Source organism: Miniopterus schreibersii (genome assembly GCF_964146895.1).
Source record: "Miniopterus schreibersii genome assembly, chromosome: 14".
Taxonomy (NCBI): Eukaryota; Metazoa; Chordata; class Mammalia; order Chiroptera; family Miniopteridae; genus Miniopterus; species Miniopterus schreibersii.
In genome coordinates this window covers 13,526,078-13,670,256 of record NC_138114.1, presented here as the reverse complement: position 1 = coordinate 13,670,256, position 144,179 = coordinate 13,526,078, and the positions used below count along the sequence as shown (strand labels likewise).

The window sequence follows — 144,179 nt, the reverse complement described above, 5'->3', positions numbered from 1 at the left end:
AGCTGCCATGGCCGTGGCCGTGGAGAGGAACCCGCCCCGGCCCCTGTGCACCTGCAGGCCCTGGGTCTGCCCGCAGACCCTCAGCTCTGTGGCTCCCTGGAGAGCTGCTTCCACATGAGCGGGTGAAGCTCACCAGGAAGAGGGGCCCCCTGACTCACCCCCAAGGCTGGCGGCCCCCAGGCTGCGCTGGGCGAGTCTCTCTTCGAAAGGCTCAGCCTCAAGCACGACCAGGAGCCTTTGGAGCCCAGAGGCCTTTGAAGGCCCCTCTGCATCCCCCAGTGTCTGGCTTTTGCCCGAGCCTCTCCCCACAACCACTAGCCATTCTTTTACCACCCTGGAGCCTCTCCCGTGCATTGGACCAAATGGGAACAGTAAAGCTTTTTACAGAAAAAAATAAAATAAAATAATAAATTTTTTAAAATGGATTTATATATTTTAATATGAGGGGATAAAATAAAGAACTCTCCTGTGTGTCAGGAAGAGAATTCTTTATTATACCTCAACTTCCCAGTAGTGTCAGTAAGAAGTCATTTTAGCAGTCATTTTTAAGAAGTAGGCATTAATCGGCCATTTGTAGGCTGTGTTCCCAGTCTCCTCCCAGCAGGGCTCATCTTCAGGAACTCAAACATATATTCCCAAGAGTCATTGCAGAGAACTTGAACTCTGCCTCATCCTGGGTTCCCTTTGACGGAAGCAGTCACACCCTGGGGACTGGGGAGTCCAGAGAGCAGGTGGAAGGCCCCATATCCAAGTGAAGGGCTGCCCACCTGAAAAGTGCCCCGGAGCAACATGTGGGGAAGGAGTGAGTGCAGGGCTTTTTTGTGAGTCCCTCAGACTAGTTCCGTGTGTAGGTGGGAAGCTGCAACCTGGAATCCCAGCCAGGAATGGGACTGGAGTGAGGGACATGGTATCTGAGGCATGTGGTCCAGCAGATTCACCAGCCAGCCATCGCGCCACCTGGGGTCTCAGCGCCTCACTGCACCATGGAACAGGTGTGGTGGCCGGGGAGCTGACATCTTCCTCCAGAATTCTCTCCTGGGGCCTGGTTCTGATGGTCCTTCAGATATTTGAAGCCAGGCATCACATCCCCCTAAAACGTCTTGGGACTCATCCTCAGCGTCTGTACAAGGTTGAACTGTGCAGAGCCTCCTGAGGACAGCTGCAGGGACTCGGGGATCTGCTCATAGCCTGCCTCGGGGGGAGCACGTGGCCTGCTCTGTGAGTTCAGGCTCATAGCACATTTTGTAGCATTTTCATGTAGACCTACTCCTGACCTTATGCTTTCCAGATAGGTAGACTGGCCCAGGATCTCTCCTGGGGACTCCCTGTTCCTCTTAATTTGCCTGAGAATCCCTGGGGTTACTCCGCTTTGTGTCCCCTGGCGTCCTGGGGGTAAGAGTCAGGAACCAGCTGAAGTTTTGCAGTTTTTCTGCTGCTGTAACTTCTGCTGCTTCTATACAGTGTTGCTGCTGACCACTGACCCCAAACAGTGAGACACTCGTGCCCACAAATAGGATGGTGTTCTTGATGGTTCAGATCCCCACTGAAGATGCAAGCAGTATCATAATTCCACATGTGCTCAGCTGCTCTGGCTTGTCCTCAGGGCTTAGCCGGGGGGCCATGACAACGTCTCCCTGGATATCCTTTCTTCACGATAGCCTTCAGCTGCAAAGGCCTACAGCTACGAACAAGTCCAAGGGAGCTTGCCTCCCGCAGGAATGCATACTGGAACTACCCAATCCCTGGGAGCCTGGAGTTTTGGCAGAGACCTTTTACTTCTGTACGGTCAGGGTTGCCCACTCATCTGACATGGACACAGCTAAGAGGGATTTCCCTAGACATTTTTCCCCAAGCAAAGATCCCACCTACACATAGAAGTAACAAGACACTTAAAAATTGCAGCTTTGTTGATTAAATATTTGAAAAATACATCTATTCCACCAGATAACCAACTATATGTCTATTTTAGCAGTCCCTTCTAGTTAAATTCTAAAAAACTGTTCTTGAAAAGAAATCCTTAAAAGGATTTTTAAAGGAATTTCTCTCTCTCTCAGTCAATGATGTCCACTCTGGAAATGGACCGCCGGCACTTCCTGTGTCTGGAGGGTGGGGCTGGAGGGGGAAAGGGAAGGAGGGCATCGTGCTTTGCAAGTTCTAAAACCAGAGGGCCTCTTGTGAAATGACATTTTAAGTGCTGGTGTCGTTGTCCTAACTGAATAGATGCCTCTCTCTGCAGATTGGGCCATATTTAGTAGTACATGGGGTCACGGTATAGTAAAGGGTCCCACATGCCCCTCTGTCCCTTCCCTAATGGCTGGTGCCAATCTTGTCCATGATGGAAACGAGCGATGGCAAAGCTAACAGCTCGTGTCAGTCCTGCTGGTACCATAGCAATTAGCCTAGTGATTGATAACAGGAGGGGTGCAAAACACTGGGGGAAGGGGACTGGACAAAGGGAAGATGGACACGTGCCTAGTAAAGTTGGGGTTACATAGGGAAGTACTTGCCTGTCGATCACACCCGGGGACAGAGATGTTTGGCCAGAGTGTGCGTGGCTACTGCAAGCCTTGAAGATTTGGGACATTTAATCCCCCGAACAAAGGAATTTGCTCTCTTGTGTTTTCGGGACCCTGGGGATTCTTGTTGCTTGCTGCGTGCCCTCCTGCGTGGACTAATGGATTTTAACTAGCCTAATGCTGAACTGGACCCAACTCCAACATGGAAAGGAAACTCTGGACACTGGCTTTGCTTCTAGCTTTACTGAAACCCCAGGTACACTTCTTCCATGACTGGATTAAGGGGAATGGGACTTTAGAAACCGGGGATGTAATTCCACAAAAATAAAACTTTCTACCATATCTCATCTTCCCATGGGGGCCTTCAGAAATGCTTCCAGAAGAGCCCCAAGAACCCCACTTCCACCAATAACACTGCCTCCAGGTTGGAAGTGGGCTTAGGCAAGGCTGGCTATATCAGGCCTCCAACCATGTCATTAGCCAGCCAGCACAGGAACGGCCCTGAGGGTGAGCCCCAAGGGCACATGGGGACTGGACATATACCGCAGCTAAGCATGACTTCAGACCCCATGGTGCTCAGCAGGACTGGCTGAGGTCGAGGAGAGGCTCCAGGTGTCCTGCTTGGTTCTCCTTTCCTCTGGTTTCCACTTCCCTTGGCAGAGCCATGTCCTTTGCTTTATCAGCACACCCGCCTGCTTTTCCAGACACTCCTCCCCGGCCTGGCCCAGTCTCCCAGGTCTGGGTTGAGGGTGGCTACCTTCTCAACCTCCCGGCAGGCGTGCTAGGAAGGGAGTTAAGAGCAGAGACTCTGGCATGGCCACTGATTAGCTGTATGACCCTAAGCAAGTTTCTCAACTTCTCTGTGCCTCAGTTTCCCCATCTGTAAACGGGGAATAATAATACTTACCAAATAAGATTGAAAGTTGATATCTATGAAGTACTTAGGGAAGTACCTGGCACATAGTAGGGACCATATAGCTGTGGTCATTACTATTATTACTGCTGCTTCAGGACATCATAGCTTTTCACACACCCCTTCTAATTGCTCATTCATGGTGGTGACGGAAAACTAGTTTGAGATCTCTGATTTGATACGAAGAAACCAGACTCACTCACCCTTACCTAGAATCCCACATGGTCCAGCGGAATAGAATACTGGTACATTCTTCTTCCTGGCATTGCAAGGCCTTCATCGGAGCTGTCCTGTTTCTAAGAAGGGCTGCCGGTGGCTGACTGGGTTCAAATTTAAAACACAGAGCCTAACAGTAATTTCTACACAGGGGCCTCTCATGCAAACTGCCCCTCGGAGGAGGTTACACTGAACTGCCTGCCTGCACTGTGATCCTCCCATCTGAGCAGGGGGCTCTGGGGACAGGGGCTGGCAATACTCTGCTATCCACCCAGTGTATGACTATCATCTACATATTTGCAATTTGTGTACCTTGTGTGCGTGCGTGACATTTCTCAGCATTACAGATTCCAAAAGAGCAGCAAATGGGTTACTTGGGCAGTTTTAATAACCATTGTTTGCTATACAATATTTCTTGTGTGCAGTGACACAGCTCAAATGTCACCCCTGATGTTACCAACAGGTCGCGGTGGCCAGGCAGATGTGCCACTCAAGCTCCTTCAAGAGGACCTCCTGTGGGTACAGAGCTCCCCACAGGCTGGCAGCTTTCGGCTACTGCCTGGAGCCTGAGGCAGTGACTGAGCACAGCAGAGGCAGTGTCGGCTCCTCCTGCCCATGCCGGGCTCTTCTGAAAAGCAGCTTTTGCGCAGAGCCTTTGGCCTGGCTGAGATTTTCTCCAAATCGCATTGCAATTTGAGGCGCCTCCACCTCGGTCCTGCCTTCCTGCTCTCCCCTCGCAGGAGTCGGAGCTGACTGCAGCTGGAAGGCAGCTCTGCATGCTCAGCCCCCCCCTTTATCTTTCACAGGCATTTCCCCAATGAACCTCTTGCATGGCTAATCCCCTGTTGGCATCTGCTTCTTAGGGGAACCAAATGGACAACTGTGCTCCAATGGCTTTCTCCCTATGCACCCTTTTAAAAACTGAGGCCACCCTCAATGTGTGGTTTTGTATTTCTTTTTATATTACATATTTTGAGTATTTTCCATGCTACTAAATGTTCCTCAAAATAGGTTTATAAAATGGCTGCACAGTACATGTTACAAATGCATCATTATCTTATTTGAAGACTTTTAGATTCATGGTGTATATTTGCTATGTCTGAGCTGCCCACGTGTTTTGAATATCCTTCCATTTGGGAAATTGCCTACATTAGTGGGTCCTGCCTCCCAAGCTACAAACCCGAATTTGCTTTCTCAGGCTCACTTACCAGGTGGGTACAGATATGACTGTCCCAGATCCCCCTGCAGAAAACCTAACTTAGAAGGAGCAGTGTGTTGTATGGGACACGTTCTCTTTCGTTGGCATTGAGAGAGATGCAGTGGTTCCTGCCTGTTCCTGATCTTTCAAAGACATTGGCTTATTGGTTGTAAGGAAGTAGCAGCCCCACTTATAGGAAAGGTAACTAAAAATCAGAGGGGAGTGTTGAAAGTGACTCACCCATTGTTAGATCCAAAACAATGGCTGAGGTATTTTGACTCTTGATCAAGTGGCCCAGCGTATGTACCAGAGGACAGGTCCATCTCAGAGAGGCCAAAGGTGGATCAGTCCCCAAAGATGGGCTAAAGAAGCACTGGTTTTATAAGCTCTGTTTCCAGGGTTCTGGAAACCTGGACTTGGCTCTGAAGCCAGGTTCTCCCTCTGACCTTGGCTGTGTCATTGGGCAAGCAACCAGCCTGTTTCCTTTAATATCTCGAGGCTCACTGTTCCTTTAAGAGTAGAATTAGATAAATGCTTTTAAGAGCAGAAAAACAATGAAAGACAAAGTCACCAATATTAAATAAGTGATGGATGGTTCCTTCATCCAAATAAACATTCTGCTTGTAGTTGTAGAAAGAGCAAGGCAGGTCCAGATGTTCTGATATAGAAAAACCTGTGTGGCATTGGGTGGGGAAATATCAAGTAGGTGGGTTATGGTTTAAGTGAAAATAGAAAGGGGATTCAAATCTGTTTTCTGCTTGTGTAGACACAAACTGTACTGATGGTTACTTGAAGGAAGTAAAACTGAGGACAGATCAAAATAGGCTCCTCTCTAAGCATTCGTGTGAGAAGTTCAAACGCACAGTCTGCAGCTCCGGGATGCAAGGCCATGTACTCACCACCCAGATCTAAGGCTACAACCTTCTGCCAAGTTGCACCATCTAGACCTTGCTGAACCATTCCCAAGGTCATTAGACACTGCGCCTCTGAGGAGTTGAGCTTGCATGGCCACATCTTCCCCTACACAATGCCATTAGCACCCTAACACCCTAACGAATTCCCTAATGCCATTTCATGCTAAATCCATGTTCAAATCTCAGTTGTTTCCCAAATGTCTCTTACAACATTTTTCTTGTGTTTGGTTATATAAATTTCTTAAGATGCTTTTTTAGGTAGTTTTATCATATATCATCATATAACATATATATCCCCATACAACATAGACTGTATATCCCAAAATATCACTGTTTGTCTGTCTTTAAATGTTGTATAAATGGACTCATAGATTCTTTTGTGTCTTGCTTCTTTCATGCATCACTATGGTTTAAGATCCAATCAGATTGTTTCTGTAGCAGTGGACCCTACAAGAATATGCTGCATTTTGTTTATTTGTTCTCCTGTAGATGGACAGCTGGGTGCTTTTTGGGTTGGGGTAATTACTTAAAATGCTGTTATACACATTCCTATATGGCTCACCAGGGTCATTCTGGCGACGTGAACTGTAGGTTATAAACCTAGGAGAGGAATTGCTAGGTCACAGGATGTATGTGTATCTTCTAAAGACACTTTTAATCCAAAGTAGTCTCCTCATCCATCCACATCCCTCCAGCTTTTATATATGTATACATATATATACACATATGTATGTGTGTGTACACATGGGTATAGAATGGAAGAGACCAGGTGATTGTCTTGTGGAACATTCATTGTAGATTTGCCTGGTTGTTTCTCCATTCCTGGAACCTCCTGTAAACCAGCAGCTGGACTTGATGGCTTGATGGGATCCAGATGAAGCATTTTGGCAAGGATACCTCATAAGCGATACTGCGTCCTTACTTCATGTTGCATCTCAGCATAATATCTGGTGCTTGTGTTATGAGAGATTGAATATACTAACAGACAAGAGCCAGGCCATATATAGAAATAGGACTTGGACCCATAATATGCAGCCAAACAACCCCTGTAACAATTGGCCCCAAATGGCCAAGACTTGAACAATACCTGCCAGCTTCCTTAATTTTTGCCTCGGCTTCCAGCTTAGTAGGACCAACCAAAGGGAAAGACAAATATGCCCCCCTAACCAGTCATATAGGATGCCGCACTGCTAACTAGTCTGCCTCCAGCTTCCCCGGGCCAAGAGGCTCTGACCAGGGCCCACCGAAGCTGCCTTCTTCTACTACACAGCTCGCCCACTCCCCGGCCTGCCTCGGAGTCTCTGCCAAAGGAGGTGCTGGGGGCTGACTCCCTTTGCTACAGCAAGCTGGCAGTAAACAGCCTTTGCTTGGTCTTATTTGAGTGGCTTTATTTCCACAATTGTTGCTGACACTCAGGGTGATCACAGTGAAGGTGGAAACAGGCAGATCCCTGGCTCTTACATTAGCAGTGCTCTGCTATACCATTTGCATATTTTTGCCTTGTGCCTATATTAATATTTGCAAGAAAAACATGGTTTAATTTCTCATCTAGAATTTATTTTAATCTTAAATAAGTTCTTCCCACTAGGCAATTTTAAGCCAATATATGAAAATGGTGTTGTTGTTTTTAAATGACAGAGTTTGGCTCTCTTTTCATTAGACATGTATTTAATTAAATTGTCTCATAAAATGAGCTTAAATTTAATTTGAATTTAAAAATTCTTCAATCAAATACTGACCATTAAAAAATGAGGACTTTTCCTCCTGAGAAGTGTGAAATACAGAGCGTATGAAAGTCACCTAGTGTCGACAGCATTTCTCAAGGACCCCCGACCCTCGGCAGTGCCTGGTGGGAGCTGCCGGGCCTTTGCCCTCTGTGGGCAGGAAGAACATACTCTCTTCCTCACTTTCCAGGAAGGACCCTTGAAGGGCAATGGTTGGTGTCCCTTTCCCCAAGCTCCTTCCTTCATGTCTCAAGGTCTCAGCCGGCACACTAGGCTCAGAACATTATATAAGAGGCCAGGGGTGAGGCAAGGTGGGCAAGCCTACTTATTGACTCCAGCAGAAAATCTGTACCCCCGGTAACCTCAGGGTGTACAAGGCTACACCACACACAGGCACCACTACTCACGAGCCCCAAGCAGGGCTGAGTCTTCTCTTAGTCTCCCACCCCACAGACAGGGACAAAGCAGGGCTTCTGTCTGGCTCGAAGTAAAAGATGTTTAAAACATTTTCTTTCCCTTTAAAAAACCACATTCCCTGTTGTTGACTGTCTATGAAAAACAGGGAATGACAGTAGTTCACATGGCCCCAAGGATGTCCCTGATACACAGCCCCTCAAACTGATACCAACCCCAAACACCTGTCCCATCTCTGGCCTTCTCTGAGCGGCTGTGTAGCATTTTAACAGCATCTCCTGTTTCCCTGTCAGGGAAATAGGCTCCATGAAATCCTTTAGTCACCCCACCACCACCACCACCAACCCCTTCGGTGATTTTTCCTGTGTCCTTTCCTGCAACAGAGAAGGCAGGCTGCCACCTTGCCCAAGGGAGTCACTGAGGCCTGCAGAGCCAAAATCACAGCAAAGAATCCAAGAGCCTTTTAAAACCCCAGCACTTCCCACAGCTGAGTGGCGTCACAACAAGGGGGCGCACGCCTCCCCCACCGTGGGCTTCTGGCTTCTTTTCACCCCTACATTGTCCCCATACATTGGTTCAGTTGTCATATCTGACCATCTCAACTATCTTGAGGGCACTGAGTGCATCCTGGGGATGTCTTCACTGTCAGGGCCCACGTGCTTGATCCTGCCATTGGTGCAGCGACAAGTCTGGGCATCCTGACTGTAGCTCCTGGTGTCCCTTCCAGGGCTCTGAACCCAACACATGAGGGTGTGTGCTTGCACCACCAATTGGCTACTATGGAGAGATCAGGAAACCTGGGTGAGAGTTTAATCCCTGCAGGGTACCTAATGGTGCCTGCTCATGGGTCTTCTTAACCTCTTCTCCTAGGGCCAGGAATGGCTGAATCTCTGCTGCCATTTGGGGGACCGCAATTGTCCTGTCCCTACATTGGTCTTGGGACCCCCTAACTGCATTGGCTGCTGTCGTCTGGCATGTTCAGCCGCGTCTTGACTTGCTCAGCTAGTTCTTCCCCCGAGGACTTGGATGGTCTCATGATGATGGCCATTATGAGGATCCAACCCAGGGCTGCACACAAACCCAATCAATGTGGGGGGCAGAGGTGTAAGCGATTAGATTGCCAGCTCAGTTCTTGCTTGTGGGAGACACCATAAAGGGGCCTTCAACCTCTTCAAACATGGTCAGCACCAACAATGACCTTCTCTGCAGATCCAAGAACAATGCTGAACAGGGCATCAGGAACATACGCGTGTGATGACAGAGCTCCAGGCACAGTAGCCTGTCATCCTGAGCTTGCTCCCTGTGTAGCGGCTGGGTACACTGACTTGCTGACGGGTAGCTGGTAGCCCTTGACCTCTTGTGAGTACCTGCAATGTGGACAGCATCACATAACCCACTATGACACATCATGGGAACTCCAGCCTGCTGTTACAGGACTGAAGGAAGGATGGACTGCGGTCTGAATGCGGCACTGCTTTAGCATGGAGGCCGGGGCCTCCCGTTCCTCAACACCTGGGCCCTCCGCCTCGGACTGCTGGGGAGATGAGTACTCAGCCCGTACGGGGCACAGAGTTCTAAAGGGCTTCCATCCCACTTTCTTCTGCATTTGTAGACATTTTATTGGTCCCATCCCTCTTTTTATTACTATTATTTTTTAATCTAATACTAAACCACCTGCAGAGTATGAAGATGCAGCTACAGCCAAATCTGAGACTGGGTATAGAGACAATGCTGAAGCTGCTGGTGCACCTGGGACTATTGCTGTGACTGGTGTCATCAGCGTCGGATCCTGTAGAGCAGAGCGCGCATGAACGTTGTTGAGCTCCTCAGCAATTTGATTGAGTCTGGCATTTGCTGAACAGATGCCACCTTGAGAACATTTTGCTAAGAACCTTGAGGTCATCCTTTGTTGGCAACATTTTAATCAGAAGAGTATTTCTGTTTGCTTTTCATGGATCTGACCAACAAGTACTGACAGAGTATTAATTGAAGTCTGAGAGATGGGATTCTCTGATCAGTCGGGTTCTCGGCAGTGATATGCTGGACCAACTCAGTCAACCACTCCTCGGGCCTGGTTTCCGCCTCCAGATCCATCAACTTCTCCATATCCTGCTCCTTTGTGGCGGTCACCAGCTGACTGACATTCTTGTTGAGTATGCCTGGGGGAACTCGGGAAACTCGCTGGGGTCACATTGCCCTGGTTGGTCCCTGGGGTGGGTCCTTCCCTCTGAGCCAAATCCTTGCCTTGGAACTTTGACTTTGTATCTCCTGATGTGATGGCCTCTCTACCTCCCCTTGACTCTCCTCCTGTGAGCTTAGTGCCTCCAGACCCGATGTGGAGTCTGCGAAGAAGCTCAACCATACTAAGGAACTTGCTCTCTTCAGATGATGTCTATGTTTTTGTAAATGTTGGTTCGATGTTACTCAAACCCTGGTACTCCATATTTCTTCAAGACAGAAAGAGGGGGTGGGTCCATCTCTCCACTCCGAGTCACTTGAGACTTTCCTTGAACCAGCCACTTGAAGGAGTCATATTGTAATGCTAGCTCCGGGTGTAACCTCGGGAGCCTTGAAGCCCATGTAAGTTGGGTTATGCCACTTAGCCCAATAGTTCGCTACGGCAGATAAATCTGGAAGCATTCGAGGGGCCAGCTCAAGCATGGCTGGGTCTCTTATAGCACCACCATACGCAAAGAGCTGGCCTGGGGCTTGCTGGCTGATTTTGATTCTACTCCAACAGGATAATTTCATTTAGAATAGCTGGAAGGGCTAGAGTGCCATCTGTACACTGTTCCAGGAACATTCTTATAATATAGTATGTTGTCATTTGAGAACACCCTTTTCCAGGTGATTCAAACTCGGGGGTCAATAGAGCAAATAGGAATGATCCAGGGTGGCTTAGAGCTAACTGACCCAGTCAACAACAGGCCTGCCCCGTGACTCAGAAGAAGGTTGGCTCTACCTCCGTGAGGTGGCTGTTGAAGAGAAACCGTCAAAACCAAATGGTTTTTTAATCTGAAGAGTTTGCCCTCCCCTTATCACTGGGTCCTATCATACACCTACCAGAAGATCACAGCAGTGTCTTAAGATCCACGGCACATCTCTAGTGCAGTGAACTGGGACTTCCCCTTGCAGCTGGTGGTGAAGCAATTTAAGGAATATCCTCCCCACGACTGGAGCCACAACGTGGGGTTCTTTTTTAACTCCAACGGAGAGAAGATTCTCACATAATCAGTCAAATAGGAAGCAGAGATCAATTAGACCCAGTAACTGGATGAAACGATGCTCTAGGGGCAGGGCCCCATTGACTCTGCAGGGCTCTCAGTGCCTTCTCTCTCTGCAGCGCCCCGTCACCTGCGGGGGACTGACTGAGGAACTTGCCGCTAAATCACACTCCTTGTTCACATGGCTCATAGTGGCCGTGCCCCCTCACTCCTCTCTTCCATGTCCTGACCGTCGGGGTCGGACGGGCCTGGGGCTGGGTCGGCTCGAGGCATTGTGTTGGTTCCCGTTCCTCCATTTTAAAGAGCCAGTTACCTGGGCTTTGACCCAAAATAAGAACCCTGCCTTCTGATCTTCAAGGATATGCACACAGACACACACCTTCCAGATTCAACTCTGTGAGATTTTTGGTTTTAAACAAATAATTGTACTCCCCACAAATGAGGGTGGCCTCAAGTAGCAGCCTCCTGGAGCATCACCTGCTCAGTCCAGACCCCGTTAGCATGTAGAAATAATAGATTATTTAGGATAGCATAAAAAATGTTATTCTAGAAAATACATTCTTTTTTTTAAAAAAAGGAATTGCTTAGCAATTATAAAATGTTACCAAAAGTACTTAATATATTTTCAAACACAAAAATGTAAAAACAAGTTACTGTACTTCAAGAATAATGTAAACTCCTAAAGTACAAAAGTTAAACATACATTATCTCCATTCTAATTATTAGCAGATAACCTTGTGAAAAAAGAGCCACTGTCATTTCTAGCAAAATATTTCCCAATGTTAGATTTATCAATTTACTATTTCCATGGAGAATTAACACTAGCACGCACTGCTGCTGAGCTTGAAGAAGCTTCTGATTCTGTTAGGTTTTTATCGTGATGTGTCTGAGCTGCATACCAGATGCCAGTCCCATCCCACGACGTGCGGCAGAACCGTCCAGCCTGCAGGTGGGCACCCGGGACCCTGCCAGCCCCGCTTCTATCCTCCGTCGCTCATCCTCAACATCTCCGTCCGTCTGTAACCGACTCAAGTGGGCGTGAAGGAGTTTAGATGGTTGAATTCCTCAGAGCAGATAGCATCTGAGAAGCTAAAGAGAGTGACTCCAAATAAATAAAAGTGTGTTTTTATCCTGTTGACAAAAAGGGGCCACATGCTAACCTGACAAGCTCAGGGGAGGCCTGCGAGGCAGCCTTGTAAACCCAGAGACCTAAAGTAACCACAAAGGATGGTCTGAAATTAAAACTTTATAACTAAAAGCAGTTTATGGCAGGTAGTCATGTCCTAGGCCGGCAAATTCCCTGCCACTCTTTACCTTAACTGAGCCTGTCCATTGTCTTTTTGCATCTACGATAACATACAGTTAGAATGTCAAAGTAATTTTCCTTTTTCCAGACCTCTCAAAGCACAGATACCACTCTGCGGAGACCACAACTCCCCTCGTTACTGAGTTAATTGTTGACTGTTAACTATCCTGCGCTCACCTAGGTAAAAGATGTATATGTCTATCATTTTACTGTTCATCCAATCCCACAGGTGTCCCCACTTTGCTTTCTCCCGCCTCCCTAATCGATCACCAGTGGATTTCATGTAACCCACTTGCATCTGCTCTTTCGATTGTAATGTATAAAATCAGGTGCAAACTACCATTTTCCAGAGCATTACCTCAAAGCGTTGAGATTTTGCTTCCCGTAATTATAGACAGTTTGGCTCAAGCAAACTCACAAAAATTCTCTATAGGTTTGAATATTTCTTACATTGACATTACCTTGGCGTAGTCGGCAGGATTCCAAAGAAGCTCAGCCAGGACCCCCGGAGGACCTGGGCCCGTGGGTGCTGGGATCCGCAAAGGGCCCTGTGAGCCCTCTGGCTCCCCGCCACATCAGGACAGCCTGGCTGAGTTGTCTCTGGGATCCAGGACCGTCTCTTGCTTGTGGTACAGGGTCTGACTTTATCTGAGCTATATTTTTAAAACCCTCAAGGTGGAACTAGGGTTAAGGGTTGGCAGAACCCATGCTAAGGAGAGAAAGGAGGAAAAATGGGCGGCTGGTTTTTAACTTTGGCTTTTCAATTGGAATTGCTTTCTGAGCATCTGAACAAAATCCTTCACTGTATAAATTGAGAGCTGACCTCGTTCAGCTCCAAAGATAAAGGGACCTGTCCTCCCTCCAGCCCAAATCTCGGGTGTTCTTAGGTGACTAAGAATCTCTGTGGAGTGTCAGAGGTCATTCCTCACTAGGAAATTCCAACTCAACTGTGATTAAACTGACCCGCTCGCCCGGGGGAGGGCCAGTGAGGGTCGCCCAGCACCCCAAGCCCTTCTGGTTCTAGACAGCTGCGAAAAACCGAGGCACATAAGAGGGCAGACCGAGACCCGAGGGGTGAGAGCCTCGTGGAGCTCAACCCATAAGCAGCGCACTTCAACCCACTACACAACATTCCTAGAAAATTTGCTCAGGCTGCAGATATATGTATAAAAAAAACAACACCTAAATTAACATGGGACATTGCGCCTCCAAGGCTGGGAGCTCCCAGACCCAGCCCTCATTAATATTCCTGGAAGCCTTTATTTGCAAATTATTTACAGAAATGAAAAGACTTAACTAGAAGTGATATCAACTTAAAGTGGCCAAAATGCAGTTGTCTTTGGGTGCCTAAATTAATTTTTTGCACGCAAAAATTAGAAAAATGCTAGCTCTAAAATTAAACTGAATGAATAGGAAGCATCTCTTGATTTAGAAATTAGTTTTTTATTATTTTTAATACTCACCTGAGGATACTTTTTCCATTGCTTTTCAGAGAGAGTGAAAGGAAGGGAGGGAGGGAAGGGGGGAGGGAAGGGGGAGGGCAGGGAGAGGGAGGGGGAGAGAGAAAGAGAAACGTTGATGTGACAGACACATCAATTTGCCTCTCGCACACGCACGACTGGGGCCGGGGACAGAGCCTGCAACTGAGGTGCGTGCCCTTGACCAGAATCGAACCCAAGACTTCTCGGTCCGTGGGCCAATGCTCTGACTACTGAGCCAAACCAGCTAGGGCATTGATTTGGAAATTAGAAGCTCCTAGGAGAAGCACAGATAAATTCTTTTTTTTTAAAAAATAAGAAATTTTAGAGACTGTTTCTGAACTCTTCTGAGCTAATAAACGCCTATACTTGGCCCTCCTGTGCCTCCTCCACTGTCTCCTGTGCCGCTGAGCTTCCCTGTTGGGCTCCCCTCCCTCCTCCTGCCCCTCGGGTCTCCTCCACCAACACCCTACTGACCTACTGACTCAGGGAAACCAGGAGAGGAAGTCTAACAGCTCCCTTTGGAGAAAGCTGGTCTCAGCTAGAGAGGAACCAGCAATTGTGCCCATTGTTTCCAGGACCCTGATGGGTTTGCAAAGAAATTTAATTGTTAGATCATGTAATCCTGGCTATTCTGCTAGGGTGGCCGGTGACAGGGTAGTGAAAGAATTCACAAAGAAGAAGAAATGCAGCGAGGAAATTGAGTTTACTTTCTACGGCAGGAAAGGGCCAAGCGCTGATAGAGCAGCAGGTGAAGAGTGGCTTGGCTTTGGGAGTAGGCGGCTGCGGCGGCGGGTAAGGAAGGGAGGGGGCTGTGCGAAATTAGCGAGTCAACTGTACCCACAGGCCGGGAGCTGTCTTGAAAAGTTACAGTTGTTTGGTGTCCAGGCAGTGGTCAGGCAGATGTAGAGGCCTAGCCACATCAGCATTTTTCCAGGCCTGCAAAACAAGCTTAGAACAGAGCTGTGGAGACTTCCAAGGGGAGGCCTGTTTTTTGGGGAGTGGAGTGAATGGGCAGAGGACTGGGAGGAATCCTAATTCAACTTCTCACTAACCAGAGGCTACTCGGAGCGAATCGTCCTGAGGCTGTTAAACAGCAGGGAGGAGGGAAAAGCGCAGCCGTATCTCTTCTCTCGTCCAGTTTGAACAGAGGAGCCCACAGTCGCAGGGTTTAATTACCAGGTGCTCCTTATAAATCGAGGAAAAGCCAAAACAAAGAAAAGGAAAGGCTTGTTTTCTGTTCCTTCACTAACCTATTGCAATTAATATACCTACTGGTTTCTGGGAGCAAAAGCAACAGAATTATTAAATAAGGTTCACAAGAAAACTTTTGTAAGGAAGTCTGTCCACTTTAAGGATTACAGGAGACTGAAATGGGATTAAAAAAACAAAACCATAAACACAATCAGAAACAAGCATAGGACTGCTCTGAGGACTTCCAGAAGGCATTTCCCCTTCTTATTAATAGTTTAGGAGAAATTAAAATTACCATAAAAAAGGGGATGCTTGCCAGCTGGTGTAGCTCAGTGGTTGAGTGTTGACTTATGAACCAGGAGGTCACGGTTGGTTCCCAGTCAGGGCTATGCCTGGGTTGCAGGTTCAATCCCCAGTAGGCAGCATGCAGGAGGCAGCCAACTGATGATTCTCTCTCATCGATGTTTCTCTCTCCCCCTTCCTCTCTCTGAAATCAATTAAATAAGGGGGGAGCTTATAATTCCATGTACGAGCCCCTGTAACTCTCCTATCCTTCCAGTACAGAAACCAAATAGAAAAAGATGGAGATTTGTACAAAATTTCAAAACTATAAATAAGCTAGCTATTCCCAGGCATCCTGTAGTTCCAAATCTACATACCTTATTATCAGCCATTCCTGTGACTGCCAACATTTTGCAATAATAGATTTATGTAGTGTGTTTTCAGCATACCAGTAGAAAAAGACAGTTAATACATCTTTGCTTTCACCTGGAAAGATTACGTGGACAGTAATGCCCCACGTAATGTATGAAAAGTCCCACCTATTGTCTTAGATACTAAAAGCTGATTTAAATGTTGAATTTCCTAGATAGTCCACTCTAATCCTACATGTGGGTGATTTAGTTTTATGCTCTAGGAAATTACTAGACTCCCAGAAGGACACAATATACCTATTACAACAGCTAGCTGCAAAGTAACGCGGATATCAGAGAACAAGCTCTGATTCTGTCTACCTCAGGAAGAATACTTTGGTTCTAATATCTAAAGATGGGCTACTAATTAACCCTGAAAGACTGACAGGAATCCTATCTTTTCCTCTTCAAAAACAAAACAAAACAAGCAAACAAAAAAAGAAAGCAGCTTAGAGGATTCCTGGGTTTGTCACAATTGGATTTTTCATTAATGGCCCAGCCTCTATATGTACCTGATCCAACTCAGTGAAACCCAGAAGGGAAACAAGCTATAAAATCTCTAAAGAATTATCTAAAGCTTCCACTCTGGGACACCTTAATTACAGAAATTTTAACTCAAAAATTTAGATCATCATAGACCTCTAGGTTATTATAGTCAGCAATTAGAGTTAGCAGCCTTAAAGGGCTCCCTCCTGCATCACAGCCATTTCTGCTGTAGACACACTACACAAACACAAAAGATAGTTGTGGGCTCTCCATCTCCTCATTCTATTAAGTCTCCACTGAGTTCTCAGCCGACTGGCTCTTGCCTTCTGCACCTAATTGCACTTAAACTGGATCTAACAGTCTTATCCCAGCAACTTTGCTACTTTCTTTGCAGAATAAAAACCTCCATGACTGCACTTTGCTTACTGAATTCACTCCTAGGAATGGTTTATAGGACACTCCTTCATAATGCTGACTTAATTGGCTTAGAGATGGCTCTTCAAATGATAAGCAGAATGTTACTGAGCTGGATACGCAATAACTTCCCTGGTGGACATAGCTGAAGGTTCCTATTTACCTGAATAAAATCTGCCCAACAAGCCTAATTATTCTAATTTGGGACTGTCAATTGGCCAAAGATCATTAAATAGCGAGTATTTACGCTGATACTGTCACCAGAGAATCAAATTTCCCTGTCACCCGTGGCAGCAAGGTTCTTGCAGTATCTTTAGAAAATGAATTTTCTAAGATTCGCATGGGAGAATGAGGTGTGGTAAAAGCTTTATTTGTGTGGAGTTACATTCTTTGGGTTCCAAAGTCCCCTGCTCCTTAACCCAGTCCTGGAAAAGGGGCAGCTGGGGTCCCAGTAGAGCCAAAGGAAGGCCAGTGTCCAGAGTGGCCTATCCATGTTGGAGTCCGGGTCCAGTTTAGCATCCAAGCTCATTAAAGTCCGTTAGTCCACTGTGTGGAGCCCCACATGGCTGTGGGCCACTTGGGTGCAGGGGAGCCAGCCCCCTTGCAACAGGAGTCCCAGGAGCACAGGCAAGCAGGCAAGAGAAGAGGGAGTGCTCCTTGGTCTAGAAGTTTAAATATCCAGGTTTTGCACACTTGCGGCGGTCATGGCCATCTAGGCCACTGACTCGCTTCCAGGTGTGACTGACAGACAGGTAGGCACCTTCCCACATCACTCAGGCCTTACTGGGCAGGCATCTGAACTGCCTCTGTCTAGTCCCTCCCCCCATCAATCAGTGGGGAACAGACTTGGAGAGTGTTAAATTAGCAAATCTGTATAAATGGCATGCCTGTATTATCTAGTCTTCCCCTTTACTCCTTTCCTGTTCAATAATAACCATATTATCACAGTGGCATCACTAGTAGCTCTGCCTTTGGTGTAGCTCACAACGTTAGAATGTTGTGGAAGCAGCGAGTCTTCTTAATTTCCTAAGGGCAGCCCATAAAGAATGGAAAATAGGTTGCAGAATTACTAGATGCCATACGGAAATTAAAACAATTGGCTATTAACCAAATCCCAGGACATTCTAAAGCTGCCACTATGGAAGCAAAAGGAAGTTATTTAGCTGATGCTGCAGCTAGACCTGTTTTACCATTCCCGAGGGAAGTGGACAGAGGCTCCATGTATCCAAGCCTATGGCTCTCAGAGGTGACCCTAAGCTATGTGCTGACTAAACTAGAAGAATATTCCCAGGTGGACAGAAACACTACAAAAATGGGTGAATGATTTGTCAGTCCAGTTGACAACATTTGAGTAGCAACTCTCAATTATTGGGGTAAAATAAATACTGTCCTTGTTTTATAAATGCAGTCTTTGTAGGGCCAAAGGTGTGGCTGTAGAATATCAAAAACCCACCAAATCCTTTACCTTTTCTAAAACTCCCCTATTCACCTCAAGAGGCTTGTAAAAAAAAGCTTTTAAACTAATTAGGTCTATTTAATATGCTTGGAATTGCATGGGAAGCTGTGCGAAAATAATAATAGTAATACTAATACTAATAGTAATATAATAACTTCCATTTGTATACATATATTTTTATTAAAATGGATGTTCTAAAAATTTCAGCCTGCTCTAGAGAGGAACTTGCAAAGATTCAAAGCCAAGTTCAAACGGAGCTCCTAGGGGTAGCAGGTGTCCTGTCAGTGACACCAGTCAAGCCAAAAGTGATGGTTCCCTGTGGGGGCGTCCAGCAGTGGCACTTTGGACACTGGGAGTTTATGAATTATTTCCAATGCTCGATGCACACTTCCAATAAGCATGCAGCATTTGAAAATCTTGCATATTATTTGTTCTTTATATATTGAAATTGCATATTGAATCTAAATATATATATGTATACATGCACACACACGTGTATATACTGTATATTATATATATAACATATATACATATGGACTTTATATTATTCTCTGTCATTTTATAGTGATTATTATTTACCAAGAAATTGTTGTCTTGGAATGTTATATCTTATAGAAAAGCAAAGGTGTTTTTTTTATTAATTGCATTATAATAAAAACTCTAGCCATGCCACTTTAAGTTTTGTCATTTACAGACAGTCATTGTTTTATTCTGATCCATTTGCAGGTATGTTATATCTTTAGAAAAACCCATGAAAAGGACTCCAACTTGCTCTGAATTACAGGTTTCTAAGCAGGTCGTATCTTTGAACTAGATGAATATTTATAGAACTCTAAGGAATAACTGAATTCATGAAAATACTGGCAAATAATCAAGATAAACAAAACATTGGTTATTCTAAATGAAGTGAGAATAATTATTATTCTTAGGGCTGTTCTAAATATTACTGATTTTAAATCTTTTTGTTTTCCAAATATGAGGGAAACTAAAAGGAGCCATTCTGCATTGTTATCAATGGCTCACTAACCAGGTTATAAGGACGGAGAAATTAGTAACATTCACTTCACAGTGTGCTCCCAGGACACAGACTTCAAAGACCACAGCTTACAACCAGGAGATTTTTGTCCACTGGGAAAGACATCCAAGAATCTCTCCAACAGTGTTGGAAGGGACCTTACCTTATCAGGTGCCTAACCGCAAGTGACATAGGCCCGTCTCTGACACTCGCCTCCATCTACAGTGGAGATCAGACCCTTCAATGATGGAAAGCCCAAATGTCATAGACAGACAGCCACCCTGACACACCGACAAGGCCTGTACACCTACAAATTAATGTTGCTAATAGTATTAATAATAATATTATTATACTTGTTCTTTAGACTTTTCTCAAACCTATCTCATGGTCAGATTATAAAAACTGAAAAGGTGCACTTTATGGCCTCAAACTATCAGTGCATGTTATACTAAATGCAAAATATAAAAAAGGGAGGCAGGCAACAAAATCTGGATCATAATAGCTTGTAGGTTAGAAATAATCCAGAGTGTTTTTAATAAAGGCCCATAAGAGCTGCCTGCCTCCCATCTACCCACCGTTCACTTTGGAGGAAAACAAAAATTTGGCCTTGACTTCCACCCAAGGTTATGGTCCTGCCCCAGCCCCCATTGTTCAGCAAGACAAACACTAACACTGAGACTTCCTAGGAATGAGCCTTCCTAGCACCGTGGGACCTTGTTATCCAAACAAAAAGTTGGTCATCAATGCATCCTTTGGATTGATTTATGACCAAAAGGGGGATGTGTGGAAAAAAAGGGTCGACATGCTAATAACCTGACAAGCGCGGGTGAGGCCTGCGTGGTGGCCTTGCAAGCTCAGAGACCTAAAGTAACCACAAAGGATGGTCTGAAAACTTAACTAAAAGCAGTTTATGGCAGGTTGTCATGTCCTAGGCTGACCTTTTCCCTGACAAAGGTCAATCTTCACCTTAACTGAGCCTGTCTATTGTCTTTTTGCATCTACGATAACATATTGTTGGAATATCAAAGCAATTTCCCTTTTCCCAGACCCCCCAAAGCACAGGGGAGACCACAAATCTCCTCACTGTTTTGAGTTAATTGTTGACTTAACTATCCTGCACCCACCTAGGTAAAAGATATATGTGTCTCTCATTTTATTTTTCATCCAATCCCAGAGGTTTCCCCGCTTGGCTTTCTCCCGCCTCCCTAATCGATAACCAGTGGATTTCATGTAACCCACTTGCATCTGCTCTTTTGACTGTAATGTATAAAATAAGGTGTAAAATTGCCATTCTCTCGAGCATTATCTCAATCTATTGAGGTTTTGCTTCCCAGAAACTGTCAACAGTTTGGCTCAAATAAACTCACAAAAATTTTCTATAGGTTTGAATGTTTCTTACATTGACAATCCTAAAGGTAACATGGCAAAAAAAAAGGGGGGGGGGGCTCAGGCAATTTACTTTAAAGGCCTAAAGCCTCAATGTCCTTATCTGTAAACTATAATCTCCTCATAGAAGCTTCTATAAAGTTAGATAAGTCTATAAATACAGCAACGAACTTAATCCAAATGCCCATTTGTTGGGAACCGGTTAATTAATTTACTGGTAAACACACTGGTGTGTGTGTGGGTGTGTGTTTTATTTTATGGCTAGGATGCAGTCCCCAGTTATTCAATTAGACACTATGCTAGGTGTTGCTGTGAAGGGATTTGGCAGATGCAGTAAGAGCCCCCAATGAGACATTACGATAATGAAGCATCCTGAATAATGTGGGTGGGCCTGGTTCAATCAGTTGAAAGGCCTTAGAAGCAGAAGCCTTAAAAGCTGAAGCTTCTGTGGGAAAAAAAAGAAGAAATTCCACCTGCGGACAGCAGTTTCACGCATACCTGTGAAATCATCCTGCTCACTCTCTTCCCCTCCCTGCCTGCGGGCAGCTCGGTCTCGCCCTGAGCTGCACCTGCCCGTGGCCGTCCTGTTTTCGCCACTGGCTTGCTTAGCCGGCACCCACACCACATGAGCGAATGGCTTGTAAAAGATGTGTACATTTACGTCTCCACTGCACTGGTTCCTACTGGCTCTGCCTCTCCTTTGAAGCCTGACACCCACACACTGCAAGGGGATGTGCCCAAAAGGAATGAGGTGCACATTCTAGGTCCTTCCAAGCTCCCCTGAGAGTAAAGTAATAATAGTAAAGGAAATTGAAAAGGTATAAGCCTTACTTCTGGGTTAAAAAAGCAGATTGATCAAGAAACTTAATTTTGCTCCTCTATTAAAACAAAGTAAATATATAGGAAAAGGACTTCCTTAGAAATACATAAATCTAGGAATACGGGGAGAGCGGAGTCAACAACTGCCAAGTCGTTTTAGAGGCTGAAAGCAGATGGGCCAGCAGCAGCAAGGTGGAGAGCGGTGATGCCGTCGCTGTCCGGGACATTTGGATCCCACGCGGTCCAGCAGAACAGAATAGTGGCACATTCCGCTTCCTGGCATTGCAAAGCCTTAACCAGGAGCTGTCCTGTTTTCATCATCAGAGTTAAACCGGCATCTTCCATCTGTGAAGAGTCACCATGCAGGAGCGTGACCACTCACAGGCCAAGTGCAGAGCAGCACTGTTCATCTTGTCTTTATCATTTGTGGACCCTGGGAAAGAAGATTCCACTAAGAAGGGCTCCCAGTGGCTAACAGGGCTCAAATTTAAAACACGGAGTCCAGCAGTCATTTCTACACAGGGACCTCTCCCTCAAACTGCCCTCAGGGAGGCTGCGCTGAGCCGCGTCCCCCGCACCGCCCCCGCCAGGAGCCGGCCTCCCGAAGGGGCTCCCGGACCCCCTCCAGCCAACAGGGCTGAGGCCCCCCAGCCGAGCAGAGCTGCACAGCCCTGTCCCACCAGCTTCTTCACTGGCCAATCAGGACAGTGCCTTTTGGACCAATCAAGCTACAAGGATTTTGAGTCCTCCTTTGCAGGAGGGTGGGCCAATCGGGGGATCGGGAGTGAGTTTTTCTGTCTATATAAGTCTGGTCTCCTCTGGAACTGCATTTTCCCTTTCCACTGAAGATTGAAGACGTCGTCTCCCCAGCTGGAGCTGAAACACTGAAGATGTCTCACCAGAGCAGAGCAGAGCAGCTCAGGAGCAGAGCCGAGCAGGGCCGAGCAGCACAGGAGCAGAGCAGAGCAGCACAGGAGCAGAGCAGAGCAGCACAGGAGCAGAGCAGGGCAGAGCCGAGCAGGGCAGGACAGGGCAGAGCAGAGCAGCACAGGAGCAGAGCAGGGCAGAGCCGAGCAGGGCAGGACAGGGCAGAGCAGAGCAGCACAGGAGCAGGACAGAGCAGGGCAGGGCAGAGCAGAGCAGGGTAGAGCAGAGCAGCACAGGAGCAGAACAGGGCAGGGCAGGGCAGAGCAGAGCAGGGAAGGGCAGAGCAGAGCAGGGCAGGGAAGGGAAGGGAAGGAAAGGGAAGGGCAGAGCAGAGCAGAGCAGAGCAGAGCAGGGCAGGGCAGGGCAGGGCAGAGCAGAGCAGGGAAGGGCAGAGCAGAGCAGGGCAGGGAAGGGAAGGGAAGGAAAGGGAAGGGCAGAGCAGAGCAGAGCAGAGCAGAGCAGGGCAGGGCAGGGCAGGGCAGAGCAGAGCAGGGAAGGGCAGAGCAGGGCAGGGCAGGGCAGAGCAGTCTAGCTGGAGAGGGCCTGGCCCCTAGTTCAGAAATCCTATCTTACATTCTTCAGGGAGGAAACTTCCCAGCTTCTGCCAAGTTGAAGGAAATGCAATAGCCCTAGAACTTGGAATCAAGGAAATGCGTTTCTCACAGGCCTTCCTGAATTCCATATTCAAGCCATCCCTCCACTGACTGTATTTCTGCCAGACAGTGAGCCCTGGTCTGTGGAGAGAGCTGCCGCCAGAACTGATTGTGGTGACCCCACTGGTTCCAGGAATCCTTCAAGTCCTTGCTCACTGACGTTCCCAGAGGGTCTCTTGTAGATTCCTAGGGAAGCTGAGGTTCACTCTGACCCATGGATCGCATTCCTTTTTCTGGCCAACTTCATCTAACAGTGGCAAAGTAGTTCTTTCCCCACACAGCTAAATTTGTGCTTGATGCCCAGTGCTTTTAAAACTGAACATTATATTGTTTAAAGACACCTCCAGCAGGGGTAAAAACAGACAGGAAAGCAAAGACATGATTAAACCCCAAGTCAGTAAACGCCTGCTTTAGTGAAAAACGTGGAGAATTCAACTGGGTTGGGCATAAGGTGACTTTTAGGGTAGGGGTAGTATTCTGCTCCTTAAAGACAGACGCCATCCATTTTATTACTCTTTGGAGCATACATTTACATTATCTATGTCCTTTTGTAAGCATGACACATTTCACACACACAGACTCATAATAAGTAGCAAGGGGGAACCATCAAGAGACAGGAGGCCATATTCTGGAAGGTATGAGCAGATGGGAGTATGAACTAAAGCAAGAAGATCGAGGAAACTCACAGACTAGCATGCCCGTGGAAGGGCGCGGAGAAGGCCCGGCTGCCCAAGGCCCAGACTTAGAGCCCTTTCCCCTGGGAGAGACCGTCATTCCAATGCCAGCCGAGCTTCCCCATGGTGAGTTAGGCTTGCTCTTTGCCCCACCCTGCACCAACCACTCTGCTCAGCCTCAGAGCTTTGTCTCAGCCAAGAAGAGGCCCAAGGCTTTGGGCCAGTGCTAGGCTCCTAACCCAGACTCCTTCAGTTTCTGCTCCTAAGCATCAGGTGTCAAGCTCACCTCCAACCTCCTGCAAAGTCTGTGTCAGGGCTCCCGGGGCTGGGGTTTGCTCAGCCTCTGCAAGGCCAGGATGAGGTCAGCACAGGCGTCAACATGGGAAGGGGCCTTGGGATCATCTAGTCAATGCTGTCTTTGGAGAACCAAACGCTGAGGCTGAGAGAGAAATCGTCCAAGGCCTCATGGCTAGAGTGAAGTCAGCTCTGCCTTTCTAGAATGACCTGAGCCAGCATGCAACAAACACCAACCTGGGGTGGAAACTCAGGTGGCAGTGACCCCCTCCCCATCCCTTGTTCCCAGCCTGGTTCAGAGATGAGCACGAATTCCCTCCCAAAGCTGGTGAGTGTGTCCCAGGGCTGCCCTGCATGGCCTCAGTGCATCCAGGAACGGTCCATGATCTCATCAATTTGACTGGTCCTCCATTTTTAAAAGGGAGAATGGATTTTCCCTTATAATTATAGAAGAAAACTGTTTCCCAAAGAAAATTTGGAAAACACAGAAACATCTAAAAACAAAATTACTCATAATGCCGCAAGTGCAAACTGTTAAGGGTTGGGCAACGTAATTAAGCTCTTTAAAAGAAACCAGTCCTAAAAGGAGCAGCACCCTGATCCCATTTACCTTTTAGGTGACAAAATCGATGCAGCAGCTGCCCCCCTGAGCCCTGAGTCTGGGCTATCAAGGAGGTGTGGCGGCTCCGTGGCTGGGTGCATATGGGTACAGGGCTGCCCTGGGTCCCAGCCAGCTGCACGGCCGCACAGTTCTGACTCCGGTGGCCACAGGTGAGGCCGAGTGCAGGTCCACAGTGGAATCTGCAGTAGAGGACCAGGGATTGGCCCAGCCACCACAGCAGCAAGAGGCTTTTCCAAAACGTTGCCCTCAAGCTCCTCCAGGCAAAAAGAGCATTAGAGGAGGGCTCTTCTGTGACCCGGTCTCAGAGCATTTAATGAGGCCAGCCCTGGCTTCCTGGCCACTTTTCCCAGCTTTCCTGCCACCCACAAAACAGGCTTTTAGGCCCAGGCCCTGCTCCAGAGAGCCATGTGATGCTGGCTGGTATTGCAGCACAGCCCCCATGCCAAGCCGGGCCCTCCTTAGTCTGGGGCCTGGACCGGGCCTTTCCCCCATACAGACAGAGAACACACGGGAGCCCTTCCCCTTTGCCTTCCACGGCCCAGCCCAAACCTGCAGACCTGAATGTGAGGATGTGAGGTCTGGGTCTGAGTCTCACAAATCAGCCACCTGGTTGCAGCCACCACCCACAAGGTGCTGGACAGATGGATGGAGGGAAGGACGCACGAACGATTGCATGGGTGGGAGGAGGGAGTCAGAGAGAGGCTGACGCAGCAGGTGAAAGGGGCTCCTGATTGTCACCAGAGCTGGAAAGAGCCTCATACTCAGCCAGTTCCAGTGGCGCGGTGCGGGGAGGAGGGCCGCCTCAAGCTCGGGAATAAAGGAAAGCTGAGGGAGCAGGAAGAGATGGGAAACAAGCACAGGTACCTTCATCGCAACAAGTTACAGAAATTGACCTTTATTTATTGTACTAAAGTCTGTTTAACTTTTGATACAAAGTAAGGTTTCAGTACAGAAAATCCCAGCCTGTCGGAACAGTACCTGTGCACGCTGTACCGCCGAGCCCACGTCTGCCGCTCAGAGCCGCGGCCCAGAGCGCGCGTGAGGCCTCGGGGCGGCCCACGCGCCTTAGCGTCGGAGCTAGAAAACTTGTACCTGTAACACAAAGGGCAGCACTGAGGACTGAAACGTGTTTCTTTTTGAACAACTGTGCAAGAAAATATATCCCTTTTTAAAAAATGTCAGTATGGCGAAACTACAATCTAGTGTCTAGAATTACAAAGAATAAAGTGAAACCAACGATTTCTTGCCAGTAAAATGAAATGTTAGGAACAGTATTAAAATATAGGTCCTACCCGTGACGCTTACACGGAGCCCCGTACAGTACCTATTATTAACAGGACGCACAGTTTAGGGAGGAACCACATCAGACCTTCAGCCAGAGACATCCAGCGTCAGAAGTGCAAAAAAAAGAAAAAACAAAACAAATCCCGAACGAAGACGTCCTCATGGAGCATTGTTCATGCCGTGAGTCTGCAGCCAAGACTGAAAGATCCCATTCTCTTTTCAGATTCTGACGGTGACAACACAAATCACTAGGCTTCCCCGAAGACTCTCAACTCGGTTTGAAACAATTTTCATATCCACAGAGCTGATGCGTGTGCCCACTCTACAGTTTAAGAAGTACCCTGCAAACATTGCGCTGAGAAAGGCTGTCGCTATTTACAGAGCCCAGAGGACTCACTGGCCTGCATCAGCTGAATATCCTGCCCAGAATGAGTTGTCATTGTGAACCCAAGAGGCTCCGATGGACCGGAGAGAATGCTGAAATGATAAAGGCAGGCGGAGAAGAAATGAGAGGGCGTAGAAGGCAGGGGGCAAGTCTGAGACAAGTCTGTGGGACTGCCAGTGTCGCCTTCCCTGGTGCAGGTGGGGAAACCACTGCGGCTGGCGAGTCGGCCCCACAAAGGCACTGGTTCTGCCACCACTGATGTCTAAGCATCTGCCGTCCCAATGTCCTGCCAGGAGAGATGCCACCGAGGAGCAGAAAGCTTTCAGAGCTCTGGTCCCAACAACAAGAACCTTCCAAAGCAAAGCAGCCCCATGAGGTTCCAGAGTTGTTTTGCTGAAAACAGGAACAAAACCAACACCAAAGCAACACGGGGGATCGACAGAGGGGCAGGGCTGGGCACCAACGTGGGCCGTTCAAGTAAACGTAAACAACCAAATACTTAGAAAAGGCTTGTAAACTTGTGGTGTGAAAGGTTCTCTTTGCAGCATCTCTGGTCAGCTGGCTACCGAAGGTTGGTGGTGAACCTCTCTAGCAAAGTCGTTTGTGGTTTCTGTTTTGTCCTAAAGCACACGTGTGAGAGGAAGACAGTCTGCTGGGCTGGGCCCAGATCCGTTCGTCTGCGGCCCTCTGTCTCCAAGGAGGTGCTTCTGGAGGCCTGCTTGTGGATCCTTCCCCTTCATGCTCATATTCAGACAGACTCTATTTTCAGTCACTGAAGAGCTGTGCCAGGTCCTGACACAGGCGGGCGAGCCGCGGTCACTCCGCAGCACAGCGTCCTCTACAGCGGGCAGGCTGGAACCCACAGGACCTTGCTTTGTTCTTGATTGACCAAGGCCAGGATCTGAGCACAAATGCTTGATAGGGCTCCTCCCTGGACGACCCCTGCAAAAGAGCCCCCAAACACACGTACTGAGCTCAGAAAAGACCCAGGCTGGAGACAAATAAACACACCCTTTACTCTTTGTGTTCCTCCGCCTGTTCTGAGCCCCTCTCTTCCATCAGCAAGAAATCGGGGAAGAAAAAAAATTAAGAGTTGAACACAAACCACTTTGGCTTTTTATCTGTTTCTCTGGTAAACTATCCAGTAAAATCCTGAAAGTATGGGCTTACATGAAGGTGGGTGTCCAATTTTGCCAGGCTTCCCGGCCCCTGTCACAGGGTAACCAGATTTAACCAAGGGCATCACATGTGGGTATGCTTAATGCCCAGTTTTGCCCTGGGGAGTCCAGCTTATTGGAAAGCCATTGGGGGTGGGGGATAGTTGATGGTCTAATCAACAGGAGAATTCTGTAGGAAACAGGATGGGTCTAGGAGCTGGAAATCCCGTGGACCAGAGAGGATTCCCAGAAAAGATGGTGACGTTTCCATGTATGGCCCAGCCCTGCTCACAGGCTCAGACAGCGCCAGTGGACAAAGCATGTCCCAGATGCCTGCCATGGGTACGTACAGGAATTGCTGGGGAGTGTTCAGAAACTGCTATAGATGTGTGACAGTAACTGTGTGTCTGTTAAATCTAATAAAAAGGCAAGGCTTGTATTTTATGTTTGGAGTTTTAAATTTTCATTGCTCTAGTAACTACTAATGTATTTGACTAAAATATTGGTTTGTGATGGGCTGGAAATTAAAACACATACACACATAGATAGATGGAAGCACCAAGGTTGGTTCTGAGAGCAACTGTTGCATGAGAAGCACCAGACTAGGTCACAGCACCCTCTCCGCGTTCATTAAAATTGCCGTCCCCACCTCTCTCTGACCACGTTATTAAACCCCCCTACGAATGACTGATGTTTATGGAAGAGGCTGAAAGCCAGAGTCGAGTGACAGCCAACAACTGGAGCCATCCTTGCTTTCGTTTGCTTTGTTTCAATGACCGGGAATGGTAATGACACAGCTTTTCTTCACCAAACCTCAAAGCCAAACTGACCTGCCCTGGAGGGTGCTGGGAACACAGGGTCACGGCCGCCACTGCTGTGCTGCCTGCCTGGAGCACTGAAGCTACGCTATAGACTGTGAGACAGACCCACCACTGCACAGGTAAAAACTGGGCGGACAAGGCCAGACCATGACCTGAGGCCAAATCAGTGAACTTTACCTCTCAAGCTATTAAATGCCTGCCATCAGAACACCTGCAATGAAACGCTGACAGGGGCATTCAGCAGGCACCGGAAAGCATGGGCTGTTACCACTTCTAAGAACAGTATCTTTGGGACCCGATTCCATCCCCTCTGCGTGCTGCTCTCCAAGCTGAACGCACACCTACCTGTGAAGTACCTACTGTACTCCTGCTCGATCTTCTGAGCCGTCTCAAACTGCTCTTTGGAATGTCTCTGGGTCACCTTGTCCTTCAGGTAGATGGGGTCTCTCTGTTCCCTGTGGGGACATTCAGAAAACCGAGCTGAGCCTCTCGCTTCCCCAGGCCTTCCTCTTCTCTTCTTTTGTCCAGAGTAACAGGGATCCCTGTGTGCTCCCCTCACGAAGCACAGCAATAGCCTGCAGGCTCCATGGGGAACTCTGGGCAGAGGGGGGAGGTGGGCACCCCCTGTACATGCACATAGCAAGCAGACACCCCACTGCCCCCAAGAGCAGGTACCAGAAGCTTGGAAGCATAAAGGGCAAAACCAAAGGGGCCCTGATGAGCTGTTAGCTCAACCATTAGGGACACTGAAGGTCAGGGAAGCAGAGACTCATCCGTATCCCAAGCCACCGAGTTCCTATGTCCTCGTGAGCACCCAGCTGAGAGGCAGGAGGGGGGGGAAGGAGAAGGGGAGAAGGGGGAGGAGAAAGGGGGAAGAGGGGAGAGGGAAGGGGAAAGAGGGAAGGGGGGAGGGAAGGGGAAAGAGGGAAGGGGGTGGGGGGAGCTCTGCAGACAAAGCTGTACATACTAAGAGCTGTGGCAGCACCAGAGGGCAGAGGGGTGGTGGGCAGGGAGGGGCTGGGCTAGGCTATCACTGCCTGGCTCTGAGCATGAGGTCACAGCTTGGGGCAGAGGGCTCCTTCTGTATGTGTCCAGGTTTCAGGGCCGCGAGGTTGGTCTCACTCCTCCACCCCACCCGACCCCCGCCCTGCCACCCCAGCAGGCCACGCGCCACCTACTTGACATGCTTGGCGCTCTTGTAGTGGATGAAGATGACGATGGGGTAGATGTGCATGTGGTGCAGCCGCTCGATGGCCTGGGGCGCCACGTCCAGCAGGCAGTGCCGGTTCTGCGGGGACGCGGGGACAGCAGAGTGAGCGCGGGGCCAGGCCTGGGGGTGGGGCCTCGGCAACCCCGGGGCCCTTCTGGGGAAACCCTCCACCCTTCTCTGCCACCAATAGGTCCCCCCTCCCCCTCCCACTGCACTACCTGGCTCCACAAATCGACACATAGCTACCCATGAACAACGAAGCGAGACTGTCTCTCATGACGACACGTGACACACCATGGGGAAGGTGACCCTGAAACGCTCTCCCCACAAGTTGTCAGTCTGATGGGTCAAGGCCCGAAGTCAGGGCCCAGTGGGGGCTGGGTAGCCCAATGCAAACCTCCTTTCCTACCTTTGCCCAGATACAGGGAACTCCTTAAAGCGCTACCCAGGCCGCCCTCAGGGAACAGGGAGTGTGGCGGGAGAGGGGAGGCTGGAGTCTGTCTTTGCGGGGCTGTGACCAGAATGTGTCCCAGGGTCCCCTGAGCCCCCAGGCAGAGTATGAGCCAAAGGTATCATGCCTATGACTCGTCTCCCAAAGCTCCAGTGCCTGGGGCCCCGCTGATGGGAGCTCATCACTGCTCCTGGGCATCTGCACTACAGCTCTAAGGGCCCTGGAAGGTGTGGCCTGAGGAGCACCCACAGCCTGGAGGGCTGCTTTTCCAGCGTGCCCTGCCATGTCCCGCTTTCCCTCACACTACCTGGCAAGTGGACCTCAGGACTTTCAAGAGCCTAAAGACATGCAGCAATAGCTCCTGGCCCAGGGGCAGGGGCCCTGCTGTAAGCCATGAGCCCTGTCCCAGAATGACACAGAGAGAGCTCTGCACTAAGCTCAGTGGATAGGTGTGGTGTGGGACCTCCTGCAGAAGTCCCTGAGAGAGGCCCGTCTGAGCAGAGAAAGTTCTCGTAAGTGGGAGAGGAGCCCGGACACAGGGTGACTGTGACGCCCCTCGCCCAGCCCAGCTTCCTCTTCATGAACATGGACACACAAAGCAGCAATGGGGCAGGCGCCCAGCAGGCTCATCCGGACACAGCAGCAATGCGGGAGGCTCCCAGCAGGCTCATCCAGACTAAAGGGCACAGTGAGCTCACCAAAGGTCCGGGAGCTGCACAGGGCAGGGCCCAAAGGCACAGCGGGTCCAAGGCCAATGCTCAAACAGGCGTAGAACCCTCGGTCTGAAGCAACAGGTACCTTTTCTGTGATCTCCTTTATGGAAGCCACCGTGGTCACATCGAAATGGCCACTCCTCCGCTTGTAGTCAACAAACAAGCAGTCTTTGACGCCTCGCTCGATGGCCTGCTGGGAGGCCTTCATCACCTCTGCAAAGTAGACAGAGGAATCAGGAGGCCAGCACTGTTCACGCTCTGGGAGACCACTGTGCAGAGGGGCCGCCAGGCATCCAGTCCTGCTGTTCCCTCTCCCAGAGAAAGAGTCAGAACCCACTCACCCATATGACCCAAGTCAGGAGGGCTTGGACACACTGTGGAATCTAGCCCAGGAGACAGTGGGCGTGGGCACAGAGACAGGCATGGGGGCCCTTACCAAGGGGGCATCTGCAGAACTTGCCAGGCGCCTCATTCACCAACATTTCCTTCACCACGTCCAGTAAAGGCCCCAGAATCAGGACGGGCCTCAGGGAGGTACAGTCGACTTTCTGGACCCGCTGATAGGCAAGGCTCACTGAGTCTGAGGGAGAGGGGCCGTGTCATTAACCCACTCGGAGTGAAGGGAAGGAGAACGGCTGGGGACACGCTGCTCCCCTGGCTTTGCTAACTCTAGGCAGGCCCACCCCCTTCACTCCACAAATCCAGAGCCAGGTAGAGTGACCACTTCACCCGAGTCTGCCTGGGATTTGCCCAGTTTTAGCACTGGGAGGCCCATGTCCTAGGCACAGCAGGGCACGGCCATTCTGGATTCCAGCACAACTGCCCAGTCTGTGAACACCCAAGTCAGTTCAGCACTTCTTCCTGCCGAAGTCCTTCCTTCTGTGTCTTACGCCTGCTCACCCCACCCCCAGTATCCAGTCTCTGCTCTCTAGAGAGGCAACCTCTGGGGTTTGGCAGGGACAGGCTCCCCTGCAGGTAGGGAGTCACGCAACCCAGACCTGCACAGCACGGTGAGCAGAGGTGAAGCTCCCACTTCCTCGACCCCTTTCTCATGAGCTGAACAAACAGAACCAGGTACCATGAGCCAGCTCTGATCCTGGAGATGAGGACAACCCTCAGGAAATGGCAGAGCAAAAGACAGAGGGACCTGGGTCCCTGGATAATCCCAGAACGGAGCTGTCTCCCTGGGACCACCCACCAGCTCAGACTTGTACATGGCAGGGAAATAAGCTTCCTATCATGCTTCGGCCTCTGTTATGTAGCCTCAGTCACAGCAGTCAAAGCAATACCCTCGCTGATACACACTGCATTCCTCTCCTTCCACCAAAGAGGATAATACAGTCCTTGCAAGAAGAACTGGCCTAAACACCAGCCCACAAATATCTTCCTGGCACCTCCCTGGCACTAGTCACTGTGCTGGCATCTCAGAAACACTTTAAAAAGTGTGTAAAGCACAGTCCTTGCCATCACCAAGCTCACATGCTAACCAGTGTCATAAGACAGCACCACATGGCAAGACCACCACACAGAAGTTGCCCAACAACTCCAGGCAGCGGAACAAGCAATCCAGGGACAGGAAGGGGTTAAACAAATACTATGTTGGATCAGACAATGAAGAGACCACCTGGGAGGCCCAGGACAGAGGTGGGATGGGAGCTGATCCCCAGGCAGAGGGCAGCGGGATGGTGGGTGACGGGCAGGATGGTGAGTGACGGGCGGGATGGTGGGTGACGGGCGGGATGGTGGGTGATGGGCGGGATGGTGGGTGACGGGCGGGATGGTGGGTGACGGGCAGGGCAGAGCTGAGGTGGAGGGAAGACTAAGGTGGGCTTGTGAGGACGGGTCAATGAGAGGCTCGGCCTGGAAGCCCGGTCACGGCTGTACAGCAAAGTGGGACCAGGAGACACGGGAAGGGAGCGGAAGTGGGGCCGTACGCGCACACTGCACGGTGCTAGGTGCAGCAGCGGCCCCAAGTCTGAGCCCGTGGGCAGGACTGAGCAGTCTCTCCTCTTCCTTCACTCTACGTGTGTGTGTTTTTTAGGCTTGATGACTATGCACGTGCATCTAGATGGCTTTCTGTCAGCATCTTTCAACCTGGTGACCTGACCTGTTGCTAACAAAGCAGGGGAGGGCTTGGAGGCCACCTCCACTGTCCTGGGAGCCTGCGCATTCCTAACTAAGGGCTCTGAGGAGTCCCGAGACAAAGAACTTCCTCCAAGAGGGATGAACCATCCCCTCTTTAGAAATTACAATCCCAGAGATAAAGCCCAACATCCTCTCTGACACCTCCATCCAGTCCTGGACCCTGCGCCTCCTCAGAGGGGACCACTATACAAGCTGGAAGTACACCCTCCACGTTTGTTATTCTTACTAAGTTAATTTTTTTTATGCTCAAAAAGACTAGAAAATATGTGCACATAAGTATGTATTCAACAAAAATGACATGATACTGGCCCCAGCCAGTGTGGCTCAGTTGGCTGGAGCATCATCACATGAACTGAAGGGTCGTGGCCTGACGCCCGGTCAGGGCACATGCCCAGGTTGTGGGTTCGATCCCCAGCTGGGCGTGTTCAGGAAGCAACCAATTGATGTTTCTCTCTCTCTCTCCCTCTCACCTTCCTCTCTCTCTAAAATTAATTAAAAAAACTTTTTTAAATGACATGATACTGTAAATATTCTTTTTTGCTCAGTGCTACTTCTGGAATGCATCTGTGTCAATCCACATTGATCTCTTTTGAACACCCCAACTGTTAGTATCCCACACTGCAGGTAGCCAATGTAGAAGACTCCTGTTCCTCCCTGAATAACCTGCTTCGTCAGAAGTCCTCATAATCACAGAGCCAGAGGGCTGGAGAGCATCTCGGCATTCACCAAATCCAGCCAGAATAGGAAGACCAGAGGAAACACAAAAAGCCCCAGTAACAGTGAGTATATAGACAAATAAGAATCCAGAAGCAACATGATATACATGCATAAATTGCTTTTAACTCTGGTATAGATATTGAAAACCAAAAGCATGAAAGTAAACTTATAAATCTATGTGAATGAACACACAGTATAAAAAGAAATAATTGGTGTCATCAATAACACAAAGTGTGGGAGGCAGAGAGGTAAAGCAGTTTTTATATGAGATTGAAATCAAGATGTTATTAGTTTAAAATGAATTGTTGTAACTTTAGATGTTTTATGTAATTGCAATGGTATCCACAAAGAAAATACCAATAAAATATACATGAAGGAAAATGAGATGCAAACCAAAATGAGATGCAAACCAAAACATAACACTACAAAAATTTAATGAAACACAGAAGAAGGTAGCCAAGAAGGAAAAGATCGGCAAAAGCTACAGGACATACAGAAAACAACAAAATGACAATAGTAAGTCCTTCTATCTTGGTAATTATTTTAAATGTAAATGGATTAAATACCCCAATTAAAAGAAATAGATTGGGTGAATAAATTTAAAAAAAACAATAACCAACTACATGCTGTCTATAGATCGAAGGACACACATAGGCGCCAAAAATGAAAAGACAGAAAAAAGGTATTTCCTGCAAATAGAACCTAACGAGAGCAGGGGTGGCCACAGTTATATCAGACAAAACAGACTTTAAGACAAAAACTATCACAAGAGTCCAAGAAAGGACATTATATAACAATAAAAGAGTCAATTCTTCAGAAAGATACAACAATTTTAAATATATATATGCACTTTAGTGTTCCCAAGTATGTGAAGCAAACACTGACAAAACTGTACAGGTATGGCCGTGAATGGAAACGACCTCCACCTTTGTGTCCCTGAGGTGACCTTTAACCAGCCTTGCTGTCCTCAGCAAGCACACCAAAGCCTTCTGGTTGATGATTATCTGTGTTTCTTAAACGCACACAATGCAGCCATAATATTTTTGTTAGTAACAGCCAGAATGGCCTGACAACCCAGATAAATATCAAACTGGTAATAGCATTGATTATAAACAATTATCCACCACAAGACCACCAGGAGGAATGGCCCGTGTCACTATCGCATTCTTTGTCCCTTTGTCTTGTCAATCATTAGTACCTGAGTTACACTATAAAAAGGTACTGCAACAGGGGACTGTTAACGGAGAATACTCTGCCCAGGTTGCTAGGTCATCTGTCTACTCCAACACTACATTCCTGTAAATAAGTTACGCAATAATAAATTCTATTATACTCTATGGAGTTACCTGCATCATCCTTCAGCCTTAAAATACCTTCTCATTACAGTGGCCATTACACCTTTGTTCCACTGTCAGACACAGAACTGAAGGGAGAAATAGCAACACAGTTAACAGGAAGGGACTTCAGTACCCCACTCTCAGTTATGAGCAGAACCAGCGAGAAGACCACTAAGGAGACAGAGCTCCTGAAGAACACTGTAGAACAAACGGACTTCACAGACACACAGAGCACCAAGAACATTCTTCCCAAGTGCATACAGAACATCTCCCAGAGAGACCACATGTTAGGCCACAAAACAAGTCTTACCAAATGTAAGAGGAACAAAATCATACAAAATATCTTCTCTGACCACAATGGGATGAAACCAGAAATCAAAAGCAGAAGCAAAATTCAGAAATATGTGGAAATTAAACAATTCTCTCTTTAACAACCAATGGCTCAAAGAAAGATATCACAAGGAAATTTAGAAAACATCTAGAGACAAATAAAAATGAAAACAAAGTATACCAAAACTTTGCAGCAAAAGCAGTACTAAGAGGGGAAGTTTATAGTGGTAAATGCTAACATTGAAGAAGAAGAAAGATCTCAAATCAACAAACTAACTTTATGCACTTTAAGGAACCAGGAAAAGAACACACTAAACCTAAATTAGCGGAAGGAAGGAAATAATAAACAGCAGAGATAAATTAAACAGAGAGCAAGGAAACAATTAGGAAAAAAAAAAAATCAATGAACCCAAGAGTTAACATTTTGAAAAGATCAACAAAATTGACAAACTCGTAGCCAGACCAATGAAGGAAAAGGAGAGAATGTGTCAATGACTAAAATTAGAAATGAAAGAGGGGACATTACAACATACTTCACAGAAATAAAAAGGATTAAAAGAAACTACTATGAGCAATTGTATGTCAACAAATCAGATAAACTAGAAAATATGAGAAATTCCTAGGAACATACAGCCTATCAAGACTGAATCACCAAGAAATAAAAAATCTGCACAAACCTGTAACAAGGAGATTGGAACGGTAATCGAGGAGCTTCTCAACAAAGAAAAGCCTGGTACCAGATTGTTTCACCACAGAATTCTACCAAATATTTAAAGAAGAATTGCCCGGCCGGGCGTGGCTCAGCGGTTGAGCACTGACCTAGGATCCAGGCGATCGGGGTTCGATTCCCGGTCAGGGCACATGCCCGTGTTACGGGCTGCAGCCGATCAATGACTCTCCTCTCATCATTGATGTTTCTATCTCTCTTTCTCTCCCTCTCCCTTCCTCTCTCTGAAATCAATAAAGATATAAAATAAAATTTAAAAAAAAAGGAAGAATTAACACCAACCCTCAAACTTTTCCAAAGAACTGAAGAGGGAAAACTTCCAAACTCATCCTATGAGTTTACTCTGATTACTCTGATATCAAAACCAAAGACACAAGAAAACTATAGACCAATATCCCAGACGACTATTGATGCAAAACCTCCAACAAAACACTAGCAAACTTAATTCAACAGTATATTAAAGGGATTATACACCATGACCAAGTGGGATTTATCCCTGGAATGCAAGGATGGTTCAACATACAAAAACCCATCAATGTAATACACCGCATTAACAAAATGAAAGACAAAGCCCACCTTATGATCTGAATTGATGCAAAAAGCATCTGTCAAAATTCCACACCCTTTTATAATAAAAAAATCCTCAACAAATTAGAAATAGAAGAAAACTACCTCAACATAATAAAAGCTACATATGAAAAGCCCACAACAAACATTATACTCAATGGCAAAGACTGATAGCTTTCCTTCTAAGATCAGAACCAAGGCAAGGATGCTCACTATCACCACTACTACCCGACATAGTATTGGAAATCCAATACAGTTAGAAAAGAAAAGATAAATAAAGGGCATCCACATTAGAAGACAAGAAGTAAAATTATCTGTTCACAGCTGACACAATCTTTTATGTAGAAAGCCCTAAAAAAATACATTTAAAAACTGTTACAACTAATAAACAATTTTAGCAAGATTTTAGGATAGGAAGTCAGCATATAAAAATCAGTTGCATTTCTCTACAGTAACAATGATCAATGTGAAAAACAATTCAATTTACTATAGCATCAAAAAACAAAATAATTAGGAATAAGCCGAACCAAGGAAGTAAAAGACTTGTACACTGAAAACTATAAAATGTTGCAAAAAGAAATCAAAGAAGATATAAATAAATAGAAAAACATCCTATGCTCATGGTTTGGAAGCTTCAACATTGTTAAACTGTCCATACTACTCAAATCAATCTATAGATTCAATCCCTATCAAAATCCCAATAATATTTTTTGCAGAAATACAAAAAACAGTCTGAAATTCATATGGAAGCTCAAGGGACCCTTCACAGTCAAAACAGTCTTTAAAAGAACAGGACTGGAAGCCTCATACTTCCTGATTTCAAAACATACTACAGTTGACCTTTGAACATGGGGGTTAGGGGTACTAAATCTCCGGCACAGTTAAAAATCCCTGTATAACTTTAACTCCAAAAAACTTTACAGTCATCCCTCAGTATCTGTGGGAGATTGGTTCCAGGACCCATCACAGATACCAAAATCCACATATGCTCAAGTGCCATATATAAAATGGCAGAGAACATTACCAGCTACAAATTGAAAATACTATTTTTGATCCACAGTTGGGTGAATCCACAAATATGAAACCTGGGTATATGGAGGGCCCACTGTATGTTTATTGAGAAAAAATCCACATATAAGTGGGACCCACGCAGTTCAAACCTGTGATGTTCAAGAGTCAACTGTATGAAGCAACAGTAATCAAGGACAGTGTGGTGATGCATAAAAACACAAAAATAGACCAATGGGAGAAAATTAAGAGCCCAGAAATAACCCCTTGCATATATGGTCAAGTGATTTTTGCTTAGGGTACCAAGACTACACCAATAGCGAAATAAAGACTATTGGTGTTGGGAAAACGGGTATCTACATGCAACTGGACCCTTATCTTACACCATATATAAAAATTAACCCCAAGTGAATTAAATACCTAAATCTAAGACCTGAAACTATAAAACTCCTGGAAGAAAGCATAGTAGAAAAGTTTTATGATACTGGTGTGGGTAGTGATTTCTTGGATATGACACAAAAAGCACAAGTAACAAAAGTAACACAGACAAATGGGACTACAACAAATTTAAAAACTTTCATGTGTTAAAATAAACAATCAGCCAGGCCGGGCGTGGCTCAGAGGTTGAGTGTCAACCTAGGATCCAGGCAATCGGGGTTCGATTCCCGGTCAGGGCACAGGCCCGGGTTGCAGGCTCGATCCCCAGTCGGGGGCGTGCAGGAGACAGCCGATCAGTGACTCATCACTGAGGTTTCTATCTCTCTCTCTCCCTCTCCTTTCCTCTCTCGGAAATCAATAAAGATATATTTTTTTAAAATAAATAAATAAAAATAAACAATCAATAGAGTGAAAAAACAATCTGAGAAATGGGAGAAAGTATCTGCAAATCATATATATCTGATAGTTTTTAATATCCAGAATTTATAAGAAACTTCTAGAACTTAACAACAAAACAACTCAATTAAAAAAGATGGATGAAGGATTTGAATAAACAATTCTCCAAAAGAGATATAAAAATGGCCAACAAGAATATGAGAAAGATATTCAACATCACTAATTAAGAGAAACGTGAATAAAAACTACACCCACTAGGATGGCCACTATGAAAAGAGCAAAAAATAACAAGAATTGGCAAGAATGCAGAGAAAGTGGAACCTCTGTGTACTGCTGGTAGTAAAGTAAAATGGTGCAGCCACTATGGAAAACAGTATGGTGGTTCCTCAAAAATATTAAAAATATAATTAACCTATGATCTGGCAATCCCACTCTGGCTATACAGACAAAAGAATCAAAGCGGGGTCTCAAAAAGGTATGTGCACACCCACGTTCACCCAGCATTATTCACAACAGTCAAGAGGCAGAAGCAACCCAAATGTCTACTGACAGGTGACCGGATAAAGAAAATGTGGTGGACAGACGCAGTGGATGCCACGCAGCCTAAAAAGAGCCAGTGCGGCTCTATGGTTAGAGCATTGGCCTGCACATTGGAGGGTCTCGGGTTCGAGTCCTAGTCAAGGGCACATGCCTGGGTTGCAAGTCTGATCCCCACCCCTGCGTGGGGCGTGTGTGGGAGGCAACCAACCCATGTGTCTCTGTCACACCAATGCTCTCTCTCTCTGTCTCTACCCCTCCCTCCACTCTGTCTAAAAATCAATGAAAAAAGGTCCTCGCTCCTTGGTGAGGGTTAAAAAAGAAGGAACTCCTCTCACGAGAGACAATACAACATGGATGAACCCCAAGACAATTTTGCTAAGTAAATGAGCCAATCACAAAAGGACAAACACTGCTTTATTCCACTCACACGAAACATCAAAAGTAGTCAAAATTATAGAAACAGAAAAAGGTGTCATGGTTGTCGGGAGTGGTGGGGGGACAGGGAATTAGTGTTTAGTGGGTACAGAGTTTCAGTTTTGCAAGAAAAAGTGGTAGAGATCTGTTGCCCAACAATGTAAATAAACTTCACACTACTGACCTGGATGCTTAAAGATGTTAAGATGGCGCATTTAATATGTGTTTTTACCACAAAAATATCAAATGGAAACTCAAAATAATATGGGCAGTTTCTGAAATAAGAATGTGTTGGACACAACAGAAGTGCACTGTGAACAGGAAAGGGGCCAGGAGAAAGCAGGCAGGCCGAAGCTCGGGAAGAAAAAAGACGGAAAACGCAGGAGGAAAAAGTACAAAACACACAGGGGACACGGTCGAAGGTGCAGGAGAGAGGAAAGAAGCGCACAGGAGTAGTTTAAACAATAGCCAGGCTTTTTCCAAAGGACGCAAGTTTCCTAACGGTACATATATGTGCACTTTTCCGTAGGTATATTTATACTTCAATAAAATGAAAAAAAAAAAGCCACCATGGGTTAAAAAAAACACCCACATGCTACTTATGAGAGAAATTTAAATATAAAGCTACAGAAAATTTAAAGTAAAAGGGTAGAAAAAGATGAACTGCGCTAACACCAACCAAAAGGAAGCTGGTATAACAATAACATCAGACAAGACAGACTTTAAGGCGAGAAACATTATTGGAGATAAAGAAGTGCATCTCATGATGATAAAAGGGTCAATTTACCAGGAAGATGTAACAATTCAGAAAGTGTTCGCACCTTAAGACAACTTCAAAAAGCAACTGACGAGCTAAAAGGAGGAACAGACAAATGGCCATTTTTCCGAGATATTTATGTATCCACAGAACACAGAGCAACTGTACCAGAGACGGTGTCTAGGGGAGAAAGTGGGAGAAAGGAAATGGGGGTTCTGAAAGTGGAGATCAAAGAAATAAAAGAACCAAAAAAATAAGTGAGAAACCCTTGCCATAATCAAGAGGTCAGCAGACTTTTTCTGTTAAGATGGTAAATATTTTAGTTTTTAAAGGCTGAAAGGCAAAATCAAGTAACTGTAAAGGCCTTCCTTTCACATTTTACAGCGTAAGAAGCGTCTCAGCAGGCAGGCAGCGGGCCAACCCCTGTCCCGACGCAGAGTGACAGTCAGCTATGAACAAAGGTAGGATTCACTCAACTCACTGTGCCTAAGGCCTTAATTTAAAACATAAGGAAGGAGGGGAGGAAGGGAGGGAAGGAGGAAACTGGCTGTCCTACCCTCTGCTGCTCACTGCCACCTCCACACCCAGAAGGGCACCCGTTCCAGGGACAGTGGACACATTCTGGGTTGCAGGAGCAACATGCACAAGCACCTCCTGCTTTACAGGACAAACATGCCCCTTCCTCAAGGGCAACCTCCCAGGGGATGTCCAACTCCCTAATATGCAACTCCAGGCCCGTCAGCACCCAGCCCTGGGAGGATCGTAAAAATCACTAATGGACATAAAAGTGAGGCCAGGAAAGATCTGCAGAGACTGTTGGTCCATGGTCACCACCAAGTAGCCTGTAATAACCCCCAAAAAACCTAGAAGCAATGCACTAAGCATTTTGCTCACTCAATACTTGTCCTTCCTTACAGAACCTGTGTTACTGGAGGCCAGCGATGTGTCAACTAAAATCCTGCCCTTTCCGCTCTCTTGCACATGCGAGTGGCCAATGAAATGTAAGAAGCTGCAGGGTGGAGTTTCTGGGTGAGCTACTGAAAGAGGTACACTCAGCTGGGACACACTCTGCCTTGCCCCTTCCTCCTTCCTGCTGCCAGGACATGGACGTGATGGCTGGAGCTGCAATGACACGTGGTGACCACGGGCAGAACTTGAGGATGAAAGCCACATCCTAGAGCCTAGAGACGGTAGACTGAAGACAGTAGAGCCACCATTCCAACCCAGATACCTAACTCTAGACTACTTCTGTGCAAAAGCAAAGTAAACCTCTATCTTGTTTAAGCCATTGTTGGGAGGATTCTGTGGTCAACAGCAAACCCAATCCTGAGAGCCCATTAGAAAAGTGAACTCAGCCACTTGCCTTCAAAGAGTGGAATGGAGTCATTGGAAAAGGTGTCCAAGGCAAGGAGGTCTTTGCCATCTTTGGACCCGCTGCGTTTGTGCTTATGTTTTCTTCGAAAGAAGGATCTGCGTGCAGCCGCTGACAGCGTCTTTGAGGCGTTGCTGTCATCTTTGACTTCGGACATGCTGAGCCTCCTGGAGAATTCTTGGTCCATCCTGCAGTCACAGGAGACGGCAGTGCTGGGACGGGACATCTCCCGCCCCGCCTGCCCATGAGGAGGGCGAGGGCTGGAAGTCCAAGCTCCTCCAACACTCCTCTGAAAGTCTCATGGATCCTTCACCCACCCACGCCACCGAGGACACTGGAACCACCGCTGCGGGGGTGACACAAGCCCCAGTGCCGGGGGCAAGCTCTCAGAGCAGGCCAAATTCTACATTCAGATGGGTGTCCGGGAACTAAGACAGCCTTCAGTCGTAGGCAATACGAGTCATGCTCCCTGCCGTGGAGGAAGGAAGCGCTGATATGCACTGCAACGTGCACAGACCTCAGAGACATTACGCTAAGTTAACGAAGCCAGGCACCAAAGGCCACAGCTATATGACTCCATCACGCTAACGTCCAGAACGGGAAAATCTACAGATACAGAGAGGAGATTCAGGGTTGCCTGGGACGGGGGCGGGGGCAGGGGAGACAGAGCGCAAAGCAGGATCGCTGAAGGGTCCGGGCCTCTCAGGTGATGAGAATGTTCTAGAGCTGGCTGTGGGGAAGGTGGCATATATCCGTGAATATACTAAAAGCCGTGAATAGTACACTTCGAGTAAACTGCATGGTATGTGAATTGTATCTCAATACATCTGTTAAAAATATAAAAAGCCGTGTCTCCTCAGTCACCAGCGTGCTTCTGCACAGGGCTGACGTGTGCACGGCACTGACGCCAGGAGCAGGTTTTCAGACAAGCGGTTTCGGAAGACGGACAGAGCGGAAGCCAAGGTGAGTAGCAGGATGAGTCCTCCCCCCTGGGGACAGTGCAAGGTGCCCCCGTCCGACCCCGAGCCCCCCGCAAAGAGCACGTACACGTATTTGCTGGGGATCTGCCCGCGCTGGATCTTCTGTGCATTCTCGTCAAGCTGCCAGGCCATCCAGGACCCAAACGTGCCCTGGGGCAGGGTGTCATCAACGTAGAGAATGTCGTCCTTCTTAAAGCTCAGCTCATGCTCCACCTCTGCCAGCCGGTCATACAGGGCCCTGGGCCAGGCAACAGAGGGAGGGGATCAGGCCGCACACCCGGGCAGCCAGGCTCCCGCGTCGGTCCCCCCGCTCTGCGCTTTTCCAGACTATGATCAGGACCTGCTGTCTCCTCATCTTGGTGGTGGTTCCCAAAGAAGGGAGCCCGGGCTTGACATAACAGGACAAAGAAGCTGCCTTTCCTCCCCGAGACTGGGCTCCGTGGGGACAAGGCTGCCTCAAGCCCATCAGACAGACAACTTCCTACCAGGGACCAAGGCCGTGTCTACCCTTCCACATGAGCCTTTCCATCTGTCTCCCTCCTGAGTCAAAAACAGTGGTTCCTGCAGACGGGAACTCCCCAGGATGGAAACCGGTCATCCCCCACCAAGGAGGGGGTCCTAGAGACAGGGACCCACACCTCCTGGTACACAGTTGACCAGTGCTTGTATTCTTTTTGTGGCCTCAGATCTTCAAGAACAGGAAGGAAGCTATGAGCACCCCCTAGAAACTGCCAGATGCCCATTCCCCCAACATTTCAAGGCAGTACTTGGAGGCACTGTGGACACACTGCAGAGGGATCGGCAGAACTGGGTCAGAGAAAGGAGGGAGAGGAGGGCAGCCCACAGGAAAATGGGGCTCTGCAGCCTCAAAATCCCCCAGGCCCCAAACCCTAAAGAGGGAGCCCATCTGGCCCTGCAAGTCCTCTGGGTTTTTTCTAAGCCACAAGCATCCTGCCAAGAGCTTGCAGCTTAGGGCCCACGTAATGATCACGGCCCCAACCTTTGGGGCAAGAACAGAGACACTGTTCTGATGGAACAGTCTCCATCGAAAGTCCCTCCCCTGGCCCCGAATCCCTGGAACCCCCGGGACCAGCACCTGATGTAGAAGCTGTCGCCAGGCAGGCCCTTGACCTTGGTGAACTCCTCTGGGCGGTACTGCACCTTCAGGCGGACGCCATCCTTGGGCTTCAGCATCTCCACATAGACCTCCTCCACCGTCTTGCTGCGCACGTCCAGACTGCCGTACTGCCCAGGGACGGGGAACCAGGGTCAGGGGGCAGAAGCCAGGGCAGTCTGGGCACCCATGAGGGGTAGATTGTGGGATAAGGTGTAGATTCAGCATCCCTTAACCAAGAAGCTGCCTGCCTCCCCTTTCCAGGCAGGGCCAAGGCATCTGCCCAGTTTCCACTCTGCCCTCCACAGCAGGATGGAAATGTGCCATCCCCCACCAAGAGGGGGGTCCTTGAAACTGGGACCCATACCTCACAGTACACAGTTGGTGTTCTTATTCTTTTTGTGGCCCAGGAGAAACCCTACTCTGTCCCCCAGCAAGTAATGCCACACCTGACCTTGCTTAGGCCACGTGCATTTCTCAGTGCCTACAAACCAGCTCCCCATCAGACAGGAGACCCGTGGGAAGCGGATGACACTGCAGCAGATCAGAGTCCTGCTGCCAGCAAGAGCAGAGCACCTTCCCTCCAGATGCCGGCACCCAAGCGGGGCCCTGCCCGCCTCCCTGTGATGTTCCCAGAGGGTCCTGGCAGCCTCTCCTCCTCCTATGTCCCTGAGAATGCAGGAAGCCTGATATGCACACAGAGGGGCCTGGCCTGCCACTCAGCAGCTCAGAACTCACCTCGAGGATGAGGTCCCCTGGCACGAGGCCGTCGGGGCCCCTGGCAGGACTGTCATCCTCCACCTCGGCCACAAACACCCCGTGCAGGTTCCCACCACATAAATGCACTCCAAGCTCCAGCTGGGACTTTCTGACAAAGACAACTCGTGGTTCTGGGGGTTTCTTGTTGGCATCTCCCACAGTCCTTTCAAGAGAAAAATGGAGTTCCTTCATTACACACAGGGAGGGAGGGGGCACAAAGACAACAAAACAGTGGCAGAGGCCCTGCTTCCGCTTGCTCCCACGTCTCCTGAGGGCTCAGAGGCAAGGGAGCTGGGAGGCGGTCCCATCGCCGACTCCAGTACTAGCGAGTTAGCTTATAGGCAGGATGCTGAGGGTTGGCAGAGGTGAAAACATGGGCCCCCAGTCACAAAGTCAGTTGAAACAGAGCGGCAATCAAAGCCCCTGCTTTCCGGCCCAGCTGTCTACCACATGCCTTAGGCTGTGCCTCTCCCACCTGGATGGTACTTGCTTTCCCAACCTTGTTCTGCCTGAGGAAAGTGAGAGCCAGTCCCACTGACCAGAACACAACCCATGTGGCACATGTTTACTGAGTGGCTTCTACGGCCCAGGGACTGAGCTAAACCACAATGAAGAACCCCTTGCCATCAGGGAACTCAGAGTGCAGTGAGGGAGGCTAGGACGCTGGCAAGAGGCAGAGTGCAGGAAAGGGGACAGGAGCAGAGCCTGATGAAAGGGACTTCAGGGGAAAAGCCAGGTGGATTCAGTGTGCTGCAGATAAGTTCCAACGTGACAGACTCTGGTGCAAAGGATGCAGAGTGGCCTCATGCTGAGAGGACTTGGTCGAGGCCCCACCACGACAGGGACACGGTTCCGTGCAGGACTGCATGTCCTGGTCATGTGGCCCTCTCCCCGTCTTCCCCTCCAGCTCCTACGTGTGCCAGGCCTCCACCTGCCCACAGGAAGGCTGATTGCTCCTCTTGACTGCTCTCCACACTCACCCTCTGCACACCTAACCCCTGCTCATCCTGAACGTTCTGACTTAGCTGTCGCCATTCCCTGCCACACTCCTGACTGCTCCATTGCCACCTTTACTGTCCATCCTAATATGTACAAGAGAGAAAAAGAAAGCAGGAAAGGGCAGGAAGAAGGAAGGGAAAAAAGAAAGGTGTGCTCCCCACCCCAGATCCTGGTAGCCTGCTGTGTGGTCTGCAGCAGAGTGACACCCTGTCCAGTGCCCACGCCTCTCAGAGGATGTGCTCAGGCCATGACAATGACCCACCTGGACCACCCCACTCACTGAGGTGCATGGGGGAAGGCTCACAGCACGCATTTGCTGACCTGGAGTTGGGGGCACTCTGCTTGGTCGGGGGGGTGCCAGGACCCTCATCCTGCTCCATCAGCGGGTCGATGACAGAGGGATGCTCCGGGGTGGTAGCACCGCTGCCCTGGAGAGTGGAGTGGGTACTGGCAGGGTCCAGGTGGGAGCTGGGGATATAGGACAGGAAGGATAAAGAGCAGCTCACAGGCCCCGGCAGCCGGAGCCGCTTCCTCCGGTGGGAAGCAGGGCTGGGCTGTGAATAGGGACCAGGTTACCCGACCCTGCATCCTGAGAAGGGCGGATACCCTGGGAGCTTGGGCTCGGGTCATGCCCCCTGCAGAATCTGCCTGTCCTCTCCTCACCTGTCCTCAGCTCGGGATCCTCTGTGAAGGTGTTGGTCTAGGGGACACACAAATTTGCTGTCCCTTTTCCGCTGTGCGTCTTGTCCCCCCTTCACTGAGCTGTGCAGGGTTGAGTGGCAGGGGCATGTCTTCCCCCTCCCTCATCTGCCCTACATCCCACAGCATAAAGGCAAATACCAGCAGTGTCTGCTCGTGGACAGGGGCTGTGTGTGAATCCCACCCCAGGGCCTGGCTACCACACCCCAGGTGTGGAGCCTCCTGCGGCACAGGGGGCCCCAGCCATCTCTTTCCACCCCTATCTCAAGAGAAGACATCTTCCCTCTAGTATGTCCTTCTTCCAAAATCCAAGGTTAGTCAACTCTCCTCTTATGGCAACAGAATGCCCAGAACTCGCAGCTGGCACTCTGGGTCTCCCCAGGGTGAGCCGTGCACCTGCCGCACCCGTCACCTCCCCAGCCCGGAGGGTCCCTGGAGGTGCAGGCCCTCACCTGGACCGGGAGTGGCTGCTGAGCTGGTGCATGTGTGGGTTGTACTGGGCCAGGATGGTGATGGTGTCACACTGCTGCCCGATGATGAGCCGGGCCTGCTGCTCCGTGGCACTCCGCAGATTTATGCCATTGAACTAGGAAACACCCAGAGCGGGCTCGCTGACGGCAGGGATGGGAATGTGGGAGCATCATTCTTCCACAGAACAGAGGCTCCCACTTACCTCAAGTAACTGATCTCCATACTCAAGGCCAGCCTGGTGAGCAATACTGCCCCCGGTCACCTTGGAGACGTAGACGCCGCCCTTCTCTCCACTCACAATGGAGATGCCCAGCGGCTCCGAGCCCTTCTGCAGCTTCACGTGGCGAGGCTCCTCCATGTAGGGCCTTGGAAGAGACAACAATTTTGGGATTTGGGCCTAAAGGAAGGGTTTGGGAAGATCTGAGGCGAGGCATGCAGTCAGCTATGCAGACAGGGCTAGGGAGTGCCCGATGCCCCTACACTGGCACAGCTGGATGGGAACAGGATGATCCACCTTGTATGACAGTGATACACATTCCCACAACCTCATGCTATACAAACACAACACTCCAAATGGACACGGAGGCACCCAGACACAAAGACACAGAGAGTGGTTCAACTGAACTATAAATACTGATATACATGGGAAAAGCAAAGATTTTCACAGCGTGAGGAGAGTCCCCTTACAATGTGAGATTTACAAACCCCCAGTGGGGTCTAAAGATACCCTTGGAGGAAAAAAATGGCTTCTGGGATGACATCCACCCAAGAAGAGACAATATAAAGTATCAGTTTTTATATTTACCAGTACACAGAGTGATGTAAAATGATCACAGAAATTAAGCTATTGCAAATCCAAGCCATTAAAAAGGGAGCAGGGAGGCTCAGAGTAAGGCAGCAACCGTGCACTTGCTGGCTGGAGGGGAGCTGATCACGTGCCAAGGGCACCAGGGGGCTCAGACGGGGGCCTCAAATCAGGCCAACCTCAGACTCCTCAGGGAGGAGGACCTGGGCCTGGCAGCCACGGGCAGTCTCAGGAGGGATCTGTGATGGTGAAGACATCTGGAAGGTGCGAAAGGTTAGAAAGAGAGGGATGCTCGGAGAAGGAAGACAACCACAGACTCCTGGAACACAACAGACAGAAACACAGCCAAGTGACTGCATTTCATGCTGCCCTGAGCTCTTCCTATCAGGACAAAATCACGGCCAAAGGCCCAGGTAGGACCAGCAGGAGACCCATCTCCTTGGGCTGCCCTCCAGAGCCCAGGGGTGGGGGTGGATCCAGAAGTGCAGGCGAAGGGCAGGCCCTGAACCACCCCACCCCCGCCACCCAGAGGCACAGCAATCGCTGGAGCTCAGTGGGCCTCAGGCTGCATCCTCGCTGCTCAGAGCCCAGTACTCTCAGATGCTGCGATAAAAATCCTTCTTGACTTGTTGCTTCTCCCCTCCTGCCCTCCAAAGCGTTCTCCTCTTCCCAAACTCACCTGTTCTGCAATGCCTCCCTTAACTGTCCGACTCAGATGCATCGGCCCCGGGCTTGCACCCTCCACCACTTTGAGACTCAACACATATTAGAGTGCCAGGCAGTTTAGAGTTGTAAGAACCCTCAGTGAGCAACCACCCCAACACCTCCCTCATGCCCCAGCTGAGGAAGATGGTAGTGAGGCCCAGAGCCAGGAGCAGGCCACCCGCTCAGGCCAGCCTGCTGGGCAGCAGAGCTAGTTCCTGGTTTAGGGGTCCTCATTCCCCATTGAATACCATTTCCTCTGTCCCAACTCCAAGCAACACATCTATCTCAAAAAAGAGCAGGTAACTGAATCATAACAGCCATACAATAGACACCATGAAGCCGTTACAAATGATACCAGGATTGACTGACACGGAACAATATCGAGGATATGCTGTGGCTGAGAAGACAGGTTGCTGGAGCAACACATCAGTGAATGCTAGGTGACCCAAACAAGAGTGGCCTCGCGCCAGGGTCAACTCAATTGGAACTCCACCTCCTGCTGCTTCTGCCAAGAAGCGCCTTCCTTGACTGAGCCCTGCCCCGCTGTGGGGATGTGCTTCCCATCACTGTGCCCAGCAGACGCCCAGGTCATGCTCACCTGTCCTTTCTCCGCTCACCAAGGGCCACAGGGTTGACTGCAATTCTAGGCAACGTGGAAGCTGAGGTCTGGGACTGGCTACAAGAGGACAGGGTGTCGATGTTGAGGGGTGACTGCGGAGGTGTGCTGCATTCAGAATGAGACAACGAACCTGCCGAAAAAGGTGTGGGGTAACATGGGCCTCGACCTTGCATCTCAGTTCAGCAGCCAAGACCCAGAGAGAAACATGATCCAGACTCTGGCCCGTGCCATGGCCACAGCACACAGCCCTGAGTTCAGATGCTGGGTTCAATAGGGCCTTTCTATCCCTACATCACTAGACAGAGGCTGGACTCAGTGTTTACAGACTGGCTGGAATGGGGAGGCAGTCAGAGCCCTGCCCAGACCCTCCCCCGAGAGGTCAACATGAACAGTGGAGGGGAAGGGCATGCTGAGTCCTCACCTCTGTCAGAGCCCACAACAGACCGCGGGTATCTTGGTGTTGACGGGATTTTAATGCGCTCGGCCTTGAACTGCAAGTTGCTTGAAGACCCTGTGGTTCCACAAGGGGACAGAACTTTAGGCCTATGAGCAGACACCACCCCTCACCCCTTCTAGTGGTCAGGAAAGATGCACAGTCGTGACAAAGTGCAAAGCAGGGCCATGCCATTTATCCCCAAGGGCCTCAATGTGGAACAGGCAAGAAAAGCAGATACTTAACACCAGTATTTGAATAAACTGTGCAGGCCGAGCCTGCTCCAGAACAAAATCACACAAATCTCAACTTTTGCCTCAGAACATGGGAAGCAACCCAAGAGAAAGAGGCAGGTGCTCACCTGCTCTCACAGGTTGGGGCCCTGCCACTATGGGGTAGGTGCCAGACTCTGCTCTGGGCTTCATTTCCCGTAAGTGGTTAGCAATACAGAATCCCCCAGAATGACCGAAAGCTCGCGGACAGGGAGCAGGGCTCCTGGGCCAAGGGGTCACCAGGAACTACCACATGGCCACTAGGGAGAGCGAAAAGACACAATGGACGGCCAAAGGAAACGTGCAGTGCGGAGGCTCCCTCAGCCCTGGAGGGGAGGAGCCGTGTGGGGAAGCCACCAGGCGGTCAGGCGTGATGACGCAGGCAGGCGGAGATGGACAAGGCCAGGGACCTGCTACTGTGAGAAGGTTCTAGTGGTGCAGTTACCAAGGCGGGCACTGGAGGGCAGTGAGTTGGACCCATGGGAAGCTCTCATCTCAGAATAGTCGCTGCAGGCCCTGTGGCTCAGATCCAGGCTCAGGCGTCCCTGGTGCTGGACACTGCGAGAGAACCAAACAGGTGAGGGGCCAGGACCGGACACAGCCCCTGGGGAGAAACACAAGTGGCAGGCCTGGGCAAGGCCTCCCTTCCTCAGCCAGCAGAAGGGAGGCCCTAAAGCCACTGGCTGTCAGCTGAGGGCAGCAGCCTGCCCGCAGCCATGCCCAGAGCGGGCACCCATGAGGGCCCTGCATGTGGTAGAAGGGGCCAAACGGAGCAGGAGCAGCCCATTCACTCAGCCTCAGCTGTGTCGGGCTCACCGGACGTAGGGTTTCTACAGGGAAAACAGAGGCTCTGAGTCCTGGGTGGGCCAGGGAGAGGAAGCCTTTCTTGGGGGGTGAGTGGGGAGAGGCTAGATGGAGAGAGGACCTTGGAGAGGGAACCATGAGCCTCACTCAGGAGAATGTGCCTAGAAGCCAGAGGGCAGAGGGCCAGGCATCACCCGCTCAGCTGGCCTGCTGTCAGGCCCAAAGACATCCTTTACTAATGGCACGAGACTCCCTCTCTTCCCTGCCTGCAACCCTCTGGTGGTCTCTCCTGCACTCAGAATAAAACTCAAACTCTCTATTACCCCTGCAGACCTGCAGGATGGGTGCCCCATGGTCTGGGCTCACCTCCTGACTCACCGTACCTTTGTCAAGCTCCCCCTCTCTGTCCTAAGAGCCCATCACACTGCAGTCAGGTGCCTGAGCTGGAGCACACACAGCCCTCCTCCCTGGGGACTCTGCCCCAGGTCTTGTGCAGCTGGCCTCTTCTCAGCCTTTTGATCACAGCAGCACCCGCACCAGGGGGCCTCCCGACCATCCAATCTAACTCTACCCCCTCTTCCAAGTCAGCCTGGCTCATCACCTTGTTTCATGGTTTTCAGAGCTACTTGGCACCATCTGGTATCACTCTGGTCACGTTTTTCTGCCTGCCTCCCACACTTGAACACAAACGCCACATAAGAAGAAACTTGTCTATTGAGTTCTCCATCATATCCCCCGGGAGCTAGAACAGTCCATGGCACGTAGTAGGTGTTCAATAAAACTTGTCAAATAATTGAATGAATGAATGAATGAATGAAAGTGAGTACTTTTTAAGGTTCAGTTTCCTTAGCGATATAAAACAGAGACAACAGTCCTTAGCACCTAGGGTTGCTGTGGCAATTAAATGAGATATTTATAAAGGTCTGAGCACAGCGCCTGGCACGTGAGCAACGAAGCATTTGGCTACCATCACTATCATCTTTCCTTAACTACCTTTTCAAGCTTCATATTAATGAACCAAGAGAGCATCCTTGACGTTCACTTTCCCTGGGGTCTCAGAGCTGCTGAAACCAGCCCCTTCCCAGCTACGCAAGGAAGCCTCTCTGTCCATGAGCCTCTTGAAGCACCGGTGGCTTTATGGCCAGGCAGGCTTGGATGGCTAGGGTACAGGGAGGTGTGGGGTGACTTCACATACCTGGGATGCAAAACCTGGGGGCCGATCTCTCTGGGGACGGGTGGAGAGCTGCAAGGGCCAACCCTGTGGCTACGCACAGTGTAGATGGGGTTCCTCAGGATGGAGCTCACAGTGGTGCTCGGGGTCATACTCCGGGGAACGGTGCCTAGAAATGGGCTGGGTGAGAACCAGCTTCCCAAAGCACCCAGCCAGCCCCAGACCTGTGCAAGCCTCTGGCCTTTCTCCATCTGTAAAATGGGAGAGTTCTCTTTGATGCTTCCTATTTCCCAGGCCGCTATGGGGAGAAAGCACTTTGCAAACCTAAGAAATGTCACTGACAAAAAACTAAATGTCACTCCAGACAGGGAAGCAGCAATTGCTAGCTCTTTGGACTTCTGGGCTAAGGACACACAGCTGCTCCTTAAAATGATGGCCTCCACTGTCCCAGGAACTGGGCGGTCCTGTGGGTCTACAAAGACCCTCCTCCTCCCAGCCCTGCCCAGCTGACTCACCCACAGATGCCTTGCTGGGGTAGAGTGGGGGGTTGCTGTGCCGGCTGGAGTGCCCTGGCGAGTAAGGGGACCACTCCTGGAACTCTGGGGAGACTTCTCCACTGGCTGAGATGCACTTCTGCTCCTGTAGAACCAAAGCAAGAGGGGGTGGCTGGACACAGGGAAACCCATAGGTGTTTGCAAGCAATTATGTTTCTTATGCACTAGCTCCTCCCACTTGGACACGAAGTGATGGTCGGGGAGATGTCATTGCTCACTTGAATTGCCTTACACACCCGGAAGGGAAGAACTTCCTAAAAAATACTCTGGAAGAAAGCCACAGAGGAAGGTTCTGTTCTTTCAAATAAGCAGAGGTTGTATGTGTGTGTAGAAGGTGGACCAAGTGTGCATCAGAGCTGTGTGAAGCTGTCTGCAGAGCAGCATGGATTTGTTCTCCTGCTCACAGCAACCTCTCCCTTCTGTAAATGACTACAGCACCCACAATGACAAGCCAGCCTGTCCTGCAGCTGCCTGACAGATTCACGAGTTTGATCTTCTCTCCTCAAACCCCTCAAGGCAGGTCCATGTCACCTGGTTTTGTTGTGCAGTTTCAAAAGCTTCTCGTTGAATAAGCAACTTAAATGCTACGCCCAAGAATGTGCTTCTCTCTTGGTGTCACATCCCCAGTAATGTGCACATCCCACATTACGCTCCAATCTCCAAAGGAGGGCTGCTTCCCACTGGCATCCACCTGCCACCCCTCCCCCTCCCTCGGGTAGATGCTCAGAGCAAAGGAGCCAGGGCCAGGCACAAGCCTGGCGACACCGATGCAGGCACTGGGGTGCTCTCACGCCAACTACCCCTTCCCACACCCACCCCCCACTCCCACCCCCACCCCAACGTTGGCTCTACCTCCAGGAACTGAGCAGGAATCACCACTGGCGCGAGCTTTGGCCGGAAGCTGGGGGCAGACTTTGGGCGGCGACGCTTCTGGCCCAGCTCGTCCATCTTCTGGGACGTGAGGTCCTCATCACACGACTTCTTGGCAGGCAGGTAGGAGGAGTCTCCATCCGCTTCAGGGTAGTAGCTGGAAGCAATGCGGACCCTGGCCTTGCGAGGAGGTGAGGCGTGCATGGGTTCCCCAGGGTCCACGTCGGGGGGCAGGGCACTCGGGGGGCTGGTGGACGGGGAGCTGCCCACCAGAGTGGCCTCTGACTCAGAGCTGGTTTCTAGCCTGTGCTGGAACTTAATGGAGTCACTCCTCCTGGGAGGTTTTGGGGGCGTCAGCGGGCCCACCCTCTTGGAGGGCTGGGGGGAATGAGCAGGCCCAGGGCCTGGGAGCAGGTAGTCTATTTTGGGGGGCGTCTGGGGGCGTTTGAATGTGTTAGGGTCAAAGATGGACTTTCTTTGCTTTGGCTTCTTGTAAACAGAGAGCTTCTCGGGCCCTGCCGTGGAGCTAAGCACGGCCTTGGGCCAGGTCCCGCCACTGTTGGGGCTCTCGGGCTCGGCCTTATCCAGGGGAGCCTCGGTCGCCCCGCAGGAACCAGCCTCAGTCTCGAAGGGCAGCAGTGGCCGCCGGCTCCGCGAATCCGCCAGCCCATAGCCACGCTCCCCAGAGGCATCTGAGCGGAAGGAGCTCAGGCTACGCTCAGAGGCGCTGGGACACGTCTGGGGGGAGGCTGGGAAGGGTCCCCCAGGGAACGGCTTGTGCAGGAAGGAGCTGCTGCCTCCTGGGGGGCCCGGCTCCTTCCTGTCCTCCAGCCTGTCCGTGTAGAAGATGTCCGTCTGCGTGGAGTTATTGTGCTGCATCAAGTTCCGTTTGTTCTGAGCCTGGACCTCTGGGCCGTGGGCTCGGAAACTCAACATCTTATCAGAGTCCTTGATGTTCTCAAAGATGTTCTGGCCACTCCATGAGGAGCTCTGAGGAAACACCTACATAGGAACCGCAGGAGTGAGAAAGAAAGCAAAGACCACAGAACCTGCCGCTGCCACTGACAATGCCCCTGCAGGCAGAGCAATGGTCAGGAACAGGCCACACACACCCCAGAGAGCAGGCAGACACACACACACATACAGGCATGCAAACACACACACATGCATGCACACGCATGTACACATCTCCCTGACGGGGGGCTTTCCCATGCCCTGGTCACTGTGAACCCGCTGGAGAGCCCTAAGTGCTCTTGACCTTGAGTACTTTCTGAAATCACCTGGATAATGTCCTGCATACTTTTTAAGTTATTAAATAAAAAAAGATTCATCACTTAAAATACATATCTTATGGTATTCACATAATGGAATATCATTCAGTAATAAAAAGAAATGAGCTATGCCCAGCCGGGCGTGGCTCAGCGGTTGAGCATCGGCCTAGGATCCAGGAGATCAGGGTTTGATTCCCGGTCAGGGCACATGCCTGGGTTGCGGGCTCGATCCGCAGTTGGGGGTATGCAGGAGGCAGCCGATCAATGACGATTCTCTCATCATTGATGTTTCTATCTCTATCTTCCTTTCCTTTCCTCTCTCTAAAATCAATAAAGATATATTTAAAAAAAGAAAAAAAGAAATGAGCTATCAAGACATGAAAAGACATGGGGGAAACTAAATGCACATTAGTAAATGAAAGAAGCCAATCTGAGAAGGCTGCGTACTGTACGATTCCAACTCTACGATATTCTAGAAAAGAGAAAACTAGAGACAGTGAAAAGATCAATGGTTTCCAGGGATGGTGTGAGAGAGAAAGGGGTGAATGGGGAAGCACAGAGGATTTTCATTACAGTGAAACTGTGCTGTATGATACTGTATCGGCAAGTACACATCATTGCACATTTGTCCAAACCCATAGAATGTACAACACCAAGAGAAAATCCTCATGTAAACTGTGGGCTTTAGTTAATACTAATGTGTTAACATCATGACAAATGAACCCCACTAATGCAAGATGTTAGTAGCAGGGGAAGCAGAGGGGGGAGGGGAGATATGAAAATTCTCGACACTGGCTCAACTCTTCTGTAAACCTAAAACTGTTCCCGAAAAGGCTATTAATTTTAAAAGAATTAATTTTAAAAAACTTGCTTAATGAAGTGGATAGGCCTATTTTTTCCAACTTTCTATTATCAGTCTTTTCAATTATGTAGAAAAGCTGATAGAAAAGTACAAGTAAATACCTATAAACCCACCATTTAGGTTTAACAATGTTTTAAAAATTGCCTACATGTGTCAATCTTGCAGAACATTTTAAAGTTTTAAGTACAACATTTCACCCCTAACAACTGTATCACGTATTCCCCCAAATGAGGCCATTCTCCTATGTAACCTCAATACTGTCATTATACCCAGGAATATTAGCAATTCCCTAAAATGAACTAATTATTCAATCTAGATTCAAAAGCACCGCACTATCCCCAAAATGTCTCCATAGCTGTTTTTTGTTTTTAAACCAGATTCCGGTCAGGGTTCACGCACACCTGGCACTTGTAAATTAGGACCCTTTTCCAAGGGTCCCAGTGACACGAGAAGAGGGTCAGGCACACGGAGCTGGGGCTTCGCCTGCCCCAGACAGCAAGCACAGGAAAGGGACGGGCGGGACCCTTACCTTCAGGAGGGAGAGCGTCAGGGAGTCCTGGCAGCTACGCAGCAGAGACTCACACTCATTCAGAGACTTGTTGTCCAGTGCAATGCCATTGATCTAGGGCCAAACAGAGACCTTGTCAGGCCGGCCGCCAAGACCAGGGCTCTGCCCACCTGCCAGCCCAAGTTGGACCGTGGGCCTGGCTCTGTAAGGTCCCCAAGTCTGAAGCTGGCAAAGGAGAGAAAGACCCTCCCCAGTAAGGCCTCTGCAATTCAGTTAAAGGGCTTCTGAGGAGCATGCAACACACAGCCATAAAATCACCATATAGGAAGGAGCATATCTGACTGGGACCAGGCCACCATGGCTTCCAGGGAAACTGGGGGGACAGCAGGCTCTGCTTCCTGCTGTGTGATGCTGGACCTGGATTCAGACTCCTTCATGCCTAAATGGAAGATAAACTGTGTGCCCCCAGGGGCGGGAGGAGACTGAAAAACATGGCCATGGAGTGAAAGGCCTTTGTAAACGAAAAAGTACCACATGAGCTGAGTATCGTCACGGTTCACTAAGACACATCACAACCGCTTACGCTTGAATTTCTGCCCACACCTCTCTCGGACGTGCCCCAGTCTTTGAAAAAGCGTATGTGCAGTAGGTGACCGGTTAGACCAGGCTGCACCCATACCACGGAACACACAGCCAGCAGCGAGAAGGAACACGCGCCCTGCTGAGCAGGACAGCGGACCTGAAAAGGTCACACATTGTACGATTCTACTTATCTGCCATTCTCGGGGTGACGCATTATAGAGATGGAGAGCAAATTAGTTGCCAGGGGTTCTGAATGGGGGAGCAGGGCGTGGGTGTCCCTCTAGGGGGTAACACTGGTAACATGAGGGAGACTGTGGCGGTGGAACAGTTCTGTGTCTTCATTTTTTTTTTTGGTTACCTAAACATGATAAAATGACACAGAACTAAACACATACACTGTATCAATGTCAACTGCCTGGTTTTAATATTATAGTTATGTAAGATGTAACCATTAGGGGAAACTGGGTAAAGGGTATAGAGAACCTCCCTATACTATCTTTGCAACTTTATCTATTTTTAGTGTAATTTACTGAATTATAATTACTTATGTAATTATTTCAAGGTGAAAAGTTTAAAATATATATGCAGAAGAATTATATTGGAGTAGTGGATTAATTCGGTTGTTTTTTCCTTTATTACTTTCCCACATCTTGAGATTTTTCACAATGGCAATGCTGCTTTTAAAGTCTGGTGCTCCCAAAATCTGAAAAGCAGTGGCAAAGATGTGAAGCAAAGAGCTCCCCACACACTGCAGGTGGGACTGAAAAGGCCATGACCTGTTGGGGACACAGGGGAAGGTCATATCAAATGTTAGATGCTTATCTGATCTAGCACTTCCCCCGCCCCAGGAATAATTCCCCCGTGGCACACTCTCATGGGTCCCTGTGGGTCCCGTGGAGGGATGCGGCAGTGGCCACGCAGCACGGCTTGTAAAGGCAAGGATGCCCTGAGTATCTGTCGGGGGGACTGGCTAACAGCTGTGCTGCTACCACTAAGGAACATGCAGTTACTGAACCGACCCAGACACGCCTAGGAAGAACCGCGGGGCATGCGTTTAAAGCAAAAACAAGGCTAGCAGCTAAGTCTATCATCCCATCTGTGTGTGCTTTTTAAGTAGAAGATATCCATGTTTTGAATATTTCTGGAAGAAAACACAGTAAGTTAATAGCGGTTGCCATCAGGGTGGAACTAATTGATGGGCACCCAGACTGGAGAGGAGTTACCGCTGCTGTGCCTGTTGCAGGACTGGAATTTGGGGTGTGTGTCATGAACAAGCATATGCTTTCAATGTTAAAAAGTTATTTACAAGGAGCAAATGTGATGCCCTCCGACTCAGCAGTCTCACAGCACGGCGGGGGTTGGTCACCAGGGATGCTGCTAAGTATCCCCACAGCGGCTGCTGCACACAGGTGACGTTTATGGCAGGGCTGTTTGCAACTGCAGAACTGAAAACAACTCGTATGTCCATCAATCAAACAACGTAAACTATAGATAATCAAACAGCAGAACACCGGGAGGCGGACAAAAACAATAAAGGTCGACTTGGAAGGGTACCCACAATGTAGAATGCAAACTGCAGGATAACAGAAGATGATTCCACTACTGTATTTTGGAAAGCAAACAAAACCCAGAACCCCTATCCGTGTACACAGATTTGTACGCGCACCTAAGGTCCAGCCGGGAGCACATCTTCCAAATAAATGGGGAGAGATCACCTCTAGGAGCAAGATTAAAGGGAAAAGAGGAACTGCCACTTTGTACATTTTGCTATTGCTTGAATTTTACAGCAAACGAGTCTTTGGGAATAAAAAGTAAATTTTAAAAGAAATAGATAAAATATTTGGTAAAAAAGATTTCTTTAAAAAATCACATATAGATACCTATTTTTTTTTAAATTGACCTAACTATACATTCATATATAGAATAAAGATTGTAGGGAAATACAGTAAAAATGTTAACAAAGGTTATCCATAGGTGGCAGCAATAAGATGAATTCTTATTTCCTTCTTAAACTTTTTCTGTACTTCCTAATTTTCTACAATAAATAGAAACATACTCTCAGAAGGAAAAAATCACATTTAAATGTTCACATTTAAAGAAAAAGGCGAATATTAAAAACTGTGTTCATTACGTCTTGTTCACAACTCCCGAATTTGTAACCTGTCTACGTGCAGCGAACAACCCATCCTGGAGACTTACCGCCACGATCCTGTCTCCCACGGCAAGGGACCCCTCCTTGGCGGCCGGGCTCCCAGGCACCACAGCAGCAGCATACACTCCATTCTCCAGGCTGATGCCGCTGTCTGTGAACCACAGGCGGTCCCCAGTGAACCCTGCCCAGGTCGCAGGGCCCTCTGGTGGCCCCACCTCATCTATGGGAGATACTCTTACAAAGTTGGGAGATTGTGACCTGTCCATCCCAGCACCCACCCGAGCCAGGCCACTCAGGGGCTCAGTCACATCTGGTCTGGTGAATCAGAGACAAGCAGGACCCAGATGGCCCCACGCTAGGGAAGCACATGGGCTGCACTGAAGCAGCATCAGCGCCTCAACCCTGGGAATGAAGTGCACCCGAAAACACACCTTTCTGTCCGCTCAGGTTGATGTGCAGCGGAGTGACCACCTTCCCGCCCAGGGACTTCCTGCGCCGCACGACCATGTTGATGGCGCCCTCCCCGTTGAGGAGCGCCCTGATGGCCTGCTTCTTGTCCTTATTGATGAGGTCCACGTCATTGATCCTCAGCAGCCAGTCATTGACCCTGAGGAAGACAAGGCCGGCTCGGCGTCAACATAGGCCTCAGGGGGAGCACCAGCTCTTCCCATCCGGGAAGCCAAGTGCCAGAAAGCAGGTGCCCCACATACACATTCAGAAAGATTTCCCCTTCCAGGGCAGTCAAATGGTTAAACTCACAGGTGCTGGAGCTACACTGCCTGGTTCAAGTCCTGGCTCTACCACTCACTAGCTGAATGACCTAACCCCTCAGAGCCTCAGTGTCCTCATCTGTAAAATGGGGCAGCACCTACCTCATAGGATTATGAAGATTAATGAATTAATTATAAAAGTACGTAAACCAGTACTGAGCATATAGTAAGCGCTATTTTCTCATCATTGGTATTTCATGGAATGAGCATACAATAGACATTCTATGCTCTCACACATAGCCTGAGCCCCTTTCTACCCAGAGACATGAAAGGGGGCACCTGGTGACTGGAGAAAGGTCAGGTTCACAGGCAACTGTGAGTTAGAAAGTGTCCTTTTTTTTTTTTTTTAATTGATTTGAGAGAGAGAGACAAAGAAGAGAGAGAGAAACATTGATGAGAGACAACCATCGATGGCTGCCTCCTGCACGCTCCCTGTTGGGGATCGAGCCCACAGGGCATGTACCCTGACTGGAATCTAACCGGTAACCTCTCAGTGCATGGCTTGATGCTCAACCAACTGAGCCACAGTGAGCTGCAGGCCTCAGACAGACTGAATCCCTCAGACCCAGGGATGCATTCATTTAACTACCGCCTGGCTCTCCAGGGCCTTTCATTGGGTCAGAGGGCCCCACCTTCCCTCAGAACCTGGGTTTCCTCAACTCTTACCGTAAGCGGCCATCTGCAATGCTTCCTTTGTCCACCTTAGTGACAAATATGCCGCAGTCCCCGGGCAAACAAGGCTCATTCACACCTTCCGCCATATCGAACCCCAGTGCCTTCAAATCAATGTCCTCCTGTCAAAACAGCAGCAGCAGCAGCCACTTTACAAAGCAGTGATGAGAAACATGGGCTCTTAAACCCCAAGCCACTCGCTCTAATGTGGGACTGTCCCTTCACTGTGACTGACAGGGCACGTAGTCCCCAAGATGCAGCCTATGAGCAGCTATAATCTGCCTCTCTCAGCCACTGCAGACACACGTCCCCACCAGCATCACCCCTGGGGACTCTGCTCTTCCCTCTTCATTCCATGTCCTGCGCCAGCATCTACCACACAACACAGAAAACCAACCTGCTGGAACCCAGCTTGAACAAGTGCAGGGAAAGGAGCATTTGCATCCTGGGAGGAAAAGCCGAACCTCCAAACTAGCAACTGTGACACTGGGGGACACTGGAAGAGGGTCCTTCCCTTTCTCCCTCATCCAAAGTCTTCATGTCAGCAAAATGGAAGAAAAGACATGAAGAAAGCTCACCGTCTCCCTTTCAAACTCTACAACTTCTGTTTCCCACTCCATGGAATCGGTGTCGATGGCTGAGTCATGGGAGCTGTGGGCCATCAGCTGCCGGAACCGGGCCTCCTTTTCCAGCTGGGATTCCATCTGCTCCCTGCGAAGAGAGGGAGCCGTGGCCAGGGCCCTGTGAGGCGAAACACCCCACCCAAGTCACAGCTGGAAACCAGGTGGACCCCTCATGAAAGTTCAATGGGGCTGTCACCTCGTACTTCATGCCAGCTTCCCAATAAATCTGAAGTATCAGGTCCAGTCTGCTTGGATATCAGGGGGGTTTTATACTGTTTGGGTTTTTTCTTAAAAGACTCAGAAATTCTTCTCACATTTATCTAGAGGTTTAATGCAATTCCTACGAAAATGCCAGCAAGAGATTTTCATAGATACAGACAAGAATATTCTAAAATTTATAGGGGAAGGCGAAGAAAGCAGAGCAGCTACACCAATTTCAAAAATGAAGAATTAGGTGGGAGAAACCACTCTACTCAATTTTAAGACTTTTTATACAACTACAGTACTCCAGACTGAGCGGCACTGCCAGGAAGGTAGACACACAGATGAATGAAACAGATGAAAGGATCCAGAAATAGCCCTGCAAAGGACAAAAGGTGCAGAAGTAACTGAATGGAGGAAGGATAGTCTTCAACTAATGATGGTGCAGCTGGACATCATGGCAAAAAAGGGAATCTCAACCTGAACACCACACCTTACATAAAAATTAACTCAAAATGCACCACAGATTTAAACGTAAAAAATAAACTATAAAACTTTCAGAAGGAAAATACAGGAGGAAAGTCTTTGTGATCTAGGGCGAGGTTAAGGGTTCTCATACATAACAGAACCCATTCAAAATAAAAAAATAAAAAGTCAATAAACTGGACTTGATCAAAATGAAAACTTAAGCTCTCAGAAAGACACAGGTAAGAGGATGGAAAAACAATCAGCCCTTGTCCCATCCCCCAGTCACTTGCACATAATGCTCTTCCTTCCTAAAACCTAGGCCCGGACCACCTTCCCAACTCATCAGCCCTGCCCACTGGGCTCCTGGCACACTGGTGACTGACTTGTTTTCCGCCCAAGTGCACAGCTCCCAGGTCCACACTTTCGGCTGAGCTGGGCCCTCACTGGCCAGCTCTAGAATGCTACTCAGCTTCCTGGGCACCGCCTGGAGCCCAGCCCACCCCTGCGCAGCCTGAAGCTCTGCATTTACTGCTGACTGCACCGGTCTCTCCCTCCCAGTGGGCACCTCTGCTGCTCCTGCAGGCTGGGGGCTTCCTGTGCAGCAGCGTGGACTCCATCACCAGCACCCCTGGGAGAGAGAACTCAACAGAAAGGAGATGCAAATACAAATATGCTGAACAAACCAAGGAACCTGACTTCCTTAGGTGGTCCAGGCAACTCCAGCACAATTAAAATGGAAACTTCCTCCCACGCTGAAGCCTCAGGGGGTCTAGGCTGTACCTCAATTTGATTCCATCACTTGAAAGACTATCACTTTGCCTCAACCTCTGAGATTTTCTTTAGAGCATTCAAGCCCCAGAGGTTCTAGGTTTTTACCTAATCAATAAAGGGGCTTGTCTGATGTTAGGTGTTACTGAGTGGGAGGGGAAGCTGCACTCCCTTCTGAAGGGCGTAGCTCAAGTGAGCAAAGCTTGTACACTGGCACCCACGCGCCTCGCACCGTCCTTCCCCACTCCATCCCATGGGAAGTTCCTGGAATGGACAGAGAGCCACTCTTCTCGACTAGAATCTGGTTCTGGGCTACTGCGCTCTGCCGATTTCTCTTTTAAACTTTGATCTCTGCATTTTCAATCTGCTGCTTATAGTCACAGGTTTTAGATGATACCCCTGGGAACACTGTTGTCACTGAAGGGGGTTGTCTGACATCCCAAACAGTCTCTCCCAGATGGGCATCCAACTAACACAGTAGGACAGACTGCTGAGTGGTGGTCACAATCGCCTACAAAACCACCACAATCTGTCATCACTTTGTTCCTTTACATATTTATCTCTCTGATGGACCTGCCTGTGGTCTGTCTCCTTCTGTGTGCTGTGTCCCCCATAGGGCAGGGACCTGGTTGGCCTGCTCAGCCATCTCCCCTGTGCCTCCCACAGGCCTGACCCATAGAGAGTAGGCATGTAGTAAATCCTTATTGAGTTGATGAATGAATGAGGGAGGGAGGGAATGAATGAATGGACAATGCATGTTTGTCCCCAAATGGACTGCCAGGGAGCAGGGATGTTCCTTCCTATATGCCTCTGCACATGGTACACACTTCCATGTGCTCAGCAAAGGGCCACTGTCATCTTCTCTGCTGGTCTTTGAATTTCTAATTAGCTCTCCATGTGGAGCCAGCATTTGGACCCATTCTACAGACTGACATAATAAGGCAGAGAGAAGGGATAGATGGCCAGGCCTTGCACTTCGCTACCTTGTACAAGAGCAGCCCAGGCAGGCGCCCACCCCAGCATACTTGAGCTCCTTCAGCTCCCGGCTGACGTCATTCTTCTGTTTGCGAGTGTCATCCAGGCTGCGCAGGGCCTCGGCCAGCTCGGTCACTGCCCTGTCCCGCTCCCGCCTCAGGTTGTCACACAGAGTCCTGGTAGAGGGGGTACAATGCAAGGTCACCATGAGGGGTGAGGGACAGAGGACTCGCGGCCTGCAGTAGACACCCCAGGTGCCTACCTTGTCCCCAGATGCACAGGAATGTTTGAGAGTTTGTAGGTAAGGCCATCAAGACCATCCCCACTGAGGGACAGAGGTTATGCTGAGGACCCAGGAGAAGAGATCCCTTCCCCAGTTACTGGGAAACAAACACTGAGTTCCAAATGTCCAGTGCTCATCCCACTGCTTCACCCTATAGTGCCTGGGGTTAAACAGCACCTCCCACTGAAGCCCACCCAGCAGGCCCTGTGCTCCAGTCATGACCAAGTACCTCATGACTACCCACAAGTAGGCCTTTCACAATCAGGCTGAGCCCCAACCCAGACAGGAATCGTGCCTCAAGCATCTCTATGGCCGTGAGCTCTGCACAGGCGCAAGTGCAGGCTGGACAACTCTCTGCTAAGGAATGTGGCTTCCGGGACCTCAGCCCCTAAGAGAGGAGGTGGGACAGGTGGCCTGGCAGAAGGAAGTCTGTGCTCTGTGCCACCTCCAGGACTGCACCCTGTCACAGGATAGACCAAGAACTGGTGTCCCCTCTCCATGGCCCCAAATCCCCCCACCTGAACACTCACCTCCTGACCAGCCTGTGTAGACATCAATCTCTCCTTTAAAAGGCCACAAGGGACCTTTCAGAAACTCTCAATGACCAAGTCCCTGCTCACTGCCAACATCCCCACCACCACATCCACTCCTGGCTCTACCTCAACCAAGGATCCAGTCTACATTCCCAGGTTTCCCTTTAAGGCCCTTACAACTGCCCTCAGGAGTGCTGTCAGCTGCCTCTTCTGAGACTCTCCAAGTGCAAGACCTACTCCAGTCACACCCATGTCCCTGCCCTGCACCCACATGACACCTTTGCTCATGATGTTCACTCAGGCTGCAATGCCCTTCCCTCCTCCACCTGGGAAAATCCCACTCATGCTTACGTTCTAGCTCGAATGCCATGCTTTCTGGGGAGACCTCCCCATCTGTTTCCCTTGCCCAGTGCCCTGCATGCCCCCACCACAGCTCTGGATGAGGACCTGGAATTCCCTGTTCATCCATCTTCCTTCCTCTCTGTCCTGGCAGAAAAAGCTGCCTGCAGCCCCCACAGGGCCGGCCCCTCACAGGCATCACACTACCTGGGAGCCTTGGAGCCATCTCCCAGGGTCTCCTTGCTCAAGGGACCTAAGATCCTGGCACACAGTAGGTGCCCAGTGAATACTGACTGAGAACGCAGCTCTGACTGTCAGTTTCATCAGAAGCTCCCTAAGAAAAGAGCCTGGTCTTGGGCCACTTTGCAAGATCCGAGTGCACACTTGGATGCAGGGTGAAGTGCAATGGACATGGACACGTGAAATTCTAATGCTCTGAGGCGAGGTGGGGCATCGCCCAGGGTGGGAAGGGAAGAATCTAGTCACCTCACCTGGAAGCGTGGCAAATGACTGCAGCCATCCCCACAGACCCAGTGTGTCAGGGGGAGACCTGAGCCCACGCTGGCCAGGGGCACCGTACCGGATGCTGTCCCGTTCCGCCACAATCTTGTCCCGCTCCTGGAAGGCCCAGTCCCGCCGGCACTTGGCCACGTCTGCCTCCTGGAGGGCTTCCTTCAGCTCCTGGCACAGAGCCTTGCACTGCTTTCGAAGAATCTCAGCCTCCTTGTTGGCTCTCCCGGCATCGATCGTCACCGTGTCTTTGATCTGGTGGGGACAAGAGGCAAGAAGAGGAGTTGTTACTGGGCCTTCTGGCTCAGAAGTACCACCTGACAGGTGCAGTGGCTGGGGCTGAACTCTTGGGGTCTGGATGGAGGGGAACACTGGGATCCCAGCCAGAGTCCATCCCCAAAACCCCTGCTGCACCTGTACCCCAATAACCACACACCCCAACATCCCCTGCTGCTCCTGTACCCCAATGGCCACATGCCCCACAGCCACACTCAGACCCCTAGTGACATTAGGTTAAGGTCCAGTCCAAACTCTCACAACCCACACAGCACCTGGACTAGAGCCCCTCTCAGCCAAGATCTCAGTGACCCAGGTGGACCGTCTCCCCAGGAGGGCCCGTTCCAGGCTCCACCCTGCCACTTATGACGTTTGTATCTTACAGAGCCACCACGTCTCTCTCAAGTGCTCCCGTGACAAAACATAAGGATGCAAGGCCCAACTGGAGTGAAGGTACAGACACTGGTCCTGATAATCCCCCACTCTGTGTCTGCAACACCGGTTTCTCAGCTCTGCTTTCTTTATCTAGCATACAGAGTTATTTTTAAATCTGGAGATGCAACAGTATTTTCCTGGTGAAGCCCTGTGCATCTCAGTTTGTTTAGAAAGCTGTCATCTGAAGCATCCGCATCTTGACACCTCCCCAGAGCATTACGTGCTCCATTAAAATTTCAAAGCAAGCTCTTAGGAGCGCTCATGTAGAAAGCTCCCTCTGTGCCCCTATGCTCCTTAGGAAACACAGGGAAATGACAAAGCAAGTGCTTACTGCAAGAGTAACTCCTACCCCAGCTCAAAGGCTTCCTGAAGAAGCAAAATACACACAAGAAAGGAGAGGAACAGGTCCCTTCTGTGCTGGGAATCTCCACTTGAGTAACAAGCACAGGGAAGACCAGCACACCCAGGCGGCTTCCCCCAGCTCCCCGGCGGACGGCAGCCTGCCTCTGCCGACGCGCACTCAGGAAGACCTCACGAGTTCAGCCAAGAGACAAGCAAGAGGGAGAGACGAAAACGTGTGCAGTCAGCTTATACCTCCCCCTCATCTCTCACATACAGTCAGGAGGAGCTGGGGGGAAATCTGCACAAAAATAGTACCTTAACTCTAGGGAGTGACAGTGTCACGCTCTGCTGAGAGTTTACATTTCCCAAGATCAAGTCCAATTACTTCAGGTTTAAGTTTTCCCACTTTTATGCAGTGTTGATTGTTCAGTTTGATCTTTTTATAAACAATTATTATTAATTCTAGCAAGAATTTGTTATAATAAAAATTTACTTAACAATAACATTTTCTTAAATCTACATTCTATTCTGTGTTTTATATTAACATAGTTTCCTATTTAAAACATGTTAACATGTGGTTTCAATGAAAGGTCTTTCCATCTGGCCCTGGATAACCATCTCGTGCTGAAGGCCAGAGGTGGAGACAGAGAGAGACCAACACCAGGGAATCAGGGAGCTCCTACCTTCTGCCCCCATCTCCCCTTCCTTCCACTGGGCCCTCACTGTTAGTCTCCAAAATAGAAACACCCCCAAAACATTGCTCCTTATGAGAAACACTGGAAGCATGATAGTCAGTCTTATTTAGAGGGGAGAGGAGGAACAAGGCATCTTTAAAAAAGAGTAGAATTGGGGAGCTGGGGTCCCTTTGTCCAAGCCCCCGATTACACTGATAAGGAAGCTCAGGGTCCAGGAGGTGACTGCCCCCAAGGTCCCACCCCGGGGAGCGAGCCCAGGTCCAGGTCTCCAAGAATCTTGCTCCTGTGCTCCCTCCTCCACACCATGCAGATCTCAGTCTGCAAAGCGCCACCCGTGATCTCCTTCGGCTGCCCTGGGTGACCTTGGACCACACGCTAAGGAACAGATGGGCTGGTTTTCACAGGACACTCACCTGCCTAGACGTGTGGCCGGCAAGAAAGGCCCAGGGGCTGCAGGGGCAGAACCCACACCAGCAGGTCTTGAGGTCACGGGAGATTAAGACCCTCCCACCCACACCTTAGGGCCCAAATGTCCCAGGCCACAGACCTGGCCTGGGAGGAATTGGGGGGTGTACAAAGCAGAGGAGCAGCTGAAGGTTTCAGTTCTGGAAGCTGCCCTGGGGGGAGTGGCGGTGGGGGCGGGGGCTCTCCTCTCCAGCCTGCTGGCTGGATCAGTGCCTAGAAGAGATTCCTGCCTCAGCTGACAGGCAGACTTGATGCCCAGCCAATGCCCCCTGCGAAGGCCAGGGAGCCGGGCTCCAAGCTGAAGGGCACGCATGAGTGCAGGCAATGGGGGGACAGGCTGCCACCAGATGCCAGCACCTCGGGAAGTCGGTGGTTCTTCATGCTTCTCGGTGCTTTCCACATTCCCACGAGGGTATGGTTAACCTCACAAGTTCCTCCACGTGGGACACTGTTCTATACCAGGCTCACCTCTTATGTGTCTGACACGGCCTGGACTTGCTGGTGTAGTGACTGACTCAGTCATTTTCAAGGTTTTCCTCTTCATCACTGTGTTTTCCCTTTTCAATAACAACACTTTCCCAACCATTAAGCTCTCAGGTGCCAGAGTGTGAAAATGCACTGATGGTTTTTCTAGGACAATTACCAAGTTCTAATACATTATATTTACTTATTAAAAATCCCTTCACCACGGTCTTTTAAAAAGTTCATCAAAGTAAATTCTCCTTTTTACAATGGCTTTCACCTTGACGGTCTGGAAATATCTCACTCCTTTGATACGAAATTGCCATTAGTTGGCCCATTTTTGCCAAAAAAAAAACAAAAACATTTTCCTAGGGTTCTTGACAGAGTAACCAATAACCATCTTAATAATAAAGGCTCAAATCATTCCTACTTTGCGTGGGCATTGCTCTAAGTGTGCTTTCAATATTAAATCACGTGATCATCACAGCCACCCAGGAGGCAGAAGCTATCCATTATCATTTCCATTTGTCAGATGAGAAAATTGAGGCCCAGAAAGCCCGCTCTCCAAGCACAGGGCCTGAGCCCCTTGCATCCATGGCCCCTAGGACTACCTGGGCATAAGGAGGTGTCACTGTCCACAGAAAGCCTCACAGGGACCCAGCAACTCCTCGGGCATCAGCCCTACTCGTGCTGGGTCCAGGGCTCTGGCTCCCACAATCCAATGCCCGCCACCCCCTGCCAATGTGCCCATCCTTTAGCACCTTGCTTTCCACTTCTCAAAGACCAACTTTAAAGGCTGTGTTCTGACGTGCACAGAAAAGTAGAATGGAGGAGCGTTTCAAAGCGAAAAAAGTCTGCTATGGCCAAGTTCAGCAGCTCTGAACAGAGCCGCACAGACCCACAGGATGGGAAGGGCCCCTCAAATCAGGGAGCCGGCAAGGAACATCTGCACTTGGGGGTGAGGGGTGCTAGCGATGAGGCCGAGGGGTCAAGAGGAAAGATGCAAAGCATCCACACTGATTCACCCTCAGGAGTCAAGCTAAGTGGCCTCACTCTGATGCTACTGAACCCCAGGCCCCTGACCCTAGAGCTCTGTCCCCTAGGGAGCAAGGCTATAGAAGGGCCTCTGATACAGCCTAGTATACCACCTTCTTACCAGGAGCCCGGCTGCCCCTTAAAGAGTAGACCCCTCAGATGCTGGGAGAAAAGAACCCTAGGGTGCTCTTCTGGACTCGCAAGGCCGAAGGTTCCTATGGCTTTGGGAAGTTGGCCTCGGGATCTTGCTTCTTAATGAGCAAATCTCTTGAGATATCTGCCTTCAGCACAAGACTGATCAGCAATTATGTCACCATGGGTTTGAGCGTGAGTGTCTGCGCATGGAGCACGCGCGTGACTGGGCGTGTCACCTTTCTTAGCCACACTGTAAGCTACGGAGGCCCGAGACCACAGCTGGACCTCCCCTTGCATCCCTGGAGCTCGGCTTAGAGCCGGGCCCTGAGCGCAGTAAGCTCGGCAGTTTCCCGGGCAGCTCCCACAGCCCAGCCGGCACACAGGCCTAAGACGAGAAGCCCTTCGCCCCGACTCGGGCAGGCTGCTGGTGGGGCACCGTGCGCACCGCGGTCCTTCCTCCCTCGCCGCTTTCCCAGCCGGAGAGGCCAGCGCCCAGCCACCTACCTGTCGCAGCGCCTCCATCTCCTCGCTGGCCGCCTTCTTCTCCGACGTGCTGCTTTTGAGCTTGGACTCGGCCAGCTCCACCTCGGCCTGCAGCTTGTCCAGCTCGGAGATGACCTGGTCCCGCTCACTCATGATGAGCTTGTACTCGCTGTACACCGCGTCCCGCTCCTCCCTGTACTTCTCCGACTCCTTGGCGGTCCTGGCCTGCGTGGTGCGCAGCTCCGTCAGCTCCGACTGCAGCAGCTCCATCTCCCACTGCAGGTCCTTGTTCTGGGCCGTGGCCTTGCTCAGTTCATGGTGGATCGCCTCGAACCTGGGGGAGAAAGGCAGCCAGGACGTGGGGGGTGGCGGAGACCTGCCCGGTCAGCTCTGCTGTGCTGGACAGTCAAGCATGAAGCTGCAAGTGAGGTCACTCTCCACACCCCCAAGGGAGAAAAGTCACGGAGCACCGGTGCCCCTGGACCTGGAATTTTTCTCAGCCTTTACAAACACCAGAAGTTGAACTGAGGACTCCATGCCCTCTGCTCTGCTAGAAACAACAGGAAAATGCTTCCACAGTCAAGCTATTTTATTTTTTAATGCATGAATCACAGTATATGAGAGATAAAAGTGGCCTTAACAGTCATTTAATCCAAACACCTCATTTTACAAATACAGAAAATAAGGAGATGCAGGTAGCTGGCCCAAAGTCGGCAGGTTAGTGTGAGAGCACAGGTCGGGCCTTCCAAGCCAGGAGGTACCTTCCACACAGGGAGCCTCGGGTAGTACTTCTGAGAGTGTGTTCCTTAGAACACCAATCCTACATGGCGCTCCATTAAAAAAAAAAAAAAAAGTATGTCCTCAGATGACTTGTGTTTGCAAAACACTGCGTTCCCCCCTCTTGGACGGTCTAGTGCTCAGTACCACAGTGAAGGCTCTGAGAAGTCCCACACTGCAGACACCTGTCTATGTGCAACCTGGCAATTCCCAAACCATTTTATATCCAGAGAACACTTTTCATATGAAAGCAATGAATGCCCAGGGAACTGGTATTCTGCAGAAACGTACTTTACCAAATATTGTCTGAGGCCAGGGCTCACGTCCCTACAGATTAGATACCTTACTAAAAAAATGAAGTTTTGAGAGAAACAATGCCTAGGACAATTAACTTTGCTATTTACTAGGTGGGTGACAGTGGGGAGAGGCTTGTGGGAGGAGCCCTAGGAAATGGGATGGTCGGAGCACACCCAAGTTGTTCAAATGCGAGGAAGAACAACTCCCAAGATGCACTGAGTGTCAAGAAAGTGTTTCCTGGAAAGAAGCACTTTTTGATTGAAAAGGCACAACTGCTGCGCTGTTTTTACTCTCTGGAAGCATCTGGGAGCCTTGCAGACAACCACAGGCCCACAGAGGACAGTGCCCCAAGGCAGAGAAGAGGCGTTTGGCTCCCAGGCCATCCTCCACCCTTGGCTCCTTGGCTCCTACCTCCTCAGGGAGAGGGCACACTGGTGCTGCAGCTGGATGGCCGTGTCCCGCTGCTGCGTCAGCATGTCCGTCTGCTTCAGCAGCCGCTGGTTCTCCTCCTCCAGCTGCTCCAGGCGGCTCAGGTCCGAGTTGTGGATGGCAACCTTCTCGCTGTACCTCTTCCGCAGGGCATCGTAGTCCTTCTTAACCACCTCCAGCTTGTCCATGGCCGTGTCGTACAGCTTGTTGAGAATTTCTGATGACCCGTTGTGCTTCAACACCTGGGGACCAGAGAGTCACACTTACCAGGGGTCTGGGGGGGCAGGAGGAAGGACAGACTGACCACTCACCTCCCTGTGTCCAGGGGTAGAACCGCTGACCAGGGAGGGGAGGCCATGGCCTCTGGCCTTGCGAGTCTCCAGGTCTGACTCTACAGGCCCTGCAGTCACACTGGGTGACTCATTAGTTCATGAACATTTGTTAAGTAGTGTGCTAGAGCGAGTTACCCTAGCAGGCCCAAGACTTCTCTCCTTAGGAAGGCCTGCTTGCAGGTTCACCCTTGGCTGGTGCCTGGGAACCTGAATGGCAAATAGTTCCCTACACGGATATAAAACTTTCCCCAAGTGACAAGAGGGGCTCCCAGTGCCTGGATCTGAGCACTCTCTTTCTCCTGGGAGTCTGAAACCTCAGCACATGCCAGGCAGTGGTGCCTAGTGGGCCAACCCCCAGGAAAAGCCCTGGGCTTCCCTAACACCACTTCCTACATGCTGTCACGATTCAGCACTGGGGGACCTGAGCATGTCCTGTGTCACTCCACACAGAGGGCTTTTGGAACCTGCACCGGGTTTCCTCTGGACTTCGCCCCACACACCTCTTCCCATTCCTGATCTTGCTTTGTGTCCTTTTGCTGAAATAAATTTTAGCCATGAGTATGACTGATTATACACCGAGACAATCGCCAAACCTGGGGCTGTTGAGGACCCTGGACACAAGCACCTGCATGTTCTAGATGCTGGTGACGCCAGACAGGACACAGACACTGCACTGTGTATGTTTTATCCTTATGGGAGTATATGAACGCACAGATGGACAGAGAAATAGGTAGGCAGAAAGAAAGGAAGAGAGTTACACCAAATAAAATAACTTTGGAATATAAGAGCCATCAAAAAAAACAAATAAAGCAGAATAATGGCTGGAGAGACTCTTGAGCAGCAGAGCAGAAGGTGTGGGAGGGCTGAGGCCTGAGGCGGTCTCTCTAAGAAGGTGACATCTGAGCTTGGATGCAAATGAAGAGGGGTGAGCAAGTACAAAGGCCCTGAGGCAGGAACGACTGGTGTTCTAGGCACAAAGAGAAGGGCAGGACAGAGCCACTGGAGCCCAGTGAACAAGGAGCAGTGGGTTCAAAAAGAGGCTGAGAAGTGGGCCTGGCTTCCAGGCTCACAGCCAAAACTGTATCCTGAGCAAGAGGGGAGCCCTGGGAGAGTTTTAAGCAAGAGAGCAATTACAGGTTCACCTGGGGCACTGTTCTAGAGAATACAAACAGGATGACTCACGAGGTTGCTGGGGGCCTGCAGACCTCTGCTGAGCCTCTGCTGAGCACGCAGAGGAAGGCGCCTTCTGGCAGGTCACTCCACTTCTCCAGCTTTCGGTTTCCTTGCTCCTCAAATGACAGGACTGAACCAGAAAAGCTTGCTTAACCGTGCAAGCTCCAACAGTCCAGGAATCACCTGGCCTGGGCGGCGTGGACCCTGAGTTATCCCCAGATCTCTGCAGCTAGAGAACCAGAGCCTGGAACCACAGAGCACACTCACGCCTCCTTCTACTGCGCCTCGCTTAGTTCCTCTTCACAGGTGTTGTGTTTTCTTACAAACTGAAGGCAAGACCCCTACCAGCAAAGGGATTACAGGTCACTGGACAGCGGTGGTCTGGAAAAGAACCTGCAGTATCTCCCAGCTATGCCTACTCCGGGCGTGGGGAGGGTTAGCCCCATACGAGCAGCATGGAAGGCCCGGGAAGCGCTGACGAGCAACCAGAATCCCAGAGACAAGGGCCTAAGCATCAGCTCCAAGGACTACAGACTGATGCGAAGGAAGGGAACCTCAGAAATCAGCTTGTTCGGGGCTTTTAGTGTTTTGCTTTTTTTACAAAAAGGAAAAACTCTTTTCTTCAAAGGAAATCTTACAAGGACACCAAAATCTGAAACTCCTCCAGCACAGAGGTTCCCTGGGCAGTTAAACTCTCCACTGCTCTGTACAAATGCCTCACTGCTGCACACAGGACCCACGCTGAGAAACGGCAGAAAAAAAGACTGAGCCCCACTCTACCAGTTGGTCTTTGAAAAGCAAACACACAAACAAAATACCCCACTATCTCCCGAACATACAGAAAAGCGCAGCAAATAAAGTAACAAAATTTTAAGTACCCAACACTTAGCTCTAATCTCAACATCTTGTCCTATGTGTTAAGTTGTTTTTCAAAGAAACACAATATTACTGGTGCTGCTAAAGGCCCCATGCACCCTGCTTATCCCATTCCCTCTCCTCCCCTCAGAATGAATCTCCCCGAAGCTTGCTGTCAACCACCTCCACGCACAGTGTGTTATTTATGATTTTCTAATTGTATCGTACGTGTGCTTCCTTCACTTAATGCTGCCTTTGAGATTTAGGCAGGTCTTGCAGGCAGCATTTCACTACATGAACACATCACACACCCTCCTTCTGTCTGATGAACATTTACATTGTCTCCATTGGGAGTGTTTTTTGGGGGGGGAGTTATATGTGATAACGCCATGAACACTGCTGTGCACGTCTCCTCTCCCACACCTGTGAGATTTCTCCCTAGAAGTAGAGCGGCCAAGTGTGGGGATATGGACTTTTTCACACTTTCTGGACAGCATCAAATTGCTCCACCGATGTATGACCTACCACCAGCTGGGGGCCAAGTTTGGGGAGCTACTGTCCTCAACAGTCTCACCAAGATTTCAGAGTCAGATTTTTCTTTTAGTTTTTAATTGTGCTAAAATACACAGACAACCGTCTTAATCATTTTTAACATTGCTAAGTGTACATTAGTATATTAGTATATTAGTAGTGTTAAGTATATTCACAGTATGGTGCAACCCACCAATCTCCAGAACTTTTTCACCTTGCCCAACTGAAACCCTGTCCCCACGAAACAACAAGTCCCCATCTCACCCTTCCCCCAGCCCCTGGGCACCACCACCCTACTTTCTGTTTCTATGAATCTGACTACTGTAGGTATACGCCTCATATGAACTGAATCACACACTGTTAATATTTTTGTGACTGATTTCATTTAGCATAATGTCCTCGAGGTTCACCTGTGTTGAGGCATGTGACAGACTTCCCTTCCTTTTAAGGATGAGTAGCATCCCACTGCACGTATGAGCTGCTTTTTGTCTATCCTTTCATCAACAAAGGGCTCTTGGGTTGATGCCACCTCTTGGCTATTGTGAAACAGTCAGATGTTTTAAAGTACTGTCAATCTCATGGACAAAAAAAATAAGATCCCTGTTTTTAAACTCGCATTCTGACTACTAAAAAGAGAGCAATCCTCGTGTTTATTGACTACACATATTTTCTCTACCTTGCTCTCTTCCTTTCTTTTTGTAGGGTTTATTTCTGAATTCCAGGTACGAACCCTTTCCTAGTTATATTTATTACAAATATCTTCTCCCAATATGTGGCTTTTAAATTTTCTTGTAGTGTCTTCACTATACTAGACTTTCACATTTTAATACTATAAAACCTGTCAATCATTTCCTTTATGGTTTGAGCTTTGGTAGTTTTACTTCAAAAGTTCTTTACTTCCTACCTTGAGATCAGGAAGATAGTCTATTATTTTAAAAGTATTAGTTTACTTTTTACATTTAAATCTTTAAACTACTCGGAATACATTTTTGTGTATGGTACAGGATGGAAACGCATCCCTCTTTTCCATAAATCACCGGACAAATGAGACCTGGGTCCCTGAGCACAGGACAAGGCGAGGACACCTGAATTTGTCTAAGTGCAGGAGGTGATGGCTGGAGGACGCTAAGGACATCACCTGACACAGTGCCCATCACCGAGAGATACGAAGGGCACCCACAAGGACGTGTCCACAGCTGCCCCGGACACACGGAGCCAGTGGAGAGCTCTCCTGGCTCCCGGGTCAATTGGTGCCTTCCACTCACATCTGGAAAAGGTCCAGCTTCTAGAAAGGATTGCCCTGACTGACGTGTGGGCAGTGCCTCAAACATTTCAGTTAAAAACTATTTCAAATTTTTTACTTTCTAAACATCCCCTAAGCCAGGTGAGAACCTCAGCGTCTCCAAAGGATTCAAGCGGTTCGCTGCGGAACAAAGGCACTGCTGCCATTCCCGGAGTCCGCCGCAAGGTGGCAGCCCTGCGCAGACCAGTCAAATGCTCTCCCGCAGGCCTACCCTCCCAGCTTCATTAAAAAACAAACTAATTTTAAAGGTGGCCTTGAAATGACGCAAACAAAGACCTTGTTCGGGACGTTGGCCCAGCAGAGCCCACCCCCACCTCTGCAACAGAATCTGGAGTCTAGGCCATGGCTTGACCTTTCTTCATGGGTAAATAGTCCTCCCAACGCCCTAACCACGAGGAGCTTGGGTCAGCGCCTGACATCCCAGGAACTATCAGGGCAGATGGGTAACCAGATCCCAGTGAGACAGGGTTGGTCAGGGAAAACCCCAGAGCAGACCCAGAGATCCTTTCCGATGCTTAACCCACCTGTGATAACATGGTGGGATCCAGGAACAGAGGGACCCAAGGGAGATCAGGCCGATACCCTGCGCCGTTTGGGCCACGGCTCCACCCATTCCACAGGCAGAAACTGCATGACAAGGTCTGGCCAATCTTGAGCTGAAATCGATCTTCCCCAACCTCTAACCTCTAGTTCTCAGCTAGCCCTCGAGTCACGCAGAATAACCCTCTTCCCACAGAACAGTATCCACATGTTCAAAGAGGCTCAAGGGCCCCCACACATTTCCCAACTTTCTCTACAAGCAGGGCTCAGAGTCATGCCTGGCAAAGGTAATCAAATACATCTGAAGAGATCTGGGGAAAGCACAGCCACTGTTAACTCCAGAGAGTTGAAAAACTAAATTATTAGTCTAGACTTTTTTCCTTTTCATCATTAGATTACGTTCTTAGCAGGAAGTTACACACACACACACACACACACACACACACACACATGCATGCACAATAACAACTAAATGTTAGCTTCGCAGCTAAGGCTACAGTGGAAGTCTGAGAGAGAGAGAATATTGAAACTTGGCCCAGATGCTCAAATGAGAATGGCAGCAAACTTCTCATCTCAGGCCGGCAGCAGTCTTTAGAGATGCCTCCCCTCCAGACTGTGAGCAAGGGGGGCCTGTGAGGAGGGGATAGAAATGGCACAAGGGAGGCACAAAGTCGGGGGTCAGGTCCACCCACACAGCAAGACAGCCACAGCCCAAGCGGCTCCCCACAGGGAGACCAACACAATTGCCTGTGTCTCTCTCCACCCTGGTCAGAAACACCCGTTCTCTCTGGGTCTCTGTGAGGCACGCCCTTCAGAGGCTACAAAGCCCCTTTCCTGGGATATCTGGAAAAATAAGTAAATTTTCATGAATCACCAAAGAAGAAAGTACATTTAAAGACGGGACAGAGCCAGGAAGTGGTGAGAGAAGCCTCCTGGGGCCTTTTGTGGTTCCCAAATAAATTAGCAGAACCTATTGAAAAAGAAGAGCAATGCTTTGGACCCTGTGACTTGACCTCTAAGAATCAACCTTGTCAGGCCTGCACAAAGGAGCATGAGGACCTATGTAAGTGTGCTCGCCAGAAAAACCATCTGGAATAGGAAAAAGTGGAGACAAACAAGATTCTCAACACACACAGAAGCTGTAGATAAATTACTGACAACTAAACTATGAAATATCTTGTTGAGGTTCCAAATTTAGCGAAAATATAGAGAGACCTATGATATAAGATTTGAAAAAAGGCAGATGGCATAAAATAAAATTTTTATGTTTAGCATGACAGAAATGTCTACAGGGATGTACCCAGTGGTTCAGAGCAGTCAGTCATCTCGAGGGGGGTTCCCTGGGATGGGGGGAGACTTCACTGTTGTCTGATGTTTTCTTCTTTTTTTTAACCAAAGAATATGCATTATTGTCATAAAGAAAGACAATGTAAAAATATCCTCTACACTGCACCCCCACCCAAGTTTGGCAACCTCTGCCCAGGATCTCTGGGACATTTCTGACCCAAACATGAATTCAGATGGCGCATTCTGACCAAGGTACCCTGGAGATGGAATTGCCACACTGCAACCACACACACACACACACACACACACACACACACACACACACACGAAAGATCACCTGTCTGCTGCTCTCAAGTCGGAGAGGCCCAGGCCCCTGTCTGTGGCACCGCACCCCCACCCCCACCCAGGGCTGCCTCATTTCCTCAGAGATAAATCATGCAGAGGGCTGGGAGCCCCACAAATCCCTCAAGCAAACAAGCAAGTCAAACAGCACCATTTACCCCGCAAGGGCCTCTTCAAGTTAACAAGGCGTGGGAGGAACCGGGCAACAAAACCAGCCTTGTCCAGCAAGGTCAACCTTTGCCCTCAGGCCCCGTGGGGAGGAAGCCTGCGGCCACCCCCATGTTCCCTGCTTCCTCTGCTGCTGACCTACCCAAGGCCTGAGCTTTACTCAGCCCAGGCACCTATCCCAGACCTGGTTAGGGTGAGAAGGCCCAGGCTGGGGACAGCAGGTGGCCCTGGCAGCTCAGAGATCCACCCCCGCCCCCACCCCACCCCCGAGGCAGCCGTGCCTCCTCTCCTAGTGGGGGGGTCCCAAGGTGGCACATGGTAAGGGGCACGGGTCCAGCTGAACAGAACTAGGGAAACTCACTGACAACGATAATAAACTCCCCCCCTCCAGGGGTCACAGCTGTAGGAAAAGAAAGGAGAACAGGACTAGGATGGGGGGGACCTTCCCACACCATTGTGGGAAGGACAGGAAAGGAGGGGTGGGAGGGGCTCATCTCAGTCTGGCTGTTTGTACAAACTGCCAAAGGCCTAAGGGGAGACGGAGAACAGGAGGCAATAAAATTTTACTCCTCATGAGGGCAGATATTTTTTACGACAAGGTGATAACTGGAGGTTTTTTATTTTGAGATATAATTCTCATATCATACAGTTCACCCTTTAAAGTGCACAATTCAGTGGTTTGGTATAGTCACAAGGTTGAGCAGCAACTACCACTATCTAATTCCAGAACATTTTCATCACCCCAAAGAGAAACCAGGACCCATTAGCGGCCACTGTCCATCCCCCCAGCCCCCAGCCCCAGGCTCCCACCCATCCGTCCTGTCTCCATAGATTTCCCTGTTCCGGACACGTCATGTGAATGGAATCATATAATAGCATGGACTTCTGTGACTGATCCTGTGCCCTGGCCCACCACAGCAGCTCATCCTTACCTGCCTCACACACTGGATTTCTGCAGAGGATTTCTTCTGGGGTAAAAACGGTTTGCTTCTAAACAACGGAAAACCCACAGTCAACCCTTTGCTCTAGGGAGCTCCATGAACATGCAGGTGGAAGGGTCTCTGCAGGGAAACTCAGTGCATTCGACATGGTGCCAACCACAGGCTGGTATAGCACTTTCCCCTCGGGGCCTCACTCCATCCCTAAGCAAGGCTCCCCCAGCACCACCAGCCCCATTCCTGGAACTGCTCAAGGGATGGGGAAGGAAAGTAAAGCGTTTTGAAGCAGCTTCCCTGAGACCAGGCAGCAGGGGGGCAAGGGGAGTGTCCCGAGTGCAGGTCCAGCAGGGAGACTGCAGCTGGGCTCCTGCTGCCCTGGCCTGCAAGCACCTCCCCTCCCACAAATGTTCCCGTTACCAAGGCTCCATCAGGGCCCACCAGCTCCTGCCTCCACACCTGACCCCACACAACCAAGTTCCCTAATCGAAAGGCTCACAAAGACGACGTAGGATAAGTCCAGGTATATCACCTTAGGGTCCCTCCCTGAGCCTGCACTGGGAATTCCACACAGGACTTCAACATAGATCACAGAAAGAAAACCAAGACAGAAGTCAATTCTTCAATAGAATACAGTTTAAATGGGAAAATACTGAAAATAGCCCAGGAGTCAGTGAACAGGGGACTGGTTAAACCAATCACGGCAATCACGGTGCTTCTCTGAGACTCCACACTCTGCAGCCGTGACGAACAAAGTGGAATTTGTCCTGAAACAGAAAGATGCGCACCATCTGTATCAGCAAGAAAACAATGTCAGCAGCAAAACAAATGTATGTTTCCTAAACTAACACGATACAAGGGCTCTATGTGCACATAAAAATCTCAGACTTTTCTCTGGTAGTGCACTCACGCGAGTGAGACAACAGGAAGAATTCTACTTTTCACTTTCCAATGTGTATACTGTTGGGTTCTTTTATTACTAAAATGCATATTCATTTTCCAATTAAAAAAAAAAGGAGGATAAAAGTTTCTAAAAGCCCTGCTCTTCCCCTTTCTGAATAATTTGACCCGATAGCCATGAATGAGGCTGAGCGGGGGGGGGGGGGGGGGGGCATGGTCGGTACGTGGCTCTCGTGGCCCTGAGTGGGCATCGGGCTGCACAGGTTGGGGGCGGGCAGGCGGAGGTGAGGCCTGGGGGAGGGAACGCATGCGGCCTGAGGGCCCAAAAGGGTGAGAAAGGGACGGCATGGTGGGGCACCAACCACAACAATAAACAGATTAAGAATAATAGGAATAGGAACCAGGTTTCACACTGCTGTAAAGGGAGTTACAAAAACAGAGAGAGAAAGTGAGGATGACCCCTGCGGTGCTGCAGTATGGGACTGGAACCGCAAGTGTTAGGTGAACGGGTGGTTTTTGATATGTGTTACACAATGAAGATACAGGCACAGACACAGAGACACAGGGGAGGGAGAGAGACGTAAGTATAGAGGTGTAAGAGTGGGGACCAAGGTGTGTGCTGATGTACCTACTCTGTCGGCCGAGAGGGCCTGGGGGCAGGGACACCACGATAGCTATGAGCACACACAGCATTCAGATCTTCTGCTAAATGCCGTTCTCCACTAAAAGGGGTGAGGACTCTTTGGAGAAATGGCTGATTTTCCAGGACAAGGGCAGGGAAGTTATAAAATGAGCTTGGAGCATCTCGTGCCATAGGGCAAGGAAACACTCAGAATGAGGAGAGCGCAAGGAAACAGAAGCAACTGTGATGGGGCTCCTGCCGGCCACGTGGTCTGCAGCCCACTGAAAAAAACAGTAAACCATGAGTAAATAGGTAGGTAGGTAGGTAAACAAAAGGAAAACCAGTAACTTTACAGTTGAGAAGCCTGGAGACACCACCTGAGTCAAGTGATCAAAGTGAACTTCATCAGTGACAGACCCTATAAGGCCAAGTCCCAATCACCAGGACGCAAAGAGAAGGAGGCAGCGTCGCTTCCTAAGATGCACAAAGACTGCCTGGGTGAGGCTCGCCCAGATCCAGGTGGAGGGACAGCCTACAAAACACCTGGCCTGTAATCTTCCAAAGCATCAAAGTCATGCAGGTCAAAGTCAGAGGAACTGATCCAGAGGTAAAAAGACCTAAGAGATGTGACAAGTGAATACAAATGCTTTATTCTCAACAGGATCATTTTCCTACTAAAGACACTATTGAGACAACTAGCAAAACACGAAGGGGTCTGATGACTTGATAGTAGTTTGTACGTGAACTTCCCGACGATGCTACATTGCTGTTACAGAGGACATCCTGGTTTGTAAGAAGTCTGCGTTAGTATGTTCAGGGGCGATAGGGCATCAGGCTGGCAACTTACTCTTGAATGATAAGGGGGGGATTTCTCTGCACTGTACTTAACTCTTCTGTAACTTGGTTCATAGTTTCACAATGCTTTAACTCAGGGAACCATAAATGATTCTAATGGGGAAGGGGCTCTCTGCCTAATCAGACCCATGCTGCAGAGCTTGGAGAACGCTCTGCCTCTTCCTGGGATTGCCTTCCAACCCCACACACCCAGCCATTTGTGGACACACAGCACGCCATCAGCCCTGCCATATCCCTGGGCGGCCCGGGCGGTTCCAAGAGGAGGAGGAGCCAACATCACTCACAGCAAGCCAGGGTTCTGAGTGGCCTGCTCCTCAGGCCTTTGTCAGTGTGCAACAAGAGCTGAGCAAAGCAAAGCAACTAACTTGTAATGCAGAGAGGAGCAAGAGCACCAGGCCACACTCCCACCCAAAACGACGATGGTAACTGCTTCATCTCATGTCTACACAGGGCTTTAAAATTTCCAAGCTCTCTCTATCCACAATCTCATGTGATCCATACAAAGGAAAGAAGCTACAAACGCCCAGACCCCCAAGCCCTGGAGTAAGTCTAGTTCCTGGTACACACTGCACAGCACCTCTTCCTTGCAACATTCATAATGATACACAGATACGTGAGATTATTTGATTAACATTTGTCTCCCTCATGGGACTGCAGGGTCCAAGAGCACAGGGGCTGAGTGTCTGCTCACATATATCCCAGTGACTCACATGAGGCAGACACTCCAGAAAGACTTGCTAAGTGATCAGGTGGGTTGATGGGTGAATGGGTGGGGGTGGGGGTGTGGATGGGTGTGTGGGTGTGTGGGCGGGCGGGCGGGTGGGCGACTGACCTTGGCCTGCACCCAGGCACCCGGCCCGGCTCTACCTGCTGCTGCTGAGCCCGGAGGTCACCAATCTCCTTCTGGTCCTCCTCGTGGAGCCGCTTCATGTCCTCCCACGACTGCTGCAGCAGGTTCCGCTCCCGCAGCAGCTGCCCATTCTCCCGCCTCAGCATGTCCACGTCGTCCTTCAGCTGGGTCTGGTCGCTCAGGAGCCGGCTGTGGAGTGTACTGAAACACCCCCACAGTGAGCCCCAGACAGCTCCCCCACCCCCACAACGCCAGCCCCTCCAGGGTCCAATACTCCCGATATACCAGCCGAGGAGCCACAGAAGCTAGGTCCCCGGCACTCAGGGGCAGGCCAAAGCCTGCTGTCGGCCGGGTGCCAGAAGGACCCAAGCCACTTGTTAAAAGCCTGACACCAAAAACAGTGCATATACGGGGGGGGTCCTACCTGGTACCTCCAAGTACTGAGGTACTAAAACCTGAACGAACATCAGCAGGTGGACAGGCAAACACCCTCAGAGGGACATCAGGAGACAAAAGGGACCATGCTACATCTGCCTCTCCTGTGGCAGGAACTGCAGCAAAGCCCCTGGACAGCGACCAAGAATCCCAGGGCTCTGCCTGGACCCCTAGCTCATGTTCTCAGTCACTGTCTGACCTACCCTGCTTCTGAGGCTTCAAGATACTGTGAAGGGGTAAAAGCCTCACCTCACACTTAGGAAAACTGAGGCCACGAGCCCACCTGCTGAAGGCACACTGCTTGCTACATGGCAGAGGCGGGATTAGAACCCGGAGGCCTAGCTCCAAGTCCAGAAATAAGGAAGGGTAAGAGGCCGCCATCCGGTGGATGCTGGGGCCCTTGCCACTCACTGGTAGAAGTCGGTCTCCTTGGCCACCTCCTCACACCTCTTCAAGGCATTGGTGTGCTGGTTCTGCAGGCTCTGCAGGTCCGACATGGCCCGCACACACTGGATCTTCAGCCTCTCATAGTCGGGGTTCAGCCTGTGGTAGGGCCTGGGCAGACAGCAAACACACCATGAACACACTGCAAGGAATGTCTCTTCCCCTCAGAAGCCATGCTGTAGGTCACTCCAACCTAGCGGCTCCCTACATGCCACAACCACCTGGATGTTTGTTAAGCTCAGATGCCCTGACTGCACACAGGCCAACGGAATCAGAATCCCCAGGACGGAGGGACCCTCAGTTGCCTGAGCTCCCAGCATAGGCCTGGAGAGCTGAGAATGTACCACCTAGGAGCTTCCAGGAGACCTCGTGACAAACCTGCACACACAGTGGGTCCACCAGAAACCTGTGTTAAGTTTCTTCTCTCTTTGGACCAGTGATTCTCAATCCTGGGTATACATTAAAATCCCCAGGCCAATTACATCAGCACCTCTGGGGTGGGACTCAGACATCAGGATTTTTTTTTTTTTTAACTCCCCAGGGGATTTCAGTGTGCAGCCAAAGTTGAGAACAGTGGTGGGGTGCAGTGGTTCTCAAAGTGGGGTTCTGGGACCTGCAGCATTGGTATCATCTGGGAACTTGTTAGAAATGCAAATTGTCAGGCCAGCCCAGACCTCCTGAATCAGGCACTATGGAGGGAGGGAGGGCAGGCTAACTAGCAATCTGTGCTTCAGCAAGTCCTCTGGGTGACTGCAGTGCATGCCCAAATTTGAGAACCCCTGCCCTAGAGCAGGCATCGGCAACCCTCTTCTGTAAAGGGCCACACAGTAAACACTGTAGGCTTTGCCGGCCACATGGTTGCTATACAACCACACACTCTGCTTTGGTAGCTTGAAAGCGACCATGGTCAACACGCACTCTAGTGCTCCATGTCTTCACTGGCACTGCCTTTTGTGCCACCTGACTGGGGCATATCCTCATCAGAGCAACCTCAGGAGCAGGCTTGCAGCGCTGACACTTCCCCCAGAGGAAACATCCTCAAAACGAGGCGCACCCCTGATGCTCTAAAGGGAAGAGGTAAACCACTCAGGACCCCTCCAGCGCCTCCTGGAAAGATAAACCCTCTGCATCCCTCCTCCTCCTCCATGAAGCCCCCTGGGTCATGCAGGTGGGTCAAGCCTCTCCCCCTGCCCCACCCTTCGGCCTGCCCTTCCCTGACTAAAGAAGCACAGATTTCCTTCAAAACAAAGAAGCCAGGTGGAATATACCCTTCCTAAAACACATATATGGCAGGGTACAGTTGATATGTTTACAAACCACATAAATATCCACCAAATAGGTGGCAGGCTAGGGTCTTCTGGGAGACAGTGACACATGCACACATGCAGAGACAGACAGACAGACAGAAACACACACACACACACACAGGTGGACAGGCGAAGGTGAGGGCTCAGCAATGAGATGGCGATCTCTACTAGGACAGGGGCTGCACCCAGCAGCAGCGGGGATAAAGAGGTAAATATACTCTCTTGGGGCTGGAAGGCAGAGGCTTAGAGGGTGGTTGTGATGAGCTCAAGGCATCCAACCAACCAGTGAGGAGGTACCAAGGTAGGAGCAGGCCCTATAGCTGCTGCCACTGAACTATCATCTGCAAGGCCAACTGAAAGGCTAGGAGGCAAACGCCAGGCTCTTCTGCCACACACACACACACACACACACACACACACACAGGCACACCACTGTCAGGCTAACTGTACGACAGATACACCCACACCTTTCAATCCTCGAGTTGTGTGATTCAGGCCACGGGCTCCAATTTTCATTTGGAGGAAGCAGAACAGGCCTGTGCCCCTCCCGCAGGAGCTAAGGACCCCCAGGTGGGGAGGGGATGGTGATGGCATCAGGACTATAAGCCCTGTCTGCCACTGGCAGGTTGGTGAGTGCTGGGCAGGGGAGCTGGCCAATCACTACCTCTTGTCAAAGGTGGTCCCGTGAGTGGCGAAGGCCAGGCGCTTCCGCAGCTCGTTCCTCTCTCGCGTCATGAGCCGCAGCTGGACGGAGAGGTTCTCCACCTTCTCATTCACCTGGCGGTCAGTGAGCAGGGGCGGCGGGGACGGTGCCTTCCCGGTGGTTCCTGGCGGGAGGAACACAACACGGTGAACTGGCCTGTAGAGAGCGTCACCAGCTGCCAGGCACCGTTCCGACCTGGCTTGCATTAGTTACGCCCAACGGCCGTCCCAGGTGTATCCTGCCGGCATCCCCTTTCACAGGCGACCCCACCGAGTCAGAGAGCAGGTGAAACAAAGGCCTCGGCTCAGGCAGTCTGGCTCCAGCACCGAAGCACTGGCCCTCCCTCTCTCCCGGGCCTGGCCGAGAACCTCCTCTCTTCCCAGCCCAGCTGCGGCACCTCCAGGAAGAAGCCCTTTTGGCCCTAACCCTAGCGACCTCGCCCAGTCGGCAACACCGACTGTCACGCACCCAGAGCCTGGAGAGGCCGATCTGAGCTCTGAGCAGAGCAGAAGATATGGCCTGAGGAGGAAGGTCTGGCTGGAACCCAGTGGAGCTCCCGAGGACCAAGGTGGCTGGCTCCAAAGCTGGGGCCCAAGGACTGTGTCCCCATCCTCCCCTGACCAGGGCTGGACCCTCCATACAGCTCCCTTTTCCAAGCCACCCAGCTGCCTGAAGGACCTGCCCCAACAGCCCAGGTGTGCGGCTTGGAGGCGGCTGTCAGGGAGAGCTGCCCGTGGCTAAGGTAAGTGAGACCTGACGCAGGTAAGTCCCAGGGGCTCTGGTGGCCCAGCCCACATTGGGCCCTCATCGCCTGTGCCCTGGACTAGATGTGTCCTGAAGGGAACCCTGTACCTTCTGCTATTACTACAGAACAGTGGCCCCCACCAGCACCTCTGACAAGACCCAAATCAGTTTCTAAAAAGAGAGCCCCTCACTCAAACGTCTGGGAAAGAGATGAAGCCATGCTGCTTTTATATTTAACTCTGTCCATATGCTCACTTGAGATGCCCCCTAACCCTCGGAGAGCCAAGGTGGGGTCAGGAACTGGGAGCAGCCACCCCATTTTACAGCTGTCACCCAGGAGGCTGACTCACCCAGGGGCACAGCACTCGTCTCCCAGTAGCTCTAGAACGTGCAAAGGGCAAATGCAGGTCTCTGACTCTGCCATCCTGACCCCTGACCCCTGCACTGATCCTTGTTGGCTAACTGTTCGTGCAAACCAAGCGTCCCCACCAAGACAAAAGACAGGCACTCCAGTGTGGCCTTGTGTCTTCCAGGAGTGCCAGGGAGGATGGGGAGGACCACACTGTGAGTGACCAGCTCTACCATGGTCTGCGGTAGGAGCCTCACACTCTCAGCTCCCGTTACCCAAAGCTGGTTCCCCAACAACCTAAATCTAGTACCCCTGGAAGTGCATGTTCTTTTAAAACCATTACACCAAACCCACCGGGATTCCTGTACTCCAGGCCAGACCTCTGGGGCCAGAACGTTCTCTAAGGCGGGGCCTGGCCCAGCCCTTCCCACAAGCATCTCCCTCCCCACATGGTTCTACTCCACAGCCTGAGAAGCCTTCCCTCACCTTTCCCCAAAACACCCTGCACCCTCGCCCCTGCCCCACCACGTGAGTTTAGAGAACGGCCAGTCACAGCTCTGTGTGGGCTGTATAACTTCTTTCTCTTCTGGCAAATGAAGTCACTTTTATGAGGTTTAGCCCAGGGCCAGGTCTTCACTGTCACCTGATTTGCAGTAACTTGCGCAGCTCTCACGAGTGAGGCTCCTGGAGATGCCTACAACTCACCCCCTAAACTCCAGGAGGAAGCTATCTGTGGAAGACTGACAAACCTAAGTGAGTGGGGTGAAGAGGAGCAGAGAGCACCAGAAAGGGGGGAATTCAACGTTCATGACCAACCCACACAATAGCAGACAACCCAAATGTCCCCGGCATTAACTCCACCTTCCCAACAACCCTAGGTGGGTACTAATATTATCTCCCCCATTTACAGGTGAAAAAACTGAGGCCCAGCAAGGTCATCCATTCAAAGTTGCACAAATAGCGAGTGGCATCCTGGGATGAGCCCAGGCACCTGGACTCGGAGCACATGCTCTTTGCCACTACACCCACTACCTCCCAAATGACAACCATGAGTAGCACTTCGTGCCTGGCAGTTTTTGAAATGCTTTCCATACATTATCCCATCCAATCCCCTTAAGGAAAATACTGCTATTATTCCCATTTTATAGATCATGACACAAAACCTTATCAGGTTAAGTAATATGCCCCAGTTGCTGAGCCAGATGACAGAAATGAACCTTCCTCTAACTACCTGAGCCCAGAGCCCAAGGTCTTAGCCTGAAAGTTTGCAAACTTTTTGATGTGAGGACCTCTTTACATTCTTAAAAATGACTAAGGACTCCAAGAGCTTTTCTTTATATGGGTGGTTATATCCATCTAACACTATCTACCAGATTAGAAATTAAAACTAAGAATTTTTAAAATCTAATTTTAAAATAACCAAACACCTATTACATATTACATAGATTTTTTTAAATGAAAAACTAACCACCCTTTCCATGACAAAACAAAAAAAGTAGTGGGGGGGGGGAGCACTGCCTTGCATCTTTATAATGCGGTTCGGTCGGTGTCTTAGTAGAGACAGTTGGAGCCTCGCATCCGTGGCTGCTCTCAGCTTTGCACACATGATGGAGCCTCCAGAAAACCCCACCCACAGTGCAGTGTGCAGAGGATGAGGGTCTGGGAAAGGCGAGGGACATCTAAGTGTCACTGTGAAAACAGTTCTGACCTCATTAGCCCCTGAAGAGACCTCCGGGACACCAGGCCATGCTCTGGGCGCGGCCGCTCTGTGCTATGCTCAGGTCCACAAAGTATCAGAGAAACAGCAAACCTTGGGTTCCAGGACTGAAAGCACCACCAGGTGCAGCGACCTGCCTCCAGGGAGATCAAGGATTTTCTCCCCATTTTACACATGAAGCAACAGAAGGTGGGGCCCTTGGCTTTTGCAGAAGCTGAAGAGAAGCAGCAAGAGAGAGCAGGGGACCATTAGCTCTGTCACCATGCACAGCCACGGCCTCCTGTCCTAGTCTCCAGCAGGGTGAGGCCACTTGCGAGGGTCTGGGGCAGCCGCTCATGCAAACAATGAAGTGAGCGCGATGTTTGCCCACCACAGCCTAGTGCTGGGGTCTGTGCCGAACACTCCGTCCTGATCCCTAGTCCCCACGGCACCTGCCCAGGTATGTGCTATGATCACCCATGAGAAAATGACATCCAGAAAGACTGCACAGCTAGGAAAACCGCGGACCCCACACAAAACTCAGCTCTAACTCCAGAGCCAGGGCCTCAACCCCAACACCACACAGCCTCCTGTCAGGAGCACCTCCTGCATCCCTTCTCCTGCTCCAAAGCCTGGGGCATACATGAAACACAAACAGTGTGGCCCAGGCCTGAGAAGCCATCAAACTTCAGGCCCAGGGGCAATGCCGCCTGGGCACCCCTGTCCTTTCGCAGTAAGGAAGGCACAGGACAAAGGAGGCCGCGGGGGACTTCGAGAAGAGTCCCCCGACGTGCTAAGGCAGAAAGCTCCAAAATAGCAGCAAGTGTTGCAGAAAATCCACTCTATCCCAGTCAACTTTAAGTTCTTCCCTTTTTACTTGCATCTCAGGGTTGAAAGGCGTTTTGAAGATGATGCTGTCCTCCCATCCAAATAGTTGCCAAAATCCCCCACATGGCCACCATGTTCGAACTCTTCCCCAGTGAGGGAGCTCACTACTTCACAGCAAAGCCCATCTAATCTTTCCCCATAAAATGATTCTCTCTATTTCCCCCCACTGACCCTAGCTCTACCCCCAAGGGCCACAAGGTACAACTGTAATTCCTTTTCTACACAATAGACCTGCAAGTATTGCAGATAGCTATCGAGTCCCTTTATCACTACCAAACAGCTAAAACTTAAAAGTAGCAACACCGAATGCTGGCAAGGATGCAGAGAAACTGGATTTCTCCAGCCCTGCTGGTAGGCATACACAATGATACAGCCACCTTAGAAAACACTTTAGCAGTCTTTCATCAAGTTAAACATGCATTTACCACACTACTCAGTAATCCTCCTCTAAGTATTTACACAGGAGATATGAAAATTTATGTTCACACAACATCAGCACACAACTGTTTGTAGTAGCTGGTGAATGGATAAAGAGCAACATTACGGGTCCACAGTGGAATACTACGCAGCAATAAAAAGGACTGGAGTACGGATCAAACTACCAATACACACAACAGCATGGGAGATCGCGAATGCAGTATGCGCCAAGTGAGAGAAGCCAGACTCAGAAGGCTACACACTGTATGATTCCATTGATGATATTCAGGAAAAGGTAAAACTATAGAGACAGAAAAGAGGTCAGTGGTTGCCAGGTACTGGGGGGTGGAAGGAGGAAAGGCAAACTACAAAGCCACAGAAGGAAACTTTTCCGGGTGAAGGAGTTGTTCTGTATCTTAATTGTGACAGTAGTTAAATGATCGCATGTGTTTGTTACAACTCATTGAACTATATGCTTAAAGGGAAATGTTACTGTATGTAATTTATACCTCAATAAATATGACTTTTAAGAAATTAAGTAGCCCGGCCGGGCGTGGCTCAGCGATTGAGCATCGACCTAGGATCCAGGCGATAGGGGTTCGATTCCCAGTCAGGGCACATGCCCGGGTTGTGGGCTGCAGCCAATCAGTGACTCTCTCATCATTGATGTTTCTATCTCCCTCTCTTCCTCTCCTTTCCTCTCTCTGAAATCAATAAAGATATATTTTTTAAAAAATAAAAAATTAAGTAAAAAAACACCACCTGTGGTGCCCTAACCTGAAACCATCATCCCAGGAGTGGAGTGACTGGTGAGACGTGGATTGTGAGCCCCTTCTCCAGTCACTGAAGTTATAATAAACATTTTAAACAACAAGCAAAATAAAATGGGTTCTCCAAAAAATGCCAAACGCCTTTTTGTGTCTCCTATCCTGTACAGTTGTCTTGGATTCACATGCAAACTGTTCATTCTCCCCAGCTGCATGCACCCCTTCATCTTTCCAAATCTGGAACCCACTTGAAAAGGCAGATTTTCTTTTCCCTTTTGGTGTCCAAGATGGGATTCAGGGGGTAAGGGATTTGGATCACACTAAAACAGCCCCAAAAGGGGTGGTGGAAGATTCCAGGAGAGCAGGCAAAGGCCCTGGATTCTCGACAATGAGCCACCACTCATCTGGGCCTCGGTGTGAGAGGAAGCAGCAGCAGAACCGGAGCAGGCAGAGGGAGCAGAGCCCCTTCTCCATCACGAGAGTCCTGACTCCTCCTCCTGGTCGCCCCAGCTGGTGTAGCCACCCCCACAGACCATGAGGCTCAGTGAGCAGCCTGGCAGCTGGGTGGTCTTCTTGGCCATAAGCGCCTTTGTCCTGGGCTCCCTCATCACAATGCTCCAGCCAGCCCCAAAGGCTGCCCCTCAGTCTTATTTACAGGTAGACAGGTCACAACTCAACTGCAGAGTCCTGTGGGCCCATGGTGCCAGAAGCCAAGGAGAAAGTCGATACTGGCCAAAAGTGGTCCGGTGGCATGAGGATGCCCAGGTAAACTTTCTGGCCACCTCTAGGCCCTGGCTATGAGGGGAGAAGCAAAGGAGCAGCAGGACATGGTCATCACAGGCAGCAGAGAGCAGCAACCCAAGCCAACCTCGTCTCCAGCCAGGAGGGCCAGAGCCATGGGGGAATCAGTCCCACTCCCGAGCCAATACTTCTGAAAGCACTTTGGCTTCAGGAGAAAGCTCACTTCAGGCCCCACCCAGACCTCCTGGATCAGAAACCCTGGGGTGATCCCCTCCAGGTGATCCTGGTACCTGATCAAGCCAGAGAACCTCTTCTCTGGACCAAAGCTGCATTTGATGGCCAGAGGAGCTGCTTCTTCCTTGTTTAATTGGCTGTCCAGTAGCCACTGCACTTAAAGGCATCACCCACGGAAGAAATGCAGAGAGGGTCCCTCCCTAACTATGGAAGCCCAGGGACTCGCCCTCCCTGGTCAGTGCAGGCCCACAGCTCAGCTCCTCCCAGGACTTAGAGTGAAAGGAGGTTAGATTCCAATGCAGCAGCTGCAGCCTTGCCCAGCTCCCAGATCTCCTCCCAGATAAGCTACTTGCTCTAAAGTCCTAAACTCAGGATCTACTTGGCAGAAACTCAAACCGAGATACACAGTCAGCCTATTGCTTCCTGGCCACTCCTGCATCTGAAGAGCCATTCCTGGGAGGCCCAACTTAAGGGCCCCTCTTCCCTGAAACTCACTCCGACGCCCCTCATCATAAATAACTGCTCCTTCCCCGGGGCGATTTGTTTCTTTCTGTTTTACACAGAGCAGAATGGCCAGTAGCTTACCTTTCTGCTACTATGGCCTAAATGTTTGTGTCCATCCCCCCAATTTCTATGTTGAAATCCCAACCCCCAAGGTGTGCTATCAGGAGACAGGGCCTTTGGGGTGATTAGGTTACGAGGTTGGAGCTCTCAAGAATGGGATTAATGTATCATAAAGAAGCCTCGCCCAGAGAACTCTCTCCCGACTTCTGCCATGTGAGGTTCCAGTGGGAAGGCGCCATCGCTGAACCAGGAAATAAGCCCCACCAGACACCAAGTTTGCCTTACTACCTTGATCTTGGACCTCCCAGGCTCCAGACTGTGAGAAATACATGTTTGTTTTGATCAAAGAAGGAAGGGTCAGAGGGCACAAGGAGTCAGGGTGCAGCCCTGCCTCCACCTTCCCTGTCAACCAGAAACTGTGCTTTCAAGAAATCTTCCCTGGGAGATGAAGGAAGCTCTCAGCTGTCCTGCCAACAAGCCAGGAGAGCTCTCTATTCAATGAGAAATCTCTCTTGTTACTTTAATTTGCAAGAAATTTAAGTTTCATTTTATAAATGCCACCCAGGAATATCTCTTCTTAAAAATTCCCCAGTTATTCAAGAGGAGAAATAAAAGGCACCAGATTTTTGCGCTGAGATAAATGGGGAAGAAAAAATACAGATTGCCTGAAACTAGTGTGCAATCCCTAGGAGATCCCTGGGACCTCCCAGTGGCGCAGGTTACTTAGTAAAGGGCTGCATGGATGGGGGAGGGCCTCAAAGAAGCCACACGCACTCAGCTGATGAAAACTGCCTGGAGAGGCCTCAGCAGAAAGACACTGCAGCCTTTAAGACCATTAGTTGGCAAAGGCATGGGGAGTTGTTAGTAGGGTCAAGCTGGAGAGCTGAAAGGGAGCAGACCACCTAAGGATCTAACGCTAACCAGGGGAGCTGGCTAGGCACTAGCAGTCTGGAAGAAAACGCAATGTACTCAAGGCTTCATCTACCAGTCTCTCTTATGCTGAATGCAACTTGCAGTTCTTTTCCCAAATGTTCTTTGTTTCCTTAGGTTCATGGAGAAAGACCATAAACAAACAAACAAAAACAGCTGGTTGCCACCTAACTTATCAGTGCCTCCCGGGAAAGGAAGAGCTGCCTGTCACTGGGTAAAGGCTGAGCCAGGAGGAATTCTCCAGGAGGCACTGCAGTGGTCCCATGGCTGACCCCACCATTCTTTCCACACCAAGGGGCTGGTCCAAGCCAGCCCCAGACATTCCAGCTCTCTTGCCAGGGCTTAGGTTAGGCCAGCCTAGCTCAAACCAGGAGGGCTATTACATGTGGGTGCTGGACCCCAAGCTCAGAGCGTCTGATGTAGCAGGTACCTGAGCGCTGCTGGTCCAGGGACCCACCCTGGGTGAGCTACCAGTTTGGAGACAGACAAGCAAGTCAGTTGTGCTCAGTGAGAGGAGACTGCTGGGGGAGTCCGGGGAAGGCTTCTCTGCCCATAAGCAGACACTAGAGGAGACCACCCTCTGGTCCTCTAGACTGCTTGTGACAACAGAGATGTTCTTTTATCTGCTCTGCCCAGTACGGTAGCCACTAGCCACAGGTGGCCAGAGAGCACTTGAAATGTATCTAGTGTCACTGCTGAAACTAGAAATTTTATTTCATTTAAATAATTTTGAATGTAAAAGCCACTTGTGGCCTGTGGCTCCCATAATGGACATGAGAGCCTGGGACACTGTTAGGATGTAGTGGCTGGAACTGCTGCTGTTGCCATGGCTCCCCAGCCATCAGCCTGAGGGGGAGGACACCACACGGAGAGGTCACCACACAGGGAGCACAGAGTCACATTCTGACGTACTCAGCCCAACGGAGCTTCTTGCTCTGTAAGATCACACATTTCTTTATTGCTTAAGGTCGTGTGAGTAAGTAATCCCCACTGCTGCAGCCATGAGGACATTCAAGTCAGCCTGTGAAAAAAGGGAGCTAGTCACCCCAAGGACAATATCACTGGCAAGAAGAAGAGCGAGAAAAGCAAAACTTGGTTCCCAGTGGAGTTAAGAGGGTTCGACCTGAAGGGATACCATCCGGACTTGTAGCATTCAAGATCTGGACACAGCCCTGCTCTCTGCCTGCCTGCTAACACATATCTGGGGATACTGCTGACCCCTCCATCCCAAGGGCCACCAGTGTGAGGACAACTACATGGTGGGTTACTGACAGGAGGCATCTTCCCCAGCATGGGGAGGTCCACTGCTCTGGCTCAAAATCCTACCATTAGCAATGCTTGCTGCAGTTAAAGCAAGACCTCTCTCTGGAGCCCCCTTTTAAAATGCAAATACTTCCTACAAAAGGTACTGGCTTAAGCCTTGAAGTGTCAATGTGAACTGAGTAAATTAGATCATTGTACCTGGTTCCTAACGAAACAGGAAGCTGGGAAAGGGTGAAGCATGAGGCAAGAACTACACACTCAGGGATCAAACAGTTCAGTTTTACAAAAGCCCCACCTATCATTCTCCTTATCCTGACTGCACCACCCCACAGGCTTCCCGAAAGCCAGGCCCAAGTTCAAAATTCCAAAAATCCCACCATGCAATCAATGAAGTGATAGAGACTCAGCAGCTCTGAATTATGGTCCCAGAAGAGTTCTCCCTGAACCCTACACAGGATGAGGGAGCCTGAGAGGGGCTGAACTGTGTCTTCCAAAAAGATGCTCAAGTTCTAATCCCTAGTAAATGTGAATGTGACCTTATTTGGAAATATGGTCTTTACATATGATCAAGTTAAGATGAGGTCACACTGGAGGAGCATTGAGGGCCCTTAAACCAATATGACTGGTGTCCTTTCTAAGAGGAGGAATCTGGAGATGCGTATACAGAGAGAACACCGTGTGAGCATGAAGGCTCAGACTGACTGGGCGATGCATCTACAAGCCAAGGAACATCAAAGACTGCCTGCAATTGGCAAAAGCCAGGAGAGAGAGAGAGGCTTGGAACAGACCCTCCCCTGGATCCTTCAGAGCGGGCGTGGCTCTGCCAACACAGCACCTCGATCTCAGACTTCTGGCCTCCAGAACTGGGAGAGAATCTTTCTGTTGTATAAGCCACTCAGTTTGTGGCACTTACTATGGCAGCCCTAGGAAATGACTACAGTGCCCCTACTGTACCTGTCTTCCCTTCAGATCACTCTGACCTCACTTTTTGTACTGACTCACTTAACTATCTCCCCCATAGACCCTAAGATGCACAAGCACAGGGACCACACCTGCCCGTTCACCACTACATCCCAAGCCCACTTCTGGTGCACTGAGGTGGTCTTCAGTCAGCCAGAGAACACCCGAAAGGTCTGCCCCTGGAGAGTTCTGGAATCTCTGGCATGAGACTCCCCTCCCTGAATGGCAATTTCCCCATCTGTCTATATGAAAGAAAACCAAATCAATGGACCAGAAGATCTCTGTGAGCCCTTTCAAACCCAAAAACTCCAGGACTCACCACTGAAGGTGTCCCCATCCCTCCAGATCAGATCAGGACATCAAAAACGCACCAGGGGCATTAAAGAGAAGGCCTGTGGCACAGGGAGGGGGTCACAGCAGTGGGGAAAGCGGAGAGACTATGACAGTCTTCCTGCTGGGACCTCCTCATTGAGGTGAAAGCAGGGTTGGTCTACACTAAGTGCTTCTGGAAACACATCCATGTCAGCATGGACCGGCTACTCCTGTCCCCACGGCAACAACCCCTTGGGCTGTTCCTGCTTACAAAGGACAGTCCCCAAAGGGACCAGTCTCATGGACGGGTGGCCTTGGCAGGGGCGGGGGAAGGGGGGCTCACTGAGAAGTCCTATGCCCTGAGAGTGAAGGAACAGCAAAACAGGTGCCTCCCCAGCACCCACCTCCCTTCTACCACCGGAGCCGGATTTCTGCCCTCACCCATTAAGACAACATACTGCTGATAAGAGAAAACGTGAATGGGAGATGATGTGAATGTCAACAGAAGATGAACCCAGAAGCAATATGAAAGGCGAGGGCCCACTTCGCAGCCCATGAGCCCAGGGCTGCCCTGGCTCGCGCCCAGACCTGGCCAGCGCAGTGGCCTCCGGGAAGGAGGGGTCCCTGGAAAGGGGTACTCACCCACACTGCTGAGGGAGCTGCTGCTTTCTGAGTCTGAGGGCATGATCGACAAGACGCTGTAGGTGGAGCCTGGGGACAGAAAGGGAGACCATTTGTTACTAACCCCAAAGGGGTCTCCTATCTATACTGCAGACCACTGTCAGAGCAACTGATCTGCGGTCACTGCCAGGCTGAGACCCCGCGCTGCACCAGAGACCAAAAACCGAACCCAGGGCCAGGCAGGGGAGGGGCAGGCAACAGGGACTGGTCACCTGCCACCACCCTCCAGCCCTGAAGACTGATCCACGTACGGGCAGAGCAGAACCTGGAATCAGTCGGCTGGCTTCTTACTGGGGCTTGGCCTGGGAGCAACACGCCCCAGGTTAAAACGAAGTCTGGGGATTCCCTACAGATTTGTATCAGTATGATTCTGGCTTCCATGCAGAGGGTAACAGAGCATAAATTAAACATCTGTGAACTATTTGGTTTTTTCAGCCTGTCTATTCTGTTATTAGTTTCTAACTGTTGTATTCAAGCTCAGTCCTTGATAATTTAGTCAGTGTCTACTCCCTTATTAAAAGTTACTCATCAAATTATGAGCAATCACACTGCTGTGGAAGCCAGGGAGTAGCACGTTTTGTTGTTGCTGTTGTTTGTCGACACAATGTTGCCAACCCCCGGTTATAGACACACAACCACCATGGTTTGGTGTGAATTCAAATATTTTCAAAGACAGGATATTACCCTCCTGGCATCAGGAAAAGCCTCTGGGCCAGGAAACCCAGTTTCTGAACACAGCTCGTGTCCACGTGCTAGTAGCTCGGTGATGCTGAGCAAACCACTTCAGTTTTCTGAAACTGTGTCCTGGTCTGTAAAATGAAGGGTTCAGCCAGTCGGCTTACGAGGCCCTTTCCCTTGTCCCACTTCAGTGATGACATTCTCCACTGATTAATGGAAACAGGTATGCTTTGCTTACCAAGACTATGGGTGACACACAGGAAAGGGGACGAACACACTCAGAGACGAAACTGGGAGTTTAAAGAAGCACAACATGCCGACATGGTGGGTCAATGAAAACAAGATAATGGGAGGAATGCAAAGTTTTGTTCTCAGAACCAAAAGAACTACAGTGAAGAGGTGTGTGTACTGGGCATGATGGGTGAGCCCAAGATGGGATTTTAGCAATAAAGCCTTTGAATAAGCCTCAGGACTTGAGTGTCAGACAGCGGCCAAGAACTAATGAGATCTTGGGCTCCAGGACTGGAAATGTGGGGGCCAAGTTTAAGGGGTTCTCTCCCATCTCAACTCTTGACTAGCCATCCCATCCATGCAACACATCCTCAGAAGGGAAAGAAAAGTGAGATGGGAGTAGACAGAAAGAGGGAGGAGAGGAGGGACACCATGGGAGGGGGGCAGGGGACAGGAGAGGCCCCAGGGGAGGGGGAAGATTTGGGGGGAGGAGATGAAGACCACACATGGAGGGCAGAGAGACAGACAACCGGGTGTGACCATGTGCAGGTGAACTAGCAGATGTGCCCACCTGAAAAAGCTATGAAAGGAGAGAGAAATGAGAAGGAAAGGGGACTCTGGTAATGGCAGAAACTAGGACAGTGGCCAGGAGAGTCCAGTGGCCTCAGGATTACATTCTGGGAGAACCTCTGAAGAACCCGCAGGTGTCTCGCGTGGATGGAAGAGAATGGTTTGGGGACTGGGCAGGTGTTTTGTCTTCAACTAGGACTGTCAGAAAGGATTCGAGGTGTTTGGCACGGCCTCCAGCAACAGAGCTGGGACAGCAGGGAAATGTGGAGGGAGCCGCAGGGCAGGATGGCTGAACAGTCCGCACCCCCGGGCGCACCTGGCAGGGACATCCGAGGGCACCTGGGCGTCACCAGAAGGGAGCTAGAGCCAGAAAACCCCACTAGCCCTGAAGTTCCTGGGTCCCACTGAAAAATGAGCAGCAATGTTCAGTGACTTACCCCCTGTATTTCAAGTCCATCCCCCACTATTCATTTTACTGAACATTCAACATCTCTGCGTTTTCGTTTTAAACGATGAGCATCACAAACTTCTCAACTCATCTCTTCCCAGATCATAAACATTAAGTGTTATGTAAAGATCCATGAAATCCAGTCAGATGCAGCTCAGGCAATCAATCCACTGATATCTTCAAAGGGCAAGTGGGACACAACGCCTGTCTTTAACTCAATCACCGTTTCTCAATTATTTCTTATGTTTATGGGGGCAAGGAAGGCCAGCCGACTGGTAGGTTGGTGGACTGTTTTCAAAAGACGCCAACTCAGAAACTCGGGCATAATAAACTCTCCCACTCACACCTCCAAGATCTGTGAGCCCAACCAATCCCGCGCCCCGGGAGACGCTCCCTGCGGGACGCCTCGATGCTTTCTGGCTGCTGGCACCAGCTGTGCCCATCTTCCAGTAAACCGCCCCTCCCCCTCAGATCTCTCCCTCCTCCCCGGGGCGCGTTTCCACTGTTAATTAAACTTGGCAGAAGGCCTTCTCTCCCTCCGCCCATCTCCCGCCCTCGCTGGGGGAGTCAACTGGCCAACCAACACATTCTGTTCCTCTTCCCAGTCCCCAAGTCCTGGCGGAGCTCTGGGGCCTGACCCAGGGACGGTGTGACATCTCTGTCTGCATCTCTGGGCATCACCACCCCCAAGTCAGCTGGCAAGGCTCCCGGGAGCTAGGGGTGGGGGCCCGCAGGGAGCGATTAAAATTGGACAGGGCCCAGCTTTTACAATGTTCCCAGGGCCTTAGACGTCATTCAGGGGGAAGAAAGGGCCTGAAGACGACATTGTCTTGGTCATGCTTTGTCTCTGCGGCTATTGTGGTCTTAAAAAGCCTTGTGTGGTCAGGACTTTCGGGAAAAGGCAAAGGAGTCTCTCTCCTCCAAAGTCACGCGGCACCCTTTCCAAGCTGGTGCTTCTGAGAGGCGGGTGTCAAGCGTCATCTACCTCTGGGGTTTCACAATCGAATCTGAGGCCAATGGGAGTTCTGTCTCACAGGCACAGCTCTGCCCCTCACAGCCCCTCAGTCTCAGCCATGTCGAAGGCACCTCCACCACCCCACCTGCTCTGAAACCTGCGGCACAACCCCCACCTCAAGGAGAGGCCCAGACGAACCAGCTCCCCAACTGAACTGCCCCACTCCCTTGCCACCCACCCCCCACACCCACAGGACAGCAAGCACCACCACTCCGGACGCTCCCGCAATCTCACGCACACCTGTGCAGAGGTCCCAAGAGGAACCAGAGGAAGCTGGATGATCTGGAAAAGTTTCCAGCAAAGGAAGGCAGAGCATGGGCCCAGGTGTTCATGACCGTGGGGAACAGAGAGGGGTTCTTGACTGCACAGGATTACCTTGAGGCCAGGTACAAGTGCAGGTTCTAACTGGGCACATTAAGGGGGGCACTGGCCCACAGAGGGAATGAATGCAGGGTACCAAGGCTGACCAGAGCCAGCAGGTGGACGCAAATGGAAGTCAAGGCAGAAGCCCTGGGAGACAGCTGGCAAACTCTGGGCCAGGCCTGGGCCACACATTGCCTGGGTCCTTCCCAAGAGCACCTCGGGCCCCTGCTAATTGTGTTTACTCTGTGACTCAGCCCCATGGGGTCACGGAGACCACTTGAAAAGAACTTCCAGTAAAATCACACTAACGATAACCAGCCTGTGGGGCCCAAGAGAGACAGAAATTCATCCCTCACACAGCCCTCCATTCACCTGGAGCATGTCGAGGCCCCGGTGACTCACACTTTCCCTCTGTGAAAGCTGAGAGACGTGTTCCGGCCTTCAGCACATAGTCCTCCCTGAGCGCAAGGACAGAAGCTGGCCCAATGACATGACCTGAGGATGTGCTCGACCTCTCCCCAAAACCACCTGAGGAGGGAGAAGGAGAAGGCAAGCTACCATCCCCTCAGGGCTCTGTGGAAGAGTGGAGATACTGCCTGGTCTCAGGGTGGGAGTCACCACCAGGCCACCTGCCTTACCCTGGTACCCTCTCCTAGCTCACACCTGAGGAATCACAGCCGGCACACAGGTGACAGAGGGCTCACAGGTCCACGAGGTTCCGGATGAGTGCTGAGCCCTGCAAGGCACTAGCCAGATCTGGTGGAAAGAAGAGAAGCTGGGGCTGCAGAGGGTGCTTGCCAGCTGGAAGACTCTGCAAAAGTCCCCTCTCCACTCTGAGCCTGGGGCCCTCATCTGTCAATCAAGGCAGCAATGACTAGAATATAGAATATTCATGGGGCGCCAGCCAGCCTGGGCTCAACCCCCAACTCTGCTACTTAGCAGCTCTGCCCTCAGGTAAGTCACTCAGGCTCTCCCAGACTCCATGTGCTTATCTGTAAAATGGGATAATAGGAGTACTTACCTCACAGGGGATCAACTGAGGCAACTGGGAAGGGCTTGAAGCAGTACCTGCACAGCCAGCACTCTAAGTGTTAGCTACTGCTCTTATGGTCAAACCAGACTTCCAACAGCCCTCAATCCTTGATGACCTAAGGTGAAAGCTGTACTAGCATGACGAGGTCACACGGTTCACATGACAACTGCTGGGCTATCTGAGCCTCACTAACCATTAGTGTCTGATGTGCAAGCTTGTCTTGGTGAGTCCCCACGTCAACCCTGAGGCTGTCATTAGCCCCACTTCACAGAGGAGGAAACTAAGGGTTAGAAAAATTAAGTAACTTGCTTAAGGTCATGGCAGAGCTACTAGGGAGGAAGGGGGTGAGTAGGATACAAACCCAGGCAGTTTAGCCCAAATCCTGCACTCCTGATGCCTCTACATAATGCTGCTGCCTGGCTCTGAAGGTGGAAGAGCAGTCACGGGAGACTTCATGGAGGAAGGGGTCTGGAGCTGGCCCTGGAGGACAATGGACTTGAATAACCACCTGAGAAGCCAGATCAGCCTGGATGGGAGACAGGCAGAACCTGTCACCCTGTTCAAATGTAAAGTTTCAGAACAGGAACAGCCTGGCCCAGGGCCTTCCAGCCTGGATTCCCCCCAGAGTGAGCTTGTCCCCTCCCTGCCCTCCTCCCCACACCAAGAGGACACTCAATAGGCACTGTGAGCTGAGCTGAGCATAGGAACTAAATGTGGGAGAAAAGAGGGGCCAAGGAGCCATGGTCTCATGGCACTGACTTGTGCTGTTACATCCTGCCCACCCCGATGCCCTTGTCCATGCTGAGTGCAGAGGCTGGCCCCAGAGCATGGGCACGCTCACTCAAGAGGGCCTTGGGACATGCTCGGAGAGTGGGTTCCTCTGGATGCTAAGAAACCCTCTCGCAGAACCAGGGTTCAGGGCATGCTAGGGCCACAGCCATGGCCCAAGGCTTGTCACTGAGACCCAAACTTGGAGGCCACAAGCTCCAACATTTCATGGAGGTATGGGTGACTATGGCCCTGGAATGGAGCAGCCACAGAGGCTGGGGCATCAACCAAGGGAGTCCTGCTTCATGCACCCTACACAGACAGCTCAGGGTGTACCAATCACCTTCCCCCAAGGGATACCCCTAGGCTGGTGACACAGTGGAGGCCTGCTGTTATCTTTGGGTCAGGCGAAGATTCACCGTTAGCATGCATAGCCACCCCCCAAAGTATCAGGTTTGTAAGTTAATATTATTTCTCCCTAACTCAGAAGTAGCTGCAACTCTGCAAAAATTTGGAACAAGAATAATGAACTTGCTAAAATATCATAGTAATGATGCTTATTTCCCACTTTTTGTGGCCATTATAAGGACCAGTAGTTCATCTTCTAAAGTGAATGGGGGTGGTAAATGGGGTGTCCATTTCCCAGGTAACTCTGAGGTGTGCAAGTGAAATCTGTGTGGGGATCGCATGGTGGACTCAAGCAGGACCTTGCTGGCCATAAGAGGGCATTGAGTTTACTGAGTTCCGATGGAAACCGCTACAAGTTTTCGAGTAGAGGAGAGACATGATCTGACTTACATTTTACCAGGATCGCTGGCTGCTGCATTATATACTGTTCACAGCATGAGAAGGGTGGAAGCAGGGAAACCAGCCAGACAGCAAATGCAATGATCCAAGGGAGCTGTGCTGGTGGCTAGGAAAAGGGTGGTAAGAGCAGAGCTGGTGAGAAGGGCTGGATATTTTAGAGGGAAAGCTGAAAGGGTCTACTGACAGACTAAATGTGGAATAGGAAAGAAAGAGATGTTAAGAATGACTCCAAAGTCTCAGCCTGGAAATGGAAGGATGGAGTAGGAAGAGTTGAGGGGAGGGAGATGGGGAATCATGAGTTCATGTTTGGCCAAGTTTTATTTGAGGTAACTACAGACACCCACGTAGACATATCCGATAAGCAGCTGGATGTATGGTCTGACGTGCAGGGGTGAGGCTGGGGCTCCACCTATCACTTGGGAAATGTCAGCACATGCTCAGCATTTAAAGCAATGAATCTTGATGGGATAAGCCAAGGAGGGAGTGTGGACAGGGAGGGCAGTAGAGAGGCCCAAGAAATAAACCCTGAGCACTTGGGACTGAGGGTGAAAAGAGGAATTAGCACAGATGGCAAAGGAGGAGCAGGCAGTGAGGCTGAAGGAGAGCCAACCGGCCAGGTGAAGGAACTGGACACAAAGGCCTGGGGGGGGGGGGTGCTTGGAGGTGGGCTGATACGCCCAGGATGTTTAATGGTGATGGTAGGATGGACACACAACCCTCCTGACTTCTGATCAAACTGTACCTGAACTCCACCTACTCCCTGGACTTTCCTGGGCATCAAAGAGACTGACGGAAATGATCCCGGGAGTGCTAGGGAGAGCCATCAACATACGGTAAGTACCTTAGATGTTCTGGCTCAGGTTTTTCTTCAATGTACTACCACACTCTGACTACTTAGGGCAGCTAACATTTATTGAGTACTTGTCACAGGAAAGCACTATTTATAAGGACTATTTCATTTAATCCTCTTAACAACCCTATGAGAAACAGACTATTGACAACTCATTTTCTAGATGGCAAAATACAGGATCAGAGAGACCAAGTAACTTGCCCCAAACCACAAAGCTAGTAAGTGGTGGGTCCAGATTCAAACACAGCTCTTACCCACTAAGTCTGTACTACCTCCTTTCCAATAAGACCAGGAAAACTGAAACGCACCAGTTCCTTGTCCCGATGGACAGCAGAGGACATGAACAGTCACACCCTTGCTCAATGACAGTGTTCAGGTGAGAAGCATCTAGGACTCACGACGGCAGTAACTCTGAGAAGCAGCTGTGCCAGGAGGTGGCTTACTGGCCGGCATTCAGCACTGTGGCCGAGGTTACCTTTTCCAACAGTGGAAAGGAAGAGAGGGAAGAAAGTTGGGTTCTAGTGACCTCCGCTGCACCTCAGCTGCCAGCCTTGTCCTCTGCTCCTGGCTTCAACCCCTCCAACCGGGTCACTCCTCCCACCATCAGCTAATCCTGGTCCACCCAGGGGAGACTAGTACAATCTCTGGAACAAACTGGATAAAGATTTCCATCCTGGCTTAGAAGGCAGCAGGAAATAGAATGAACCAATGGGGTTTGGGGAACCTGATCACAATTCCGATGATCCGACTGAATGCAAAGAGCTGCAAAAGATGTCTCCCTCCCACTGTCCCCTTAATGCCACGTCATCCCCCAAACGGCCACTTTTCATTAATCTCGGATCAGGGTAAGCTGAGGAGTCAGCCAGAGGAAATGACAGCTCAGGGAACAGCCCACGTCTCAGGGCATGAGCTAGAAAGGGCACAAGGACATGACCACCCAGGCTGGACAGGTCAGGAACACTGAGTCCACAAAGGCCCAAGAGGGGCCCTGCAAAGGGAAGGTTTCATCTTCATCAGCAATGAGCTATTTCTGCCCCATCCTCCACCAGCATCACCACCACACTCTTTACCTGCTTTGTGTGGTGCCTTGAAAATTACTGCCCACCAAGGCCACTCAGCCTGTGCCTCCAGGACTCTGGGATCACGGACAAGTGCTCACTTCCCTCACTCTGCCCCGTTTGAACCCACCAAGAAGACCCTGCCACAGGGGTGGGGGTTACAAAGTGACTCTGCACAGGGAAAAGGGCACAGGATCAGGAGCTGGATGGACCTAGGCTCTCCCTGGTTTGGCTGACTATTAATGTATGTCCAGGGGGGGAAATAATTTTTCTGAGTCGCAGTTTCCATATCTGTACACTGGGCTATAAAAAGTCTTTATCTGTAGTTCACAGATTGCTGCACCAAGCAAATAAAATAACAGACGTTGAATGTGCATTTTAACTATAAAGGAACCGCTCTAACCAGCTCTAACCAGCTCAGGAGACCCAAGTCTCACTGTTCCCTGACTCCACTGCTCATCCTTCCTGGTTTCCTTTATCTCTCTACTCTACTACTGGCCTCTTCTCTTCCAGAAATCCCATCTCTTTTTCTACTCTTACTCAAAACACAAACAGAAACAACAAACACAAAGAAATGAATAAAAAAGCAAGGGCTTTGTTAAAATTCCCATATCACACAAAGTGATCTACAGAATCAATGCAACTCCTATCAAAACCCCAATCACGTTTTGCAATCATAGAAAAATCCATCCTAATTTTAATATGAATCCCAAGGAATCCCAAATAGCCAAAACAAGCTTGGAAAAGAAGAATGAAAGCCCAGTGACTCACACTTCCTGATTCCAAAACTTACTACAAAGTTACATTAATCAAAATGGTGTGGCACTGACATAAAGACCAACATATAGACCAATGAAACAGAATCAAGACACCAGAAACAAACCTCTGCATAAATCATCAAATAATTTTTGACAGGTGCCAAGACCATTCAATAAAGAAAGGACAGTCTTTTCAAGAAACGATGCTGGGAACACTGGATAGCTACATGCAAAAGAATGAATTTGGAGCCTTATCTAACACCATATACAAAAATTAACTCAAGCCCCGGGCAGTGTGGCTCACTGGTTAGAGTGTCAGCTGCACACCAAAGGGTCACAGGTTCGATTCCCTGTCAAGGGCATGTATCTGGGTTGCAGGTTCAATCCCCAGTCCCAGTCGAGGAGCGTGAAGGAGGCAATCAATTAATGTCTCTCTCTCTCTCTCCCTCTCTCTCTAAAAAATCAATGGAAAAAATATCCCCAGGTGAGGACTGACACACACACACAGAAAATTAACTCAAAGGGAATCCAAGTCTTACAGATAAGAGCTAGAACTACAAAACTCTTAGGAAAAGTACAGGGCAAAAGCTTCAAGACATTGCATTTGGCAATGATTTATTAGGTTTGACACCAAAGACACAGGAGACAAAAGAAAAAAATAGACGTCCTGGGCTTCATTAGAATTTTTACATTTGGGCATCAAAAGAAACTATCAACAGTAAAAAGGCAATACACAGAATAGGAGAAAATATTTAAATCACGAATTGATAAGGGATTAATATCAGATATAAAGAGAACTCCTAAAACTCAACAACAACAAAAACAGCCTGATTCGAAAATAAGCAAGTAGCTCAGATAAGTTATACTTCTCCAGAGAAGATACTCAAACAGCCAACAAGCGCACGAAAAGATGCTCAGCTTTACCAGTCATTAGAGAGACGCAAGTCACAAGCACAGTGAGACACGACCTCAAACCTCTTAGGAACAATACAGAAAACAACAAATGTGGGTGAGCGTGTGAAGAAACTGGGACTCTTAGGCACCGTTGGCGAGAATGTAAAATGGTACAGCCACTGTGAAAACTAATATGGTAGTTTCACAAAAACAGTATTATCGTATAATCCAATAAATCTACTTCTGGGCATTTACCTAAAACCAATGAAAGCAGCATCTCAAAGAGACATCCCTACACCCATGTTCACAGCAGCACTATTCACAATACTCAAAATATGTAAGCGATACAAGTACACATTGACAGGTGAATGGGTAAGCCAAATGCGGTTTACACATGCACTGGAGTGCTAGTCAGCCTTAATAACGTAGGCAATGTGACATACTGTACAACGTGGGTAAACTTAGAGCATTACGCTAAGTGAAATAAGCCAGTCACAAAAAGACAAATACTGTTTGATTTCATTTATATGAAATACTTAGTCAAAATCATGGAGACGAAAAGCAGAATGGTGGTTACCAGAGGCTGGGTGGGGAGAGGGAATTGAGGAGTTACTGTTTAATAGGTATAGTTTCAGTTTTACAAGATGAAAAGAGTTCTGGAGATGGATGGTGGTGATGGTAGCACATTATAAATGTATTTAATATCACTGAAGTATATACTTAAAAATGGTAAATTTTATGTTATATGTAGTTTAACACACACACACAAAATTGGGACTCAAAAATCCAAAGTGGGGGAGAAAAAAAGAACTTTATCTCCTTCTCTCTCCATTCTAGTTACTATCCAAAATCTCTGCGCCTTCAGGGCAGTCCAAACCCCATGAGCTTCACACAATCCTGTAAGGACTTCGGTCCCTACAAGCGAAAGCCCAGCTCCTCAGCCCTGGGACTCAAGAATGTCCAAGGTTTTGAGCACAGGAATAAGAAAGCAGGAGTGAGCTTCAGGAAACTGTCTCCAGCAACTATGAACAGGAAAGATGGAAAGAGGGAAGGTCTGGAAGTAAAGAAAACCATTAGGATACTCCTGCAAGAGCTCGCCTGAACCACTGGTCAAGGAGTGTGGGCTGAGAGGGGACACAAGAGACTGCGCAGAAGGGAGGATGAGCTAAAGGAGACCATGGGTGGGGAGGAGTGGGGGAAGGGGTTGGTGGTTTCGGCTGCAGTGTCTGGGAATGTACTTTGGTAAACAGAGAAAGCAAGCTTAAGGCCAGGTAAAGAGAGAATGAGATTAAGACTCAGGTTGAGTTAAGTGAAATAAACCAGACACAAAAGTAAAAAACAAAACCAAAAAGGACTCAGGTTAAATGTGCTCAAGAAAATCCCTATGCAGCCCTAGCCAGGGTGGCTCAGTTGGTTGGAGTGTCGTTCCAGACACCAAAAGGTTGAGGGTTCGATTCCCGGTCAGGGCACATACCCAAGTTGTGGGCTCAATCCCTGACAGGGGCGTGTTCAGGGAGACAACCGATGGATGTTTCACTCTCACGTCGATGTTTCTCTCTCTCTCTCTGCTTCCTCTCTCTATAAAATCAAAAAAAGCATGTCCTCAGGTGGATAGGGAGGGAGCGAGGGAGGGAAGGAGGGAGGAAACCCCTGTGCAGACGGAACTAGGGAGAAAATTTCAAGCTAACCCAGTCCATATGGGAGTCACCCGGCAGAGCCTGAGGGATGTGAGTGCAAGCCCAGGGTCACTAAATGGTAACCTGAAGCCCCTGGGTAAGAAAAAGGGAAGGAAGGGGGAGGGCCAGAGCTAGGACTTCCTAAACAGCACCCATGCAGGAAATACTGTTCTAGGCATACACAGGACAAAATCCTGGGACATACAACCTATGAGGACAGAAGAAGGAATACGAATTTCTGAAGAGACACAGAAAGACCAGTCAGGGGGAGAGGAGGAACAAGAGAATGAAATCTTCTAGAAGGCAACGGGATAGAGTGGCTGGAGGGGCCCATCTGCTGCACCAAATGCTGGGGTAGGACACAGAACGCAAAGAAACGTTTGATTTGGTCAACATAAGGAACTGATTGGCTTTGGTTTCCCCATCAGAATTGAGGGGCTGGGATCAGACGAGAAAAGGCAAGAGGTTCATCATAAGAGATTACCATGTCTTCTAATAACTACTTGAGGTACAAGTACAGTGCTAAAGAACGCGAGGCCACACCTGGCTCATTAGGGAAGGAGCCCACGAGGGATCAGCGATGACTGCGGAGGACAAGACAGAGGCACGCACCACTCCCGGTCTGGGTGGTTCCTAAGGGCGGTCCACCAACAGAAACACTGTTTCATGGTGGTCAGTGGTTAGCAAGCTTACTGTAATTAATTAGTGACTGGAATTAACTCCAATTTACTGCTGCTATTAGCCCCAATTTACAATGACCTTGAAGTTCAGAGAGGTTAAGGAACTAGCCCTGGATCAATCAGCTAGACTTGCAATCAGATGCGCCCTGCACCTTTAACTACTTCTGAGCTGCCTCTAAGCCAAACCTTGTTCCCTCTGCCCATCTCTCACCCACCAGTAGCCACAGTGTGATTCCCAGAATGGCCCAGCCCACCCAGATGATTACTGTCTGAGAACACTATGCCTTCTTCCCCAGCCTCAGGCCCCTGGCAGACACTTAAGAGAACTGAGGATTTCTATCATGTATAGTTCTGGAATCTCTTCCTTCCTTTTTTTTTTTTTAAATGAGCACTACTTTGATAATCAGAAAAAAAATTATTCTTAAGGACACAAAAGTTAACATGGTTAAGGAATTGTAGCGAATCTTCAGCCTCTGTGCAAATAAATAAGTGATCAAGGGAATATATTTGGAAAGACTATTAAGATCTAAAATAAAATAAAAATAAAAATACAAGCAGCCGTTGCCAGTGTCTCATCACCCGATAAGAGATAAGGAATTTATGGGGCAGGAGTAAGGCTGCCAAGGCCAACCATCCCAGCCACGCCATCTTCAGAAAATGCTTATTTTTAAAAGCACGTTCCATATCATCCCATTTTGGAAAAACAAAGAGGAGACCTTGGGGGATAGAGGAGCAGGCTCTGAGGTGACATCAGCCTATATGCTTTGTAGCAGCAGGGGAGACAGTTGCCCACAGCTAGTCAGTGATTTTTGGGTTTCTATTGACAGACAGGACTCAGACACGAGCTACCACGGGCTTGCAGACCAACAAAGTGCCAATTTTCATATTTCCTGGGCTGCCCCACTTTCTTGTTTAAATGGAACTGTCACCCAGGATTTTGTGCAAACATGCACTTTCCTTGGGGGCAAACATTCTGAATCTACAACTTGTTCTTTCATTTTCTGGGCTTCTTGTCCATGGTGACTACATCAGAGATGAGAGATGAGGGTGAGGAGGGCGGTCGGGAGCACCAGAGAACAGAGCGAACACAAAGTGCAAGGAGAGCTGGCCGAATGCTAGGAGGCAAGATGCAGACAGGAGCCTCTTTGCTCGGCCCGCAGGGTCAATCTCAGAGAAATGACCTCAGAAGGTCCCACGTGGGAAGAGGGAAGCGACACCTTCCCCCTTCTCCGGCAGCTCCTGCGTGGATGCCCCAGGCTGAGTTAGCACACCTTCCCTCCAGATGACCTGCAAGGTCCTGGAGAGGGAAATGGTATTAAAGAATATCCCCCCCACCCCCCAGGTTCATCTCTCCCAGCTGTTCTAACCGTGCCTGAACCACCACCCATATTCAGCATAAAACTGCGACAAATGTGGGAAGGAGGAAAAGAACCGAGAGCTGCAAAAAGCAGTTGCAAGGGTGTGGGGGTGGGGCAACATAACTGAAGACAGAGGAAAGAATTCCCATATGAAACGATCAGACGAGGGGGTTAAAAGTATTACTAATATTCAGCAGGCAAAGATGTTGGACAGTTTTAGTTAACAATACTGATTCTTGTGGAACCATTTTTTTAAATATGTTTTTATTGATTTTAGAGAAAGGAAGGGGGGAGAGAGAGAGAAACATGGATGAGAGAGAAGCATTGATTGGCTGCCTCTTGCACGCTCCCACTGGGGATTGAGCCTGCAAACCCAGCATGTGTTCCAACCAGGAATCAAACCGGTGACCTCCTGGTGCATGGGACAACGCTCAACCAACTCAGCCACACTGGCTAGGTTTTTCTGGAACCATTTTAAAGGGCCAGCCAGTTTTTCATTCAAAGATCATTCACTGGAGCCTCTTAAAAGAGTCTCAAAAGACATATGTCTGTGCCCAAATGTACCTTTACACCAGAGTGTGTCAAGCAAATGAAATTCTGAGGCAAAGACATCTAGGACCATCCCAGCCCCTGTTACTAAATACATCTTCCTCTCAAGCTCCATGTGTTAAACACAATTAAACCAAGTCACCTCATATTTACCCAGTTCCTCTGAGGTGTATGGTCTTTTATGATGTGTGGTGCATTTGGGGTATGTGTTTGGGGGGAATATAGAGATTCCTTCAAGATAACTAAGAAAGAATTGCCTTCAAATCTCCAAAAGCCTCACTTGCCCTCTGTTTGCATCCCAAGGATACCTGATAAAAAACCAGCCATGCAGAATTGCCACAACCCACCAGTAACCTCCCAGGCCTCGGCCAAGTGGAGAACCAATGAAGCTTCCTGACACAGGCACTATGAAAACTGTAGGAAACACTGCCTCCGACAGCAACCAAGCAGCAGGGAGCAGTGCACTCTGCGCCCCACATCGTCAAAAAGTACAGGGTCTGCTGCGGGCCTCCCAGCTCCCTGGGCGCCGCCCAGCCTGGAAGGCCTGTCTGTGCAGCCACCTCACCCATGCTGACGGCCACTCTGTCCACCGGCTCACCACAAAGGCCACTTGTTTCCCATGAGTGCCCAGAACAGTGGCTCAACCAGTTAGCCCAGTTGGGAGACTGTGGTGCTGGTGGATGGGCAGTGACAAGGGCTAGCTGTGACCTCAGCAGACAATTAGCAAACCAGTGTCGAGTTACCAAGCTCCGCAGGTCACCTGCCAGGCTGGGAGACTGTAGGATTCACCTTCCAGACCCAGGAAGGGGTCAGGCAGGGTCAGTGGCAGGCTATTTCATCCCTCTACACTAAGCATTGTATCCTCTGACACTTGGGAGCAGGAGAAGAAAGGTGGGCAAATGAACAAGTCTAGAACTTGTCATATGAGTAACCTGGCCAGGTCTTGGGGTACCGGGTATGGGAGTTAGCCCTGAGGGGGAAATATGTGGGGGCATGGTTCAGTGGACACATGATGGGGAGGGGCACTACAGGCCCCCAGGGGGTAGGCAGCCAAAGATAAGGAATATCTTCAAAGCACAGGAATGTCCAAAACCCAAGGGCATCGCTGAGACAGGCTGAAAGTCAGTCCCATCTCTCCCAGCTGTTCAACCCATGTCTGAACCACGACATTCAGCAAAGAACCGCACAAATGTGGGAGGCAGGAAAGAAGCAAGAGATGCAAAAAGAAAAAAACAAAAGGTCTGGAGAACAGACTCCTGCCTTTACATGCCCCAAGGGCGATGATGAGAAAAAAGGGAAACTCAGAGACAGATTAGGGCCAAAACACAGGTAAGCAGCTTCTCAAAGCAGGTGTCCCACCACTGCTGACTGTGAGCCGCGGCAGGATGACCACCACTCAGGTGCCAATGTCCACCTGACTGACGCCTTCTCATGCTCCTAACTTCTCTCTATTGCCACCATCCCAGTGACACCTCTCACAGCTCGGCTGCTTCACCCACCTCCCAGTTCTGCTCAGGTCTCTAGGGTCCCAGCTCAGCCACCTACCGCCGTGGGCGAAGTATAGAGCACCTCTCTGCACCTCCACTTCCTCATCTGCAGTGGCTCAGAAGGATTAAGTGAGTAACAAACGTCAAGTATCTCAACACCAATCCTTCCAGCTCCTAGAATGTCACTGGGCCCCACCTCCCAAGAGTGCCCCCTCTCCCCCGAGCCCAGCTCTTCGCCATCTCCAAGTGCCCAGAAGTCCCTGGCTACACAGTAAAACCTGCCTTGAGGCTGGCATTCGAGGGTCTTAGAGGGCTGGGCCCAGCCTGTCTGCATCCTCCCACGGCCCCCTACCACCAATCAGGCTCCCAGCCAGGCTAAAGGGACAAAAGCTCATCACTTCCTGCCCATGCCCACATGTTCCCACCTCCACCAGCATGCCCACTATCACCACCACCTCTACACCAAGGTCCTAGCCATCCCTCCAGGCCGTTTTAAATGGAATCTGTCCAAGGAGTATCCCCAATCCCTCCATCAGGAAATGACCTGTTACTATCACCCTGCCTGTTCCTCCCTATAGCTCTAACTGATGTCTACCATGCCGGGCTTCACCTATATGAAATGGGGATCAAGACAAGCATCCTGGGCATATGAGCTGTGCAATCTCATAAGGCCCCACGCCTGGCTTCACACTCTGCTGTCACCACCTTAAAATTCTCAATGACTATGAGCACAGGGCCCCACATTCTCACTTTGCAGTGGGCCACAAATTTTATCTTCAGTATGCTGAGGGCTTCTCAAGAAGACGCTTTGTTTTTCTCTGCATACCCCACAGCATGCAGCAGTGCCCCTGCTACATAGTAGGGATTCAATGCAGGAGGAAAGGAGGTGAAGGTCCAAGTGTCTCTGCTCTATGTGAGCAGTTAATAAAGGTCCCTGCCACCTCCAGTGACTCACCTTTCTCCCTCCCTCCTACACACACACACACAGAGCAGAGAAGAGAGCGGCAATGCACCTCAGGTCATTCCCTATACCCACATCCCCCTCTGGTCCCTACTCACATCACTCCATAGACACCAAGAAAAAAGCCCTTGGACACTATTGAAAATGCAGCACCTCAGCACTTCATCATAATGAAACACTGGTTGCTGAAAAGCTCGCTCTCTGCAGAGCTTTAGAATGCAGGAACACCGACTCGGAGTCATCCTGGCTCTGCCACTTGCTGGCTGTATAACCTTGAGTCCTAGAACTGAAGAGCCCTCGGGGGGCAGGGCCCCCTCCAGCCTTTCCCGCCCCTGCCACTCCTTCAGACCTGGTCCCAGCCCTGCCCCTACCTGCAGCCTGGCTCAAGCGACTGGCTCAAGCCCACAGTGACCACCTCACTCTGCTCTCACAGTCCACATTTTTGGTGCCCACAAGGCCCAGGCTCAGGAGAAGAGACACACCCACAGGCCAGACATAGCCTTAGGAACCAGAGACAGTAGCCGCTTCCCTGGGACACCCGCTAATGGGATCACACCCAACCCTGGCTCAGGCCCACAGCAGCACATCTGACACATGCCCTCAATCCCTCTCTACCCCATGACCCATAAGCAACCTCCTGGCACCAGCACCCAGCCATAAGCGAAACCAACTTGCAAGAAAAACCCTCCCTCCCTGACCATACAAAACAAACACACTTGCCCATTAGAGAAGGAGCAATGGTTTGTGAAGCGGTAAATATATAGCACACAGCGCACTCCTCCCATTCCATCTGACTTTGGAAGCACTTTCAACATAAAATTTTAGTTGCTGTCAGGTGTGTTTTAACCCCAAGATAACAGTTTTCATGAAGAGCCATAGAATGTAAAAGACAGGGGGACCCCCAAAATCAAAGTGGTCCAATGCACCCATTGACAGATGGGGAAACTGAGGCTCCAGCAGGTCAAGACTGCCTACCTTTGGGCTCCTAGGGCCCCACCATGCTCCGCTCAGACACTATACCTGTGCACTGTATGAGCACTGACTGTTTACAAGCTGCCACCCCCACCAAACTGTGAGTTCCCTGACACCAGGGTATCACCTCTTTAACTTCTGCAGCTGTAGCATCTCTCGCAGGGGTCAGGCAGTCACAGGTGCTCAATAAACAGCTGTTGAGCAAACAAATGACCCACAAAGGCATCCCAAAGCCACAGGGTAAGGGGCAAACAAAGTTTCCGGTGTCACCTGCTTCCTGCTCTCATCTCAGACTGAATGCAGCAGGTGCTGGATAACTGTGGGGAGGAACTCGAATCTCGGAACGGAAAGACCAGTAAGCTGTGAGCTGCAGGGAGAGGGCGCCAGCCTGGGGGCAGACCTGTTGCCAGCCTGCCTCTGACACTGGCATGCGGGCCATGTCACCACAGGAACAGCTCTCTCTCACCCTCGCTTTCTTCCAGTCTCAACTGAAAAGGAACCTCACCTTGCCTACCTGCCAGAATCAGAGCAAGGAGGGGGAAAGGGATATGCACGTGCACTGAAGACAATGTATGAGTGGGACTGAACTCCCCAACAATGGCGCCGCGTCTTCCTGGTCCACCAGCTCCCTGGTAAGCAGGGAGACAGAATCACCAGCCCCACCGGACAGATGGGAAAACAAGGCCCCAAAGGCCGCGCCAGTTCCTGCAGTGCCCCTGGAAACCCCAGAGCTTGCTCCCCCTCTAACAACTGACCCAGGCCAAGAGGGTGGGGGAAGGGTTCCCGGAGTGCCTGTCCCCTAGACAGCAACACCTGCCAATCCCATGTCCCTCTGGGCAGCAATTCCTGGCTGTGACCTGCCAAACCCACAGCCGGTCCCTGATGCCACAGGGAAGCACCAGCTGTGGACCGTCCCATGCCCTGGGATAAAAGGACAGAAGTCCAAGGAAGCACAGACAGCCAAGTAAAAAATAACCACACCCTATGGCCTAGAAGTCACCCGAGGCACCACTGCCAGGTTTTCCCGTTCTCCTGGAGTAAACATTATTGACAGCAGATGTGGGGAGGAGAAAGGCAGTTTTAGACCCCACCTGCTCCCTAGGCCTAAGCTGGGGACGTCCCCTCCTCCACTCTCCACCGTCTCCTCTCCCTAATGTGGCCGTCTTGGGCCCTTCCCACAGACGGACAACCTCTAGCCCTCAGCAACCAGAGCAAGTTGACAAACCTGTTTCTAAACCCCAGGCCTCTGACCAAAGGCTTTCAAACAGGGAGCTATGGGGTATCCACTGCATGGTGGCTAGGGGGCTCTGCCACCCACTTAGAATCTGAATCCTAGCCTGCGTGTGTATAGGGACATGTGTGCACACATGAAAACTGCAGGGGTGGGCAGCATGCTGGAGGGGTTACCAGTGTGGGCTCTGGAGCCCGCCAGCCTGTGGGAATCCCAGCTAGTGCACATTCCGTGTGACTAGGGCACCTTCCTTAACCTCTCTGTGCCAGTCTCCTCACTGGTAAAACAGGGGTAATAAAAGTACCCGCCGCCCAGGGTTTTGTGAGGATGAAGTGAGGTAACATTTGGCATAACACTTGGCATACAATAAAAGCTCCATTTCCCCCAGTAGGGTGTGAAGTGGGTCGCCTTTGGGATTCTGTGTGGGTTTTTTTTCCTTCTTCATGAATTAAATTTCCTACATAAATGTGCATGCCTTGTTGTCAGCAAAGAACAAAGCAAGCTCCACGTTTATTTTTTTGAGATGGAATAGGAAGAACTCAGATCTCAAGGATCCCTTTCCTCCAAAAGCAGGGTGCTGAAGCAGCCCTCCCACTGCCCGTCTATTTGCGGGATCCCCTTTAGGGCAGGGAGCTCTACGGCCCAGGGCAGTCCAGCCTTGATAGCTCCCTGACCCCACTACACCTCTTCCCCACCCCTACCCATCCAGTAAGACTCGAGCCCAGCCTCCTGGAAGAGACCTCCCTGGGGGCCCACACTACAGCCTTCCTCCTTGGGAACACCCGCTTTCCTGACCCCTGCCTGGCCTCCCCCGTCTGGTGTTTGCCCACCCCTGAGTAAGCCCATCTTCTACCAGTGTCTGACAGTTCCAGCGGTGATAAGCTTGCCAGCCCCACAGTGGACAGTCCTGAGGGCAAGGCCATCTCCTTCCTCTGCAGTTTCAAGGCACTGACCCAAATTCTCTTCTTGGATCCTCACTACAACCCCATGAGTGGACGAGAGATTCAGGGAAGGGAAGTGATGAGCCAGTACCACAATTCTAAAGCCAGTTTGATCAATTCCAATCCAGGACTCATTCCCAACACTGCTTCTCCGAGGAAGGCACAGGGCAGGCCCTGAGCCAACAGACCCTAGGGCCAACTAGGCGGCCTGACTGCATAGGGCAGAACTGCATGGGGCCAAGGTGGCACCTCTCTCTGCTCCCTCCCTTCCACCTCCTGTTCCCTGCTCACATCCCTCCTCCTTCTCCAGGTTTCCCTCCTCCCTGGCTGGGCTTTGGTTCTGTGGCCCCACAGCAGCCAGCAGCCCTTCTGAGGGTGTCCACAGCTAAGGAGGCCAGTGACCCCACACTAACAGGAGGGAGAGGAGGAGGAGGTTTGGGGCTTTGTAGAAGATACTGTTGGTTTTTCTGTTTTGTGTCAAATGACCTCTCACACTCCAGGCAATGGTACATTTGAGCGCCGGGTACTTAAAAGAATTTAGCAGGACAGTTTAAAATGTCCAGACTTGGAGGTGTCAGATTTCATAAATCGAAGAAATTCAGAACACATATGCAAACCACAACGCTGGGACGCCAGAGAGGCCTCTCAACTGCTGAGGCCGCAGACTCTGGGCAGAGAGCAGATCTCCCAGGCCCCGCCCAAGTTGCAGGAATTCTTAGGTTGTCTAGGGGATATCTATCAGCAGCACGTATACACATGTGTCTATCAGAACAATGGGCTCCAACAATGATATGTCAAACACTGATAATCAAGTTTATAATCCACGGTTTTAATAACATCAGCATAACAAGCAAATACATGTTTATTAGAGCCTAGATTTTTAAAAACTCTGTAAAAGGCACGTTTTGGACAATTAGGGAGATTTAAATGGACTGCATAGCAGATAATGTTATTGTATCAGCACTGAATTCCTTGGGTGTGATAAGGGTGGTGTGCTAAGTAGGAGCACACCCTGGCTCACAAGTAACGCACACTTCAGTGTTCAGGGGTGAAGTGTCCTGACGTCTACTTTATCTAAATGAATCAGGAAAAAACTGTATGTGAATCTATATGGAGAGAGTGACAAGGAAAAGGAGAATATGCAGGCTGTTACATGCTGGTGAATGGAGGTGACAATGCACAAATATTTATTGTACTATTCTTTCAACTTTTTTGTGGATCTGAAAATTTACAAAACAAAATATCAAAGAAAAAATAGCACCATTAGAGATTTTTTTTTTTTAAGCACAAAAATTTAAAGAAAAATAAAATGGCTCATAATCCCATTACCTAGATGGTTCTTTTAAATTGTTGTGATATAACTGAATTTGAAAACAGGTGAGTAATGGGGGGCTGGGGGGCTGAGTGAAAAAGGTGAGGAGACTGGGAAGTACAGACTGGTATTTACAGAACAGTCCTGAGGATGTAAAGCACAGCCTAGGGAATACAGTCAATAATACTGTAATAACTATGTATGGTGCCAGGGGGGTACTTGAAATATTGGGGGATCACTTCATAAAGTATATGACTGTCTAACCACTATGCTGTACACCCAAAACTAATCAATATTAAATGTAAATTATAACTGAAAGAAAAAAATTTTTTTCATAAATAAATAAAAATACAATGTGTCCAGCCATGTTTTACTGCCCAAGAAGGAAAATACCCTAAGAGAATTTTTTCTCTCAAAACACCAATATAGGCAAATAAGGACCAATGAATTTTTTAAAAGTCTACTGTATCGTTTCTTAGTGGTAGAATGAATTTTTTTTAAAAAGTATGTGATTTCCAAAACAGGAGACACAGGCAAGAAGTTTGAAAATATTATGCGAGAATATTCTGGTCCCCTGGCCTGTGGGTGACCCAATGGTGGCGGTGGAATGTCCAGGTGGGGCTCGCCCCCTCCATCTCTACTCCCACAGGTAGTGGGGCTCTTCCCCTCTGTCTCCACTGCCCACAGATAATAGAGCCTTCTGGGGCTCCCAAAAGCCTCAACAGTCCTGTGATTGCCTACTCAGGGCCCAGGAGCACAGGACCACCCAAGACTACCCATGACCACACCAGCTTCGAGGCAGCACCTTCCGCAGGCGCCAGAACAGCCTCCTCCATCAGTGACTGAGACATGGCTCACAGCAAACCCCCACACTTAGGGTGAGGTGGCCCTGTGCTTTGCTCCCTCAGTTTCCCTACCACACTTACACTGCAATTCCCGGGGACTTTGATATTCTCAGAGAGAAGGGGAGAAAAGGGGAAGAGAATACTGCTAACTTGCTCATTAGGATTATTAAACTGTCCACAGAGGGGAGGCTGGTGACAAGGTGAAGGAGGCAAAAGCGGAGACACCACCTGAGGAGGACTGTCCTGGCAGCTGGAGGAGACTGAGAGAGGCAGAGACACCCAGGGCAGGGGCTGAGAGAGCCTGCACAGAGCCCGAAGGGCCTGGTTATTAAAGCCAGGAGCAGGCTGCTTCTCCTGCCAATACAGTTATCTTTTAATCCAACCCCCAGATGACACCATCTGGCAGCAGCACCAGAGCAGCTCCTGAGGGCACGAGAGTCACAAGGGGCCCTGGGTCTCTCCCTTCAGGCCAGGGCTTGCCTGTGTTCCCATGCTCCCGAGGAAGCGAGGGCCCCTGTTTCTCCAAGGCCTACTTCTCGACAGGCCTGTGCATGCCCGGGACAGCGAGGCAGTGAGTGAGGGAGTGGAAGAAGCTGCTGTGTTGTGCAGGGTCCCCAAATGCCAGATGCAAAGATCTGAGAAGGGAAGGCACTGGCCCCAGGTCACTGAGCAGGCTGGCATCATGCCAGGGCTCTCCTTCTACCCAGATGTGGCAATGAGGTTTGCAGCTCAAGAACAGCTGTTATCAACTGGCTGGGGTGAGCTGCCTGGGATTCTGGGCGAGAAGCATTCTGTGACCCTGGGCAGGCTCAGCAGGCAAGGGCATCTTGACCACCTGGCCCCAGACTGCCACCCCTCCGTGAACACTGACAACTCAGGGACCAGCTGGAGGAAAGTGCCCACCTGCAGTGCTGATTTCTGACCCCTGCAGTCATTCAGGATACAGCAGCAGCATTCTCTAAGATACTGTGGGCTTACTCCTGCCCCCATGCAAGGGGGTCTCTGCCTGCCTCTACAAATGTCCATATCCCACCCCCACCTCCAGCCTCTCAGCTCAAAGTCCGCTCCTGGAGCATGTGAGGGAAGGAAGGGGCATCGATCAGGAAGTCTCAAGGCTGGCAGGGGCATGAAGCCCATCTCCTTAGCAGGAGATGTGGACTCGCCTTCCTCCCACTCCCATAGCACCCCTGACAGAGAGCCATCCAGACCCTTCAGGCTCAGGAGCACACCACCTCCAAAGGCAGCCCTCCCATCGCTGACCAGTTCTCCATGCACAGTGCTCTTCCTTGTGGGCAGCTGAAATCTGCTAGCAGGAATGGGTACCCAAAACTCAAATCTCACGGCCCCGAAGGCTGCTCAATTTCCCAGCACATCTCCGTGGGTTCCAACCACCAGGGGTAAAATCCTGACTCACTAGCTTGGGACTCTGGGCAAGTAACTTCCTCTCTCTGTGCCTCAGTTCCCTCATCTGTAGTCCCTCATCTTCTAGAATGACCCATGAGACATCCATATAAATTCCCAGGCACCCGCCATAAATGGTCATCAATGTCTACCATCACACCACACCACTGCTATCATGGTCTGCTGCCCCTCACCTGACACTCACCCCACTTTCTCACAACCAGACTAGTGCTCAGCAAGTGTCCAGTTCTGCAGCCTCCCTTAGGGGCAGCTGGCTTATTGAAAAAAAACATTTCAAACTCTAGCTCTCCTCACCCAAAACCTCCGCCCAAGGCTCAGGCAGGCCATCCCAGCAGCCCACAGGAGCTGGCGGACAAGAAGTGCAGCTGGGGGCCATTACGGGAGGATTCCTCTCATCCCTCTAGGCCTTGGCCCATGTCTCTAGCCTCACCAGCCTAGACGCCCTAAGTATCCTCCACCAGACCACCAAAAACACACAAACACCAAAACAAAACCCACACTCAGGCAAATAGATATAATCTTATTAATCCCATGCTCCACAATTTTCCATGGCTCCCTTTGACCTATGAGGTCAAAGTCAAAAATTCTCATACCAGCACTGAAAGAAGGAAACAAACAGTTATTGAGCATCTCATTTTGTGCCAAGTTCTCAGCTACATACTCTATATGTATTACACCACTTAATAACTCCAAGGTTGGTCTTATTACGGCATCTCACAGGGGGAGGAAGTTGAGGCTCCAAAGTCTTAACCCTGGCCTAAGCCACACAGCTCCGGGGCATCAGAAGCAGACTTAGAGGCCAGGTCCACAGCCCCGCCCCTGCCTCCTTCTCCAGCTTGTCTCCTCCAGCCCCTCCTGGACCAGACCACCGTCCAGTCACCACAGTGCCCATGGTCACCCAGCATGCCCGGCTCCTTCCTGCCTCACAGCTCTTCCTCAGGCTTCCCTCCCCGTGGCTGTAACGCAGCTACACATCACTTGACAACTTCCACTCGCCCCTGAAAGCTCAGCTCTTCAGTTATTTTCTCCATGAGACCAACCCTCAGCCAACGACTCTCCCTTCCACGAGACAGAACCAATTCCTTCCATGATGCACATTAGAGACAGCTTACCAGTCCCCAAGCCAGCAGCACTGCCATCTACTCCCTAAGGCAGATCACTCATCTTGTCACCACCGCAGTTCAGTATGCTGGCTTGAATAAGTGAATGAATGATCTCCCTTCTAGACTTACAGACCAGGAAACAAGGCACAGTCAGAGGTGGATCTGACCTTTGCAGGGACAATTGGTAAACAGCCGGTCTAGAGTAGCCTTCTGGCAAATAGCTCATCCTTGGCTGGGTGCACGTGAGCGACCCCATCAGGACTACCAACTCCCGTGGTAGGCAGGAGCAAATCCACATGGCGAAGCTGTGGTGAAGGCAGCATCAGTGACCGCTAGGCCTTCTGCACCCACTCCTGGCACTGGCAGGAAAGCCCACATCAGGCTCAGCCCCAGGCCTCCTGGTATACCCTCACTCATGGACACAGGAAGTGGCAACTCTGGGCAGAAACAGCCCCGCTCTGCTGACCTGGACAGATGGACGCCAGGGCCTGGAGGGGGCCTCAGCCAACTGCACCCTGCTCCAACAGTTTATCAGCCCTGGGTCCCCTAGGGGAAGAGGCGGAAAGATGAGCTCTCCGTCCTGACCCACTTTTCCCAGAGCTCCCCTCCCAGATCTGGCCAGGCCCAGTGAGATCCCTCTCACCTGGGACATCAATAAGAGAAACAATCACACAGATATTCATATAGGGAGTACCTCAGCCACGCTGAGACTCCCACTTTGCAGAGAAGGAAAACAGTGCCCAGAGGTAGGTCCCTGAACTGTGCTCTTCTCACCCTACTGCCTCCCTGACCCCCATGAACATCACAGGTCTCCCCAGAGGAGACAGAACAAACAAGCTTCTGCTTCCATCATGGGCAGGCTCAGGCACCAAGGAAACGCCCTGCACTGAATATGAGAGCCTCCTGAGCACGGGTGGAAAATACAGCTGCTGAGACCAGCCCACCCCCAGGCTCTGCTTCGGGAGACCCAGGGTGGGGCCCAGGAGTCATCATTTTTAAGAAACATCCTAGGTAACTGAAGAAGCCAGTCCAAACACCGTACCTGGAGAAACCTAGGAGTGACTCAGGATCAATGCCATAAGCCTGGCAATTTGTACCAAAAGCCTTCAAAACATCCACACCCTTTGACCCAGAAGCACCACTTCCAGGAATTTATCCTGAGGAAATAAAGATGTGCACAAAGATCTATGCATAAGGATGTTCACTGCGTCGTGATTTAGACTGAAAAATGGGAACTCTCCAAATCTCCATAAAAGGGGCCTAGTGACATAAACCTTGCTAGAGCAACACTATGCACCCGCGAAAAATAAATCCTTCCTCATTCTTTAAAAAACCATCTACAGTCGTTACCTCCAGTTAGTAATACTGCTTCACATTACTTTCCCTTTGGTTATCTACCCTCTCTAAATTCTCTACTGTCAATATGGCTAATTACATAATAGTTTTAAAACCAAGTTACTTTTCCTGGCTGGCGTGGCTCAGTGGTTGAGCACCAACCTAGGATCCAGGAGATCGAGGTTTGATTCCCGGTCAGGGTACATGCCCGGGTTGCAGGTTCAATGCCCAGTCAGGGTGCATGTGGGAGGTGATGTTTCTCTCTCTCCCTCTACTCCCTTCCTCCCTCTTTAAAATCAATTTTAAAAAATTAAGAAACAAAGTTCTACCTGAATACTTACAGCAATTAGCAGCAGTTCATTCCCTCCCATAGAGCAGTATCCGGCAATTAAGCAGTTACTTCCTATCCTGAACAGGCATCTACCTTCCTGAAGTTAAAATCGCCTGTCTCCCTAATGCAGTTCGCAGTACATGGCATCATACGCTCAATAAACACAAGGAACTGACTTACAGGATGAGCATCCATTCTTTCCCCCTAGGGCCAAGATGAGAATGGGGGGTTCCACAAGCATGGCTGATGCATATTCACAAGGCCATGTTCAAATGAACCGTTGTTATCTCTTGCCCCCCACAATCATCTAGATGATTATTAAAAACACCTGTGCCCCCACTGAGTTCACTGCTCCATGAACAGTTGCCCCACCCCTACTGGTGACTCCATTGGCCAGTAACTCTTTACTGAGGCCATTTTGGGGTGAACCACCTGCTAGGAGCTGTCAGCTAGGCCGAGACCACAGATGCCTCACTACTAGAAGCTGAGGGGCCAAGTGTAGCCCTGACACAAAAGGCCTTCCCTCAAAAAAAGCAGCAAGGCAGAAAAGTGATGTTTTCTTCCTCCCTCTCATTTTATTTATTTCCTTTATTCCAATTTCCCTTCCCACTCTCCTCCTCTGTGCCCATAGGTGACCATTCCTTGTGTTAATCTTTTTCTCTGTGTTCTTGCAAACTGCGTATTGTTTTGTATTAATCTACACACCAGCGCTGCCTTACAAATCTCACTCTACTCCTTACTCTTCCGCTGAGCTCTATGCTTTATGATCCATTCCACTGCCATGTGTGTCTCGCCAGTCACTTGGGTCTGCTTCGGAGGACTGCCAGCCTATGTCCACCACTGCACCCATCAGCTCTCTCAGGGATGGAGACCACCCCATAGGCACCTCCAGGGACCTGTCCCCTCAGGAACCTGCGTGAGAGCCAGTGCCCCAGGGAGGGAAGAACAGGCTCTCATGCAGGGTAGAGCTTTGCAGGAGCCGTACCAAAGGCTCCAGCAGGGCTGCACCAGCAGAGGGGAGTCTCCAAAACCCCACACACCACTGTCCATTGACATCACTCAGCTTTCTAGTTTCTGCCAGCCTAGGAGGTGGAAAGAAATAGAGCTCACTGTGGATCCTTACCAAACAGCAAGAAAGGCATTGGCCACAATAAGCTGAGCTGAATGGAAACAATTGCTCATTAATAAGAATCTTCGTAGGGAGACCTCACTGCCTTGAGTTGTCACAGGCTGCTGGAGCACAAACATCACGCACTGGCTTGCCAAATGCCATGGATCCCGCCTGCTCTGGTAGGCAGAGGCTCCTCCCAAGGAAGCCGACTGTTGGGGGTAGGCGGCAACACAGTGGAGCTCTCATGCCACTCCACTTTTATTTGCAATCACACGGTCCTACTACCTGATGACTGTTACGCACAGCTCCTACTGCATGTGACTGCCATGTGACCTGACAGCACCTGAAGCAGTCTATACCTGTTCAATGTGTCCCAGCAAGGTCAAATGGTTCTAGAGGTTGCCAAACACTCTTAAATCTCTGTGCTAACTTCATCATGGTCCAAAAACCAAGAACCTGAGACCAGCTCTGATCTGCAGACCACACCCTGAGTATGAGATACAGTGTGAGAACAAACCAGCCAGCCTCCCCCGAAAATCACAGCTTAATGTGGCACTTAAACCACCATGGGACAGATTATACTTACCTAGTGCTTACTGTCTGCCAGGCACTGCTCCCAACACTTGACAAACATAACTCCTTTAATCTTTATAATACAAGGTCCTATTATTAACCTCATTTCACAGATGAGGAAACTGAGACACAGAGAGAGAAAGTAATTTGCCCAGGGTCACAGTAAGTAGCAAATTCAGGATTTGAACCCAATACTTGGCTTAGATACATACTCTTAACCACTCTACTAAACTGAGTCCCCTGATTCCCACGTGACCTGGCCTCCCCCATCTGTTCCCTCATGTGTAAGGTGGAGTAAGGACCCCCAAACGGTTGCTGATGAGATCAAATGAGAAAGTAAATACAAAAATAAAGACAAAGCATCCCATGCAATAGAAACACCATCTACACAACACATGACTGTCTCCATGCACGTGACCCATTTCTCTGCACCACCCACCTACTTTCACACCAGCTCTGGGAAGGAGGCAGTGCCACGGCCCCCAACAGAGAGATAGCGATAAGGCTTAGAGACATGACGTGAGGCAGCCTTGGGAACACAACTAGACTCCCTCATTCCCCACCAGCCACCTAACTCCTCTCAACCACTCCCTTCTCCTCCACAAAGAGAAGGCCAGCAGATGGGAACTGGTCTCAAGCTCCCCAGAGGACTCCTGGACTCTGGTTCTAAACAGCCCGGCTATAATTCTCAGACTTGACAGGAAGAAGATAGCTTTCCAATCCATCTAACAACTCAGAGAAAGCCAATCAGACACCTCTAGGGCCTCTGCAAAGGCTGGTAGGCCTGTCTCACTCCCCATATTCTATGGATGACCCTCCTACTTCATGCCAACTCTGCCACTCCTCAAGCAGCCTCAGAGACCCAGTGGCTGGGAGAATGACTGGGAGCAGCACCCAGGCCCACCCTGTGTCTGCCGGGGGCTGGTTAGCCTGGCCTCGTCTCCCCAGTGCCTGCTGAATGCTTGCCTCCAGCAAAAGCCAGTGCTTCCCATAAAGACCCACTCTTCAGAGAATGGATTCTCTCCCAACTCTCCTCCCCTGTTCTGCACATTGCCGTCGCCAGGCGTGCCCTCCTCCTAGCCCCGCTCCAGCACACACCCAGCCTTTCGGTCCTCTGCCTGAGCCCAGCTCACTGTACCCTCTCCTTGGGGCGGCCTCACCTGCTCCGCACGTGATGTGTACTGCTGGCTACCTGCTCCTTCAGGTCTGGGCTTTCCAACGAGACGATAAACTCCTGGGGGGCAAGAGCCACCTTCTGTTCGCCCTTCTGAGAACCTTACAGGTTTTGCAACCAAAAACGCTTGCCATTTGCTATAAGCCAAAAAAATGGAAGGTAAGGAGCAGGAAGTTAGCAAGTGAGGCTGCTTACTTCTGGCAGTACCGGCAGGAGAGAGAGAACAGAGCAACCCAAAACGAAAAGCTTTGATGAACATAGCACACGCACTGCAGCTAAAGGAACCGATCAAAGTCAGGGTGCCTGGCATGGGTCCATGGTGGTGATCATGGGTGAGGCTAGTATCTTTCTCATCTCTATATACTCACCACTCAGCAGAGCCATGGACCAGGTATATGCTGGGTGGGTGATGGACAGGTGGACAGACCAGTGGATGGACACCCTAGAGGCTGAGTGATCTCAGCAAGAAGACACTGTGACCAGCTCCGCTGAGTTTTCATTACAAGCCTTAATATGAGGGAGGCTGAAGGCAGAACAAACTTACATGAAATTCCACAAAGCAAAATTCCCTAGAAAGCAAGGATAGCTGGTCACTGTTTTGTCCCCTCTCCCTGGGCTCATAAATGGGGGAGACAATGGGACAGGATTTATAACGGTGGCCTGCCATTTTCTATCAAACATCAGGCAGGAGAACAGACAGGCATGTGTATTCTCTCTCATGGCCCCTGAAGTCTAAGCTGCTTCAGGTTCAGAGATATATATTTCCCCCCCAGGAAAAAGACCCAGAACCAGCACATCTTGCTTTTGTTTACTTTCTTGCTTTTGCCTGGATCCAGTTTCCACTGAGGTTGGCCAGGGGGGTGGGCCCCAGCTCAGTGTCCTAGGGCCTTTACCCTCTTATCTTTATTTCAGGCTTTTTCCTCTGAGGTAAGAGACTCGGTGGCGTCATTTCCCTGCTTGAACTCTGTCCTGTGACTAAGCAGTAAGAAGCCAGGGCAGTCAGCCCTGGAAGTGTTTTGCTGTGTCACACAACAAGAATAAGACAAGGAGGTACCTCCTGCCAACATCAGACCCATTATCTGACTCAGCACTTAAATTCAGATATCACGACCTATGCCTGCATCCAAACAGGCCCCGCTATGTGGCAGGTTCTCAGAACACATCTGCTCAAGGAGTGAATGCTGTGATGAGAAAGGGGGGTGTGTCCAAGGCTCAGGACACAGACATCTCAACTGGAACCTCCACAGGCTGGCCCAGAGCAGAGAACAAATGCAGTCTTTATAAAGAAACTGACAAGGACTCTAAAACCTGCCCAGTCTCTGAGCAGCTGGTGGCCCTGAGCAAGCTGACGAACATCTCCTGGCCTAGTTCGCCCATCTGTAGAAGAGCTGCTGCACAGCTCCATGAACTGCAGTGCCCTGTTACTTGCTCACCCTCACTGGGAAGGCCGGTGCCTACAGGGCCAAGGCCGGGATCAGGAAAAACCAGACTCCCCGCCCAGCCTGGGGCTGGCGAAGATGCCTTGGAAGGCACCCCAGCATGGGCAGAACCTGGGTCCTGGTCCTGCTCTGCCAGGGGCATGCTATGAGATCCTGGCGGAATCCCTCTGTGTCTCTGGACTGCTATTTCTCAGTTGTAAAACAGGCAGTTTGGGCAAAATGGTCTCTAAGACCCCTTCCAGCCATGATACTAAACAACCTGAAGCTGCTTAAGAAACCAACAGGAAATGACAGTTCTGGCCAGAGGGAAAGGAAAAGAGGTTCCCCTAAGGACAGGGCTCCTCACGAGCCCTGAAAAGGTCATTAAGCTTCTTTAGAGTATGGCTTCTGAAATCAAAATATACAAGTCCAGTTTCTTCCCATCTGTTTTATTATCAAATCACTCACACCAGCGGTACAGATTTTCTTCACTTTTGGTCAGCAGACTCACAATGGCCAAATGATGCACAAGATTTGTCTGGGGGTCCCAGGCCATCTTAAGGAGTCAGGCAGATGCCATTCAGACAAGTAACCTATAGTTGACTCAGAAAGAGGCCTGAGAGCCGCCTGAGAGACAGGCCACACCTGGAAAAACATTGTGGGCAGAGAACACACACCCTGGCTTGAGACAGCCCACAAGGCAGCAGCAGGAGTTGCAGGTGATTATCTCTGATGGCACAGCTTCCCACACAGGCAGCTCGGCCCACCCCACCTGAAGGATGCACGTTGGCAGGGGCTTATTTATGCATCAGTGGCTAACAGTTCTCTTATGCACTGTAGGTGTAGGGCCAGCTAGTGACCATATATATTTTTTAAAACAAAATAATTTTTCAAAAAAGGTAACCACTGCCCACTGCAAAGGGACATCTGAGGGAGTTTCACTCTGCTCCTTCTGGGAAGCAGAGAGTGGGTTTTTATTAGCTATATTGTGGTTATTTTTGAAAGCATGGGTCATCCTGAAAGGAGACCTACAAAGGTAAACAGAGGAAGCAGATAAAGACAAGAGTATCTCATGGGAACATAGCTGCCATCAACTGCAGCTTCCGTATCCACTGCTGACTCACCAACAGAGCTCAGGCAAAGGAAGGTAAGGCTTCGGGGGGCTCTTCTCTCTCTCAGCATGGGAGCATCTTGAAAGCATCCAAGCCAGTGGTTTTAAAAGTACCTTCTGGGGAACCCTGAGAATGCTGGGGAACCCTGTGGAAGTGCCTCAGGGAGGCCACAGGGAAAAGGGGCAAGCTCCAGGCCTCCCCACCTGATTGCCACAGCACCTCTTTGTCTGTTTCACACATCTGGCTTTCCTGTAGAGTCCAGTTAATGAAAAAGGTCCAATCATAAAGAACATTTACACTTCATAAGTTCTTTCATTTAATTGTTCACGACAGCCCTGCAAGGAAACTGAGGCTGAAGAGTCAGGCTCCACAGCCAGTTATCTGTTTTATTATCAAATCACTCACACCAGCGGTACAGATTTTCATCACTTTTGCTCACCCAGCATCCACGTGGACTCTCAGGGAAGGAAGGTCACCACCAAGAACAGTCCACTCCAGAGCTGGATGGCATTGACCCTTAAAACAAGCTCTTCCTTAAACAAAAGGCTCAGGGAAGGGGAGCTGTTAGGGATTATAAAAGAGGCTCAGAGGGTGACGCCAACTGAATGCAACAAGTGCACCTTATTAAAATCCTGATTTGAACAAACCATCTATAAAAAGATATTTCTGAGACAGGAAAACTGAGCATAAGCTGGCTATGAGATGACATTAAGAAATTATTGTTAGTACCATTGGTTATAAAAACAGTCTTCTGACAATGTTTTTTTAAAAGGCCTTAGCTCTTAGAGACACTTCCTTAAGTATTTTGGGGGATGTGATATGCTGCCTGGGATCTGATTTACTACAGAAAACAAAAGTTGTTGGGAAAGCTGGGTATTGGTTATATTAGTCTCTCCATTTCCACAAATGTTTGAAATTTTTATACTATAAAGCTTAAAAGGAAAGAAGGACGGAAGAAAGAAAGGCCTCTGCTTAAGTTCAGTTCAATTCTACCTTCCAGTATCTTCCACCAGTCAGCCCATGTTCCACTTTCTGGGATCAAAGTCCACTTCTAGAGAAGACCACGGCGGCTTAACCATCTCACAGAATAACCATCGCAAAACCAGACTTCATTCTGGTAAAGCTACACTGGGGGAACTGAGGCCCAGAGAGGTCACACACCTTCAGATCACACAACCAAAATATCTACTGGCCCCAGAATCACATGTGCCCATTTCAGCTGGTATCAGAATTTAAAAGAATGGGAAAATTTAAGGTTTGGGTTCCCCACGTGAGAGAGCCAAGGGAAAATTCAAAAAACAATGGTATATATTAATGTTCCAGTTCTATGCACTAATGCCAAAGTTTCCCCAAAGTGCATTTCACAGAACACTGATGTCGCAAAATGCTCAATGAAGAAGGGCCCTGTGGTCAAATCAGTTTGGGAAACGCTGCATAGCGAACCCACTCCAGTGAAGCCCCAAGCACACTGGCTGATTAGTGCTCTCAGGAGGCTCCCAGTAGAGGAGCCCCTGTGACCTGCTCAAACTAGTACTGGTCAAATGCATTTGACCACAGAGCCCTTTAATCGAGCAACACCATTGACATCCCACCAAACCAGTATTTAGACGGTTCCTTGGGAAATGCTGATCTAAGCCTTTTGAAAGAAAATCTTGATAACCAGTTACCATGGATTCAAGACTAAAAAACCAAACCAACCCTGAATGGAAGAAGGAGGAATGTCTACAAAACAAAAATAACTAACATACTTCAAGGCCTTTGGGGATGGAGCTATTAGTGCTGGAAACCCAAAGGAAATGTGTGAACATCCCTTGGCTGCCAGATATGAATACTGCTGGGATTCTATGGTTAGCAACTTCTGGCCTCAAAAGACTCATAGATGACTTCTGAAACTAAATCTTTACTTAAAGTCCAAAGGAACTGTCCTGAGACTTTCCAAAATAGGTCTGGTAAAAAAAAATTACACAATTTTTAGAAGAAAAAGGAAAGAAAATACTGGAACTAAGATTCCAACCAGGCAAATCACCCTCAAGTCAAGGGGCTGTGGACAATATGGATTTCCTTTAAAACTCAAACAATATGGCAGTTCCTCCAAAAATTAAGCACTGAATTGCCTCATGAGCCATAATTCTCCTCCTGGATATATATCTGAAAGAACTGAAAGCAGAGTCTCGAAGGGATATTTACACACCCACGTTCTTAACAGCACTATTCACAAGAGCCAGTATGCAAAAGCAACCCAAGTATCCACTGATGGATGACTAGATAAACAAAATGGGGTCTATACACACAATGGAATATTATTCAGCCTTAAAAAGGAAGGAAATCCTGTCATATGCTACAATATGGATGAACCTTGAGGACACTGTGGTAAGTGAAATATGCCAGTCACAAAAGAACAAATACTGTATGATTCCACTTATATGATGTACCCAGAGCAGTCAAATTTATAGAAACAGAAAGTAGAAGGGTGGTTGCCAGGGGCCGGAAGGAGGGAATGAGGAATTGTTCTTTCATGGGTACAGTTGCAGTTTTGCAAGATGAAAGAGTTCTGAAGACTGGCTGAACGACAGTGTGAATGTACATAGTACTACTGAACTGTACACTTAAAATGGGGGTAGTGCCCAGCCAGGCGTGGCTCAGCGATTGAGCATTGACCTAGGATCCAGGCTATTGGGGTTCAATTCCGGGTCAGGGCACATGCCCGGGTTGCAGGCTCGATCCCCAATCGGGGGCGTGCAGGAGGCAGCTGACCAATGACTCACTCTATCATTGAAGTTTCTCTCTCTCTCTCTCCCCCTCTCCATTCCTCTCTCTGAAATCAATAAAGATATAGTAAAAAAAAAAAAATGGGGGTAGCTCAGTTGGTTGGAGCATCACCCTGAACACCAAAAGGTTGTGGGTTCAATTCCCAGTCAGGAAACATACCTAGGTTGGGAGTTTGATCCCCAGTTGGGGTGCATGTGAGAGGCAGCCAATCAATGTTTCTCTCTCACATCCATGTTTCTCTCTCTCTTTCTCCCTCTCTCTCTAAAAATCAATTTAAGAAAACATCCTGTGGGATCCTCAGCACTTCTAAGGAGGCATTAGGTCCAAGGAGGCTTGGCGATAGGGTTGGACTAGACTTGAGGCTTCTTCCAGCTCTATACCAGGATCACTGTTTTCACATTTAGTGTTAGTGTTGAGTGATTTTGGCTTTCTATTTCCTGAAAAAGTAAGCAGCAGAGGAGAAATATTTTGAATTAGTTTTCTTGTTCTACCTCATTCCAACCACCTATACATTCTGCAGGCCAGCGTGGGGGGCTCCTCAGGAATTTCCTGTAACCTTAGGAAGACAGGAGCCACAGAAATAGTGGATGTGAGGCAAGAGGGCTGAGCGCCCGTCAGTCTGTGCAGTAGGGATGCTGAGCGTGTCCAGCAGGGAAGAATTTTAAAGTGAGTTGAGTTGGAATGCTAAACTTCTTCTGGTTTTACTGTTGTACTGAAAAAACACAACAAAAAACAAGCCCCAGGTAGTGAGGAAGCTCATCCAATGTCAAGATGTTGCAAAGTTAGGAGCAGATACCCATTCAAGACTCTTTCGAGGACACCAAGCTGACATTCAAACTCTAAGCGCAGAAAGGGAAGGGCTCTCCAATCCTACAAAAGGCAATGTGGGTGCTCCATATGGCTCCTGGCAGCCAGCCTCACAATGCCAGTACCTGATGGGTGACCTTGGGAACTTTAGACACCAATGTCACACCACCTGCTTCCACCACAGACATACTGTGGGTGGTGACATCTGTGTGTGCATCTGGGACTCATTCTAGCCTTCCTGCACTCCCACAGTCTTCTGTCACTGCGAAGTCACTACATAAATGACTGGGGCAGGGAGAGGGAGGGTGGAGGTGGAAGAGGACATAGAGGGGATAAATGGTGATGGAAAAAATAAAATAAAATAAAAAAGAAATCTGCAGATATTTCTGAAGAGGACTGGGACTTACACAGGGTCACACCACTCATTCTACACACAGCTGACTAGTCATCCACTCAACAGAAACGTGCTGAACGCCTATCTTGGGCCAGGCTCTATTCTAGGCATTCGGAACACAACGGCGAATTCAGCTCGTGGAGATTACATTCCACTCTTGGTGACCCACAGCCACAGCAAAAGCAACCCTGACATCTGTTCAGCATAGTTTACAAGGAGCTCTCTCATAACCCTCAGAAATATCAGGAGAATCCCAGCTTTCTGGTTCTAAGGCTGGTTCTAGGCTGTATTGCTCACCCACTAACAAATGTTCCTCCTTTTCTCTTACCACTCACTGTCAAATAGCATAGTGAAGTGGTTATTGTTTTAATTACTTTGTAGAGTAGGAGATAAGCTCAGAAAGGTTAAATGACTTGCTCAGAGTCTAAAACCTAGTGATGTCTGCCGACCTCTCCCCACCACCCAAATCTGGCAAAGACCTCACCTGCTAACTGCATCATCACACAAAGGTGAGAGCACATACCATGGACATTCACCAGCTGTTTTATCTGCACCACACCCTTCCTGCTCTTCTGCCTTTGGAAAACTGCTTCTCCCCACTCTAAAGAACTGTATGTACCAGTATGGGACGCCAATCACAGCATCCCGTCCCTCGACCATATTGGTTGGGTCCACTGCTGGGCCAATCTTAGTCCTCTAGGGTTGGCCACAATGATTGGGCCTCACACGGACACATGACGCTGGTCAGGCTGATTGAAATCCTTCCATGAGATTTTTCTGCCTGGGCTCATTGGAGAGCGCTCCCTTTATTCTCTGGCCGGGGGCTATGAAGATGGGAGCCCAGAGGCTGGAGACCATGTTCCAGGAAAAGGGTGCAGCATTCGGGATCAACGGTTTCATTCAAGTTTCTATCACTACAAGAGAGGCACCCTGAACTAAAACATAGTGGGTTAAATAAAACCTGCCCTTCTCTTAGAAAACTCTTCTCAATCATGACTTCCAAGTTCCTCCACTCCTTCCTCTCAAATAACACAATTAAAAGAAAAACTACATCGGTTGGAACTTTTACTTATGTTACTGTCCCTGCTGACCCTCCAGAGCAAAGTAGATGGAGGAAAGGTGGCTGGTACCTAAGTGAGTAGGGAGAGAACAAAAGGCCCAGGTAACCTCTGATGAATAATAAATAACCCACACTCGACAATCAGCAGCCAACTGCACCTGGCGTACTAGAAAAACCTGGCAGGGCATTCCTTTAAGAAAAATTCTTCCAGCTTTAACTTCCGACAAGTGCACAATGCCTAAATTCCAAGAGATGTCCAAGCCCCTCGCTCGGCTAGCCACTGCGATCCTCCAGATTACCTCTGCGTCCCCTGCACTGCTCAGGCTGGCCTAACTCTGCAACCTGAAAACATACCACTCCTCTCATGGCTAGGCCTGCGCCCGGCACGTGTTCCTCCTTTCCTTCTGCATGTTCCAAATGCCCCTTCAACACCCAGCTCAAGCTCCAGTGCCTCCACGAAGCCTCCCTCAGCTTCTCCAGCAGATGCTGCTGTCTCCATTCTCTTACCTCCGGTGAAGGCAAGTCAGCCAGCTCTCTAGGAGACTAACAGGGAGACGCAGTGAGGATGAGAAAGCATTCAGCTCTGAGCACACACTGGAGGGGCCGGTGGGCAATCGCCAAGCTCAGCCACTTCTGCCCCACGTGAGAGGCCTGCCGTGATGTGGTTTGGGGAGCCCTGCACATTGAGATGGTAATTAGAGCCCCCCGGGGTGGATGAGAGTATTTGGGGAAAGTGTGTAGTATACAGAGTTTTAAAAGGAGGAAAAAGCCTGCTTGTATTGTATCACTCAATTGATCTGTCTCATACTGTCACTCTCCTGAGTGTCCCATTCCCCCAACTAGGCGGCGAGCTGCAGGCTGGAATTACATCCTATGCACCCTGGCCCCACCTGGACCAAGCACAGAACCAGGCACTTCAGTCCTCCCCGATCACATTCTGCTCTCCCAGTGGCTGAGGCAGGCCATGTAAACCCTTAGCCCCATGTCACAGATGAAGACACTGAGGCTCAAAGCAAGGAAGGAACCCTCACTCCAGAAACAGGCAGTTGAGGTCCTTCGAGTGAGAAAACTCAGATGTTAGTAACTGAATCAAAGAGAAAAAACAAAGGACTAGGTGGGTTCCTCGTGAACAAACAAATCCTGGTACAACTGTGGAAAAAACCCTTGAGACCTGAGCCACTCAGAAGTGGGCAATAGTTCTCTATCACTACCACCAGCGGGGGCAGAGAAGATCACTTCCTCCTTACAGACCCATGTATAGTGACAAGGAAAAGCTGAAAAACCCCGTAGAGTTCCCCAATGCAGGAAATGGCCTGAAATTATAGTGGGAGGGCCAAATCAGTAAGAGGAAAAAGTGCCCTCAACACAGAATCAGGAGCACTGTGCTTCAGCTCCACTCCAACTCCTCTCTGCCCTGCAGCTTCTGACCCGTCTTTCACACCTCACAGATGGGGCACAGAACCCAGCATAATGCAGGGAAGACATCACTCATCTCACTGGGGTTGCCACAGAATTAAGTGACATATTAAAGCATGAGGTATGATACAATATGCTGAATAGCAAAGTACTGTCAATCTTGATATAGGCGTCTCCCTGCCCCCCCAAAATAAAACAACACTGTATTTTCTTAGTCACCTTCATACTCCAGGCCTAAACATGGTGGGTTATAAATGTCCGGGGCTCTAACTGAGCATGAGCAGAACAGATGGGTTTGCTTACCTGCCAGCTTCCTCCCAGTTCCAGGTCCCACGTGGGGGTGCTGCCAGACACCGTCTGCCTGCAGCACAGCAAACTCCCACGGCACACAAGTGCCAGACAGGGGATGGGCATTCTGGACTCACAGAGGATATGGAATCCACCAAGGAAGCCCATAACTGGGTGATGGCCACACCTCCGATGTACAGATGGTGACAAAGGGGCCTCCCCTTGATGCTTTGGATCCTTAGAAAGCCAACTGGTTCCTCTCAGGATCCCAATCCCACAAGGGCCTTCCTCTAAGGCCGACGTATGGGCAGGGCTGTGGACCTGCATGCCAATGGAAACTGCTGGGAAAAGGAAGGAGGCAGGACACAGTGCTGGGTTTCCCTGACTCTGGCTCTCAGGGATGAGACGGGTACGTCCATCCCTTCAAGCACAGCAGATCTTTATGCACTGAGCTTTGCCCCATAGAAGGGCTCCCTGGCTAAAAAAAAAAAAAAAAAGTTGGAAAATCACTGCACAGGAAGTCACCCTTCAAGAAGATCCCAACACTCTAGTGTTTACTTGCACATCATGTCACTTCTCCCCCAGGAGCTCTAGATGGCATCTTGCCACACCAAATGCTACCCTGTATCTTTTCTAAAGTATTAACTAAATACACTTAACTTCCCCTTGAAAGCTATTTTTCAGAGGATTTCAGGACCCTCTCTCTGCAAGGCTACAGAACTCTGCATTGTAGTAAAACCAGAGTCTGAAATCACTACCCTTGGGGATAAAATCCAAACTCTATTCCACTCCTTCCTCAGAGGTCAGGACCAGCTCCTAGAACTTTGTTTCTGCGAGGTCCTATCTTCTCCCCAGGCAAGGCAAAGGGGGGGGGGTACCTAATTAATAGCAATTCATTCCTCTATTCCAGACCCTACAGCTAGTGCTAATTCAAATGCATCCCAACAGGACTTGGCTCTGCACTCCAACTTCTGTGCTTCCTTGATAAACCTGCTCCTTCAAAGATAGATAAGTGGAAAGACAGACAGAAAGATAAAAACAATTAAAGAGGAAAAAAATTACCCCGATGAGCTTTCCCCCTGTCCTTATCTTTCTTTGCATCTTCAAAAGCACCATCCCAAGAGAGGCCTGGGTTTGCCCAGAAACTCAGATATGATCATAATTGGGGGACAGAACACAGGTCTAAGGCATGTAAATGCCAGAGAGTCAGAAACCCAAAGTGGAGACAAAAGGGCCACCAATAAAAAGATACTCTGTGTGGCCAGCAGTTTAGTCTCTCTGTATGTCAGTTTCACTCACTATAAAAAGTGAGTTGAGAGGGCCCATATACAACACAGCTGTTACCGAGAACAGCTTATAAAATCATCCCCTTAATAAGTGAGGCTTTTAACAGCCATATAAACAGGTCTCATCAGCCTTTGGCCTACAAGTTGCTAAAGGCAGTCTGTCAGTCCCCTCAGTTCACTCTTAAAATACAGACACAGAAACGGTGGCACTTGCCTGGCTCCGAACATGTTAAAACAGTAGATCGTAACTGAAAACTGGGGTCCAAGACTTCGAGCGTTTTAACCACTCCAAGCCAGAGTTTTCTCTCTGGCAAGGGAAGAATAATAGCTCACAGAGTCATAACAATTAAATATGATAACCAGAGCGCCTGCCACGACAGTAGGTGCCTAATAAATGCTTGCTCTCTTCCGTCCTCAGTGCTACACCTTCCTGGAGCTTCCTAATCTAAAAGACTGGCTTTCCACGCTCCCCAACCGGGCCAGTCCAAGCCTACCACTTGTCACAAACTCCCTGCATAACCGCCACGCATGAAAACTCACAAATCCCTTACCCACCACTCAAGGGAACCAGCCAGCAGCCCTCGCCCCTCTCCCAGCTCAGCGCTGCCAGGAGGGCTCTGAGCCCCAGCAGCCACTATAGGATTTTCCCATGGTGCAATGCAACTTCCCCAACTTTTCCGGGCCCACAGTTTCCAAAGAAACCTAGCAGGCATTGTGCATAATCAGCCGCAAGTCTGGGCTAGCAGACAGCCTGCGCTCTGGGCAGAGGGAACCAAGGGCGCCAGACAGTGCAGAGGCACCGGGGGTCCTGCAACCAGGTGGCAGGATCCAAACTTCAGGAGGACCGGTGCTGGCCCAGGTTCCGTTCGTCTAGACTGCATCACTGACCAAAGGCTCTCAGAGGCGCTCAAAGGGCTGGGGGGTGGCGAAGAGCCTTAGAAATGGGGTGACAGGCACCCCTCAGCGGTCCCCAGGAGGCTGGCCCTGGTGGGACCCGGTGGGCTCTGCAGCCCGGGCAGCAGAGTCGAGGCCCGCAGTGCGGGGCATTGTTCGCGGCGACGGCGGGGCTGCGGGAGGAGGTGTGAAGTCCGGGTCCGCGCCGCCCCTCCCCAGGCGCCCCGAAGGAGGGCGGGCTGTGCCCGCGGCCAGCGCCGGGGAGAAGCCTGCCCCCCGGGTGCCCCCTCCGAGGGCGAGAGAGAGAAGCGGCGCGAGGCGGTCGGCGAGGCCGCGCGGGTCCCACACTCACCCGCGCCCTCGGCGGGCGGCGGCGGCCCCACGACGCCGTTCAGGTAGAGAATGGGCAGCAGGTGAGGCTGCGTCTTCTCCAGCGCCGCCCGCAGGTCCTGGAAGTGGTCGCGCTCCTTGGTCAGCAGCAGCTTGAGCAGCAGCTCCGCCTTGGAGCCTCCCGCCTCCTCGTCCAGCCGCCGCCGCTCGCCGGGGCTCAGCGCGCCCGCGGCCTCGAGCAGCCCGAGCACGGCCTCCACCTCCGTCATGGCCTGGGCCAGGCTCTGCTGACACTGGGCGAGCAGCTCCCGGCGCTGCGGCTCCATGGTGGCGGCCGCCCCGCCCCGCCCCGCGGACGGCTCCGCGCTCCCGAGCGGCCCGCGGCGCCTCGGGGCGCGAGCGCCCGCTGCAGCCTAGCGCGCCGGGGCCCGCGCGGCGGCGGGGGCCATGCGCCGGGGCCTGGCGGGCTGGGGGCCCGGGCGGCGGGCGGCGCTCAGCAGCGGCCGCCTCCCGGGCTCAGGAGCGCAGCCATGTTGGCTGCGGCGGCGGCGGGACTGGAGGAGGAGGAGGAGGAGGAGGAGACGGAGGAGGAGAAGGAGGAGGCGGAGGTGGGGACGGCGGCCGGGCGCGCCCCGAGGCCGGGCTCCAGCCGGGCATGCTCCCCCTCCCCCCGCGCGCCGCCCGCCCTGCCTCGCGGCCCCGCGAGGAAACGCGCCGGCCCCCGGCCCCGGCCCCGGCCTCCCGGACCCAGATCCCGGACCCACGGGGACAGCGGCCGGGGCCGCGTTCGCCAGGCCCCCGACGGCTCAGCCTCGGCCGGGCCGCGCGCCCCGGCGCCCCGCGGACACCCGCCGCCCCCCCCTCGCCCCCCCGCTCCCCGGGGCGTCCCTCGGAGCGCGCGACCCCCGCCCCGAGGGCTGGGCAACCGGCGGGGTCCTCGCCCCCGGCCCGGCCCGCTGGGGGTGAGGAACGTGCATTTAGGGCCCACGCGGGAAGCCACCGGAACCCCCAACCCCTGCCGCCGGGCGCACGGCCAGCCCTCCAACAACTGGAGACCCCCTCAAACAAAAAGCCCTGACCCCAAACCAGGGTCTCCTAGTCTGAGCACTCCAGACTAAAGACTGGAGACAACGGAGGGTGAATGGGCTCCCCTAAACTTGGGCATCTCCAAGTTAAGACCTCCCTCCAGTCTGTGAGAGTTCCCCACCTCCAAAGAGCTCTTATGTACAGGCTTTCCCAGGATAACCCCCTGAATTTGGGTTCATCAGGATCTTTCTCCTACACCCATTTGAGATGGGCTGGTCCCCAGAGTCTGAAGGGGTTTGGATGTTGGCAAGAGGAGGGGATGTGTTCCTTGAGGACGAAAGCGGTGGGGGTCAGCTGTAGAGCGGTTCATCTTTTGGGTAACAGGGGTGCTCTCCTTGCTAGATGTCACCCCCAGATTCTAGCTAGTCTCAGGAAGAGGCAAGTCAGTGGACTATAGGAACCTTGCTTGTGTGATGCCCTCAGAGAGGATCTAAGGTTCTGCTCCAAGTATGTCGTCTGCCTTCCAGCACAGTCCTTTGTGAACGCATACATACCACTTACCGTCAGCGAGGGCAAGGTCCTTAAAAGCTGGAACCCCAACTGCTTGCTCTCACTCGTGCAGGGTGGGATGCCAGGGCCATTGCAAATGTCTGTGTTGTAATGGGTGAACCTCGTCTACTAACACCGGGGACCACAGGTGCTTTTCCAGCTGACACTGTCACGCCTGCTCCCATCACTTTCCTTCCCCCAAAAGCAAAGTTCTCCTTCAGATTCACTTCTTTAAAGGGGAGGAGTCGGTTTTATTTAATGGAAACAAACTCTGTATATTGTGGTTAGAACCAGAGTACCAGAATTTGCACTTCAATTTTGGGTTTCCCTTTAAGTAGATGCACAACACAGGGGAGCAAACCCATTACCCTGGCTGAATTCCGTTTTCTCAAGGAAATGGGTGGAGGGAGTGTATTCAATCGGGTCATTAGCCTGGGGTTCATGAATAAGCTTGAGGGTGTCAGTGAAGCTTTTAAAGTTATCCAAACTTTTCTGTGGATATTTATGTATATTTCTAGGATAGAGGTCCATAGCTTTGATCAAACTCTTTAAGGCCTCAGTGACCCAAAGTGGACTCCAAAATGGCAGAATGAAACTATTTTAAGCTGCCTCGCTGCTCAGAGTCTGGCCTTCTATGGCTGAGCAAGGCTCTAGGACAGGGGAAGGCTGGCTATTGCCCAGTGCCTGGGGTCCAGACAGGCTCCCTGGCTCCTTCCTCCCCCTCCTGCCCCTGGGAGATGGTTCCCCCTTCTGGCCACCACTTCCCTTAACACCAACTGCAGAGCCTAAGTCATCCACAAAGGCACCCACCCTTCAAGACACACCTGGGCCTCTTCTTAGCTGGATTAACTAGAAACCTAGGGGGTGGGAGGAAGGAGAAAAGGGGAGGGGGGGAGTTGAGACTAATTTGGTTTATGGTTAGAACCAGCAGTAAGTCCCCATCCAAGACAAAGGGTACCTGAGACAGGAGGGGGCGGGCGGGAGGGAGGCAAGGTCTCCTAATAACCCCTCAAAGGAAGGTGGGGAGCATGTGTTTTGTCCCTGGAAGCCTTCCCAGGAAGCAAGCAGTGAGGAAGTCCATTTGCAGAGTGCTTTCTCCCAGGGGCTGTGCAGTGATGGACACTACTTTCAACAAACCCTTTATTGGAAACTCTGGGGTTTTATGCAAAACATAAATTCTGGAAGAAATAGTTTACTTTAGAAATATATTCAACTTTAAGGTTCCTTGAACCAGTGATTTTGGTATGACCTTTAATTCCTGTAGCATTTTATACCCTTCAGGCACCTTCCCGCACACTATATCCTTTGTGCTCCCCCTCCACACACACCCCCAAAAAAGATATGTTCAAATCCTAACTCCCAGTACCTGTGAATTTGACCTTATTTGGAAATAAAACCTTTGCAGATGTAATCGAGTGAAAGTGAGGTCATAGATTATGGTAGGCCTCATTCCAATGACTGGAGTTCTTATAAGAAGAGGGGAATTCGGACCCACGTGGAGACAGAGGCAGAGGCCGGAGTGATGCATCTGCAAGCCAAGGACCACCAAGGAATGCTGGCAACCACCATGAGCTAGGAGAGGCCTGGAACAGATTCTTCCTCAGACACAGCCCTTGACACTTTCATTAAAAGTTTCAACAGGTTTTAAAAAAGAGAGAGAAAGATTCTGCCTCAGAGCCTCCAGAAGGAACCAGCCCCACGACATCTGGGTTTTGGACTTTTGGCCTCCAGAACTGTGGGGAGCACGTTTCTGTTGATTTAAGCCCCCCAGTTTGTGGGATTGGTTATGGCAGCCCCAGGAAATTAATAGTCTCGTCACAATGGGGTAGGTATGGAGGCGTCTCATTTTACAAATCACCCTGTCTCAGCACTCTTTTACTAAGAATTTCTCTATAGATTTACCCACCTTTCCTGCTTCCTTCTGATCTTACAAAAAAGAAGGTCTCTCCTCCTTGAGAACAGCCTTCCCATGCTGTGGATACAATCCCTGAACCCTCCACACACACTCACTTTTACACACTCAGACACACACTCATTTACACGCACACACATTCACACACGTCTCTCTCCTCTGGCTCATTCCTTCCTCCCCTTTGTCAGCAAACAGGCAGCTCAAAGGACCCCTTCCCTTTCCACTGCCTGACATGGGGGCCTCGGCATGTGCATGGACCACTCACTCCTCAGTTGGAGCTTTATAGTCCAGCTTCTGAAAACAGCTCTGCACAGAAACTGCTCTCGGTGTTAACCCCTTGCCGCCACCACAGGGCCTCTCCTTAACACTTCCTCCTGCCACAGCTCTGCCCTGTCACTACACCCCGAGAACATCTTTTTCTCCCTCAAACCCCTCCTTAACTGGCTCCTTCTCCCTACAGCTGACTCTTTATGTCTCTTCTCGCCCCACATCCTAAAGGGAAGTCACTTTGGAGCTGGGTAGGTAGGAGCTCACATCCCATGCTGACACTCACTGGCTGTGTTTCCCTCGGTTAGTGACTGAACTGTCCCAGGCCTCTATTTCTGCAGGTCTAAATTGGGAATGGGAGGGTTATTAGGAGAATCCAATCCAGGACTTACACAAAGCCCTAGCACAATGCCTGGAATCTTACAGACATATAGGCCTCCTAATGTAGTGCCTGAGCCAGCAACTTCTGCAGTCAGAATGCCTGATTTAAATACTGGCTTTGCAACCTATTATCTGGGTACTGTTGGGTAAACCTACCTGTGCCTCAGTTTCCTTATCTGTAAAATAGGGGTATCAATGACAGTATCAAAGAAGTTAATGCTCAATCAATGGTAGGTGTCACTTCCATGTGGCTTCCACTCTCATCTGTCTCAGAGGAAAGACTCTCCACAGCCTGTAGCAACAGGTTTTGAGCAGAGGTTTCCAGGTTCCTGAATGAAAGATTTCCATTTCACTTGTATTTAGATGGTGAACAGGGGCCCTTCTACCTTATTCTCTGCTGTGTTCCCCTAGCAGGTGCCTGGCATGTGTTAGGTGCTCAACAGATTTTTTTTTTTAAATATATCTTTACTGATTTCAGAGAGAGGAAAGGAGAGGGAGAGAGAGAGACAGAAACATCAATGATGAGAGAGTCATTGATCGATCCCACAACCCGGGCATGTGCCCTGACAGGGAATCGAACCCCTATCGCCTGGATCCTAGGTCGATGCTCAACTGCTGATCCACGCCCGGCTGGGCAACAGATATTTTATAATTAACAAATGAACATATGAATAAATGAACTAAAGAATTTTGCATTGTGGCCCCTTTTCAAAAATAATGTCTGCTATAAGTGGAAAGATGGGGAAGGGGGCACCTGCCAAAGGAGGGCATTCGAAACAATGGGAAAGAGCTTACAGACTCTCTCGGGTGCCCCAGGACATTTGGGGCAGGTTGGGAGCTCAATGCTGGCGCCCAAACTCCACCCAATGCAAAGCCCCTGCCTCTTGGGAGCTAAGCAAAAGGACCCCCACCCCCTCCCGCCTTCCCCTGGGTGCAAGCTTGGTCCATCAGCCCCTGCTAAAGATGCCCCTGGTCAGAAACCCATGCTGAAATAAAGGCACCAAAGCAAATGTGGTGCCAGGGCACAGCCCCTTCCAGGTTTCTGCAAGCACAGTCCTGCCTGGAAGAGTTAACCCTTTGATTCAGAGCCCTTTCTCCACATTTCAACTTAGAAGTTACCTGCTTTAGGAAGCCAGGCATGCCTTACCAACCTCCTCACAAAAGGTTTAGATGTCTGCCCTGGTCAGTGTGGCTCAGTTGGTTCGGCAGCAGCCTGGGCACCAGGAGTTGCAGGTTTGATTCTCAGTCAAGGGAATATGCCCAGGTTGAGGGCAGCTGGTCAATGTTTTGCTCTCACATCGATTTTTCTTTCTCTCCCTCTCCCTCTCTCTCTAAAAATCAGTATTTTTTTAATATGGGTTTTTTATTTATTATTGATTTCAGAGAGAGGAAGGGAGAGGGAAAGAAAGAAACATCAATGATGGGAGAGTCATTGATCGGCTGCCTCCTGCATGCCCCCCACTGGGGATCAAGCCTGCAACCCAGGCATCTGCCCTGACCGGGAATCGAACCCTGATCTCCTGGATCCTAGGTCGGTGCTCAACCGCTGAGCCACGCTACGGGGCAAACTTTTTTTTTTTTTAAAGGCCTAGATATCCCTGCTCCTTGCTCTCATTGCAACTTTTTACCTTCCCTTTATTACCATTATCAGTGTGTATTGTTAAAATAGTTTTCTTCTCTATAGCCCTCTAGTAGACAGAATGTTCCCCCAAAGATCTTCATGCCCTAGTCCCCATAATCTGTGAATATGAAATATGTTACATGGCTAACGGGACTGTGAAGATGTGATTAAAGTGACAGACCAGAATCGGGAGAGTGTCCTGGGTTATCCATGGGGACCCAATATAATCACATGAGCCCTTAAAAGCAGAGAATTTCTCAAGCTGGAGGCAGTAGAAGGGGAAGTCGGAGAGAGTCCAAGCAGAGAAGGATCTAACTTGCTCTGAGGGGTAGGGGCCCACATGCAAGGACCAGAGAGAGGCTCTAGGAACGAAGGGCAGTCCTCAGCTAACAGCCACAAGGAAACAGGGACTTCAGTTCTACAACAGCCAGGGACTGGATTCTGCCAACAACCTAATGAGTCTGAAAGTTCATTCTCACAGCTCTCCAGTATTTACCATAGTGCCTACCATTTGGTAGACACTCCCCAGACCCTACTGGATGAATGAATGGAAACCTACTCTTACATCAGGACTTACTTTTGAGCTAAGTACTTAAGACCTCTTTGAAAACAGAATCCAGTTCTCCACCAGCGATTGGAGGCTTGCCGTCCTCTAACTTTACCTCCTATTATCTCACCTCCTCAGTGCTCCAGTGACCCACTCTGCCTTCCCCTTGGGAGGCCACTCTTTCTGGCTCCTCTTTACCTGTACCACCCCCTCTCCTCATTTGGGGCCAGGAAACCCTCCTGCTGACTTTACCTGTCCCTCCCTAGGGCTCCAGGTATGCTTATGCCTTGAATCGCTCTCCCCATTGCCATTTTCCATTTCTTTGCCCTGTTCATGAATTTCCCTGGGGTGAATTGCGACACCCAAACACACTAGAGACAGTGGCCTAGCACTGCTGGTTTTCTCAGATCCCTCACAGCGTGGCTAGCATAGTGAAGACCTAGAGTAGATGCTTCAGAAATACTTGGCGATGGAAAGAACACAGGCAAGGGAAAGTGGGGCAAAGCAGAGCTCGCATCCTCTAGGTCTCGGTTTCAAGGTCTCTTCTTCAAAAGCCCACCCATGCTGGCATCTCCCCAAATACTCAAAATTGGGTTCAGTTCCCTTTGAGCAGTCATTTCTCCTCCTGGCACTCATCACACTTTGCGTTATTTTTTAGTGACTGTCTCCCACCAACTAGAAGCTCCACTGAGCACCTATCAGTTCACTTCTATCGCCAGCATCTAGTCTGATGAATAGTCTCTGTTGAAAGAACAAATTAGAGGAGAGGAGCTTACCTGCTGCTGGTGCCTGTAACTGTGCTCAGGACTCCCTAGTGGAGCATTTCATCTCTCTAGTCTAGACCAAACTCGAGTCTGGGAGGACCTGTACCTGTGGGGTTGCTATAACCCCAGCCACAGAGCAAACTGACAGTTCCCTTTCCTGAGTATTAAGTACATGCCTGGAACTGTACTGAAGGCCTCCCCCACAGTCCCCAGTGACTCTGCACTACACCTGGAGGCAGTAGGTACCGTGATCAGTTCCATTTTACAGATGAGCCTGAGGCTCAACATTCCTACCTCCCAGCCCTACTAGCTGTGTGTGTATCCCATCCTGCAGGGGAGAGAATCTCTAGCGCAGGGAGTGGCTGAGAAGCCTCAGAAATGTTTTTGAAAATGCATCAGAACTACCCCTGCCTTCAGAGGAATGCAATCCAGCTGCTGGAGAACAAGCTAGCAACCAATAGTGGGGAGTCCCGCCTGTGCAGACACGTGTAAAGTAGATGCAAATGAACCATGGGCCTGGTCAAGCCAGAAACAGCAAGTTAGAAGTGAGAGTGGGGCTTAGAGATTCTGATTTGGGTAAATTAGAAACCTACTTAGTCCCCAACCCTTCTAGGGCGTTCAGAGTCCTTTAACACACTCTCAGTTGTGTCTCCTCTCCACGGAGTGGTGAGCGGTGGTAGCAATGCCTCAAGTCCATGTGGAGGCCCAGAGGAGCAGCCTGCTCAGGCCCACGAAGATGGAAAGTGCTGGAATGAGGGTTAGCACCAACAGCCTCAGGAGCAACTCCCCCAGGCTGCTTCCTCCAACCAGGCCTCCTTTGTGCAGGAGCAGCAGCTGGAGAAACAGCTGTCCAGGAAACGCTGGCCTCCAGTTTCCAGCTGGGAACCACCAGCTTTACTGGGTTGTTCCTTGGTGCGAAAGCCCCGCCATGGGAGGCCTCGTGCAGGTCGGCATGGTCCCATGAGGTGCTCCTGCATCCAGCTACAGCAGAGGTAGGTGCTTCAGTGCGAGGCCATGAAGGCCTCTGAAAGACTAAATATACAAATGGACAATGGCCAGACCATATATATAAATAGAACTCTGACCCACAATCTGAAGCAACCAGTTCAGAGAGCCTTCCCACTGTCTGCAGCACCCAGTCCAGGAAACCAAAAAACAACTCCAGTAGCAGCAATTGGCCCAAACAGCCAGGACTTAATAACTGACAGCTTCCCTAATTGCTGCATCCACTTGTAGCTTAGGACCAACTGGAGGAAGCCAAATATGCTCCCCTAATCAGTCACATAGAATGTCCATTAGTTAATCTGCCTCCAGCTTCCCGGTGCCAACAGCCTCCCATCCGAGCACACCCGAGGTCCTCCCCTTTTCCACCATAGAACTTGAGCACTCCACTACTCGCCAAAAGCAAGCCATGGTGGCTGGCTCCCTTGCTATAGCAAATTCAGAATAGAGAGCCTTTGCTTATTTCCATTTGGGTGATCTTCATTTATTTCCACTCCTCCTCATTGCCTAATTGCTTTGTGACTTAGTTTTCTTACCTGTAAAATGGGATTATGGGGGAGCCTCCTGATACTACCCCCCCTCCCTGGGTCACCTCTGATCTCAATTCAGCTGCCACATAACCCACTCTCCTTTTGTTCATAGCACACCTGGGTATATCCACATGTCCAGTTCCTTCATTGTTTTCAAGAGAGGATCCTGAAGCCCAGGAAGGAAAAGTGCCTATGGAGGCCTCTGAGAAAACAGTTTCTCCCCATTTACTCCCAGACTCCAAAGCAAGTCTGTGAGCCTTTTCAGGAACTGCACAGGTGTGGGCGTATACCTGTGGTGAAGCCAAAACAGGCTCGAGAGAGCAAAACTGCATCCAGGAGTGAGTTACCAGGAACCACGGAGGCATCCCACCCAGGGAAGGCCAGTCATGGCCTGTACAGAGCTCTGCCCTCTGCAGGGACTTTTCCTCCGTGGTTTAAGGGCACCCCACCCAGCCTCTCTAACCCTCTTTTATTCAGACAGGCAGGCTGGCTCCAGAAAAGTCCCTTCTCTTTCCCTGAGGTCCGCTTCACCCGAGGCTGCCCCCACCTTCTCACTGCAAGACAAAAGCCCGAAGAACACAGTGGGAATAGTTACCATTCCTTTTAGCGCCATGCCATGCACCATTTTAACAGCTTCACGTGTATCAATTTTTAATCCTCATAACAACCCTCCAAAGTGTGTACCATTATTAGCACATCCACTTCACAAATGGGGACGTCACAGAGAGGTCAAGTGATGTGCCTAAGGTCACACCACTAGCAAGGAGAACAGTAGAGCTGAGCCCTTTGCCGCCTCACTGCACCACCTCTGAGTGTACTCAGATGAACACAGATACTAATGGAAGAATCTTCGAGGCGTTTCAAAGTTGGGAGCAAGATTTATTGACATTTCAGAAAAACGCTGGGTTCTATCTCTTTCGTTCTTACCCACTTTGGTTCCACAAACATCTGCTCACCACCAAGAGAAGTCCGAGAGGACAGAAGTCTTCGGGCCTGGCACACTTCTGCGAATGAGGAGGCCACCCTGCTAATCTTCCCAGCGTCAAGGCCTCCCCAGTGGCCCAATGTGTCTTACATTCAGAAGAGGGCAGAATGTACGCATTGCTGGACAATATGTGGGACACTGGAGGGTGAATGTGACATCGAGATTCTCAGACCCCAGCCCAGGTCTGCAAGGCCAGGCCTCCAGGGCAGAGGCCTGAGAACTGCACCCCCACCGAACCTAATCAATAGTCTG

The 144,179-nt window shown here is 50.0% G+C and overlaps 1 protein-coding gene across 4 annotated transcripts; it reads right to left on the bottom strand.

The window, feature by feature from the left end:
* Positions 1–25,409: 25,409 nt before the first annotated feature.
* On the bottom strand, positions 25,410–134,799 carry DLG5 (discs large MAGUK scaffold protein 5). 4 transcript variants are annotated; one of them, XM_081158824.1, is made up of 32 exons: positions 134,366–134,799; positions 93,997–94,065; positions 83,451–83,613; positions 81,447–81,590; positions 80,618–80,801; positions 69,890–70,149; positions 68,426–68,738; positions 64,147–64,331; positions 62,420–62,587; positions 59,955–60,087; positions 59,371–59,498; positions 58,366–58,541; positions 57,982–58,085; positions 55,222–55,314; positions 52,542–53,561; positions 51,651–51,774; positions 51,160–51,304; positions 49,606–49,718; positions 48,877–48,966; positions 48,435–48,585; positions 46,529–46,691; positions 46,308–46,441; positions 45,478–45,624; positions 44,137–44,320; positions 43,381–43,529; positions 42,352–42,522; positions 41,296–41,492; positions 30,993–31,136; positions 30,642–30,769; positions 29,361–29,470; positions 28,528–28,637; positions 25,410–27,146 (listed from the first exon to the last, which is right to left on the bottom strand). In XM_081158824.1, the coding sequence occupies exons 1-32, from the start codon at positions 134,667–134,669 to the stop codon at positions 27,043–27,045; spliced, it is 5,808 nt and encodes a 1,935-aa protein (XP_081014950.1). In that variant the 5' UTR covers positions 134,670–134,799; the 3' UTR covers positions 25,410–27,042. The 4 variants fall into 4 exon arrangements, with proteins under 4 accessions (XP_081014950.1, XP_081014951.1, XP_081014952.1 ...); XM_081158825.1 differs by having other exon boundaries at positions 62,462–62,587; positions 134,366–134,798; XM_081158826.1 differs by lacking the exon at positions 93,997–94,065.
* Between the last annotated feature and the right edge of the window lie 9,380 nt (positions 134,800–144,179).

Bases quoted from the DNA above. Each gene is read 5' to 3' on its own strand.
- DLG5 (XM_081158824.1), bottom strand. From the start codon at position 134,669: ATGGAGCCGCAGCGCCGGGAGCTGCTCGCCCAGTGTCAGCAGAGCCTG. The intron at 70,150-80,617 runs GTAGAGCCGGGC...TCTGGTCCCCAG, and splicing joins TCCGGGCTCAGCAGCAGCAG to GTGTTGAAGCACAACGGGTC. The intron at 30,770-30,992 runs GTAAGGGCCCCC...TCTACTTTGCAG, and splicing joins GTTCTGCAGATGCCCCCTTG to AGGTGATGAAGGCCTCCCAG.